This window comes from Apium graveolens, chromosome 9 (assembly GCF_009905375.1).
Source record: "Apium graveolens cultivar Ventura chromosome 9, ASM990537v1, whole genome shotgun sequence".
Taxonomy (NCBI): Eukaryota; Viridiplantae; Streptophyta; class Magnoliopsida; order Apiales; family Apiaceae; genus Apium; species Apium graveolens.
The window spans coordinates 216,323,235-216,467,413 of record NC_133655.1 but is presented as its reverse complement, the minus strand read 5'-3'; positions in this window follow the sequence as shown (position 1 = coordinate 216,467,413).

Genomic DNA, 144,179 nt, shown 5'->3' with positions numbered 1-144,179 from the left:
GTGGAGTGTGAGTTCATTTCTCACACTTCACTTTCACAAAAATTTCTAAATTTCAACTCTGCAATTAGTCTCTCAAGAATCGCCACCTCCAAGCGATTTCCGGCTTTCTACTCCGCCGCTTTCTGGGCTTATTTTGAAGATTCCGTTTGAATCTTCATCTTCTTTACTTACTTTCAAGAGCTTCCTGGGTTTTTGTCTTCATCCATGGCGGATTCCGATTCATCTCACTCCCATGTCCCCCAAGCTGTTGCCCGTCCCTCTAGGGCCAGCCGAGGTAAAAAATCTCTTGTACATTCCTCAGTTATTTCTCTTAGGGATCTTTTAACCGAATTTGGGCAAGCCTTTCCTAACATGTTACACTTAGATGCATATAATTATCCTTCTAGATTTGGTCCAGATCAAGTAGGTACCATAGCCCGCCTTTTTGGCATTTCTCACCCTTATAGGGCCGAGGCTCCAGGCCCAAATGATAGGGCCTGCTACCCAAAACCTGGGGCCATTCGGGTCTATAAGGAAACCTTCTATGCTGGTTTTCGCCTACCTCCTCATCCTTTTGTTTTTCGCCTTTTGGCTGAGGCCCGAGTCTGTCCGACCCAACTCACTCCCAACTCTTGGCGTTTTATTCACTGTTATATGGCCCAATCTCGTAAACACGGTTTTGAGCCAAATGTTTGTGTCTTTCGTTATTTATTTAAATTTGTAAATGCTTCTGAGGACCAAGGATGGGTCAAAATAGTTCATAGATCCTTGGCTCGTTCCTGCTTTATTTCTGGCACCAATCCCGACTCGTATCTAACATGGAAGAGTGAGTGGTTTTATATATTTCTGGATTCCGAGGAGGGTTGGGACCATTTTTTCAGGCCCAACTTCTCAAAAAGTATAGACGGGTCTTTAAGAGACCTAAAATTGGGGATAGATGAGGATGCGTCCATCAAGGCCATTACTGCTGATAACTTGCACCATTGCGCTCTCATCCTTTCAGAGGGTAATTTGCAAGGTGTAGGTCTAAGTCTCCTTGGTCCCGAGGGTATTTCTTTCCCCTTTTTGTTCCATTTCCTCCATTTTCTATTTGTCCTTTTTCTTACGTGCTTGTATTTGCCTGCAGCTAGGGCCGCTTTGGACACGATCTTCAAGAAGCGGGAGGCCCGTGCCGCCAAGGGCTCTGCTGTTGAGAGCCACCGCGACAAGCGGGTTAGGATTGGTGACGGCCCTTCAGTCACGGTTCAGGAGGCCGTCCCTACTTTTTTATCCCAGAGGCCTCTTAGCCTTGATGAAGATAACTCTCCCTTCACCGTCACTTGGGGCCTTCAGAGGAGGGACACGGTGGTAGGGAGTTCCGAGGCTGCCGCCGTTTGGTCTCAGAGTGTGATCACGCCTCGTGACAGGGCTGAGATCGTCGAGTCTTCTGATGACCTACAGATTGAACGTCTGGGTGCTCAGGCCGTGGCTTCTGTAAGCCTCTTCCTTTTTTAACTGTTTTTTTTTTGTTTATTATTACTTACTGTACTTTGATATGTTCGTGCAGATGAATACCTATCTCCAGGCTGCCCTTCACAATTTGAAGGATGTGAGGACCAGCCTAACTATTGCTGAGAGGGACAGGGATAGGTACCTCAAGGCTTCCGAGGCCAACTTCACTCGTTTTCGTGAGGTAGAGAAGGAGCTGGCGGACGAGAAGGAGAAAGTTCGTAAGCTGGAGCTGGATGCTCAAAGGGCCCGAGCTGAGGTGATAACTGAGTATAAGGCATCTCAGGACTTTCAGGATGTCCTAAATGCTGAGTACGATGCTAACTTCCCGGAGACCTTTTCTAGCTGTTGGGAGCAGATAGTAGAGGAGATTGGGAAGAAGATTCCGGAGGTGACTCTTACTGCCTATCCAGTCCCTGATATTCCTGGGAAAGAGCCTCTTCTTGATGATATCCCTCTTTCTCCTATTCTTGCTTCTTCTGCTGAGGCCGAAGCTGTTTCTCCTCGAGGTGCTGATCATGTTCCAGTTCCTTCTTCTGCTGCCAATGAAGGAAACATCGATGATGACTTCTTCAAGGATCTTTGAGTATTTTGTTTTTCTTGTTTGGCCCATTGTGGCTTTCTATGTATTGACTTAATCGCATTCAGAACTTATTACCCTTCGGGGCTTGTATTCTATATGTTGCTTTTCTTGCCTTTTTCTGTTTTATCTTTACAATCTTAATATGCATTTGAACCTTAAACATCCTTAGATAGAAATAATTTCAAACTCTTTAATATGAAGTCTGGTTTTCCAAAACCTTACATAGCATGGGTTCGACCCTAATCAACAATAACTAGATAATGTAAATTCTACTGGAATATAAAATCCTATGCAAGCAAAGCTTCAAGGTGCTTTTAAACCTACTTGTCAATGACAAGTGAGAATCGTACTTCTCCTATCTTACACATAGTAAACCTTCAGGTTTTGTGCGTGCCAGGTCCTCGGGACTTCAAAACCTTCCATAGTTTCCAGCTTGTAGGTTCCTCTACCCTGAACGCTCTTGACTCTGTACGGCCCTTCCCAATTCGGGGCAAGCTTTCCTTTCTGTCCAACACCAGAAGCCTCTATTTTTCTCAAGACTAGATCCCCTTGTTTAAAAAATCTCTCTTTAACCTTTAGGTTGTAATAGAATGAAGCCTTTTTCTGATATTCTACTATCTTTGCATGTGCCTCATCTCGCACTTCATCAATTAGATCCAGGGCTAACCTCTGCCCTTCCTCATTTTCTACAGCATTGAAAGTCTGAATCCTTGGAGAGGAATGCGATATCTCCACGGGAACTACTGCTTCTCCCCCATATGCCAACATGAAAGGAGTTGCTCCTGTCGTGACTCTACAGGTAGTCCTATAGGCCCATAATATTGGAAGTATCTCATCCACCCAATTATTTCTTGACTTCTCGATCCTCTTTTTTAGTCCATCCAGGATTATCCGATTTGCTACCTCTGCTTGCCCATTGGCTTGCGGGTGAGCCACAGAGGTGAATCGTAACTCAATTTCACTTTCTTCACAATACTTCTTGAATTCCTCATTGTTGAATTGTGTTCCATTGTCAGTGACGAGGATACGGGGAATTCCATATCGGCACATAATGTTTTCCCACAGGAATTGTGCAACCTGCTTAGTTGTGATTTTGGCCAAGGGTTTGGCTTCGATCCACTTGGTGAAATAATTAATGGCTACAATCAGAAATTTCCTTTGTGTCGTGGCCATAGGAAAAGGCCCTAGAATATCCATCCCCCACATGGCAAAGGGAATAGGCGAGTTGATAGAGGTCAGCATCTCGGGGGGTTGTCTAACAACTGGTGCATGCTTCTGACAGCGATCACACTTCTTCACATAATCTTTGGCATCAGCCATCATTTCTGGCCAATAGAAGCCTAAACGGGTTATTTTATGAGCCAAGGCCCTGCCCCCCAGGTGTTGTCCACAAATACCTTCATGCACTTCTTCAAGAGCCAAGCGTGCCTCATCGGGCCTGAGACACCTCAGGTAAGGAACCACGAAAGATCTTTTATATAGAATCCCATCTATCAAAGAGTACCTTAGTGCTCGAACAGTTAACTTCCGTGCCTCAATTGCATCGCTTGGAAACCAACTGGTCTGAATGTGAGCCTTGATGGGATCAATCCATGACGTCCCCAAGCCTACGGGAGCCACAAGCTTAACATCTATGCTTCGTGTCTTCAAAACACGGAAGTACACACTTCCTGAACTTTCTTCAATCTCAGATGAAGCAAACTTTGATAGCGCATCTGCTTTAGCATTTTCTTCCCTTGGAATGTGTTCAACATGGCATTCATTAAATTGGGTCATCACAGCCCTTACTAGGCGAACATACTTAGCCATCGTATCATCCCTTGCCTCAAATTCTCCCTTTACCTGGGATATGATCAGCTTCGAGTCTCCACGGACCTTTAAGTTTTTGACTCTAAGTGTCCCAGCTAGACCAAGGCCAGCAATCAGGGCTTCATACTCTGCCTCATTGTTTGTTGTTGGGAAGTCTAGCTTCATGGCATACTCAATTAAGAATCCATCAGGGCTTTGCAAAACCAACCCTGCTCCACTGGAATTTGTTTTTGATGCTCCATCAAAATAGAGAACCCAATATTCTTTCTCCTTGTCCCCATTGTCGACTCCCTTATCTTGAGGTATGGTATCTTCCTGCCCCCCGACTTCTTGGTTGGGTATGGTACATTCCACCACGAAGTCAGCTAGTGCCTGGGCTTTTATGGCCGTACGTGGCTTATACTTGAGATCGAACTCTCCCAACTCTATTGCCCACTTAATCAGTCTCCCACTTGCCTTGGGACTGTGAATGATATTTCTCAGTGGCTGATTTGTTAGTACTTCAATTTGGTGAGCTTGAAAATAAGGACGCAGCTTTCTTGAAGCCATTACCAAGGCTAAAGCGAATTTCTCAATGGCTGAATAATTCAACTCAGCACCATGCAAAATTTTGCTGACATAGTATACGGGTTTCTGGACTTTCAGTTCCTCCTTAACCAACACCGCGCTCAAGGCGCTTTCTGAAACAGCCAAGTACAAGAATAAAACTTCATTCAGAACTGGCTTGGCCAACAACGGGGCCTGGCCCATATACTTCTTTAACTCCTCAAATGCCTTCTGATTTTCCTCATTCCATACAAAGTCTTTGATGTTCTTCAGTGACTTGAAAAATGACAAGCACTTGTCTCCTGACTTGGAGATGAATCGTCCTAACGCAGCAACCCTTCCTATGAGCTTCTGAACATCCTTGACAGTTTTGGGGGGTTCCATGTCCAGGATCGCCTTTATTTTATCGGGATTTGCCTCAATTCCCCTCTTCGAGACCATCAATCCCAAGAATTTTCCAGATCCTACGCCGAAAGCACACTTCGTCGGATTCAACATCATCTTGTGGTACCTCAGGACCTCAAAAGCTTCCCTTAAATGGGCTATATGATCAGTCTTTACTAGACTCTTGACTAACATGTCATCAACATAGACTTCCATAGTCTTACCAATAAGATCCTTAAAAATTCTATTCACCAACCTTTGATAGGTGGCTCCTGCATTCTTGAGACCAAACGCCATAACAAGATAACAATAAACACCAAAGTCAGTGATAAATGATACCTTTGGAATGTCATCCTTATGCATTTTGATCTGGTTGTATCCGCTAAACCCATCCATGAAACTCAGCATCTCATGTCCAGCGGTAGCATCAATCAAAGTATCAATTCTAGGCAGCGGAAAACAGTCTTTGGGGCATGCATCATTCAGATCGGTGAAGTCTATACACATCCTCCACTTTCCATTAGCCTTCTTCACCATTACAGGGTTTGCTAACCACTCCGGAAATTGAATCTCCTCAATGAATCCAGCCTCTAAGAGCTTTTTCCACTTCCTGCTTTATAGCCTCTTGTCTTTCCGGGGCAAAATTTCTTTTCTTTTGTTTCACTGTCTTCCGGCTTGGATCTACGTTTAGCTTGTGAGTAATTAACTCCGGGTCTATGCCTGGCATATCAGCTGCTGACCATGCAAACACATCACTATTTTCTTGCAAAAATTTCACTAACTTCCCTTTAAGGGGCTCCTCTAATGTGGCTCCAATGAAAGTCGTCCTCTCAGGATTCTCGAGGTATAAAGGAACCGAGACCAATTCTTCTGCTGGCCTTCCTCTATTCTCATCATTTTCTCGAACATCCATATCTTCAATAGGAAGAACCTGCCCCCCGACTCCATCTGCCCTCAAAGAGGCCACATAACAGCTTCTAGCCATTTTTTGATCTCCTCTCTCTTCTCCAATCCCGTTTCGGGTGGGAAACTTCATGACTGAATGGTAGGAAGAGGGGACTGCCTTGAAGGCATGTATCCCTGTTCTCCCCATGATAGCATTATAAGTTGAACTAGCCTTTACCACTACGAAATCCAGCATCTGCGTTGCTTGCCTTGGCTCCGTACCTATGGTGGTTGGCAACTTGATTATCCCTTCCACAGGACATTCTACTCCAGCAAATCCATATATCGGCATATCGGTTGGTGTTAACTGGGAGTCGTTATACCCCATCCTTAGAAAGGTGTCATGGAGCAAGATATCCACAGAAGCACCATTATCCACAAGGACCCTCTTAACCGGGCTATTTCCTATTATTGGTGTTATGACCAGCGGGTCGTCATGGGGAAACTTCACACCCTCTAGGTCGGAATCATCAAAAGCCAATGTTACTTCTGTCCTGGCCCTCTTCGGGGCTTCTCCAACAATATGCATAACCTCTCTAGTATATGCCTTTCTGGAATTTTTGGACAATCCAGCAGCAGTTGGACCTCCAAAGATCGTGTTTATCACAGGCCCTCGAGGTCTCGGCCCTCCATAAATGGTGTTTATAACTGGTCCTCTAGGCTGGGGGTTTCGCCCCTGATCGTCTTGGTCCCTCCTACGGTCTTCAAAGTTCTTCCTTCCATTATTATTTCTGTCCCCTCCATCTCCAGTATACTTGCTCAATCTTCCTTTTCGAATCAAAAACTCAATTTCATCTTTCAATTGCCTACACTCATCGGTGTCATGGCCAACATCTTTGTGAAACCTGCAATACTTGCCCTTATCTAGCTTGGCGGGATCAGCCTTCAAGGGCTTAGGCCAGCGAATATCTCTGTCTTTCTCAATCTCCATCAAAATCTGACTTCTGGGAGCATTCAACTTAGCGTATTCAGTGAACTTTTGCCCAGGTCCTCCCTTCTTGGGGGTTGAATCAGGGTTTTGTTCGGTTCTAGGATATTTGTCCTTAGCGATATACTCCAAATCAGTTTTTCGTTTCTTGCCTCCAGTGGGCTCATTACTTACTACGGTCTTCCTCATACTTTCTTCAACCTTGATATACTTCCCTGCCCTCTCTTGGAGCTGCAACATGCTCTCAGGGGGTCGTTTGGCCAAAGACATCTTGAAAAACTCATCCCTAGTTCCTTGTTGCAGTGCTATCATGGCTACCTTATCATCAAGGTCTGGGACTTTTAAAGCCTCCTTTGTAAAACGATTTAGGTAATCTCTTAAGGATTCTTTAGCTCCCTGCACAAGACTCATAAGAGATGCTGAACTTTTCTCATGGACTCTTCCACTGATGAATTGCTTACTAAAAGCCTGACTTAATTCTCTGAATGATCCAATAGAATTTGGGGGTAGGCGACTGTACCATCTTTGAGCCATACCCGACAGGGTTTGAGGAAAGGCCCGACATTTTATAGCATCATTCACGGGTTACAGCAGCAGTGCATTAGAGAATGTCCTAACATGATTAGCGGGGTCTCCCGTGCCATCATAGGCTTTGATAGTGGGCATCTTGAATTTCCTTGAGATATGGGCATTCATTATCTCTTCTGTGAAGGGTGGAGTTGGATCATCAGGATCTCCAAGGGGAAGGAGATTGCTTGGATCAGTTCTTGGGACAGCAGCCCTTCTTCTTACCGGACCATCCAGGTCTATGATAGGAGGAGGATTTCTCCCCCTAGGAGGTATGTGGGTTCTGGTGGCTTGGTGAGCCTCCAAGTCACGCCTCAGCCTTTGGATTTCAGCCTCATGAGCCCTGATCTTTTCCTGCACTTCTTGGGGATTCACCCCTGGGGTGCTTTGGGGGCGTTGCCTTCCATCGGCCATTGGCTCTTTTCCAGGACGCCTCCTTCTCGGGGCCACTTCATCATCCGAAGATTCGGAGTCTCTCTCAGTGTATGGACCAGAAAATTCTCGATCCTCAGGGATAGGATCCAAACCTCGTATATAAGGGGGCGACCGCCCTCGTGCTTCGCTTCGCCCAGCATATCCGCTTCCTCCAACCTCAAGATGAAGGGGCATCCCATAAGGGGGGTTAGTAGTAACAATAGTTGAATATTCATACCCGACGGGTCGAGAATTCACAGGTATATGTATTTGTTGAACTTGAGGATTCGTACCTTGAATAGTCGGGGGAGTTGTCCCTTGTGGCTGAGAATGAGTTGCCCCTGTCTGGGCTTCCCCCTGAGTAGATGCATAAGTTGAATGGGGAGGAACCTCCACGGTTGATGAAATCACATGGGTTGCCTCTAATGGTGTTCCTTCCTCTAGAGCTCCAATTGTTCTCCGTGTTCTCGCCATGGTTGTTGTTGCCTTCCCACAGACGGCGCCAAATGTTATGGATAAAAAACCAAGGTTATTACTTGCTGTATTTAATACTAAGATTCGGGAGCTCAAGGCCTTTAATGGCTGCTCTCGTGTTTCGTGACTCAATCTGCCTTTACGAGATGCCTACGTATCTCTGTGAATTAGAGAATCAAGCCAAAAAACGTAGTTCTGATTTGTGGGATGAGGCCCCTTATATAGATGTTGGGAGTCCTTGAATTGGACTTGGTATAGGAGACTTGGTGGGCAAGTCTCATAGTTAGAATGGACTTTGGAGTCCTAGATAGTAGGAAACTGATTCCTTATCCTTTTAGGTCCCCTTGAGGCTAATCTCCAAGGATTTATATCCTTATCGGGACTCTTTTCAACATCTGTTTTGTCCCTTATTAATTAATTACGAAATTAATTAATAATCAGGGCTTTTGGGCCTTTTTTATTCCATCAGGCCTGATCTGGTCCATCAGGCTTAACCTTTCTGGTCTGAGTATCATATATCTTTTTATTGGGCCTAGCAACCCACAGCTTGTACAATTACTGCAGTATTTAATTATACAATCATAATTTATTTATCCCTATCAACGGCTGTGGCACGACAAACTCAATATTCTAAGTCAAGTCTAACCCAACATTTCGTACAATTGAATCAGTCTCCAACGGCCCACGGCTGTAGCACGTACCGACCTTTAGATTCTAATTCAATGTACACATATCTATGTAATAGACAAGTATTTCTTATTTTGAAATCAAAGCCCTCGGCTGTAGCACGAAACGACAATGATTTAAAAATAAGAACCACTTTCTACCATGTTGGAAGGCTATGACCGACACAAGCCCGTTGTGTCATTGGCCAATTACTACTTGATATTATTTAATTTTAGAGGGATTATATTACGTTACAATTATAATCATATTATAAAGAGATTCTTCCTTTTAAATTAAATATTTCAAATCAATAATCGATAATCAGATGATTCTCAGATCGGGTGAAGCATTGTTAAGAGGCGTCACTTAATAACCCTTTCTTACAGATAGAAATCTGTTGTTGACAGAATCATCCTTTCTCTCAATATTGAAAATTCATATTCAATTACGTGTTGCATAAACACAAGAATCTCATGATCGTATTCCTAATATTTATTGTTAAGGCAAGAAATGATTCCTATTTTAGATTTTCTAGAGCACGCCTTATATTGATTTAAGTTCACCTAAATCTATCATCGCATGGTAAACATAGGCATATATCTCATATATAAAATTAAATAAACAAGTAAATGTAAAGTGCAATAAAGTAAATGTGTTTGGTTATGGCCCCATCCTATGTGATCTTTATCAAGCTCATGATAAAGATCAAGGTCAATCTAATATGGTGATGGAAATAAATATAACTACTTATTACATAAGTCTTCTTCTTTGTTTAGACTTCTTGTATGCCTCATCTTCTTCTTTGTATCACCTCCATTGGATAGCCTTCTTGAGTCTTCAATTACATTACATGATTGAAAGTAAAACTTATCTAATGAACTTACAAGAATAACTCGAGTTACATTTGAGATTTATGATTACAAAGATTGACGACATGCAAGTCGTATTTAAAACCAAAACTAAAACCATTACACTAAGGTCGAAAGGCCATAACCATCCACCATGCTCATACAACACATAAAAGCATGTTAAAACACATAATATGATCTTAACATATCATACTATCCATGATCTAATCATAAAAAGAAAATATGACAAAAATCAGAAAAATCAGAATCAAATTAGAAAAACAAGAATCACTGTTTACGGGCAGTAAACGACGTCAAACGCCTTAAAGATAAGTGGTTGATAGCTTTTGCTATCAGTTTTGTTCAGACGCTCGTTTACCTATAGAATAGGGTATTCGTTTGTGTAAATCGGACACCAGACCCAGATTTCAGCAAATCTGCAGCAGTCAATTCAGAATCCGTATCCAATATGATTCTCATAATTAGAACAAACATAAATCATGTATATATCAGTACATATACAGATTACATAATCATCTTATGATTATACAACTCACATGAATATCATATATTCAAAACCATACATATATAAGCATATTATATCAACATCAAATCATGGCGAATCACGTACATGCTTATATATCGAAAACAATTAAACACATAAACGAATTAAAAACTTTTCACAAGTAGCTCTGATGCCATTGAAGGGTTTTTAACACATAAACGCAGCGAAAACATAAATTTAAATCTTAAAAAACCGAAACCCTCCGCAGGATCCATGTGAAAAATAATATTTAATTCGTAGTTCAGTATGTTTACCTTAAGAAGCTTTACGTTAATGGAAAGATGGAGGTCTTTAAGGGCGATCCAAAAACGATGAACAGAGATCCTTAGCAGCTGCTCCTCAAGTGTGAAGCACTCCACCGGTATTCACCAAGAAAACGATGTAATGAAGGAGGAGGAGATGGAGAGAATTAGGGTTTTGTAAATCTTTTTGGTTGAGGCAAAATAGGGTTTATAATAGTATATTTATAGGAAAAATTTTCAACTGAAAATTTTCCCATAAAATAGTATTATTATTAACCCTTTATTATTCTCACTAATAATTAAAACACCTTTTAATTATTAATCCTTTTTCTAAACTCTTTAGAAATAATTCTCTCACTTGATTTAATTTCTAAAAATTAAATTCTTAATTGATAATATTCAGAACCTTTTCTTAATTAATTTATAATCAATTAAATCTCATTTAATCAATTATTAAACTTTACAATTAATTATTTATTTCATAAATAAATAATTATCAGCCATTATTAATTAATTCCTCCACCAAAAAAATCTTCTCTTTTATGGTGTGACCCTGTAGGTTCAATATTAAGCCGGTAGTAGAAATAAATAATAATAAAACTATTTTATCATTATTTATATCAATTCACTAATTCATTAAATATGATTAATTAATTAATCATATTTATTCTACATCGTGAGGGATACTTCTCAGCATATCGCGACTATCCGGATAATACGAATTCACTGCTAAGAATACCAAGAACCTATTCAGTGAGTAGTTACCGTACAATCAATTTCTTCTACCCTGCAATGTCACGATTAAATACAAGGCATGGAACTTATGTCAAGCCTATCTTATTTAATCACTTGCTTTCCCATTCACTATGCTTAGTTCTATTTAATGTAAATTAGAAACTCCTTTCTAATTTCATTCACTCTGGCCAGAGATTCCTGAACTAACATAAGTGGATCAGTATTGAACATTCTCTTCCTACACTGGAACGGGTAGATCCTTTATTGATCATACACTATCTTCGTGTACAAAATCCTATACCCAGTAGAGCCCTTATAATTGTCCCTTGGGACTAAGAACTAAACCAAAGCATAGTTCAGTGTACACAAGATGACTATGATGACCTCAAGTCTAAGGATACTTGTACAACTATCACTATGTGAACAACTGCTGACACGTGAGTGAACTCCATCAGTTGTTCAGCTGTGTGAGTCATGTTTAGTGAACTTATTCTATAGTAAGCACCTACATACTAGCTATAGTGTCACCACACAAATGTCTATGAGAACAGACATCCTTCATAATGAAGCAAGCATAGTATGTACCGATCTTTGTGGATTATTAATTACCAGTTAGTAATCCTACGACCAGGAACTAATTAAGTTTAGAGTTATCATCTTTTAGGTCTCATTATTATGATCTCATCACAATCCATAAAAAGCTTTACTCTAAACTGTGGTATATCTTATTTAAACATTTAAATAGATAGAGCCCGCAATAAAACAAAACAAGCCTTTTATTAATATCAATGAAATCAAAACAAATAAAATATAAGTTATTCCTAAATCCTCATACATAATTGGACTTATGACATATCTCTTTCAACCCGACTATGAAATCTATGGCAATGTGCTTCCACTTCCTCTCTGGAATCTCTAATGGATGCAACAATCCACGTGGTCTCTAATGCTCTGCTTTAACTCTCTAATATGTATAACATCTTCTAACCCATTCTGCAATCTCCCTCTTCATATCTGGCCACCAATACTTTTCCTTTAAATCTCTGTACATCTTGGTACTCCCTGGGTGGATTGAATACCTTGAATTATGAGCTTCCTGTAAAATTTCATTCTTCAACTCCGTTACTAATGGAATCCAAATTCCAGAAGAAAACCTAAGAATACCTTGATCGTCTTTTTGCGTGCACAACTCCTCACCTACCAAACGATTACTGTCCTGATCTATTATCTCCTCTTGACACTTCTTTATCTTCTCTAACAACTTCGGCCGGAAAGTCATACTATACACTTTTTCTTCATCAGGCTTGCAAATTCTAATCTCCAATTCCAATTTCTGAAATTCCTTGTATATCTCCTCGGGTACTGATAACACATTCAACTTCTCTTTTCTACTTAACACATCCACCACAACATTTGCTTTACCGGGATGATAGTTAATCATGCAGTCGTAATCCTTAATTAGTTCTAACCATCTTCTCTGTCTCATATTAAGCTCCTTTTGTGTGAATATGTACTTCAAACTTTTGTGGTCGGTATAAATCTTACATTTTTCTCCATATAAATAATATCTCCAAATCTTCAAAGCGAATACTATGTCTGCTAGCTCCAAATCATGAGTAGGATACTTTTGTTCGTGTGGTTTTAGTTGCCTTGATGCATACGCAATAACCTTATCGTGCTGCATTAGAACACATCCTAGTCCTTTATGAGAAGCATCTCTATAGATTACAAAATTCCCTTGGTCATCTGAAAGTGACAAAACAGGTGCTGTAATCAATCTTCGCTTCAATTCCTGAAAACTTTCTTCACATTTGTCATTCCATATAAACTTTTCATTCTTCCGTGTAAGCTTTGTCAATGGTGTTGCAATCCTTGAGAAGTTTTGAACAAATCGCCGATAATATCCCGCTAATCCCCAGAAACTTCTTACTTCTGTCGGTGTTTTCGGCCTTTCCCAATTTGTAATTGCTTCAATCTTTGCTAGGTCCACTTTGATCCCTTCATTACTGACTATGTGTCCTAAGAACTGAACTTCCTGTAGTCAAAACTTACACTTCGAGAATTTAGCATATAACTTTTTCTTCCTCAAAATCTCCAAAGCTGTCCTCAAATGTTCTACATGATCCTCTTCTGTCTTTGAATAGATCAAAATATCATCTATAAACACAATAACAAACTTGTCCAAGTATTCCTTAAAAATTCTGTTCATCAGGTCCATGAATGTTGTCGGGGCATTGGTTAATCCAAAAGACATCACTAAAAATTCATAATGTTCATACCTTGTTCTGAAAGCTGTCTTTGGTATATCCCCCGGCTTAATCTTTAGTTGGTGATATCCCAATATCAAATCAATCTTGGAGAAGTACTTGAATCCTTTCAATTTGTCAAATAAATCATCAATTCTAGGCAACAGATACTTATTCTTGATTGTAAGCTTGTTGAGCTCTCGATAGTCGATGCACAGTCTCATGCTCCCATCCTTCTTCTTGACAAATAGTACTGGTGCACCCCATAGGGATACACTGGGTCTGATTACTCATTTCTCTAACAAATCTTGTAATTGATTTGCTAGTTCCTTCATCTTGACGGGCGCCATTCTGTACGGGGCCTTGGATACTGGTTCCGTTCCAGGTGCTAAGTCGATCACAAACTCAATTTCTCTATCTGGAGGAAGTCCTGGTCACTTATCGGGAAACACATCTGGAAATTCATTGACTACTGGAATATCTTCAAGTTTTGCGGGCTCCTGACTTTTGTCAATTACATATGCAATAAAATGCTCGCATCCTTGTCCTAGTAACTTTTTAGCTTGGATTATCGTTAAGAATTTCTTTTCTTGCTTCTGGCCCTCAAACATTGCTATCCTTTCGTCTAGCGTCTTCACCATTACCTTCTTATTTTGACAATCTATCTGGGCATCGTGCTTAGATAACCAATCTATTCCTAAGATAATGTCGAACTCTCCTAGCTTAAATGATATCAAATCCACACAGAACTTATTACCAGAATTCTCAATCTCACAATTCCCATAAACTTGATTAACAGATACACGTTCTTGATTTGCTAATTCCACAGTCATTATTTCATTTAAATACTCAACTGGACAATTTAACTTACTAACAAAATCTTGAGAAATAAATGATCGAGTTGCTCCCGAATCTATTAACACTTTGGTACATAAAGAATTCATATTAAGCGTACCTGCCACGATATCGGTATCCTGGATAGCGTCCTTTACAGACATATCAAAAACTCTAGCCCTTGGAGTCTCATTCACTGTTTGAGTAGATCCCATAATTCTCAATGCATTACTGACTGGGGCTGGTGTCTTGCAATCCCAGGCTATGTGCCCGGGCTTTCCACATTTAAAGCATGTAAATCCAATAGATGGAACCTAAATTGCTGGATTCCAGGTAGGCTGATCCTTGTTCACTGGCTCTCTTGCTGGCTGATTGCGGCACTCCCTCAAATAGTGTCCTTTCTTATTACACTTGAAATAAACCACGTTCAACTTATTACAAACTCCTCCATGTTTTTTTCCACATACTTGACAATCTGGAAAAGTTAGCCTCAACTGATTCGGCTGATTCACATTGGTTAGACGGTTGCCCTGACCTCCGTCGCCTACATTCTATTTTTTGACATTAAAATTTCTTCCTAGCTAAAATTTGCCTTTCTTAAAACTTGGAAACTTCCCTGGTTGTGACTGTCCTTCATTCCCTTCAAACTTCCTCTTTTTACTTTCCTTTTCTTTCTGTGATATCTCGCTCTCAGTTTCTGCAATCATGGCCTTCTGTACAACTCCTGCATAGGTATCCAATTCAAATATGGCTACCTTCCCTCTGATCCATGGCTTTAGACTTTGCTGGAATCTCTTGGCATTCTTCCTGTCAGTATCCACATATGATGGCACATACCTTGACAACTCTTCAAACTTACTCTTATAATCAGCTACTGACATACTTCCTTGCTTTAGCTCCAAAACCTTCAAATCCACTGGTCCTGAACAAACTGAGGAAAATATTTTTATAAAAATAATTCTTTGAACCTCTCCCAAGTAATAGCATCTGTACCTTCCAATGTCTTCACAGTTTCCCACCAATAGGTGGCCTCATTCTTCAAATAATAACTTGCAAACTCAACCTTTTGTTCTTCCTTTACCTTAACTAAAGCAAACAATTTCTCTATTTCCTTAAGCCAAACATTCACTTCAATTGGATCTAAGGAACCCTTGAATTCTGGTGGGTTCACTGCCTGGAAAGTTTTGAAAGTTACCTGGGGGTTGGTATGTCTTTGTTGCTGTTGAGTCAGGTGAACTGTTTGTTGAGCCAAGATTTGAAGAATCTGGGCTACTGTTGGGTCTATGGGTCCTGGATTTGCATTCTGGTTGGTATTGTCTTGGTTGTTGTTGTTGTTGTTGGTTTCTTCATTCTGGGTGTTGGTGCGGGTATTTCTTCTGGGAGGCATTTTCCGTAAAGAATCAAATAACTTATTTAGCCTTTAAATCAAATTCTTTGCATAAAAGAAAAGTTTTGTAAAACAGAAATATCTCTCTTTTTGAAAACAGTTATAACAGTTGAACTAAGTAAATTACATGTTTTTTTACAGAATGTAAACAGTTAAGGGGATAGGGTACATGGTATCACAGGAGGTATAACTGGTGCACTAAGTAAAGTAAAGTAAAATAGGTGCAGTAATGTAAATGATAATGCTGGAAAGGAAAAGGTACTGATATATATAGATCAAAAGTTTTAGGTAGTACAAGCGTAAAGACGCTTCAAAAATGAAAGCAAAAGGGTACAACAAACCTTACTCACTAGTCAGCAGATCTAGTATATAAATACAACCCAAAAGTCTACTGATACACGCTACACACTACTATACATAATAAACAACCACAACACACTGATAAACATCTCCATCTCTGTATCTCTGGCTCATGGCAAGTCTGGACCTCCAATCTCCTCAAGCTCCTCTAAAACCCACTTAACCCACTCCACAAGAAAATCAGGGGTGATATCCTCATTGGTAGCCTCATAAATCCTCACAGCAGCTGCTGTCTGAAACACCTTGAGCCTCCCTCTGAGTCGCCTCTCACCACTCCCGACATCTCTGGTACGCATAATATGTAATAACTCCTGAATCTGACCCTGTAAGAATCGCTGCTCCATAAGGCAAGCCTCAAATTGATGATGCGAGACAAGATATAAAGAGAACTGAAAAGGTACACCTGTAACTGAGTGACCAGTAAAACCTGAATCAGCAGATGGGGGTTCTCTGATAGGTGGCCTCATGCATGGGGGTGGAATAGCCTGCAGTGGTACAGGCTGCAACACAGGTGGAGGTAAAATAACCAACACAGGTGGAACAACAGGAAGTGGATCTGAAGATGGTCCTCCAACCGAGGGCTCTGAGTGATCAGCTGGTGCTGGAATAAAAGAATCGGCCATCACTGCTATCTGAAATCATATCACAAAAATAAGAATCTCGAACCACAACGCAAATCATACTAATACCTGTTATACCATCGCACTCAACCTCTCGCTATTCTATCTATCTACTCCCTACTTCTAATCCTAACCCTCTACCCATTCCCATCAATCTAGGCTTGTGTCAGTGACTTATAACCTGTAGTTCTGATACCAAACCCGTGGCACCCTTCAAACCCGGGTCAGAAGTTTGGGATCCACACACACACACCTTATTGATAACTTGCTTATAACAATAATAAAGATAATAATAATATGCAGTGACCCTACTTACCACTATAATAGATCGCAACAGGTTAAAGTATGCACACAAGCCACACACACACACTTATATTATAAACGTCCAAATCCCAACTATTCAAACTTACAACTGAATATTAAACATTCTTACAAACTTTACAACTTAAACTATCTCAAAAGCTACCTGCTAGCTTAACTCGATCAACCTGAACAACTAGCTCTCGCACTGGGGATCCTCGCTACCAACAAGTTCCTTCTTAACTGGAAAAAAACATAAACAGAATCGCACGAATAAGCTAACTAGCTCAGCAAGTCACATTGACAATACTGAGAATAAATAGATCAAGTGAAATGATTAAAGGTATCAAGTGAACAATGAGTAGTGAACTAGAATTGGATATCATATTTTCATTTTAAAAACCAAGGTTAGGCTGCTGATCAGTCACGCACTAACCCCGAGCAAGGCACACATCTCTGCTCTAATTACGGGATCCAAGGCACGCATTGGCCTAACTTTACCACCAATCTGGTTTGACCACGAATCTGGTCCACAATTTTATAAAACAATCCAATTTTATTATAATAACAGAATAAACAATGTAAAGCAATAAACAAAATCATAAGCAATGTTGAATTTCCAATCATGAGATGGTTTCAATCTTCACAAAATAAATATGGCTATCAAGTGGTGAAAGAACTGGATAACAAAAGAATCAAAGTTTCAAGGTTACAAGGATTTGATCTTTCAATGCATGAGGTACAATGGTTTGAGTATATAAGCAATCTTGGTTCAGTGGTCGATATTTAGTTTGTATGTATTTGTGGAGTAGTGTCGTATCTCAGTGGCTTATATTCGGGTATTCAACAATCAATGGTTCATAAGAATAGGTTTACGGCTCAAAAATTAATAACTGGAATCAAAGTTTAGGGTTCAGTGCTTTAAAGCACTTGCAATATAAAATAGAGCTATCAATAATCCACAATATATTTTGAGAAAGTTCAGAACATTTGGCTGGTACTAGCTCGCTATACTTCACAAATTTCCAATCACAATGTCCTACTTCTCGACTAGTTGTTTGCCTTTCCTACGCCTTGCTTCTTCTGCTCACATATCATAAGTATCTATCAATACTCAACTTATATGATTCTATTCGGTATATACTTCTATCTACCCTTCGTTTTACCAAAATCCGATTAACAGATTGAAAGTTATGCTAAAAACAAATAAAAACTGAACATATAGATCAATAGTCCAACAAACAAGTCACGTATAACACATAGCACATCAAATAACTAATGAAATTCCATTTATAAAGAGGTCTCGGGTTATAAACACTTTTTCAGGTATTTAATATGATTTTTAAAACATTTTTCGGAGTCAAAACGGGTCGTTGGATCAATTTCGGGTAATAAAAAGAGTCTGATTACTCAAATATGACTCTGAAATAATTTTATATTAATTATTGAGCCTTGAAAATAATTTAAAATAATATTTTAAAGCTCAAAACTATTTTTCAGGATATTTAAATCATTTTAAAATAATTAAATCCAATTAAATAATCAATTAATATTTAAATTAATTGATCAATTAATAAATTAATTATTAATTAAAATTAATTAATTAAGTAATTTAGATTTATTTTTGAATTAAAAATAAATTTTGGAATTAAAATAAATGATTTTTAGAATTTTAAAAATAATTAAAACTAATTTTAAAATCATTTTATAAAAAAGAAAATCCTATTTTTGAAATTATTTTAAAAAGAAATCCTAATTTCAAAATCCGATATCGATAACGCATCCGGATGTAAGTTTGATTACGAAGAACGAATGTAAATATAGTATTTTCTCTGTTTTATAAAGATTTTACTGGTTTGCAAATAATTTTCGGTACGGAAATAATTACGGTAAGGGCTATTTATATTTACGGAAAAATAGTATCTCATTGGATCATTCCAGATATAAAATAGTACGTTTATTTATAAAAACAGATCCAAAACGGTACCGGTTTCGGGATAATTATCCAAATCTATACAATTTGTACTGCGGTCTTGGTCTCAGCGCCTGGTTGCACGTATTACGAGGTGATAATTATAATAGTTTAATAAAAAGATCCCGTTTATCGAAAATACGAGTTTTATTGATTTACCGAAACGAATTTTGTATCGAAAATATTACGCCGGGACCCGCACAGGACAAGCTTTACGCTAGATCGAAAAAGTCAAAATATGGAAATGCTCGGAATATTGCAATTAGGTTAGGAAGGAGTTCTCGGAAGAGTTTCGGGTTATAAAAACGTAAAAACAGGTGAAGTCGGCTGGTTCCCGATTATATAAAATAGTTTATAAATACTAGGAAAAAGAATTTGTTAAATCCATAAATTTCCTATAAAATCATAAATCAACATAAAAATAATTAGGAAGATATGACAATTATATATTTTTTATTTTGGACATATATAAAAATTAAAATACTCAAATTATATCAATTTTAAACATCCAAACACATATACCACTTAACACATAATTCACAGAATAAATACTGAACATGCATAATATTTATTTATTAGCAAAAATAATTACACGATCTATCCCATATATTACAGCGACTCTTGCCTTTGATTCATGGCCAGAGTTAATAATGTTTGGATAATATGCAAAATATTTCGGATCCATAACATTCATATGAAGATTAAACATGTTTATATTTCATTCATGTTCCATGGCATATAATATGCAGAAAAATAGGAACTAGGAATGAATGTTATGTTATTGCAGTTTTGATTAAACATATTTGGCATAGAAAAAAATTGCATGATAGGGATAAACATATTAGGCATAGAAATAATAGACACAGGCATAGACTTGAAATTAATAGACAAATGATTGAAACTACCATACTTAGTGCAAGATTTCTCGGAGCATACTTATCTGGAGTGTAGTTGTTATGTTTGTTAATTCCTATCTTTCCATTTCCATTATTCATTTTCTTAATGCCTATCTTAGTCTCAACCTTGTCCTTCATTTGCTTGTTGGATAGGTGGCATATGTTATATTGATTATTCTACTTGAATTTGCTACACTCACCAATCACAAAGTTCTTACTAACTGGACCATACTTCTCATTCCAGTTTGGAAGAGCTGATTGGTTCCATCGATGGATAGATTTTATCCGTTGAAACTTTGTCTTTCAATGGATAATCATTATCCGTTGACATACGAGGTTCACTAACAGGTTCAAGCTTAACTTTATCTATGTTTCGAGCAATGTCACATAAAGATTCAATGCCTTGAATTTCTATGATCTTGTTGGTTATTCCTGGATTCTTTCCATTTGGAAATAACAGTTTGTTGACATTCAAGTTGATTTTTTAGAGTTTCTTCTTTTTTTAACACATGAAGCAAATCATCTTTAACTACCAAGTAATCTCTTTTTAATTTCACAAGTTCATGCAACTGAGTTTCTGACACAGTATTTTTCTCAACAAGTAAAGAATTAGATTCTTTGACTCTAGCATTTTCTTTCTTGAGAGATTTAAGAAAAAAATGCAAATTATATATTTCAGAAGTCATGTCATGTATAGTTTATTTGCATTCACTCTTACTCAGGTTAGATAGATCAGTAGTGATTACCTGATTTCTTGATGGACTAGCTTCAAGACTATCATCATTAGCCTCTAGTGCCAAATTCACATATCCAGCTTCTTATCTTAGTCATCTCCATCAGCCCAGTCCTTTTCCTTGATAATGAAAGCTTTCTCCTTTGGTCATAGGAGATCAAAGTATTTCTTCTTATAATTAATAGCTTCATTATTCCTGGAATTATTTAGCCTTCTGCACTCATTTACAAAGTGTCCAGCTATTTCACAATTATAACATTTAAATGTGGATTTCTCAACCAAATTTATGTTAGTGCTGAACTCTTTGTTGAATGACTTGGAGAAAGATATTTGTTTTAATTTCAAGTTAGAAAATCTTTTTGACAGAAAATCCATATGTTCATCTAGCTCTTCAAGCTCATCAGTTGAGGAGGAGTCACTCTCAATCTCAACAACTTTAGCCTTTTCTTTTGATGATTTTGGTCTTGATTCCTCGTCTTCATTTGTTATATATTCCACATTGACTTCCACTTGCTTCTCACAGTGATTTGATGGAACAAGAGCTATAGATTTGTCCCTCCTTTGGCCCTTTCCAATTTCCTCATCCCGTTGCATCTCCAGCTCATAAGTTTTTAGGACTCCATACAGTATGTCAAGAGTGTATTCCTTGTAATCATATGAGTTTCTGATAGAGACAGTTGTTGAATTTCATTCCTTTGGAAGAGATCTCAAGAATTTCATATTAGAGTCTTTAACTAGATAGACCCTTCCATGCAACCTTAGGCCATTCAATAGTTTTTGGAATCTGTTGAATGTTTCACTCAAGCTTTCACCAGGTATAGAGTGAAAATGCTCATACTATTGTATGAGGAGTTGCATTTTGTTTTCTCCGACTTATTCAGAGCCTTCACATAGAGATTGAATGGTATCACATACATCCTTGGCTGTAGGACTGTTCATGACACATTCAAATATGTGAGAATCTATACAATTAAACAGGATGTTCATAGTCCTCTTGTCTTTGTTGACTTCTTCTAGATCTTCTGGTGAGTAGTCATTTGGATTCTTTACCATTATTATGTCAGCACCAATGGTACCATCATCTACTGCAAGTCCTCTGATTGTCTCCATGGGAACATGATGACCATTGTCAATGCAATTAACAAATCCCTCATCCTGATGAAACAAGTGAAGCCTCATCTTCACTTTCTAGTGAGAATAAAATTCTTTTTCATGAAATGGAACCGTCACACCAACATCCTTTTTGCCCATGATTGATTGTATAGCTTCAAGATCTTTAAACCCTCTACAAGTTGAGGGCTTGCTCTGATACCAATTGATATGTACCAACGATCAATATATGAGTAATTTGTAGAATAGGGGATTGAATACAAAAATTTTAATTTTCAACTTTTTCGACTTGAACAATTGCTAAACTGAAATAAGAACACAAGACAAAAATTTTAGGTGGTTTATTTTTTACTTGGCACTTGAGCTATATATTGAAGAAATAATATGTGCAAATTACAAGAATTTCACAACTGCATTTTACAATATTTTTCTAAGAGATAGTGCTCTCTCCTTAGCTCTATTGAGAACTCTATATTTTTATTTCTTAGAGAATAAATTGCTACTACTTGGTTTATAAATTACCAAGTTATAATGCTTGCTAGACAATACATATCGCAGTCATCAAGGTCCACTACGATTGCTTCTTCATTCTCTTTCCCGTGAGACTTGAAAAATGAGGCTAGGTTGTACTTTGATGTATTACTTTGAATATCCCTCCAATTTTTCATGCATGGAAATGGAATGCTTCTTCTTCATTATCCAAGATCACATGCACATTTTGTTTTGGCTCCAATTTTTCAAACCGAGATCTTCTACCAATCCATATGCTCTGTCAGATTTGATATTTGTGTTCTGTCAAGTCACTATCAACTGATTCTTGCTACATTAGCCATTGACAGTGTAATCTTTGTATCCGTTGACGGTCTGAACCATTAGCCATGGAAAGTCTATTCTCCTTAGCCATTGATGGCTCACTTTATTTAATTAGTACTACAAGGCATCGAGTATTTACAATTAGCCATCTTATTCTATTTATCCATTGAGTCAGTGATGCTATGGTAATGACTTTCAATTGATATCTACATAAAAAATGATACAAGTTCTTATCACGGATAAGCTACTCTACCAACGACTATCGTATAATGATAATTTAGCCGTTGATACCTACTCCTACTTAATGAAACGTTATGCTATATATTTTGTTCATCATCAAAAATACATGTGATTCTTAACAATATTTGTGCAAGCTTCAAACATGGGGTTGTGGACTTCTGATTTGCAAAAATTATAGACTGATTAAGGTTAACTAACATGTTTTTTCTAGGACGACATTGTTGGCATAACAACATTAAGCATTCTAGTATATTCTTTTTTAATATCCTTCTCTTGGGCATCTCCTTGATCTTATTTTATAGTACAGTCTCTTTCAATGTTTGGCTAACTGCTATTAGCTAATTGAAATAATCAGAAGCTTCTAAAAGAGGAGGCTACGGGGGTGAGAGATACAAGAAACTTGAGTTCTAAAAGAAAGTTACTCATACATACTAGGTTCTTCAATATGCCTCATGGAATATAATTAGTTATAGGGATAACTACTCTGATTCTTATGTTCATAGTATAATGTTTTATGTTTGCCTATTATATATGACTATATTTTATTATTTAATGTAGACTTTTTTGTTGTATACACTAGGTATTTTAATCATTTATGAGAAGTTACGATATTTCTAATTTGACTAGTTAACCTATGGGTAGCATCTCTGTGACGACCTGAATCTCGGGGTTTTGAAAATGAGGACTCACACACCATTAAACTAATTATATCTACAGATATATTAAACTCCGATTAACTACTAACAGGATCTACACAAGATTAAGTTTGAGACAAGATTACAACTATCAACTAAAATAAATATATATTACAACCCAAAATATTAATGAATTCAATTTCATTCAATTCCTAAATGGAACCGACAGATAACCCATTGTATCTGAACCAACTTAAAGAATCCTTCCATCTACAACGCATGCTCACACTCACTGCTACCTGCTCTGGCATCTGGAAACCTATGACATGGTAGGGACTGCCAGGAATGCTCATGCGAGCTGAACGCCTAAGTTTGGCCATCTTCTTTCTTAAATACCATGGTTAGAGCAAAGCAAATATAAATTAGCACAAAAGCTTAACAAGTAACTACATAGCAGTTCTATAAAGCAATAATAATAACAATAGAAAAATCTGAGGCATTCTACTTTTAAAGCTCTAGGTGGCAGATTAATATCTTTGGCTATACAAAGGTTATGAAGAAAGGTTTGGGCTTTCAAGAATCAAGGATCAAGATAGGGTGAAAGCCGACATTCATCGCAATTCAATAGCAGAAATCATATCAGAAAAGCATAATAATATAATGGATCAAGATATATGGCATCATGGCATCATTATTCAAATCAAAACTTTTTAACCAAATCATTTCTCAAAATCATTTTATGACTCTACGGATTACAGCCGGTGATCAACCGCTAAGTAATCCCGAACCTCGCTGGGTTCTAAACAATATTGGTGGGATCGCGAGGCAGCTTTTATGCCTCAAATAATAAGTGTAGAAATGATATGCGTCTTAGTCTAGATCCACTATTCTCAAGAAAACATTTTGCCCCTTTGGCAATTCTCAAGAAAACATTTTTCCCCTTTGGCAATTCAACTTTTAAAAACTTTGCATTTTTATAAGAATTAGATGCCAGAAAGAATAACTTTTCAAAAGCTCTTAAGGCACGAAAGAATCATATAAATCTTTAAGGGATTCCAAACAATAAGATTACGATCAACAATCAGAGGATTAGGATTACGAGATTCTTATCAAAAGAAGAACTATCCTCATACTAGAGGGGTCATCAAGGATGAATATCAATGATTCAACAACTAAGGAAGAAGTATTGAAAAAGAGTTATAATGATAATCAACAAAGGTAGGGGTGTCTGATATCAAGTGTAGTATATGGCGTACATCTAGTTACGAAGTTTGGATATGGAAATAAAGGATAGTTATCAAATAAATGTAGTTCGAGGAAATTTAAATTATAAGCAATGGTCAGTATAGGGAATTATTGAAGCAACACTAGAAATCAAGTTCGAGGTAATCAAGAGAATTAATCATCAAGGCAAAGGTATTCAAGAGAATTAATCAACAAATCAAAGGTATTCAAGTTAATGAAGAATTCAGGTTACTCAAGACATTTCGCAAGGGAATTCATAAAGGTTCTCTTAGGGTTTACGAGATCATATGGTGACAAAGGAAATAGGCAATGTAATCGGGTATGAATCAATCAAGTGGTTGTAAACGGTCGAACAGGATTCAATGACAAGTTATCACAAGAATCAATATTAGGGTTTCTCATAAATCAATAATAGGTTTATCACAAGTATAAAAAAGAATCACTAATTATCATGGCATTAGCAATATCAATTCATAAGACAAGGCAGAGTTACTTGCCTTAAATCGCTTTCCTGCTTTACTGAAATTGAAACTGAACTACTGAAGCTGAACTACTGCCACCTAAGTTTCCTTTCCGTTTTCTAGCCTGAATGCCTCCACTATTTGAATCTACAATCTTGAATGCCTCCGCTATCTGAATCTACAATCCAAAACATAATCTCTAATTAGATACTTATTCGCACTCGATGTTCCTTGAACATTTAACGATTATCCTAACTCGCATTAAAGCTTAACTTATATACACGAGTATAATCACAGAATATTCACATAACACTTAGTAGTATATACTTATATACTTAACTCGTATATTCAAGCATAATCATAGAGTACTCATATAACACATAGCGAGTATATATTTGTATACTTAAATCTATATCTTAACAAAATAATCACGATCTAAATAACTCAACAACCAAACAAAAATTCCTTCATTTTTAACTATAAAATTTGAACCAAAACAAATGGTACCAAGCCAAGAAATCAACATGCAACCACTTAACTTGACATGCAACTAACCAAACATCTTTTAAACACCAAATCAATCTTACACAAACCATATAATTAGACTCTAAAATCAAATTGGTCAAACAACTTGAATCAACCCTTTTTAATACCATATACCATTCGGCCTTTTCAATAAAACACAAACAATTTATCAAATATCGACATGCAAGGTTCCATTTAAAATTTAAACCTATTTTAATCCATTCCAAACAAGAACACTTCTTGAAATCATTTCTTTTAAATCAAAAACAGAACCAAAACATTATTTTTAAACAAAATCTTAACATGCATAAATCCAATCATTTATTCCTTTGAAAACCGAATAAAATCCATGATTTTAATAATCAAAACTTAACTTATTCATACTTATTTACTCACATATTCAATATAAACCAAATTTTTTTTCCAAATTAAACAATATCCCAATTAACAACAAAACAACTTGTAGAATCGACATGCAATCAATTAACTCAATATGCAATACTCTAAATCACAAATCCAACTTAATTAAACCCATGATCTAATCATTTAACCCATCTTCTTTCCAAACCAAACAAAATATAACTTGATTACACTTAGGACTTTACATGCATGCAAAGAAACCAACTCAAAAGCAAAGGTTTATATATATCATCAAAACCAATCGAACATTAAAACCCTTTTGCAAAACTCATTCATTCGAACCAAAAACCAAATCTTTGAACTAAAACCCTTTGTAAACTTTGAATCAAAATCAAAACCAACCTTTTTAATAGCAAAAGTCGAACCTATATTCAAAACAAACCAAGAAAATAACATAACTTATGTACTATACTCTCTCTTAAGGTCATACACTAAGAAACCATATTTTCTAAGATATAACCAAGAGATGTTGATGTAAAAACTTCCTTAAACGCTTACACATAAAGAGTATATGGATAAAGAATTAAAAAGGATGAAGATAAATGGAAAGATCTTTGAATTCTAATTAGGATTTGATGTTGCATGTAGAGAAGAGAGAGAAAGAGAGCTCGAATGAGAGAGAGAAGAAGAAGAAAGGGAGAGAGAACCGGGAGAGAAGAAGGAGAAAAGAGAGAGATGGGAGAAATGAAATGAATGAAGTGATGATGGAATTAACAAGCTTTTATCTCATCTTTTTATTCTCAAAAGTTAATGGAATTATGAAAGTACCAACCTACCCTTCTCTCACTACTAGCACAAAAATGCATGCAAGGATGATATAGACATTTGGCTAAGTTGAAATGAGATAGTGGGGTGGTTAATGACATAACTACCCTTCTCTTATATTGTGAGTGAAAATGCATGCAAGGTCAATTAGGTAATCTAATAATTGTTAATCTAATTAATTATAAAGAATACATTTTATAAATAAAACCATAAATCTATAAATTACAGGAGTGACATCATAAAATAACTTAGAATTTTAGGAATTTAATAAAATCAAATTCGAAATTTAGAAATAAAAATAATTTTAAAAACTATTTTTCTTAAAGAATAAAAATGCATTTATAACCTATATAAATAGCAATTAATGCACTTCTTATTTTCTAAAATTCCAAATAATATCATACAAGCATATAATCACATAATCATGCACCTTAATAGTTAATAACATAGATTCACATATCACGTATCGTAATAAAATATACTTAATCATAAAATTTTCTTTTTTACTAATATTCATTTTTCGCGTAACGGGTCGCGTCCTGACTGACGGCCGACGCTGAGCTTTTTCAACTATGATTCACAATCATTCTCTTTATACCAGTTGAAACGTCAAGCTGGAACATAATATTTATTTAAATATTTCCATTCTCATATAATAACTCATAATTCACATAATTACACTTTACTCGCATAATAAATTCGCAAAAATTCCTAGTCGTTACAATCTCATAATTTAATGGTGTAGAAAGGACTAACTAATGAATGATGACATGAATTATAAATAATGACTATGATGTTCTTAATAAGTATTAGATTAATGAAAAGGCTAATTGTCTTTTTCTAATGGTATTGAATTCCAACAAGTGTTTAATGACAAGAATGCAAGAGGTGTCACTAGATTATCATATTAGAATGGAGCAAGAAGTGGGATCAGCTACACATACCTTTTTTTATGTTTTATGGTACCTATATTTAACAACTTACTTAAATATCTTCTCTGTTTTTCTGAAAGGTAAGACTCAAATGACATATATAGCATATGACTCTTATCCCCATTTCATTTTTTCCAACTTCTTGGAAGTTCTATATCTTGTAATAGTTGAAATTTGATTGAACAATGACACTGCTAAAATCAGAATGTCTCAACCAAATTTAATACCTAGTTTAAATCTAAATAATAAAAAGGCCTTTAGTATTAATATATTTTAAAGGTCTTCTTAATTTATTTTAGAGTTTATTAAGCTTGTACATTAGGTATCTAGCATAGATAATAATATTTTATAACTTAGTTATTTACAAGTTAGTTATCACTTATGAGTCACTTAGTCTGCGGTCCAACCCCTTCAAAATTTGTACTCTGTAACTTAACTTTTATGCAAAAATATAATAACAGGACCATGCAATAATGCCACATTCAGGTGTATGAGTGTCTTATTCATGTATTTTTTTGTAAAGTATATTCTTCTATGAAAAATATTGACTGAGAAGAGAAATGATTGTGGTTGCTCTGTGGTGCAGGGACGAGTGGCATATAAAGAATTGTTGCTATCAATTTGATCATTCATTTTATCTAGAACCAAGTCGTATGCAGGTATGGAGCATTATTATGATGCCCTCTCATGAGTGACTTCCTTTCAAAGCCTCTACTCTCCAAATTCTGATTTGATTACCATATTGTCTATCAACTTTTTGCCTTTTACTTTATTTTATTTGACTAACATGTAATATACAATATATATAGTGCCCATGTACATATATACTTCTAAAGTGTCACCTAGTTATTACCTCTAGAAATCAGGTTTGCTTGCATATTTGCATATTTATTATAGTTTGGCAAGTAATATTTATGCATTCAGTACCAAGAGAGAATATACATAACATCATCCATATTTAACACATTAATATCTTTTATGATAGGAAAAATTTGTGATTTTTGGACGGTGGAACCATATCTAGCAGAGTTGAAAAAGTTAACTCAAACTAATATAGATAGAATTTTGCAGATTTAAAGGTCTCATGGAAAATTCATGTCTTGGTGCTGATTCATTGGTACTTCCCTCGCCAAGAAACAAGAAGCAATTGAGCATCTTGGTGCTGATTCATTTTCGGTTAGCCGTAATCTGGAAGATATGCATGTAGCACACAGTTTGAAGTTGTTTTTTTCCTTTTAATTAGCTTCTTTTGGAATGCATTTAGTGGTCAGATAATTTCTATCGATTAATGTATTTGATTGTGTGTTTGAAGTTGCACGCTTAAGCAATTTAGGGGGGAAAATAAAAAAATTCAATAAATGAACTTTTAATGCCAAAACCATTTATTAACAGGCTTAAGTAGGGATATTAAGACATAGCTTGATGTTATTAAGAGTTATACAAACTCATTTTTTTATTTTTTTATCATTTTAATTTATTTTGTGTAATGTTTATAGAATGCTGCAAGAACAATGGATGATATTCTTGATACGGTTTCAGCTGCACACCCTTGACCTCGATGAGTCATAGAAATTGACAAAAGATTTTGATGCGTCTGAGTAGTACTTGTTAAAATATCGCTTTTGGTTTCATGCACCTATAGTTAACTTGGTAATGGTATTAGCTTTGTGTTATCTATAACTTATAGTTTTAAGTTATTTTGGATTCCAAATGTTTTATGTCTATGGTTGTTTTGAACATGTTTCCTAGCTTGGACCTTTTTATGGTCTTGGATTGTTATTATTGATAATTCTGAATGTTTGGCAGATTATGTAATGGTAAATGATATTTTTAAATGGTATATTGTCTTTTTTTATTAAGTGTTGCTATAGCCGTGTGAAGTGTGACCATTGATGTAAATAAATAATATTCATGTATTTGGAAACCTTAAAAAAGTGTTGGTTAAGTATAAAAATTATTAGCAAAAGTTAAATAACATAATTTTGATTCATGAAAAAACTGTTACCCTATATAAACGGTGTTACCAATAAAAACAAAGATTTTTACATTAGATCTTTTGGTTAGACCAAATTTGATGTAACAAAACTATAAAAGTGTGACTATAGGTCTATGATTACAGTTATTTTGGTGTTACCAAAAATAAAAAAGTTTTGGCATAGACCGGCTATGGCTACACTTTTGTCAAGTGTTACCTAAAACCTAAAAGTTTTACCGTAGACCCCTATGGTAGCTCCGAAATTAGTTACGAACCTATTTTTGACAAAGGTGTTACCATAGACCTTCTTTTGCTTTCAGTAACACTTTTTGGGGATTTAACAACAAAATTTTAGGTGTTACAACATGCCATATATAGTGTAGTGTGTACTATGAGCAGCTGCAAAATGAAACAATGAACCACTTAGATCACTATATTTTTAAATTGGTCTCACTACTCCTCATTTCACTCCTCTCTTGACTTTTAAGAGTCAGGATTTCCTCACTAGGGTTATATAAAGCTTGTCTTAATACTACCTCTCCTTTTTCCATGTCAGGAGTCTACCTCTCAATAATTCTAATTTTCTCTAAATCTTTTCTCTCAAACTCACTAGAAAAACTTTGAAAATTATATCCTATAAGAATAAGAGATGGTTAAGGAGAGTGGACTGTGGACACATGAACATGAGTACCCTCCCTTGGAGGACTGTCTATGGTCATCTCATTAGTCAATGTATCATATTTAAATTTTGATATAACATGATCAGAAAAAGTATATTCTGATTACGTAGAGTCAGGATTTGTACCTTGTAAAATTTTAGGAGTATCCATATGAATGGAAAACAGAGGCTGAACCAGTATGGCTTCATCAGTATTTGGTGTCCATGTACCAAACAAGCATCATCTGCCGGAAACTTCTCATTATAGATTAAATGATCAAGAGTTAAACTCCTTAACGGTTTGACTTTAAGAATATTATACCTCATATTTTATTTGATACATTATTTAGTGTAATAATTTAGTAATTATTTGATTAATAGATTTTAGAATTCAAAATTATGGATAATGTTTTATTTAGATAATCGGTTGTTAAAATTTAAATTTCTAAGCTATCTTTTAGTTGTTTAAAATTTGAATATGAGTCAAACCACTAAGTACGTGATAAGAAAAAAATAGATATGAGATTTATAAACAGCTAAAGGAAAATTTGAAGAAAATTGTGGATAACAGTTTCATAGTTTGTTAGAGCTACTTATTACATAAACAAAGTCACCCTGTTAGTGCTTTCACACAAATCTCAGCTAACAGAAATGAAAAATAGTAGCATTAAATAACTTATAAGTGAGAGAGAAGAGTTGGTACATAAGAAAGGAAGCTTTTGGCCTACAGGTGCAAAATGGTCTGGAAAGAGCTAACTGGTTGGAGTGTCACTGCTAAATATTTGGTTATTAAAAATTAAGAGGAAGAGGACGAGATTTTTGGGTTATAAAATATTAAGAGGGGGAGAAAGATAATTACAACGAAGCTAGGTTAAGGCGTGCCAAAACTTGCCGAGAAGTGTACATCTTGTGGAGGTTTAGTTATAATTTAATCATTACATAATTCAAGATGACTATTATTTCTATTGTATATTAATATTAGTCATTTTATTCTCAGGTTTATAACTATGTGTACACATTTTTACATACTTATATCATGCTCTAAATTCAGGTAAGTTTGTCCATTTGTTATTTTATTTGATTACTTGTCATATGTTATAATTAATGAATGACCATGTTTGTTTTAAAATATTTGTGTACTCGAATTACAGTAGTTTGTTAAAATAAACCGTACTTTAATTAATTTAATTTATATCTCAAATAATATTGAATAAGTATATCTAATTTGATAGATTATTTATGTTCCAACTAGTTTACATATATTCGTATATTATTTAGGTGGTGTAATCATAAAGTGAGGGAGTTATATGTTAAATTTAGTGAGGTTTGATAATATTTTTGTTTTGCATTTTATATGTTAAATCAATGTTTGTGAAGTTATTTATGCTTTTCTGGTACATTTTTAGTGGCCAACATATGTGTGATGTTATGTGCATTTTCTTAGTTATATGAATTTGTGATTCAAGGTCTAATTAATTTATGTTTAGGTTTCTTTTTTTGGGTTTATAAATAAGTTTAATTTATAATATTTTGATATATATAATTAAAACTATACACTGGTGCCATACAAAACACTTTTTAGACCTGTTTTAATTACTAGTTTTGTGATTGATTTTTTATTTAATTTTTGAAGTTTTAAACTGACATCATATTAATTATATAAAATGTATTAAATATTTTACTTAGCTTATATTAATGTCACCATGACTATATTAAAAAAACTTTCTGCATATTATTTACTTGCACAATTTATGGTTTTATTATTTGGTGTTTAATTTTATTATTATTATTACTAGGAAATGGGTATAAATATATGTTAATAAAAAAAGATATTTGAATTGTCTGATTAGTTTATTTAGCTAAATCTAAATGTTTACTGTCATATTACTCTTCTTCTTGGCTAATTATTTCTACCAAAGGTACTCATTTGTTTTGTATTTTAATGATATATTCGTACTGGGCATTACTCGTATTTATTTCTTTTCACATGTAGTTTGGGGTAAATCGAGGGTGTGATGAGTGATGCCCTAATATTAGCTTGTTTATCTAGTTAAAAATAAAGTCAAGAACATGTTTTATTCAATATTATTTTGGATCTTGTTAAAGAACTTTATTTTGGAGATTTTGAACTTTTGGTAGTTTAATAAATTATGTATAGCTTATTTTTGTTTCCATTAATAAATAAGCTTTAACTTGTGTTTCCTCTACTTGTTTAAGTGGGGTGTTATAATGAAGCTTTTTGTTATTCCCTCACAATATAACATAAATATAGAAGGGGGGTTGAATGGAATTTTGATTTCTTTTTGTCTTCTTAGAAAAATTCTTTGTTTGATATACAACTATGTTTGAATATGCAAAGTTGCTGATTACAAATATAAAGTATTCAATAACACAAAGTAAATAAACAGGTATTTAAAAACTTTCTAGTGGATTTGTATTTCCACCGGAGATGTATATATAGAAAAAAATCTCTATGATGCAAGAATGCACACATATGCTTACGAGTATTACAACTTATAACTTGAGAGAACTAGAAGATACATCTTACAAAGATTCTATATTTGATTTTTTGTAATTTTCTTAGTTCTAAAATACTTTTGACACTTGGTTTACATATCACCAAGTTACATGTGCATAAGACAAAACTATATTCTATCAGCTAGGTATAATTCATATATTTCTTCATTCCTCTGTACAATGCAATACAAGTTGGATACAACATCTTTGAACGAGCTTGTCTTTCATGAAAATGGAAATGCTTCATTTTCTTCTAGAACCTGCAATCAGGATACCACATTCCTTTTGTGCACTATCAACCCATGTGACTCTGTCAGCTTTTGTCAAGTCCCTATCAACCGCTATCTGGTTGATTATCGGTTGAAACTTTTGAATATTATACGTTGACACTATATTGGTGTAATCCGTTGAAGCTTTGTAGATAATATCTGTTGACAGCCTTATTTGTTTTCCGTTGATGGCTTGACTGGCTTATCCATTGAGGGCATATGAGTTATCTGTTGAAGCTTGTAGAATCCTCCGTTAAGCTTTCTGACTTAACAGATGGAGTTGTTTTCACAGAAATTGATACCTGTTATTCCCATACATCTAAACAAGAATTATAGAAGGGGGTTGACTGTAATTCTGGCTTCTTTTTATTTTTAAGAATAATTCATCTACAAATAAATAATTGTGTTTGATTTGTAATGGTGCGGAATAAGAATATAATAGAAATCAAATCACAAAGCAATTAAATACAAGTATTTAAAAACTTTCTAGTGGATTGAACTTTTCCACCAGAGATATATATTAAGTAGAGAACTATGTGATACAAATAGTACACAGCTGCTTACAAGTTGAACAACAAGAACTAAAGAGAAATTCCTTACAGATTTTGCTTTATCTATTTCTCTAGTTTTTTCTTGTTCACTTGGAATCAATCAAATTATTCAACTCACTACCCTTGGTTTATATATCACCAAGTTACATGACAGTAAGACAAGATAATAAGACAAACTGTATCTAGTCTAACTTCATGCTGCTACACTTCTCTTTCCAGCATATTTGAATATCATCTATTTAGCATGGAAATGGAAATGCTTCTTTGTTCTCTAAAACCTTCAAACAGGCTGCCACATTCCATTTACATACAACCAACGCATGTGACTGTCAATTCACTATCAACTGCACTTTTGAATTTAAACAACCGTTGGAACTTAGATTGATCATCCATTGGAACTTTATCTGATCATCCGTTGAAACTCAGGTTGATCATCCGTCGAGACTTATATTGATCATCCGTTGGAGCTTTGTAAATCATCCGTTGAGACTGTCTTCTTGATAGTTAATTCTACTTCATTTACACAAGATTACAAGGCATCTAATATTTACAATTAACCATCCTATATTGCATATCAATCTAGTAGTTAACATAACTTGGACAATCTACAACATCTAGTTCACTAAAGTATGCAGAAATGTGCTACTAGTCTTATTATTACATAAGCTACTCTTTCAGTGGATGTTGAAAATGATCATCCGTTGAAAGCTACAAATTCACTTAACTAAAATCTACTAAGTGTTTTGTTCAAGTTATCATCAAGTACACAACATAGTCCTAACAATCTCCTTTAATTTATGTCTACTAGAATTCATATTAGAATAACACAGACAACAATTAAGGTTCACATTCTCGAAATCGATCCAGTGTTCCTTTTCAGAAAATACGTATACTCGTTATTTTACGAAATTAGGGTTACTGTGTTTTGGTCAAAACATACAACACAACATACAATCAGGTTCTGTATAAAACATACGTATATGTATTTACTTATACTCGCTCGACATCCCGATAATCCTTGGATACACTCCCGTATTTTCGTAGTTCAATTTTTCGGAAAATCGGTCAGCGTCCCCTTTGTTTATCGGACAACCCGTCGAAACATCCATCGACGTCAATTCAATAACGACAATCCAATTCATAACAACTACAATCCCAATCACCAGTTCAACCCAACAATCAATCCAATCACAATTAGTCAACTAAATTACGTACTCGACTTAATGTAAAATAAAATTTTCGTTTCAAAAATAATTTCACGAATCAATTGATTTATTTTATGAAAATTAGGACTCAGAATAAATTCATCACCGTCCACCGTCGGCTCGCCGAGGCTCATCGCCGACGGCGGTAAAATTCGCGGGTACCCGTTGCTTCGGGTTTTCATCGCAAATTTCGCCAATTAATTCGGATAGCTAACGGCATGAAATTACTTTTATTTCATGTAATTACTCAATTAAATTCCTGCATAAATAAATAACAATTGAAATCAGTACACCCGATTAGGAAGAAATAAAACAGTGACCCAACTGCACAGCACAAGCGGCCGGAAAACGGCCAAAGGTATAAAACAGAATCGGAAAAATGATAAGCAACACAGAAACTCTACAACCCAGGCAGCACATATGTTCTTAACATATACATACATATATACATGCTCGAACACAGCCACGGACCACGCCACCACTGCCTCGCTGGAAACCGAGGAAGGGCGGCCGGCACAGCATAAGTCATCGGAAAAGAATAAGGACAGCGGCGAATGAACGACGGGGAAAGCAGGAGAACGAAGAGAGACAGGGAGGAAAAGAAACCGAAGAGATAAATAGAGAGATTGATATGCTATGTCTCCCCATAAAAGAAAAGAGAAGAGGAATTGAAATAAATTGTACTACTGCCACGTATCGAATTGAGGGACACGCAGCAAAATAAAAATCCAACATGTGTCCAGCTATCTCGATTTTTTTCGAAAATTCATGAATGATCGAACCAAGTTGCGGGTAAAATAAATCCGAAAAATTATCAAAATAGTTTTAAAATATCACAAATAATTCAAAGTTATTGAAATAAAATTTTCATAATTTTTAAAGTATTTTTGGAAACGCACTCATATCTGCATTTCAAAATTAACGAACCGAGCTGCACTTGAAACAACTTCAGAAAATTATGAAAATAGTTTTAGAATATTACAAATATCCTGAATTTTGTAAAAACATGAATTTCACAATTTTAAAATAATTTCTGAAATGCAATTTATACCCGCCTTTAACAAATAAACGAATCAACGCGCGGGTGAAATAAATCCCGAAAATTTCCAAAATAATTTTAAAATTCTCAAAATAATACGAAATAATAAAATATAAGTTTCATGATTTTTGAAGATTTCCATAATTAAATATGGATTTTACCATTAAACACACTCAGAAAATCATTTATAAATAAATAATTAATGAAATATTGATTTCTCAATTTTATAAAATCCTAAAAATAATTAATGTAATTATAGAATTATAAAAACAATTTTAGAGACATTTCAAATATTTATACAAATAAATTTGCACTAAATCCACTTTTGAAAGTGAAAATAATTCAACACGGCTTCAGAATTAATCACGCAGACAATCCGGTACACCATAAATCACACATAGCTACTAATCAAACAACACATAGCGGTCAAAACCAATACACATATTTTATTTATTTAATAATTCTCATATTCACATATTTAAATAATTAAAAAAAAATCCACGAGTCGTTATATCCTTCCCCCCTTAAAAAGATTCTGTCCTCAGAATCTAGTTTAACTAAACAAGTGAGGATATTTGTCAAGCATATCTGACTCTAGTTTCCAAGTAGACTCTTCTACTCAAGGATTTCAAACGTACTTACTATAGACATACACTCCTTTTAAATGACTCGCCTTTAACGATCAAGAATTTGGATTGATCACTATATGCAAAACAAACTTGGATAAGAACCCCATTGGCTCCTGATCAATCACTTAATTCAAATCAAATACGTATCGCTTTAACTTTAACAGGCCAAACACATTATATGTACACACTGTTGTGACGGTCACATCAACTCATGAACAACTTTACCTATATTTAACCATACCTCGAATGGTTCACTAATTTTAGGGCTTAACCTGTCCTTTCTACTCAAACTTATCCAGTCTCTTTCAAGACGAAACTTACACTAACACTACTGGTCCTATTTCTATACTCATATTCTCTCTCGATACAATTTCGTCTTCTTTCCTTGTCCACTCTGAACTGCTTCAATCAATATCATTACGCTTTTGGTGTGCTGAATTAACTTAAAATTTGACAACTTTCTTTCTCCCACTTTATCTCAATAAAACTAGGGACCTACACTTGCGTTCACATGAAGCTTGGTAAAGTGGCATTCCAAAGCTAACATCACTGATAAATGATCATTCCAGTGTCTCCTTACAACTCAATCTCTCAACATATCTCACATTTCCCCAATCATTTCTGTACTTTAATTCTCCGTTTAAGGATGATAGGCGGTGCTCTTTTTTTTCAACTTGGTTTCCAAACATTTAAACATTTCTTACTCTTTTCCATCAGTTAAGGCTTAAAAGTAATCTCATATATTCACGTATTATCATCTTTAAGTATTTGAACTTCAGATTCCACTCTTTCCAATTCGTTTATTAATTCCTCGATGGTCTTAATTACATCCAATTCTTTCTGTCGGCATAAGGCCTCTATTACCATACGACTTTGCTTAGGTAGTTGTAAATGGATTAATTCAAGATCTTTAATTAACCTTGATCAAAATTTCATTCTTCAAGACTCAACGTATAGTTGCTTTTCTTCTAATCTTTGGAGAAAAATTCGTGGGCATTCCACGCAGGCTTTCTTATTCTTTGAGTAGCTGAGGATGTTATCAATACATACAGTTTACATATCTAAGTACTCCTTATACACCATGATCCTTAATTCCTTATAATCACTTGATACACTTGTTATTTCACATAATATCACCAGAGCTTGTAATGCTCTTAACTCACTTTAATCGTAATCTCTGATATGTTCTCAGGTCGAATCTTAAGTTAATCCCCGAGATATAACATATTTTTTAAATTAGGTCTCGTAAATAGTCAATTCTTTATAGGGTCTCACTTCTTCTTATTCGTTGTTTTGTTAAACTCCCGATAATCAGTACATACTTTTATACTTTCATTCCTTTTTCTCCCTTAACATCACTGGTACACTTCACGATTCGCTCTTGTAAAACCACTTCCTGGGTCTGCCTTATCTACCAGGCCTTCAATATTTCGCCTTAATCCTTTGACATGTCCACACTTCCTAATCCATCTTGAAATTTCCTTCTTATAACTGGTTATCACTATTTTTCTTTAAATTTCCGTATATCTTGGCATTTCTTTAATAAATTAAATACTTTATATTGTGAATTCCCTGTGGGATCTCATGTCTTAATCCTTCTACTTATAGCATCCAGGTGCTGGAAGAAAACCTAGGAATATCGTGATCTTTCTCCTGGGCACATAAATTTCTTTTTACTAACTACTAACATCGTGATCCATTATCTTCTATTGACATCTTATTTTTCCCTTCACAACTTCGAATGAAAGGTCATACTATCCATCCTTACTCCTTTTAGATTACGAACTTTAACTTCCAATTCCAACTGCAAAAATTCCATAAATAATTCTTCTGGTACTGTTTCTATGTTTGTTCTCTCCTTTTTGCTTATGTCTGCATCTATATTTGCTTTTCCTCGCGAGTACATACTTCAAACTTTTATGGTCCGTATAGATCTTACACTTTTCTCCATACATATCATAGTTCCCAATCTTTCAAAACAAATATTATTACTGTTAGTCCCAGTTATGATTAGGATACTTCTGCTCATAAGGTTTCGGTTGTCTGGGTGCATATACAATAACTTTATTGTGCTGCATCAACGCACATCCTACTCCCTTATGAGAAGCATCACTATAACTACCAAACTTCCTTGATACTTTCGAAATGATAAGCAGGTGCTGTAACCATTCTCTTCTTTAACTCCGCAAAACTTTCTTTACCCTTCTCCATATAAATTTCTTATTTTTTTTGGTTAGCTTCGTCGAAGGTATTGCAACTTTCAAAAAATTTTGCACAAATTTCCAATAGTAACCGGCCCATGATAAAACTTCTTACTTTTGTTGGTGTTTCTGGTCTCTTTTCATTCATAGTAACTTTAATTTCTGCTGAATCTCTTTTGATCTTCTCTATATTGACTATTTATGCTAAGAACTATATTTCATACAACTTTTTTCTTCTTCAACTTCCCAGTCATCATTAAATGCTTTGCATGGTCCTCCGTTGACTTTAAATATCACAACTATAGCTTAACCAGATATTCCTTAAAGGTTCTGTCCATCCAGTTCAAATATTACTGGTATATTGGTTAATCCAAATGACGATACGAGAACAATACTTAGTTCTGAAAATTATCTTTGATATATCCATAGGTTTAATCTTCAGTTGGTGAAATACCAAGTCTTAAATCAATCTCATAAAAGTACTTTGCTTATTTCATTTGATCAAACAAATCATTGGGTTGAGGTAACAGATAATTGCTTTTGATAGTAAACTTGTTGAGCTCTCGCTAGTCGATGTATAATCACATACTTCCGTCTTTCTTATTAACATTTAATACCAGTGCACCTTATGGGGTACACTAGGTCTAATCGCTTTTTCTTCTAGCATTTCTTGTATTTACTTTGCTAACTCCTTCACTTTAACTGGCGCCAATCTGTGTGGGGCCTTGGACACTGGCTTCATTTCAGGTGCTAAGTCAATCACGAACTCAATTTCTATATTCGAAGGAAATGTTGATAACTCATCCAGAAACATATCTTGAAACTCCTTAATTGCTATAAAATCTTCAAACTTTGTTTGCTTCCGACTTTTATGTATTCCATAATCACCATAATGCTCATATCTTGATCACCGTAATCATCATTAACAAATTCGTTACTTTCTTTCATCTTCTGAACCTCATCACCTTCTCATTTTGCGTCCTCAGAATTATCTTTTCATCACGACGGTCGGTCTGGACATCACGCTTTAATATTTAATCCATTTCTTAGAATAATATCAAATCCTCTTATCTTTCATGATATCAATTCTTCACAACTTATTGCCAGAAATCTCAATTCCACCATTGGTTCCTACTTATTTAACAACTACACGTTCTTGACTTGCTAGTCCTTTAATAACAATCTTATCAACAAAACCTTGGGAGCTAAACAATCAAATGGCTCTCACATCTTTCAGTACTTTAACGCATAAGGTATACACGATAATTATTCACATCACCGCATCCGTATTCTGAATAACATATTTTACAGGAAAAATCACAATTTCTCGTTCTCGGAGACGTATTCCTCATTGGAGTAGATTCCCTTGACTCTTAGTGCATCCCTGACTGGGTTAGTGATTTGCAATTCTCGCCATATGCCCTTATTTGCTTCCCATGCGTGAGAGGTAGATGGAACTTTGCCCGTTTGGTCCATAATACGTTGATTTCTTTTTGAAAAACTCTTGCAAAGAATGACAGTACAACGAAATAACTAGAAGGATTCACAATTCAATAAAAATTAGAGTTGGAAAGAAAGAAGAAACAAGGATTTGAATATGAATGAGACAACCATATTGGTACTTAAGATGGCCAGTCTTTCATACCATTTGGCATACAGCACATGATTAGGTGGCGTCCCACCCGACTCTTCGCCATTCCGACAAAGTGTCTCACCATAACACTGTTTGTCCCAATCAGAAAGCAAAACTTGAGGAAATAATTAAATTTTAAAGGAATGCAATATCCTCCTTTTCGATATCATAGCAAAGAGTTTATTTAAGAAAAGAAGTTCATACATTTTTATGAATTGAATAGGACTATATGCTGTAATATTGAAGGCAAGAACGATACCATTGGTCACCATCCACATTTCATTTGTATTCATCTTTTGAGCTCATTCGATCATATCGTAATTGCGTCATATAATAACTTTAGAAAGTCCGCTAAAATATCTTCGCAAACCAAGCATAATAATAAATTCTTACTTGCTAAGTTTTGCGTCTTTAACATCGCACTTATACGTATAATACCTTAACAATTCGATCATAATGGCGTTCCTACCAGGTAACTTCGAGATTCCTCTTTTAATTTAGAATAACCACGTACCATTCGACATAACGATCCTTTTGTTAATAATATTCTGCTTTTAGAGAGGTCTGGAAATCTTTCCAATCTTTTTCGATCACGCTCCGACTTCTGTTAAATCAATGAATTCTTTGAACTCTGGTAGTCCTAGTAATTGAATGTATAGTTACTCCGTACGTTGATTCTGTTGTAAATTTTATCAAACAATACTTGCACTTTACTATTAGGAATAATCAACTTCTTCATAATCATAGGTTACTTCATTCTCGAAATTAGCAATACTAAGTCTGAAACAGCATCCTTCCAGGTAATCCGGGCTTTCTAACAAACAAGAAACTCAAGTAGTAACTTGACAACCAATGTTTAAAAATCATTTTATTCGAAAAGGCTTTTAGAAATTTGTAAAGGAAAATCTTTTTCGAAAATTTGTTTAAAAAGTTTGGAAAATCACAAACCTGGTTGTCCTTACTATATGAGTTGGTTGTTGTCCTTCCGACCTATAACAAGGTACCAAATTAATGGAACGATCATATAAAGGTCCATTCACTTCAATCTACCTTTTCTTCTTCATCATGTCCACTTACCTTCCTTAATCGACAAAACTTCAATTGTTGTCGCACATTATCTTATTCGTAGCTTCACATCAAGGCTCCAATACTGGTAATACTCCCAACATTATCGTTGTAGTAGTTAAGTAGAACAGGCTATCCAATAGTCAACAAGTCTATTTCATAGAACAAAGTTTGCCCGTATCACATCACATCACTACTTTACATATCGCATTTATCATAGCACCATCATTTAATTCCACCAAAATTTCCAGATTTATACCTTTCTCTCTAACTCTTTCAAAATTCATCTAATTCATCCCATAATTATTCACGGGTGGCTTAGTCACTAATGGCTTCTTTTAACCCGATAACAGCTATCCTCTGAAACACTTAAATCTTCTCTCTAAACTTCTTCTCACCTTTATTTATATCTCAAGCGCTCACCATTTACTGTAACTCTTGAATCCATCCTCGTAGGTACAATCACTTCATAGGACAAGTTCTAAACTGGGGGTATAGAATAGGATGTAGGGTAAACTAAAGAGATACACTCACAACCGAATGTTCAGTAAAACAAGAATAAACAGATGGAGGTTCTTGAATAGGTAATCTCGTATCAAGAGGTGGAAAATTAGCGTAGAATAGCTTGAAGAAGTACAACCGTTATTACAGAAGGTAGTACCATTCATGCTGATGGAGGAACAAGGTGCAAATTCAATCTGAGAGAAGATGACGATCCTCGAACGGAAAGTTCCAAACGATCAAATGACACTGGGAAATCAAGATCTACCATTGCCGTTGTCTGGAAATCACGTCGCAAGCTGAGAATCCCGAATAACAATATGAACTATGCCGGAGACCTACTATACCATCGCACTCAACCTCACAACGTCTTATCTTTCAATTTCCTATTCCTATTCCTAACCCTCTACCCAATCCAGACAATCTAGGCTTATTTCAGTGACTTATAACCTGTAGCTCTGATACCAACCTGTGGCGCCCTCCAAACCCGGGTCAGAAGTTTGGGGTCCACAACACAAACATAATATATCAACCTGTATATGAAATATTAATTGCAATGACCCTGCTCTATGTAACCATGGATCGCAACAAGTTTAAGTATGAAAACAAGCCACAACCTTAATTTTTATTACAACGCACCAAATCTCAACTAATTTAACTTACAACTGATAATAAAATTTTTCTTACAATCTTACTATCTCACTACCGCCATAAGCTCCTGCTAGCTCGATCCAACTCAATCTGGAATCCTAGCTCGTACATTGAACTGGGAAACCTCGCTATCAACTGTATCCCTTTTAACTGTAGAATACATAAAAAGATTCGCAAGAGTGAGCTAACTAGCTCAGCAAGTCATAATAACGATAATTGAGGTTAAACAATGATCAAGTGAGATGATTCAGATGAATCAAGTTTCTTTTTAACTAATCATTAGAATTGGATATTCATTTTAAGTTATAAACCAAGGTTAGGCTGCTGATCAGTCACGCACTAACCCCGAGCAAAGCACACAACACTGCTCTAATTACTGGATCAAAGGCACACATTGGCCTAATTCGACCACGAATCTGGTCTGACCACGAATCTGGTCCACATAAGAAAACTATCCAATTCTAAAACAATTCAGTGTAATAAACAATGTAATTCAATAAGCAAGATCATAATCCATATTGATAAAGCATTTGTACAAAAGCGTAATACGTTTCATGAGTATCATAAGGGTATATCAAGGTATGTACGAGAAACGGTTTTCAACCTGTAAAAGGATCAGGTATTAGAAAAATAATGGTTTTTCAAGGTATAGTTCTTTGAGGTTTTAAAGAATGGTTGAAGTATAAAAGTTTATGTGCTTTCAAACAATTTTATTTCAGTGTTTGGTGTTTGGTAGTTATACATTTGGGAAGTAGTATCATATTTGTGTGATTTGTATCTGAGGATCAACAAAGGATGGTTTACAAAGAATAAGGCTTACGGCTCAAGATCAAGAAAATCAGGGTTCAAGGTTTAATAGTTTAAAGCACTTGCAATATAAAACAGGAGTTATTTTGATAATTATCGACATGTTATGAAACAGTTCGAAAACATTGGTAATATATCTTGAAGAAAAGTTCAGAAATACTTGCCTTACAAGGCTTTATAACTATTACTGATCAACTCTGAGCCGCCTCTGACGTTCAGGCTTTAACGTCCAACCACTAGATCCCATTGGATTCGACTTCAACACTCAGGTCTTTCTGTTGAAACTCTACTGAGCTCGTCGACTGGCCACTAGGTTATCTTTAGTTCATCTTCCACTTTCAGGTTCCCGACTATAACCTACAGGGTCGAAATACCCTAAGTTAGATGTCTAGGTATGCTTGACATATCCTCGATACTAATTCTTACCCAACGATATTCAAACCTGACTCGTAATTATTCATATTAGAATAACACAGACAACAATCAAGGTTCATATTCTCGAAATCGATCCAGTGTTCGTTTTCAGAAAATACGTATACTCGTTATTTTACGAAATTAGGGTTACTATGTTTTGGTCAAAACATACAACACAACATACAATCAGGTTCTGTATAAAACATACGTATATGTATCTACTTATACTCGCTCGACGTCCCGATAATCCTCGGATACACTCCCGTATTTCCGTAGTTCAATTTTTCGGAAAATCGGACAGCGTCCCCTTTGTTTATCGGACTACCCGTCGAAACATCCATCGACGTCAATTCAATAACGACAATCCAATTCATAACAACTACAATCCCAATCACCAGTTCAACCCAACAATCAATCCAATCACAATTAATCAACTAAATTACGTACTCGACTTAATGTAAAATCAAATTCTCGTTTCAAAAATAATTTCACGAATCAATTGATTTATTTTATGAAAATTAAGACTCAAAATAAATTCATCACCGTCCACCGTCGGCTCGCCGAGGCTCATCGCCGACGGCGGTAAAATTCACGGGTACCCGTTGCTTCGGGTTTCCATCGCAAATTTTTCCAATTAATTCGGATAGCTAACGGCATGAAATTACTTTTATTTCATGTAATTTCTCAATTAAATTCCTGCATAAATAAATAACAATTGAAATTAGTACACCCGATTAGGAAGAAACAGAACAGTGACCCAACTGCACAGTACAAGCGGCCAGAAAACGGCCAAAGGTATAAAACAGAATCGGAAAAATGATAAGCAACACAGAAACTCTACAACCCAGGAAGCACATATGTTCTTAACATATACATACATATATACATGCTCGAACACAGCCACGGACCACGCCACCACTGCCTCGCTGGAAACCGAGGAAGGGCGGCCGGCACAGCATAAGTCATCGGAAAAGAATAAGGACAACGGCGAATGAACGACGGGGAAAGCAGGAGAACGAAGAGAGACAGGGAGGAAAAGAAACCGAAGAGATAAACAGAGAGATTGATATGATATGTCTCCCCATAAAAGAAAAGAGAAGAGAAATTGAAATAAATTGTATTGCTGCCACGTATCTAATTGAGGGACACGCAGCAAAATAAAAATCCAACATGTGTCCTGCTATCTCGATTTTTTTTGAAAATTCACGAATTATCGAACCAAGTTGTGGGTAAAATAAATCTGAAAAATTATCAAAATAGTTTTAAAATATCACAAATAATTCAAAGTTATTGAAATAAAATTTTCACAATTTTTAAAGTATTTTTGGAAACGCACTCATATCTGCATTTCAAAATTAACGAACCGAGCTGCACTTGAAACAACTTCAAAAAATTATGAAAATAGTTTTGGAATATTACAAATATCCTGAAGTTTATAAAAACATGAATTTCACAATTTTAAAATAATTTCTGAAACTAAATTTATACCCGCCTTTAACAAATAAACGAAGCAACGCGCGGGTGAAATAAATCCCGAAAATTTCCAAAATAATTTTAAAATTCTCAAAATAATACGAACTTAATAAAATATAAGTTTCATGATTTTTGAAGATTTCCATAATTAAATATGGATTTTACCATTAAACACACTCAGAAAATCATTTATAAATAAATAATTAATGAAATATTGATTTCTCAATTTTATAAAATCCTAAAAATAATTAATGTAAATATAGAATTATAAAAACAATTTTAGAGACACTTGAAATATTTATACAAATAAATTTGCACTAAATCCACTTTTGAAAGTGAAAATAATTCAACACGGCTTCAGAATTAATCACGCAGACAATCCAGTACACCATAAATCACACATAGCTACTAATCAAATAACACATAGCGGTCAAAACCAATACACATATTTTATTTATTTAATAATTCTCATATTTAAGTAATTAAAAAAAATCCACGAGTCGTTATAATATCCTTGTGCGACTAATCTCGCTTTATTTCGAACTACCGTTCTATTTTCATCTAATTTATTTCGAAATACCCATTTGGTGCCAATTATAGAGGTATCACGAGGCTTTGGGACAAGTTCCCAAACTTTACTTCGAGTAAATTAGAGTAGTTCTTCTTGCATTGCAGAGATCCAATCCTCGTCTAATAAAGCCTCTTTAGCGGTCTTAGGTTCTATTTGAGATAAAAAGCTAAGATGATTCACAACATTTTAAACTTGTGACCGCGTTTGAACTCCCTTCTTTAAGTCTCCAAGAACATTTTCAAGTGGATGACTTCTTATAGTAGGAATGGCTTTGGGTAGTTCATCCTCTTTTTCGTCTATTTCTAATGGATTCTTATTGATAGGACTCCCGAGATCCATATTCTCAAATTATCGAATGATAATTTCAATAACATCTTTCTCGACATTTTCTTGATCAACAAGATCTTTATATTTCGCATGTAGTTTACTTTCATCTAATGCAACATTCATTGATTCTTCCACCACAAGAGACTTTAAATTAAACACTCGGTAAGCTTTACTATTATTCGAGTATCCAAGAAATATACCTTCGTCTGACTTAGGATCAAATTTTGTAAGGTATTCTTTTGAATTTAATATGAAGAATTTGCTTCCGAATACTCGAAAGTAGCTTAACTTTGGAGTTTTTCCAAAATAGAGCTCGTAAGGAGTCTTTTGTTTTATAGGTCGTAGCAAAACCCGATTAAGAATATGGCAAGCCGTCGACATGGCCTCGGCCCAAAAATATTTTGGTCGACGATATTCATTTAGCATTGTGCTAGCCATTTCTTGGAGTATTCTATTTTTCCTTTCAACAACTCCATTTGATTGTGGGGTATATGGAGCGGAAAAATTATGTGTGATGCCATGTTTATCACAAAAGTTGGTAAAACTGGAATTCTCAAATTCTTTACCATGATCAGTTCTTATATAGACTATGGTCGTATTTTGTTGATTTTGAATCCTTTTGCATAAAGAGGAAAAGGATTCAAAAGCATCGCTTTTGGCTTTGAGAAATTCCGTCCACGTAAATCGTGAATAATCATCTCCGATTACCAACGTATATGAACAACCTCCGAGACTTTGTATAGGAACCGGACCAATAAGATCCATATGTAATAACTCGAGAGGTCTTGAGGTGGATACAATAAATTTTGCTTTGTGAGAGGCTCGAATTTGTTTTCCTATTTCGCAAGCTTCACAAGTATGATCTTTTTGATAGTTTAACTTTGGTATACCTCGTACATGGTCTTTAGTTGATAAATTTTTTATTAACTTCATGTTGGCATGTCCTAATCTTCGATGCCATAGCCATGGATCATCATTTATAGTGATTAGGCATACGTTCACTTGCTTGCTCATGTCGCATATATAAACATTTTTATTTCTGGGGCAAGTGAGAACCAATTTTCGGGATTTATCTAAAATTGAACAATGAGTAGTGTAGAAGATTACCTTGTATTCATTGTCACATAGTTGACTAATGGAGAGAAGATTGTACCTTAGTCCGGTGACTAGTTATACGTCGGAAATTCTAACCTTTCCATTTCCGATATCCTCGATGCCGACAATGTTTCCTTTGCTATTATCTCCAAATGTTACGCTCCCCGCAGTAACCTTTTTAATGTTGTTCAAGAGTGACTTGTTGCCGGTCATGTGTCTTGAACACCCACTATCAAGGTACCATAAATCTTGTTTTGCGGCAAGACAAACCTATAAAACAAGTTAATTAAATTTATAGGTACCCCTTTGTGGGTTAGTACATCATAAAAAGCATTTGTATGTTGATAAGCATAGCTAGGCATGTTATTATCTTCCTTAGAAACATGAACCTTTCTAAGTACATAATTCCTAGTTGGGTAACTTCTAGATGTACCATAGAATTTAGATTGAGCATGCTAAGCATTATATATGTTATTATCATGATGATATGCATATCTAAGAAATTGTTGCCTTTTAAGTGCATAATCATTATGGTTGACATGATGTTGGTTGCTTCTTCTTGGAAACGTATTAGGTTGATGAGACCTTTGTTGCCTTTGATCTTTATATTCCATATTTTTGTAAGGCACACGCTTATCATCTTTCTTGTATGATTTCTTGCGAATCCATACATGCTTCCCCTTAATTTCACCATTCTTGAATTTACAATATTGAACTGTGTGTCCAATCTTGTTATAATAGGAACATTTATACGATGGTGATTCGGGTGAAGTCTTAGTTGGTGATACAAATCTCCGAATATTATTTTTAGGAGGAGAATTCTTATTATATCCTAAACCTTCATGATTGTATGAGGTTTTTGTATGCACCATTTGATCCAACATCTTATTGCCTTTTGTAAATCTTTGAAGAGCATTTTCAAGACTTTCATTATCTTTTTGTAAGGCATCAATCTTGTTGTTAAGGATTATTTCTTGATCCTTAACTTGAGCTATGAGCTTGTAATTTTCTTCTTTCAACTTTTGATCTTCAATTGTAAGCTCGTTGATCTTTATTAGCTTATTTTCTTTATCAAGATTGTCTTTAGAAGATGTTTCTTTATTTTGAACACTTGATTCCATTTAAATCTTTAGGTTCAATAGATCAACGTGAAGTTCACATATATTTTCATTCAATTGAACCTTTTCACGTACCATCTCTTCCTCCTTGAGGATTAGTGATATATTCTTTGTTTCAAGGTTGATTATATTTTCTTGAAGTTTATTTACTTCAACCTTGATGAGATGGTTTTGATCTTTTAGAGATGTAATCTCTTTTTCATCTTGGACTCTTGAGTCCATCATCCGAGTATACTCTTTATTTTGAGTATAATGTATTTCTTCTATTTTCATTTTCTCGGACCATACTAAGTGAAGCCTTTGATCAACATCTTTGTATTTACTTTTATATTCTACCACAAGTCCAATTAAATCATGCTTATTCATCTCCATAAGTGATAAATTAGATTCATCTAATAATGACTTAATTGAGACGTAGTTAGATGTTACCTCTTCATTTGTAGAGGAGACTTCCCTATATGTAGTTTCTTTTCCGAGAGCCATCAAGCATAGATTCACCACTTCTTCACTAGCTTCCAGAGCTTCTTCATCTTCACTCAAATCCCAACCATTTTCAGCCACGAGACTTCGTCCCTTTGAGAGTTTAGGACATTCTCTTTTATACTGACCGGGTTGTTTACACTCAAAACACACATCTTGTGTTTCCTCCGGAGATGCATCTTTTAGTTTTGGAGGAATGTAAACAGGATGAGTAGTAGAGACATTGGCATTACTATAGGTATTCATATTTTGATTGCCTTTGCCTTTGTTGTAGCTCGTTGACGGAAAATTATTCTTATTGTTGGAGGAATAGTTTTGGGGGTAATTAGGCCTTCCGTTAGAGTTAAAAATTCTTTGTTGATTATTTGATTTTAGTAAACCCTTTCCGTATCTTTGAGCTTTGCTTTGAAGCACACGACGGAGTTGTCTCGTGAGAAGAGCAATTTCACTCTCATTGAGATTTTGAAGTTCCTCATTTAACTCCTTGTCATTTTCATCTTCATCTATTAATATAGCCTTTAGTGCCATATTTTTCTTTTTGTCCTCCACTTTTGGAGCAACCTTTTCTGGAATATTATCTTCTTCGTAAGCACGAAGATTTCCGAAGAGGTTATTAATCTTATACTCATTTAAATTGTGCATCTTTTTTATAGTAGTAACTTTGACTTTCCAACATGGAGGTAGAGATTTAAGCACTCTTCTATTTTTTTCATTTTGAGTATAATTATTTCCAAGTTGAGATAATTCATCGATTATACGAGTAAATCTTGTTTCCATGTCGATGATATTTTCTCCTTCTTGGAGTTTAAAGTTCTCATAATCTTGGATCAATGTTTCCATCCGAGAATCTTTTATATCAGTGGTTCCTTCATAGGTTACCACTAATTTGTTCCACATCTCTTGTGCCGACTTGCAATTATTTACTCTTTTGTATTATTTTTCCGCAAGTGCACTTGTGAGAACCATTTCCGCCTTGGCGGCTATATTCATTGTGGCTTCTTCCTCGAGATTGTATTCACTAACCTTCTTTTCGATGAGGATGTCATCAACAATTTTGGTAGGTATGCGAACACCGTCTTCGATAGCCATCCAAACTTTGACTCCTTGAGATCTTACATAAATGCGAAATCTAGTTTTCCATGTTGCAAAGTTGGTGCCATCGAACAGAGGAGGTCGTGAGTTTGACAATCCTTCACCACAACCAACGGGATTGATATACGCCATTTGGACCACTTTTTTTGTTGTGCCTGTAAATCTACAAATCACTTAACAAACACGTTAAAAAGCACTGCTCTGATACCAATTGTTAGGTCCCGTATGAGGGCTATGTTAAGCTGGAAGGGGGGTTGAATAGCTTAATTACCAATTTAAAAATTATTATGGCATTTTAAAAACTTTACCGAGTGGTTATGCAGTTTATATGTGCGGAAAATAAAGTGCAAGAAAATAAAATACCACATGGTGATTTTATACTGGTTCGTGATGGCGCAACCTCTAATAGATCCGCTCACCCCTACTCCAGTCCCCGAGCTCCTCTCTCGAACTCGGGATTTTCCCTTAATATAAACTCGCTCCTTTAGTAGGCGGAGAAGCCTTTACACCCTTACAAATATTTATCTTGGGTCGTAACACAAGGGTCACCACCTCAAAATAAATGTAGTTCCTACACAACTTATCTTAGACAATAACTCCCCGCTATCTCTTCAAAGTTGATGTAGATCCCTTGTGTGGACTTGGCTTCCTTAGCTTTCACCAGTCTCGGATCTTAGTATCCGGTCTTGGGTCTTTCCTCTTCTTCACGGTGCAAATACGACTAACTCCCCGCTAGTGCGTATGAGACTTGGGTCTTAGAACGAAGATCACCTCACGTCACATCACCTCACTGCGAAACTAATAAGACAATCCACAAAACACAAAGTATAGAGAAAATATATGTTGAACTAGTATGTTACGATACTAGCCCAAAGATGGTATAATATTCAAAATAAGAATATTAATACTCTATATGTATACTTGACTTGAGATATAAAATGTTATATCAAGTATACTTTTGATTACTCCGTCTTTATGGATTATGTGTTAATCGGAGTAATATAAGAAGTCCTTTATATGTATAATCAATAAGGATTATGACTTCTTTTTATCTTCAAGCTCAACACGTATACTTAACTCGGAATATATATTTATATGTCAAGTATATGTATGATTACTCTATAAAATATATGTTTATGGGAGTAATGCGAAGTCTTGTATATATATGTATAAGCACTATGGCTTACGACTTCTTTTGTATTCTTCTTCTTTCGATTATGTATTTATGGATCGAAGAATACTTTGGTTACAATCTCTGAATTGTACCTATCCTTTTAAGCTCTTAGGCTTATGGATTTAGTATACTTATGATTTGACGATTATGCGGTCAAAGTATACTTTTAACTTCAAGCAACTTTATATGTTCTATGATTCTTAGCCAAGATCCAAATAATAGAAGTGCGAGTAATTGGCTTTGAATTTGTGCTTTTGAAGTTTAGGTGGATGATTACGAAGTTTACTATTGATCGACTTATAATCCCCCGGAACACTGAAGATGCTAGAAGGGGTTATAAGTGATACCTTTCGTAATGATACTATATACACGAACTATGCGTTGACCAAGATCGAGATAAATGAAGTGCAAAGTAATTGGTACTATATACACGAACTATGCGTTGACCAAGATCGAGATAAATGAAGTGCGAAGTAATTGGTCAACTCGTGTGATTAAATCCATCTTTGAAGCTTAGGCGGATGATTACGAAGTTTATATATATCGAATAAAAAACCCCACGGAACACTAAGGTGCTAGAAGGGGATTATACGATATCTTTCGTAATTGGACTATATATACGAACTATGCGTTGGCTAAGATCCAAATAATAGAAGTGCGAGTAATTGGCCAACTCGTGTGATTTAATCCGTCTCTTATATTTGACAAAGTTACGAAGATCACTATTGATCGACTTATAATCCCCTAGAACACTGAAGATGCTAGAAGGGGTTATAAGGCGATACCTTTCGTAATGATACCATATTCACGAATTATGTTGGTCAAGGTCGAGATAAATGAAGTGCAAGTAATTGACCAACTCGTGATGTCAAATATGAAATCTCACTCGTGAGGAGTTATTTAGAGATTTATGAAATCTCACTCGTGAGGAATTATTTAGAGATTTAAGTACTTGTATATTATAGATCTTCTTTGTTTAGAGCTTCGGTTTGAAGATCAAGTACTTATTCGAATTCTTAGTTCGAATCTTCGTTCTCTTTTCTTAGAGAACCTTCTTTATAGGAGATCTTGTATTAGAGCTTGAGATGAAGTAGAGAAATTAAGTACAAATCTCAAAATAAATAAAACCAAAGAAGAAGCTAAAAACTCACCACTTTTGGAAAACGGTGGGAAAAGTTCGCCGGAAAAATTCACCGGAGGTTCGGCCGGATTTTGGCACTATGGACGAACTTGGGCAGCCCTTCGGGAGGCCGTAAAGTGGTGGTGGATGAGCTCACTTGGTGGGAACAAGCTTGGTTGGGTGAAGTTAAGCTTGAATATCAAAAACCTTAAGTATATGTGTATATATTTAAGAGAGAGAAGGTTTTTGAGAAGAAGTGTGCGTATAGAATTTGAAAGAGATGAAGAGAGGCACTTCTTGAAAAATTCTCAGCAAGTATTTGGCTCTTTATCTTGGTTGAAATGGGTTGGGGTGGGGGTTTATTTATAGAGAAAATTGGGTGGAATGAATGGTTGAGATTTGAGAAGGAATGGATGGTGGATGGAGTGTATCACATGGATTGATGACATGGCAAGTAGGTTGTGTTTCTCTGCAAGTGGGAAGGAAACACAAGCTAATATTCATTCAAATCCCAGCTGAAATATATATATTAAATATATATTTTCCTTTTCTTTTAATCATTTTTTAATCACTTTAATTAAGGATTAAGCACCATTAATGATGACCACCCCAAAAACTCTTAAATAAATATCATAAAAAATATGATAATTATCTAAATATTATAAAATAATGTCCTGAAAAGTTTGGTCAACTTTAATCAATGATAACTAGGTCAAACGTGGTCAACTGTGGGACCAACTGCCTCGATTTTTGTGCCCGGACAAAAATTCTCTGAATGATACAAAATTTTTACCATATTTAGAAAATACCATTTAAATGATCCATATAAATTTCAAGTCATTCTAGTATGTGCAAGTATTTTATCTAAAAATAAAACTGTTCTATCAGTTTTTCTTCCGAGTAAAAACACCATTGGTCTTAAAATAAAGGAGATGGATCTTTTGACCAAAGTTTTGACTTGTATAAATACTTAGAATATATTTCCTAATATTTGAGATATATTTGGAGAATAGGAAATGTGTTTGAGTATTTTTGAATGATTTTCTCCGAGAGATGCTGATTTTACGAACCGGAAGAAAATTACTGTAAGTATACAGAACTGAGTTGCAGAGCTGGATATTCCAATCATGAATATTAATAATCTTTGGATAAAAACTCTTTTGATTATATGTAGAGATATATTTTGGAGCGAAGAGTAAAACATTTTTGATTTAGCACGAGATCTCTAAAGAATATTTCTGATATATTCCTTATTCGAGTTTGTTGCCTTATTGATATTGCAACTGTAATCTAAAAAATATCATAACTTGATATTTCTTATTTGATCAAATTACCTTAGAGATATATTCCATAAAATATAATTTTGATTGTTTTTAGAATAATGGAATGTCTCTTTTTATAAATAGTCTTTGAAAATAATTTAATTGGTTTGACTATTTGACTTTGATCTGGATCAATTAAAATCATGTCCTAATGGAGAGGATCTAAGTGTACTTAAATTTTATGTTTAATCGTACAAATACCAAAATAAATAATATATCGAAGATATCCTTGCACAAAATATATCTATTTTTCCTTTCCACCACACCATTTTGTTGTGGGGTTCTTGGTGTTGAGAATTCATGCATGATCTAATTCTCTTCACAAAATGATCTCATCACAGAATTCTTGAACTCAGTTCCATTGTCACTCCTGATCCTTCTTACTTTGAAATCAGGATGATTGTTAACTTGCCTTAAGTGATTGATGATGATTTTACTAGCTTCATCTTTGGATTTTCGAAAATATGTCCAAGAGAAATTTGAGAAATCATCCACAATTACTACGAAATATCTTTTCTTTGAGATGGATAACACATTAACTGGTCCAAAAAAATCCATGTGCAATAGTTGTAAACGTTCTTCCATTGTTGAATCAAGCTTCTTTCTGAATGATGCCTTGATTTGTTTCCCTTTCTGACAGGCATCACACAGTCCACCCTTGGAGAATTCCACTTGAGAAATACCTCTTACCAAATCTTTCCTAACTAGCTCATTCATAGTCTTGAAGTTAAGGTGGGATAGCTTTTTGTGCCACAGCCAACTTTCATCTTGACTTGCCTTGCTAAAAAGACAAGTGACAGATTCTGCATTTAATAAATTGAAGTCATCTAAGTACACATTTCCTTTTCTCACTCAAGTGAGAACCACTTTGTTGCTTCTCTTGTTGGTCACAACACAGGCTTCAGAATTGAATGTTACTGAGTTGCCCTTGTCACAAAGATGGCTAATACTCAACAGATTATGCTTGAGTCCATCCACTAGGGCAACCTCTTCAATGATGACATTATCTTTTGAAATCAAGCCATATCCCATAGTATAACCCTTGTTGTCATCTCCAAAAGTGACACTTGGGCCAACTCTTTCCTTGAACTCGGTGAGCAGGGTAGAATCTCCAGTCATATGCCTTGAGCACCCACTATCCAAATACTAAAGATTCTTTCTGTTTCTTTGGATACAACAAAATCAAATCAAGTTGATTTTGGTACCCAAGTTTTCTTGGGTCCTGTTTTGTTAGCCTTTTTCTTAGGTTTCTTGGGTTTGTCTTCATTTGACTTAGGTACTTGAAGTTCATCCTTAGTCAATTGAGTGGAACCCTTAAAACCATTCATCATTGCAGAATTATCATGCACAGCTTGATTAACATGGAAAGGCATATTTTGTGCAAACATGTTATTCCAGTAAGGCATACTAAATGGCATTTATGGCATACTAAATGTAGCATAATATGGATTTTTTGCAAATGGCATGTTAGCATACTATGCATTCAAATTGTGTGCAGGCATAACATTTACAGACATTGTAGGCATGCTGGGAAATGAAGATGGTGCAGACATGGGAGCAGGCATAGCAAGTTTGCAATTACCAGACAGGTGATTAACACTACCACACTTAACACATATTTTTCTTGGTGCATATTTATTAGGTGTGTAGTTGCTATATTTGTTAATTCCTATTTTCCCATTTCTATTGTTCTTCCTTTTTGATTCAGCTTTCACTTCAATTTTCTCTGACTAGTCATACAATTGTTTGATAGGAAGATGACCTACATTAACTCTTTTGTTCTGTTTCACTTGACTGGTTTCTCCTGGAATAAAGTTCTTAGAAACTGATCCATATTTGCCATTTAATTTATCTAGCTTAGCTTTGCTAAATTGTTTACTTGCACTCAACGGATGTGGCTCATTGTCTTTCGACGGATAATCCTTTTGATTATTCGACGGATAATTTTCATCATCCGTCGAATCCACATTCATTGAAAGTCCTTCAACCAGATTGGAATCAAGCTTCTCCTTGTTCTTTTTCCAGGCCGCATCACAAAAAGATTTTATACCTTGAACTTTAGTAATTTAAGCATGGACATCTCTAGATGATTTCCATGCCTTAATTACTTTTTGTTCTCGTTCAAGTTGCTTTCTTAAAATCTCCTATTTCTTTAAGGATTCAGTTAGTTCATCCTTAGCAATCTTGCATTCTATTTTCAATTTTTCAAACTCAACAAATTGAGTCTCTAACACATTGTTTCTTTCACTTAAAAATACATTGTTCTCTTTAATTTTATTGTTTTCTTTAGTGAGAGACTTTAGTGTAACACGCAGGTGATATAATTCAGTAGACATGTCATTTATGGCATCATTACACTCAGTTTTAGATAAATGAGCTAGATTGATAGTGATTACCTGATTGCTTGATGAACTTGTCTCTGTTTCATCTGATTTGGCCATAAGTGCTAGATTAACATAGCTTATATCTTCATCCTCTTCCAATCCATCTGCATCCCAATCATTTTTGTGTGTAATGAAATCCCTTTCCTTTTGGTTGAGCAACTCAAAGTATTTCTGCTTATGATCAAAAGGTTCAAACTTCTTTTTACCAGAATCAGGCTTTCTACACTCACTAGCAAAATGACCTGCCAAGCCACACTTGAAACACTTGAATTTAGACTTATCAACCATGTTTCTGTTTGACTTAGCTGCTCAAAAATTCTTCTTGAATTTGAGCTTGGCAAATCTCCTGGATAGAAAAAAAAGATGCTCATCTATGTCATCCATGTCATCTTGACTAAGATGATCTTCATGTTCAGCTACTAGCCCTTTACCTTTGCCTTTACAAACTCCAGGGTTTGGTGCAGAATCAACAGCTTTAACCTTTATCTCCTTCTCCTTTTCTTGCTCAGCAACTAATGTAATGGACCTCCCCTTTTTTCTTCCTTTCTCCATCTTCTCATCTTGCTCTATTTCAAGCTCATAGGTTTTTAGGATACCATACAGTCTATCCAAGGTGAACTCCTCGTAATCTTGAGAATTTCTTAATGAGACTGTCATAGGCTTCCATTCCTTTGGCAGAGATCTAAGAAATTTGAGGTTTGAGTCTTTTGTTTGATAGACCATTCCATGTAGTTTTAGAGAATTCAGTAGTTTTTGAAATCTACTGAAAATGTTAGTGAGTGACTCTCCTTCTTCATTATGGAAATGCTCATATTGTTGAATCAAGAGTTGCATTTTGTTCTCCCTTACTTGCTCAGTTTCATCACATATAACTTGAATTGTATCCCAGACATCCTTAGTAGTTTTGCAGTTTATGATGTTGTCAAACATGACACTGTCAACACCATTGAACGGAATGTTCATGGCCTTTTTATCCTTTTGAACTTGTTCTTTATCTAGATCAGACCATTCTTCTTGTGGCTTTGGAACTGATGCTTCATTTACTGTAGCAGCTCTCATAGGGACATGTGGACCTTTCTCAATGCAGTCCACATATGCTTCATCTTGAGATAGGAGATGCAGGTGCATCTTCACCTTCCAATGGTGATAGCTGTCTTTGTACAAAAATGGAATCCTTACTCCAACATCTTTTCTGTTCATCTTGTTAGTTGTTGTGATCTTTAAACTTTTTGTTCTTCCAGACCTTGCTCTAATACCAATTGTTATTCCCAAATAATCTAAACAAGAATTATAGAAGGGGGTTGAATGTAATTCTGGCTTCTTTTTGAATTTTAAGAATAATTCTTCTATAAATAAATAACTGTGTTTGATTTGCAATGGTGCGGAATAAGAATATAACAGAAATCAAATCATAAAGCAATTAAATACAAGTATTTAAAATCTTTCTGGTGGATTGAACTTTTCCACCAGAGATATATATTAAGTAGAGAACTCTGTGATACAAATAGTACACAGCTGCTTACAAGTTGAACAACAAGAACTACAGAGAAATTCTTTACAGATTTTGCTTTATCTATTTCTCTAGTTTTTTCTTGCTCACTTGGAATCAATCAAATTATTCTTCTTGCTACCCTTGTTTTATATATCACCAAGTTACATGACAGTAAGACAAGAGAATAAGACAAACTGTATCTAGTCTAACTTCATGCTGCTACACTTCTCTTTCCAGCATCTTTGAATATAATATGTTTAGCATGGAAATGGAAATGCTTCTTTGTTCTCTAAAACCTTCAAATAGGCTACCACATTCCATTTGCATACAACCAATACATGTGACTGTCAAGTCACTATCAACTGCAGTTTTGAATTTGAACAACTGTTGGAACTTAGATTGATCATTCGTTAGAACTTTGTCTGATCATCCGTTGAAACTCAGGTTGATCATCCGTCGAGACTTATGTTGATCATCCGTTGGAGCTTTGTAAATCAGCCGTTGAGATTGTCTTCTTGATAGTTAACTCTACTTCATTTACACAAGATAACAAGGCATCTAATATTTACAATTAACCATCCTATCTTGCATATCAATCTAGTAGTTAATATAATATAACTTGGACAATCTACAACATCTAGTTCACTAAGCTATCCAAGTATGCAGAAATGTGCTACTAGTCTTATTGTTACATAAGTTACTCTTTCAACGGATGTTGAAAATGATCATCCGTTGAAAGCTACAAATTCACTTAATTAAAATCTACTAAGTGTTTTGTTCAAGTTATCATGAAGTACACAACATATTCCTAATAATACTCTTTCACTAGAAAATTACAAGGCATTTCATATGTACAATTAACCCACCTATTTTGTATATCTTGCAAGTATTCAACATGACTTAGAAAAAATTAAAACTACTATACCACCAGTTATTCTAGTGTACAGAATGTGCTACACACTTATTCATATAAGCTACTCCATCAATGGATAGACAACCGTGGTTATCCGTTGATGGCTACAAAATACACAAAATAAATCTACTTAGTTGTTTTGGTGAGTTATCATCAAGACTACAACATATTTCTAACAATCTCCCCCAATTTATGTCTAATAGAATTAAAGACATAAATTCAGGTTGACTTGATGATAACAAAACACCCTATAAAAACCGATACAATAAAAAGTAGATAAATTGTAAAGTGTTGCATTAAAAATTGAACTGTACAAAGAAAGTCTATAGAAGTTTATATGCCAATTTCAAGGTGCTCCTCTAGACTGAGCAAATCATTTCCTTTTCCTTGATTCCATTGTCTTCTTTCCCAATCTCTCATTATTCTCCTCTATCTGAAGTTGGAGTTGTCTATAAAATTCAGCTTCATATTCTTCATTGATATCCAGCATCTCGTGCATCTCTTTGAGAGTTTCATTGCTTGAAATTTTGAGCTGGTCTTCAAGTATAAAGGATTTTCTGACATATTTTTCATCCCTGAACTCCATAATCCAGTAGGGCTTCATGTGCACTCTATTCCTACTTTTGCGAATGGTTAACACTATTGGTAGTGCACTAGGATCTCTCCAGTTTTGCCTTATTGAACTTATCTTGTTTAGTACTTCTGATTCGGCAATTTTAGTGAATCCAAAATCTTTCTTCATTGTTGAGAATACGTTGGCTAGGACATTGTAGCTTTCATTGAGAATCCTGTAGAGAGGCAATGTGATCTAATTACCCCCTTTGTATCTGAACACTAATCTTTCCGGAAGTCTATAGTTGGCATCAATCCCTGTTACTTTATCCAGTTCATCCAAAAAAAGTTTAATGTCTGAGAATTCCTTGATGTCACATATGTAGACTTGATCATCTTTGTTGACAGTGGGCTTGGGTTTTGAGATGGCTTTGGTTTGAGGCATGGTTGGCTTAAATCATTTGCTCTTTCTTCTTTAAGTTCTCTTTTTGGTTGGTAGGGGTATGTGTAGATTAGGAATTGGTAAACTATCCCAATATATAGGCTCATCCTTTGGCCTAATGGGTACACCATGAAAGTTGACCTCAGGATTGACCTTGATTTCAGCTACATCCATGATGGTTACAGTTGGTTAATTTGTTGCCAGAGATTAAGATGGCTCACTTTCCTTTTCTTCAGAAATTCTGCTTACCCATCTACCAGGATTTATCTTGCTTCGTTTGCCTCTTTTTCATTCAGACTTCTCTTCTTTCTTTTCAGCCACTTTCGGTTTAGTTAGAGTAGCGGGCTTTTCAGTTAGAGTGGTAGGATTTGCAACTTACTTTTTAGCTTCTTTATTTTCCTGCTTTTTCCTTGGCCTTACCCTCTTGGCTTCTTCCTGCTTAGCTTCTTCAAACATTGGATCTCCACTCATCACACAGACCATTTATCCATATCTATAGATTCTTGATATTATGTCTCTCAAAATGGCATCCTTGGTAGTTTTATAGCTAGCAATTATTGTGCCCATGAGTTTTTTGCTCATAGGGCCGGGAGGTGGATAATTAACGAGCATTGGGTGCTTAGTTGTAAACCTGAATATTGACTGTTTTGGATTGAACACCATAATGGGTTTGAATTCATTTGAACTTAAAGTTTCTCTCTTTTCTCCACTTCCCAGCTGCATTTCTCCTAGAGCTAGTGGCCTCAACTGTATGAAGTGCTTCACAGGTTTTGATTGAGTTGTAGTTGAGCCAAAAACTTGAGAAATTTTTTCATCAATTTTCGTCCTTTGTTCTTGAGTTTTCAATTCAGCTGTAACTAGATTGATAAGATCTATGTTGTCTAATTACCCTTTGCGGATAGCTTTGGCGTGGTAATAGATGGAACTATTACCTTTGAGACTTGAACATTCATATCCTTCTCCCCCTTTTTGTTATCATCAAGTTGAAGTGCAGGAGTTGAAGTTTGTGCAACCACCAACTATTAGAGTAATAGATTATGAATTTCTTGATTTTGAAGTATCTAGGCTACTAAGTCTTCAACAGTTGACATCCTTGTGCTCAAAAACTCAAGTTTACTTGCTAGGTCATATTCCTTCCTGATTTTGAGATTAATTTCTCTCATGGTAGCTGCAGGAAGTTTTTCATCCATCCTAGTAGACACATCTCTCTTGACTTCATCAATGGCAAGCTTAAGACCATCCAACTCTAGATCCTGTCTTAGATTTTGAATTCTGTGAAGTTGGAGGGACTCTAGATGAGCTTGAAGAAGTGACTTTTTATGTGTATTTGTAGTGGCAGATATTGTTGTCTGAGTTTCATTGATCAATTTGAAAAGTGTAGCGGTGAAGTGATGGGAGTTGCATTCCTTATTGAGTATCTAATCAAGGTGGTGTTGTTGTGGGACTAGGGCCTGCATCTCCCCCCTAAGTTAGTGCCAGCTTCATCACCAAAATATTCAAAAAACTCAGAATCAGCATCAGCTCCAAAATATGAGTCCACATCAGCTGTAGGAGGCAGTGTAGATATTGCATCTTTAGCCCTTTGCATTGATTTAGTAGTGTGTACCAAATTCAATGTTCTTTCTGCCTCCTCATTGGCCTGAACATCCAAAGTTTGATCGGCTGTAACAGGGTGAGTAAATGTATCAGCATCCAAAGAGATAGAATTTATAACAACTTTATTTTCTTGCTGATATAGTCTCTCTTTTTCTGCATCACCAACATCCATTGACTCACTAGAAATGGCCGCCACCCTTATCTCTCATGTACCTTCCTTTCTCTCATTTTCTCCCTTTTATTATATCAGGGACTCCCTCTGGCTCACACCACTCACACCCTCACCTTCACCTATTAATGTGGGACTCCACTCACTTATTTTAGCCATGCTGGAAGAGATAGCATGCATGGATGAACTTTCATTTTCCACTTCTCTTGCCTGGGAGCATCCTAGCCTCTCACTCAATTCACTCCGTTCCCGCAATCCTAGAAATGACTGAACAACTACTAAGTCATCTACACTTATTATGCATTTTGAAATATCAAGTTATGTAGTGATTTTCAACGGATGTGAAATATCCGTTGAAGATGTAGTTGTGACTGTCAACGGATAACTACTGTAAAGCATATTCGTTCAAGGAAAATCACTTATCAATGAATTATGGATATTCGTTGATGAAGAAGAAATAAAAGGAATAGAAGTTGAAACTATTGTTGAATCTGTGGAGATTGATCTGAGATGTTGGTGGACAGATTCTTCAATAGTTGGAGAAAGAAATGGCAAATGATCTAACAAATCATCAGTTAGATGATGATCACTTGTTTGAGTAGTTGGCTCTTTCATGATTTTGAGATATGAAGAAAGACATGTAGTAAATATTATATCTGGCCTACTAGCTGTTAAATACAAAAGTGAGCCAACCATGCCTCTATAACTTGAAATGTCCATATACTTTTCAGTAGTGTTTTAATTCAACCTTAGTGGCAGTGGCCATGGGAGTTTTTGCAGATGTGCAATCCATTTAGTCAAACTTCTTTAAAAGATCATGAATGTATTATATTGACTAATGAATATTCCATCACTAACTTGCTTAACTTACAAACCAAGAAATTAAGTTAGTTCTTGTAACACCCCCAAATCCGGGGTCGGGGATTCGGGTTGTCACGAGTTCCATTTCCCTTATCAATACTTAATCTTAACATTCAACCAACTACTGAGTACTGTGACCCCACAATATACACACACACACACCACAAGTTATAGTCTCAAAGATGAATACCAAAAATAACACAAGTCATTTTATTCCACAATTATAAACCGTTACACCTTAAAAGGGTTACTGAATAATTTATATATTCCTTGCCATTATTACAATTCATATTATACATAAGTATGGTTCATCAATAGTTGAAAACCTAGCCTATTTGTAGCTCCTACCTCAGCTTCGGCGGCATCAACGCTTTCAGAAAACTGCGGAACATTTTCTAACCGCTTGCGAATTGGAAGCTTGGTCTTGTTCATCTTTTCTATCTGTTCTTGTGTGAGGAAAGAAGAAAGCAAGGGTGAGCAACAAGCCCACCAAAATAATATGTATAATGATTAACAATATATGAGCATTCACATAGTACTCATGAAAGTGTTGGTCAAAAGAAATGAACCAAGCTGATATCTTAACGCGACCAAGTCGCAAAATATTCAGTATATATATACATATATATATATACTTTTCACAATATTTGAAATCCTCTGACATGTATAACATCCACAGAGTTCCATTTTATAACTGTATAAAAATATCGTTGCAAGGTGATCTCATATATCTAACCTTGTCTCAACGTTTTTCTGAAAATCTTTGACATGACAAGGTAATCATTTACTAGATATAAGTTTAAAAGATGAAGTTACAAGATACTCCAATATACTTATATCTTTTCCGAATACTACTTGAACTACCACCGTTCAAGTTATAATTAGTTTCAAAAGTTCATCACATAGATGAGACTACAAGGCATAACTTGTATAGAATCAATCTTTGAAATATCATTCAAAAGAAACGAAGTTACGAGATACTTCATTTGATGGTTACCTCATTTTGAAAACTCGACCCTGCCAACACTCAACAATCGCCCAGCCATAGCCTTTCTATCGAAGTGCTGTGGGTAGTGTTGGAGAAATATCCAACTGGATGATGAACTCATTACGGGAGTTTGCCGCGCCAGGAAGACCACTCACGATGATCAGTCGCAGTAGTGCAACCCCACCATTTTCTACATGTAGAGGAGAACCTGTCGGATTTACTTGTCAACCGAACACTGGACTCCTAAGGAATGGACCGTCTTAGCGGAACTTCCGGGCCATTTGGGCCAATATAATAAGGCTGGGCCGGCGCCACTCGACCACATACGCCACTCCTAGTTCAGATGAAATCCATGACTCTGAAACGTAAAGCTCGTCCCCACTTTCCCCAAGTAGAAACTTGTTGATACGACTCCACCAAGAAGTCGTATCTAGTTGGAAAGGAAAACTCACCGATATTTCCCAGGCGGTGCCTATTAATGGATTAACTTGTTCTAAGAATTTTACTTCCCGAGTGTTGGGTAAGTAATCAAAAACTCTTTTATCAAAATAGCAACCTTGTTGCGAATATAAAACACACCACAGAGCCGGATCCCTCAGGTTTTGAGCGAGTATTTGAATCCCCTTCGAAAGGAGGATCTTAAATATAAAAATGAGTTTTGGGATCCGCCCTAACTTTTAAAATCATTTTGAAAACTCGAAAATATTTTTAAGAATGTTTGGAGTGATGCTGATTTAATAAAATAAATCAGTCCCAATATATTAGAAAATATCTGAATATTATTATTTAAATAATATTCCCATAAAGAATAATCTTGATAAAAATAATTGAAGTAGAAGTTTTAAAATTTATACTTGAAATGAATATTAAATAACCAAATATATACTTATACGAAAGTACTATCTTTATTTGAATAATCAAAAGTGAGTTTGATTATCGACACATTATTCTTTAATAAAATAAAGAATATTAATTAGTAAATAATCGGAGTCATAAGTCCTCGAATGAATATTCAAATAATAATATTTATTAAATAAAATAAACGGAGTCATATGTCCTCGAATGAATATTCAAAATAATATTCCTTAATAAAATAAACGGAGTCATAAGCCCTCGAATGAATATTCAAAATAATATTCATTAATAAAATAAAGTTATCGAATAAACCTTATTCGATTCATAGTTTTGAAAACTATATCTATATCTATATATATAAATATATATAATAGACTCGGGAACATCGACTCCCGGTTTTAGAAAATGTTCACTTTTGGGTCCCCTATACTAAGGGTATACGCAACTACTGCTTATCTCTAGCATAGGTATTATGCAACTTATAAGCAATTGAATCAACAATATATATCAAGATTACGAAACAGACATGCATATATACCATATCACATGCTCCAATATATCGCAAGATTTGCTAATTAACCACCATGCATCTATCACAAGATAATGCATATACATATGTATATATCACAATAACAGTATAACGGGTAGAAAACTTGCCTGAGTGTTCCCGAATAGACTTAAGCTTAGAGTGGGTCCGATAACCTATGAACAACAACATAAGTCGGAATTAAACCCCGGTCGCTTAAGAAACTAGACTTTAACCAATTAGACCCCTAACGTTCGCTTTCGCGCTTAACGATTCACTTAAGTTGCTCAAGTACCCTCGGCTCCACCATTTTTAATAAATTAACCATTAAGAGTTTTAAGGCGATTCTTTCGTGAGTACCTTACCAACTGCCTAATCCACTTAACATAATTGTTTCATATCCCAATTAGTCATTTAAGGTCCTTAACCAAGTTTTCAAAGTAAGGCGAGGGGAAATGGTTCGTTCGCGAAATGCCGTTACTTAAAACGGTCGTTTCTCCTAAACCGTACATTGGATTCAAGCGTACCACATATCAAAATGAAGCTAGTAACATGAACTATCTAATCATGGATATGGTTAAAACCTAACAGTGAGTTCTCGGGTCCTGATGTTATGAACAAAAACAGTCTAGGATAATCGGACATTACGACGGCTATGTTTACGCGATTACCAAATTTGTACAACTCCAAATCAATCCACAATCAACCCACAATCAACATTACAACCCAAAATCCCTCCAAACCTCACCACATCAGTCCATTACTTCATGTTTTAACCAACTCATTCAATCACAACAAAAGCTTCTAACCATATTAAGGTTCATTAACTAATAACCAAGATTCAACCATCAAAATCTCTACAAACTCAACCAAACTTTAAACAAACAAGCATCATGCTTCACATATACTATATCAATCATAAACATTCCTAAATACTCAAAACAAAAGCTAGGGTTTGGAGTTTATACCTTCTTGAAGCTTCTTAACACAACACAAGAGCTTTGAATGCCTAAAGAACCTTGATCCTTGCTTGTATAACCATAAACTTTCATAAAAATTCAATAAAACTAAAGTTATTTTTTTGAAAGTTACTATTCACCATCTTCTTCCTTGAATTATTGGAAGAGATTGTGAAGGAATTTGAAGCTTAAACTTATAGGATATCCATATCTATGTACAAGGAACCTTAGATAATTACCTCACTAATTAACAAAGCTTGGAACTAGGATTTGAGTTTTTTTCTTCCTTTGAAATGGACAAAGCCGAGAGCTCTTCTTGGAAATGGAAGTGTTTTGTGTTTTTTGATGTTTATGATTTGTTTTTGGCTTGGTTGATCAACTTGGTTTGTTAATTAGATTATTACCATGGTAAATTTTGTGTGGTTCACAATCAACCAACAACACAATTCTATTTTGGTCATGCTTAGGTCATCTTCCCATGTCATCCTCTCACACTTGTCCTCTTCTTGTTGGTGAGATGACATCACTCTCCACTAACCCTTTGATTAAGTCCTAATCACTTGGCTAATGACCGCTGATCTGTTATACGGTTCGCTTAACTTTCGTTCTCGTTTATCGTTTGAGGGATCATACCCGGGATCTTATTACTTGGGTTCCCTTAACCTTTCTCAATACATTATATTTCTTTTATGATCCTCTCTTATAATCCTTGAATTTAAATCCTTTTAATCATGTTACCTTATACTCAATTCTTTCGGTATCTGGTGGATTTTCGGGAAAAATCAAAGTGTTCGGATTTGGATTCTGACGATCTTTACATACACTTATATACCACATAGAGTACTAATAATATCCCAGAAGATCAATAAAAGAACCCCTACATAGTGTGGCATGAAAAGTTTTCTTATTCAGCATAATCAGCAAAACACTATTCATAAGGGTTTCAAAAATTCCAAAAATTGGGGTTATTACAGTCTCCCCTCCTTAAAAGAATTCCGTCCCAGAATCAGATAGAAAATGAGTAGGGATACTTTCTTAGCATTGCACTTTCTAACACTTACGTAATTTTCCCACATTGTGGTTCTACCATCAAACTCTGAATAGTTTGATAACTCTTCTCCTAAGCATTTGTCCATTTTTGATCTATAACCCTTCCTGGTTGCTCCATGTAGGTTACGTCTGGTTGCATGTCTATGCGCTCATATGCCCCTATTTGTCTGGCATCCGATACACTTCCTTAACATTGATACGTGGAACATGTTATGAACTTGCTACATGTTCGGGGGTAGGGCTAGCTCATATGCTAACTTCCCAATACGTCTTAATACCTCAAAGGGTCCAACAATTCGTAGGCTTAGCTTTCCTTTCTTTTTGAACTTCATCAATCCTTTCCAAGGGATACCTTTAACATTACTAGGTCCCCTATTTCCTATTCTTTGTCCTTTCGTGTCAAATCAACATACTTTGTATGTCCATCTTGGCCTACTACCAGCCGTCCTCTGATTAGATCTATTATATCCTTGGTCATTTGGACCACTACTGGTCTGAGCATCTTGCGCTCTGCAACATCATCCTATCATAAGGGAGATTGACATTGTCTTCCCTCAAGGATCTCATAAGGCGATATCTCAATACTGACATATGATCTATTATCATAAGAAAACTCAATCCGTGTTAAGTGATCATTCCAATTTCTCTCAAGTCTGTTGCACAGACTCTCATCATAGCTTCTAGAATTATAGCTTTTGCTTCTCAATACCCATTCTTTTCTAGTTCGTAGTCCTTACTATCTTCCGTACATAATACTATACTGGTTACACTTTTGCTCATTAGCATTCTATAACCTTTTAATAATTTTGTCAACCTTAGTATCACGAACGCGTTAGATTCGGAATACCACTGCACTGATACTACTCCTTCCTAGCTGCTTCTATCTTTGAAAGCTTGATCCATCGTATAGAAGTAAAAGAATTTATTGAGAGATCACTATGATCATGAACATTTGTTATATCGCATAGTTAGTACAGAAGGTGGCCAGCCTTTAGTACTTGACAAGCAATTAAACAACATGTGGTATCCTCCTAGGCTCCTATCACACAGATAGATAGTCATTCGGCAATACCTCCCCTTCTGGAAGGGTTGTTCTTCTCAGCTTACATGAAATGAAAAGAAGAGAAAAGAACGAACTGAAGAGAATTGTATATACGTAAAAATATTGCCATAAAATATTTGGCTTGGAATCTACCTCTGAACTATAGAGGTTTGTCATAGGAGAACAAAACATATACGTATATATATCAACATCAAGTATTATAGCATCGTATATCACATGCCTAAATATTTTTTTGCTATTCCGTCCATCATTCTATGGACCCATGCTCTTCCTCGAGCTTATACACAATCACCTTTGAAACTCCCTCGACATCGAAAATCGAATCTGGGATCTCATTCTAGACATCATTGTTACTAGAATTCTATGGTTGCACCGCAACCTTCCTCGTATAATAATACGAATGTCTATTGATAAGAAAGAATAAATATTCAATAGGTAAATAATCGACCTAGTTTTTCTATCAAAGATAATTTATACGTCCACACGACCCGATTAGTGGTACTCAATCTCAACAACCATTCCAATACAACTCTCATGCTTGCAATCAACTCATTACTCGCCGAATCATTGTTGCATTACTATGGTCCACCACTGACCTACTGTCGTAATTCACTTTCCATGAAATCTTAATATCTAACCATACGGAGTCCATACATGTCGTATAGAATTCTCCTAAGGAGGTAACATAATTACCATTCATGATTCATGAAGAACACTCTAGATCCTGATGTACATACATGACATGAAGCAGATAAAATTGCAGAAGAGTTTCAATCAAAGCAACGATAGCAGGTTAATACCATTCTTAATCATATACCTTCAATAGAAGACTTAACTCGAAGGTTCGTTTAGTCCTTTTTGAAACATGGTCCTGGATTATCCTCAGGATAGTTCCTTCTAAGATAGATAGCCCACTCATGGCGATTATGTAATATCCGGGATATATCGTGTAATTATTTTTTCTATTAAATAATTATTATCTGTGTTCAGTATCTATTCTGTGATTTAATTGTTAAGTGTTATCTGTATTTGGATATTTAAAAATAATATTAATTGAATATTTTAATTTTTATATGTCTAAAATAAAATATAGATAATTGTCATATCTTCCAAATTATTTTTATGTTGATTTATGGATTTATAAGAATCATATGAAATTTATAAAATCTTTTTCCGAGCATTTAAAATCTATTTTATAAAAACGGGAACCAATCGACGTCATCCGTTATTACGTTTTTGGAACCCGAAACTCTTCCGAGAACTCCTTCCTAACCTAATTGTAATATTCCGAGCATATTCCATGTTTCGACTTTTTCGATCCGGCGTACGGTTTGTTCTGCGCGGGTCCCGACGCAACATTTTCCATACAATATTTGTTTCGGTAAATCAATAAAACCCGTATTTTTGATAAACGGGAGCTTTTTATTAAACTATCCCAATTATCACCTCATAGTACGTGTAACCAGGCGCTGAGACCAAGACCGCAGCATAAATTGTACTGGTTTGGATAATTATCCCGAAAACCAATATCGTTTGGATCAGTTTTTATAAATAAACGTACTGTTTTATATCCGGAATGATCCAACAGGATGCTAATTTTCCGTAATTATAAATAGCCTTTTCCCGTATTTTATTTCGTATCAAAATCATTTGCAGACAGATAATTATATAATTTTACAGAGAAAAATCATATATTCATAAACTGTTCCAAGAATCAAACCAACTTTTGAAGGTGTTATTGATCTTTGTTTAAAAAGCTCGAGTACCAGATTTGAAGGTCTTGAAGAGCTCTATCAGATTCCATAACCTGTTTTACTGCAGAATCAAAGGTTAATTATTATATTTTTATTAAATTTCGAATTATTTTGATTAAAAATATGAATTTTTGTTCGGATGATTGTTTGTATGATTTGATGATTGCATATTGTAGAGCTTGTTTTCCTGATGATTTTGGTATATTATACGTCTGATTTGGAGTTCAATAACATGTTCAAATTTGAGTTTAATTTTCGAATTTTAAAATTAGGGTTTATAACCCGTATGAATGTTTTCAATTGATATATAGCTCGTTAACAGAGGATTAGTGAATCGAAGGGAGTTGTGTTTTGAAGGTTTACGATGTTCGCCGGAAACCGGCGATGTTCTTGGCCAATTTCCGGCCAAAACATGAATAATTAGAATGATTTGTTTGCATGAATAAGTTCCTGGTGAAGTGTAGTTGTGATCTGGATAGTTTGGTGGCCTGAGGTGGCCGAAATCGTGTTCTTCGACCACACTCCGGCGAGGTCGACGGCGGGGCTGGCAAAATTGCAAACAGGCTCCTGTAGTTTTAAAAACAATACAGTTAGGTCCCTGAAGTTTTCAGACTTTGCAAATTTAGGATTCCTGTTTTAAAAATGTTTAAAAATCATATATCCTATTTATTTTTATTATAAAAATTCATTTTTAATTTCTGAAAATTCTAAAAATTTTTATTTTAATTCTGAAAATTATTTTTAATTCAAAAATGAATCTGAATTAATTAGTTAATTAATTTCAGTTAATTTTTAATTGATTAATTGGTCAATTAATTTGAAAATTAATTGATTAATTGATTTAGTTAATTATTAATTGATTTTAGTTAAATATTTAATTAGATTTAATTATTCTAAAATGATTTAAAAATTCTGAAAAATAGTTTCGAGCTTTAAAATATTATTCTAAATTATTTCCAAGGCTCGATAATTATTATAAAATTGTTTTGAAGCCAGAATTGGCCAACCGAACCCTGTTTATTATCCCGAAATTGATCCAACGGCCCGTTTTAATTCCGAAAAATATTTTAAAAATCGTTTTAAATACTAGAAAGCCTATTTATGACCCAAAATGTCTTTATAAATGATATGTCATTGATTATGTGACGTATTATGTGTTATATGTGACATGTTGGTTGACTGTCGGTCTATATATATTCGATGTTTACTATTTATTGCGTAACTTTCAATCCGTTAATCGAATTTGGATAAAACGAAGGGTAGATAGAATTATATGTTAAATAGAATCATATGAGTTGAATATTGATAGATGTTTATGAAATGTGAGCAGAAGAGGCAAGACGTAGGAAAGGGAAACAGGTAGTTGAGGAGTAAGGCGGTTGAGATTGGAAGCGAGTGCAGTGTAATAAGCTAATACCATGCAAGTGCTCTGAACTTTCTCGAGATATTGTAGTAATTTATAGTCTTGTTGATATTGCAAGTGCTTTGAAGCACTAAAACCCAAACCCTGATTTCAGTTATTGTTCTTGAGTCGTAAACCTTATTCTTTCTAAGCCATTGATTATTGTATACCCAAACATAAACCACAAATCTACGATACTACTCTACAAATACATACAAACTAAATACCAGACACTGGACTGAATTACTTATATACTCAACCCATTGTATTTTATGCTTTGAAAGACCAAATCTTTAAAACCCTGAAACGTTGATTCCTTTGTTATCCAATTCTTTCATTACCCAACATCCAAGCTTTGAAGTTACCTTGTAGATCCGTACAAGGATTGAAACCCTTTCATTGTTAAGCACTCACTATTGTTAATGATTCTGGTTATTGTTTATTATTGTTCATTTTGTTATTATGTTAGAATTGGATTGTTTTTACAAAATTATGGACCAGATTCGTGGTACCATATAATGGTCAAGTTAGGCCAATGTGTGCCTTGGATCCAGTAGTTAGAGCAATGTTGTGTGCTTTGCTCGGGGTTAGTGTGTGACTGATCAGCAGCCTAACCTTGGTTTTAAAATAAAAGTATAATGTCCAATTCTAAATCATAATCCACTGTTCACTTGATATCATAACCATATTGACTTGATCATCATTATTCTCAATTTTGTCATTGTGACTTGCTGAGCTAGTTAGCTCATTTGTGCAATGTTGTTTATATTCTTTCCAGTTAAAAAGGAACCAGTTGGTAGAGAGGATCCCCAGTCCAGCGCGAGAGCTAGGGATTGAGGTTGAGGAAGCTGAGCTAGTAGGCTTCTTTTGGAAGAAATTAAGTTTGTAAAAGTTTGTAATAATGTTTAATACTCAGTTTGAATTTGAGTGGTTGGGATTTGAACGGTTTGTAATATAAGTAGATGTGTTTGGCTTGTGTGCATACTTTAACCTGTTGCGGTCCGTGGTAGTTGGTAAGTAGGGTCACTGCATATTATTGTTATCTTTATTATTGTTATAAGCAGGTTATAGTTAAGGTATGTGTGTGGACCCTAAACTTCTGACCCGGGTTTGGAGGGCGCCACAGGTTTGGTATCAGAGCCACAGGTTATAAGTCATTGACACTAGCCTAGGTTGACGGGAATGGTTAGAGGGTTAGGATTAGAAGTAAGGAATATAAAGATAGAACGTCGAGAGGTTGAGTGCTTCGGTATATTAGGTATTAGTGTAATTCGCGTTATGGTTCGAGATTCTTATATTACGATATGATTTCAGATAGCAGTGATGGCCGACTCTTTTATTCCCGTATCAGCTGATCACTCAGAGCCTTCAGTTGGAGTGCCGTCTTCGGATCCACATCCTGTTGTTCCACCAGTGTTGGCTATACTACCTCCACCTGTGTTGCAGTCCGTACCACTGCAGGCTATTCCACCTCCAGGCATGAGGCCACCTATTAGAGGACCTCCACCTGCTGATTCAGGCTTTACTGGTTATTCAGTCACAGGAGTAACTTTCCAGTTCTCTTCCTATTCTGTCCCATATCATCAGTTTGAGGCTTGCCTTATGGAGCAGCGATTCCTTCAGGGTCAGATCCAGGAGTTACTATATATTATGCGTACCAGAGAGGTTGGGAGTGGTGAGAGGCAACTCAGAGAGAGACTACAGGAATTTCGTAGGACAGCTGCAGTAAGGATTACTGAGGCTACACATGAGGACATCACCCCTGATTTCCTAGTGGAATGGGCTAAATGGGTTCTAGAGGAGCTTGAAGAGATTGGAGGTCCAGACTTGCCATGAGTCAGAGATCCAGAGATGGAGATGCTGAGCAGTGTTGTTATGGTTATATAGTATGTACAGTAGTGTGTAGTATGTATCAGTAGACTTTTGAGTTGTATTTATAGACTAGCTATGCTGACTAGTGAGTAGGTTGTTGTACCCTTTTTGCTTTTACTTTCGAAGCGTCTTTACGCTGGTACTACCTAAAACTTTTGATCTATAAATATATCAGTACCTTTTTCCTTTCCAGCACTGTCATTTACTTTATTGCACCTGTTTTACCTTACCTTATTTATTGCACCAGTTATACCCATGTGATACCATGTACCCTGTTTTCCTTAACTATTTATAATCTGTAAAGAAGCATGCAATTTACTTAGTTACAACTGTTTTCAAAAAGAGATATTTCTGTTTTACAAAACTTTTCTTTTATGCAAAAGATTTGATTTAAAAGCTAAATAAGTTGTTTGATTCTTTACAGAAAATGCCTCCCAGAAGAAATACCCGCACCAACACCCAGAATGAAGAAACCAACAACAACAATAACAACCAAGATGATACAAATCCAAATGTGAACCCATGACCCATAGACCCAGCAATAGCCCAGATTCTTCAAATCTTGGCCCAACAAACAGTTCACCTGGCACAACAACAGCAAAGACAGACCAATCCCCAAGTAACCTTTAAAACTTTTCAGGCGATAAACCCACCAGAATTCAAGGGTTCCTTAGAGCCGAGCAAATATGTGGTTAAAGGAAATAGAGAAGGCATTTGCCTTAGTGAAAGTAAAGGAGGAACAACAGGTTGAGTTTGCAAGTTACTATCTGAAGAATGAGGCCACCTACTGGTGGGAGATGGTGAAGACAGTGGAAGGTACAGATGTTATTACTTGGGAGAGGGTTAAGGAATTGTTTCTAGAAAAGTACTTTCCCCAGTTTGTTCAGGATCAGATGGAGCTGAAGTTTTTAGAATTAAAGCAAGGGAACATGTCGGTAACAGATTATGAGGGTAAGTTTGAGGAATTGTCAAGGTATGTACCGTCGTATGTGGATACTGACAGGAAGAAGGCTAAAAGATTCCAGCAAGGTTTGAAACCATGGATCAGAGGGAAGGTAGCCATTTTTGAATTGGATACCTATGCAGGAGTAGTACAGAAGGCTATGATTGCAGAGACAGAGAGTGAGATGTTCCAGAAGGAAAAAGAAAGCAAGAAAAGGAAATTTGAAGGGAATGAGGGCCAGTCACAACCAGGGAAGTTTCCAAGTCTTAAGAAAGGCAAGTTTCAGTCAGGGAGAAATTTTAATTTTAGGAGACAAAATGCAGGAGACGGAGGCCAGAGCAATCGGCCAGTTAATACGAATCAGCCGAATCAGTTGAGACTAACTTTTCTGAATAGTCAAGTATGTGGGAAGAAGCATGTGGGAGTTTGTAATAAGTTGAATGTGGTATATTTCAAATGCAACCAGAAAGGGCACTATTCGAGGGAGTGCCGAAATCAGCCAGAAAGAGAGCCAGCAAATAAGGATCAGCCTATCTGGAATCCAGCAGTAAAGGTTCCAGCCATTGGATTTACGTGCTTTAAATGTGGGAAGCCAGGACATATGGCCAGGGATTGCAAGACACCAGCCCCAGTTAGTAATGCATTGAGGATTATGGGATCTACCCCAACAGTGAATGAGACTCCAAGGGCTAGAGTTTTTGATATGTCTGTGAAAGATGCTATCCAGGATACGGATGTCGTGGCAGGTACGCTTAATGTGAATTCTTTATGTGCCAAAGTGTTAATAGATTTGGGAGCAACCCGATCGTTTGTTTCACAAGATTTTGTTAGTAAATTAAATTGTCCAGTTGAGTGTTTAAATGAAATAATGAATATGGAATTAGCAAATCAAGAACGTGTAACTGTGAATCAAGTTTGTGGAAATTGTGAGGTTGAGATTTCTGGTAATAAGTTTTGTGTAGATTTGATACCATTTAAGTTAGGAGAATTTGACGTTATATTAGGGATGGATTGGTTATCTAAGCACGATGCCCAGATAGATTGTCGAAATAAGAAGGTAATGGTGAAGATGCCAGACGAAAGAATAGTAACGTTCAAGGGTCAGAAACAAGTAAAGAAGTTCTTAACAATAATTCAAGCTAAGAAGTTATTACGACAAGGATGTGAGCATTTCGTGGCATATGTGATTGACAGAAGTCAAGAACCAACAAAACTTGAAGATATTCCAGTTGTGAATGAATTTCCAGACATGTTTTCTGACGAATTACCAGGACTTCCTCTAGATAGAGAAATTGAATTTGTGATCGACTTAGCACCTGGAACAGAACCAGTATCCAAGGCCCCGTACAGAATGGCGCCTGTTGAGATGAAAGAGCTAGCAAAGCAATTGCAGGAGTTGTTAGAGAAAGGAGTAATTAGACCCAGTGTATCCCCGTGGGGAGCCCCGGTATTATTTGTCAATAAGAAAGATGGAAGCATGAGACTGTGTATCGACAATAGGGAGCTCAACAAGCTTACAATCAAGAATAAGTATCCATTACCCAGAATTGACGATCTATTTGACCAGTTGAAGGGAGCCAAGTACTTCTCCAAAATTGATTTAAGATCGGGATATCATCAACTAAAGATCAAGCCAGAAGATATACCAAAGACAGCTTTCAGAACAAGGTATGGACATTACGAGTTTTTAGTGATGTCTTTTGGATTGACCAATGCCCCGACAGCGTTTATGGACCTGATGAACAGAATTTTCAAGGAGTATTTGGATAAGTTTGTTATTGTGTTTATAGACGATATTTTAATTTATTCAAAGACGGAAGAGGATCATGCGGAACATTTGAGGACAGTTTTAGAGATTTTAAGGAAAAAGAAGTTATATGCTAAATTCTCGAAGTGTGAGTTTTGGCTACAAGAAGTTCAGTTCTTAGGACACATAGTCAGTAACGAAGGGATCAAAGTGGACCCGGCAAAGATCGAGGCAATTACGAATTGGGAGAGACCGAGAACACCCACTGAGGTAAGAAGTTTCTTGGGATTGGCAGGATATTATCGACGATTCGTTCAGAATTTCTCAAGGATTGCAACACCATTGATAAAGCTTACACGAAAGAATGAAAAGTTTATATGGAACGACAAGTGCGAAGAAAGTTTTCAGGAGTTGAAGCGGAGATTAATCACGGCACCTGTTTTGTCACTTCCAGACGATCAAGGGAATTTCGTAATTTATAGCGATGCTTCTCACAAAGGACTAGGATGTGTTTTAATGCAGCACGAAAAGGTGATTGCGTATGCGTCAAGGCAATTGAAACCACATGAACAAAAGTATCCTACTCATGATTTGGAGCTAGCAGCCATAGTTTTCTCTTTGAAGATTTGGAGACATTATCTGTATGGAGAAAAGTGCGAGATTTTCACGGATCACAAAAGCTTAAAGTACATATTCACACAGAAGGAACTTAATATGAGGCAAAGGAGATGGTTAGAATTGATCAAGGATTACGACTGCTCGATTAATTATCATCCCGGTAAATCGAACATTGTAGCAAACGCGTTAAGTCGGAAGGAAAGGTTAATTGTGTTATCCGTACCTAAAGATATATATAAGGAATTTCAGAAATTGGAATTGGAGATTAGAGTTTGCAAGCCTGAGGAAACAAAAGTGTACAGCATGACTTTTCAACCGGAGTTATTGGAGAAAATAAAGAAATGTCAGGAAGATGTAATGGATCAAGATATAAATCGTTTGGTAGGCGAAGAATTATGTACGCAAAAGGATGTTCAAGGTATTCTGAGGTTTTCATCTAGAATTTGGATTCCACCGGTGACGGAGTTAAAGAATAAAATTTTACAAGAGGCACATAGTTCAAGATATTCCATCCACCCAGGGAGTACCAAAATGTACAGGGATTTAAAGGAGAATTATTGGTGGCCAGATATGAAGAGGGAAATTGCGGAATGGGTTAGCAAATGTTATACCTGTCAGAGAGTTAAAGCAGAGCATCAGAGACCAAGTGGATTGCTACAGCCATTGGAGATTCCAGAATGGAAGTGGGAACATATTACCATGGATTTCATAGTTGGATTACCAAGGACAAGGGCTAATCATGATGCCATTTGGGTTATAGTGGATAGACTTACCAAGTCAGCTCATTTTCTGCCTATAAATGAAAGATTTTCGCTCGTTAAGTTGGTCCATATGTACCTGAAAGAAATTGTAGTTCGTCATGGAGTTCCTGTGTCTATTGTATCTGATCGAGATCCAAGGTTTAATTCAAGATTTTGGAAGAGTTTTCAAGAATATTTGGGAATAAGACTGAATATGAGTACGGCCTATCACCCCCAGACGGATGGCCAAAGTGAAAGAACGATCCAGACAATTGAGGACATGTTTCGTGTTTGTGCTATTAATTTTAAAGGAAGTTGGGACGAGCATTTACCTCTGGTAGAGTTTGCTTATAACAACAATTATCACGCCAGTATTGGGATGCCACCCTATGAAGCCCTTTATGGACGCAAATGCAGATCTCCAGTGCATTGGGACGAAGTAGGAGAACGCAAAATACTTGGACCTGAATTGATGCAGCGGACAAAGGAAATTGTTGAAATTATCCAGAAGAGATTAATAGCCACACAAGATCGTCAGAGGAAATATGCAGACCAGTCAAAGAAAGACATGGAATTTGAAGAAGAAAGCTTGGTATTACTGAAAGTATCACCATGGAAAGGACTAACGAGGTTTGGAAAGAAAGGGAAGCTAAGCCCAAGATATGTCGGACCTTTTGAGATCCTAAAGCGCGTTGGCAAAGTAGCTTACGAGTTGGCGTTACCACCACACATGGAGCACATTCACAATGTTTTTCACGTATCAATGCTTAAGAAGTACAATCCAGATTCCAGACATGTAATAGAATATGAGCCAATAGAGCTTCAGGCAGATTTGTCATCCGTAGAGAGTCCAGTAGAGATTCTAGAGGAAAGAGAAAAAGTATTGAGAAATAAAGTGGTAAAGTTAGTAAGAGTATTATGGAGAAACCCAAAGGTGGAAGAGTCAACCTGGGAGATAGAAAGTGATATGAGAGAAAAGTACCCTCATTTGTTTTCTTAGGAGATTCTGAGGATATAATCCTTTTAAGGGGGGAAAGATGTAATATCCGGGATATATCGTGTAATTATTTTTGCTATTAAATAATTATTATCTGTGTTCAGTATCTATTCTGTGATTTAATTGTTTAGTGTTATCTGTGTTTGGATATTTAAAAATAATATTAATTGAATATTTTAATTTTTATATGTCCAAAATAAAATATAGATAATTGTCATATCTTCCAAATTATTTTTATGTTGATTTATGGATTTATAAGAATCATATGAAATTTATAAAATCTTTTTCCGAGCATTTAAAATCTATTTTATAAAAACGGGAACCAATCGACGTCATCCGTTGTTACATTTTTGGAACCCGAAACTCTTCCGAGAACTCCTTCCGAACCTAATTGTAATATTCCGAGCATATTCCATGTTTCGACTTTTTCGATCCGGCGTACGGTTTGTTTTGCGCGGGTCCCGGCGCAACATTTTCGATACAATATTTGTTTCGATAAATCAATAAAACCCGTATTTTCGATAAACGGGAGCTTTTTATTAAACTATCCCAATTATCACCTCGTAGTACGTGTAACCAGGCGCTGAGACCAAGACCGCAGTACAAATTGTACTGGTTTGGATAATTATCCCGAAAACTGATACCGTTTGGATCAGTTTTTATAAATAAACGTACCGTTTTATATCCGGAATGATCCAATAGGATACTAATTTTTCGTAATTATAAATAGCCTTTTCCTGTATTTTATTTCGTATCAAAATCATTTACAGACAGATAATTATATAATTTTACAGAGAAAAATCATATATTCATAAATTGTTCCAAGAATCAAACCAACTTTTGAAGGTGTTATTGATCTTTGTTTGAAAAGCTCGAGTACCAGATTTGAAGGTCTTGAAGAGCTCTATCAGATTCCATAACCTGTTTTACTGCAGAATCAAAGGTTAATTTTATATATTTTTATTAAATTTTGAATTATTTTAATTAAAAATATGAATTTTTGTTCGGATGATTGTTTGTATGATTTGATGATTGCATGTTGTAGAGCTTGTTTTCCTGATGATTTTGGTATATTATACGTCTGATTTGGAGTTCAATAACATGTTCAAATTTGAGTTTAATTTTCGAATTTTAAAATTAGGGTTTATAACCCGTATGAATGTTTTCAATTGATATATAGCTCGTTAACAGAGGATTAGTGAATCGAAGGGAGTTGTGTTTTGAAGGTTTACGATGTTCGCCGGAAACCGGCGATGTTCTTGGCCAATTTTCGGCCAGAACATGAATGATTAGAATGATTTGTTTGCATGAATAAGTTCCTGGTGAAGTGTAGTTGTGATCTGGATAGTTTGGTGGCCTGAGGTGGCCGAAATCGTGTTCTCCGCCCACACTCCGGCGAGGTCGACGGCGGGGCTGGCAAAATTGCAAACAGGCCCCTGTAGTTTTAAAAACGATACAGTTAGGTCCCTGCAGTTTCCAGACTTTGCAAATTTAGGATTTCTGTTTTAAAAATATTTAAAAATCATATTTCCTATTTATTTTTATTATAAAAATTCGTTTTTAATTTCTGAAAATTCTAAAAAAAATTATTTTAATTCCGAAAATTATTTTTAATTCAAAAATGAATCTGAATTAATTAGTTAATTAATTTCAGTTAATTTTTAATTGATTAATTGGTCAATTAATTTGAAAATTAATTGATTAATTGATTTAGTTAATTATTAATTGATTTTAGTTAATTATTTAATTAGATTTAATTATTTAAAAATGATTTAAAAATTTTGAAAAATAGTTTCGAGCTTTAAAATATTATTCTAAATTATTTCCAAGGCTCGATAATTATTATAAAATTGTTTCGAAACCAGAATTGGCCAACCGAACCCTGTTTATTATCCCGAAATTGATCCAACGACCCGTTTTAATTCCGAAAAATGTTTTAAAAATCGTTTTAAATACCAGAAAACCTATTTATGACCCGAAATATCTTTATAAATGATATGTCATTGATTATGTGACGTATTATGTGTTATATGTGACATGTTGGTTGACTGTCGGTCTATATATATTCGATGTTTACTGTTTATTGCGTAACTTTCAATCCGTTAATCGGATTTGGATAAAATGAAGGGTAGATAGAAGTATATGTTAAATAGAATCATATGAGTTGAATATTGATAGATGCTTATGAAATGTGAGCAGAAGAGGCAAGACGTAGGAAAGGGAAATAGGTAGTTGAAGAGTAAGGCGGTTGAGATTGGAAGCGAGTGCGGTGTAATAAGCTAATACCAGGAAAGTGTTCTGAACTTTCTCGAGATATTGTAGTACTTGATAGTCTTGTTGATATTGCAAGTGCTTTGAAGCACTGAAACCCAAACCCTAATTCCAGTTATTGTTCTTGAGCCATAAACCTTATTCTTTCTAAGCCATTGATTATTGTATACCCAAACACAAACCACAAATCTACGATACTACTCTACAAATACATACAAACTATATACCAAACACTGGACTGAATTACTTATATACTTAACCCATTGTATTTTATGCTTTGAAAGACCAAATCTTTGAAACCCTGAAACGTTGATTCCTTTGTTATCCAATTCTTTCATTACCCAACATCCAAGCTTTGAAGTTACCTTGTAGATCCTTACAAGGATTGAAACCCTTTCATTGTTAAGCACTCACTATTGTTAATGATTCTGGTTATTGTTTATTATTGTTCATTTTGTTATTATGTTAGAATTGGATTGTTTTTATAAAATTGTGGACCAGATTCATGGTCAGACCATATAATGGTCAAGTTAGGCCAATGTGTGCCTTGGATCCAGTAGTTAGAGCAATGTTGTGTGCTTTGCTCGGGGTTAGTGCGTGACTGATCAGCAGCCTAACCTTGGTTTTAAAATAAAAGTATAATGTCCAATTCTAAATCATAATCCATGTTCACTTGATATCATAACCATATTCACTTGATGATCATTATTCTCAGTTTTGTCATTGTGACTTGCTGAGCTAGTTAGCTCATTTGTGCGATGTTGTTTATATTCTTTCCAGTTAAAAAGGAACCAGTTGGTAGCAAGGATCCTCAGTCCAGCGCGAGAGCTAGGGATTGAGGTTGAGGAAGCTGAGCTAGTAGGCTTCTTTTGGAATAAATTAAGTTTGTAAAAGTTTGTAATAATGTTTAATACTCAGTTTGAGTTTGAATGGTTGGGATTTGAACGGTTTGTAATATAAGTAGATGTGTTTGGCTTGTGTGCATACTTTAACCTGTTGCGGTCCGTGGTAGTTGGTAAGTAGGGTCACTGCATATTATTGTTATCTTTATTATTGTTATAAGCAGGTTATAATTAAGGTATGTGTGTGGACCCCAAACTTCTGACCCGGGTTTGGAGGGCGCCACAGATTATACGAATTAAACCTTTACCAAACTACTATTACGGTTGGGTATTGCACAGTCATCAGAAGGAATGTCAATCTTCTAAACCATAATACAACCTTCACGGCTTCAACCATCATCACTGTATTCCTCTAGCACGAGCGCCTATAATTATCCTCTTACATTTAAAGTGTTGGCCACCTCTTTGGCCTTTCCTAATAATAAAATTTCCTTACAATCAATGTCTTTTTAACCACCTCCAACTAAATTTTCTACCTCACTTCAATCACTGCTTATGTGAAAATACTTCTCTTAAGTCCTGGTGAGAAAAAAAATCACCATTTTTCCATAAGTCATTGCCTTAGTCTTTAGATGTGAACATTGCCACGACTGACTCTCGATCATACTTAGGACATCTTTTATCTTGGGTCCTTCTTACTTTGACAGTTCTGACCTCCGTTGGTTCAATCTATACTTTCTCATGGTTTAACATGTGCCCCACTTGGCATTATTATAATTACGTCACAATTCCTTTATCAAAATTTCTATTCTTGAGAACTTTGAATATTACCATTCTCCTTGTAAAACTTGTAAGGTTATCCTTGAATCATTCCTCCTGTATTCCCTAGATACAGGGCATATCAAAATACCATTTACTAATACTAAAACCATTGTCTATGTACTTCTGAAAAATTTCTCTACTGATCTTTAAAGGTTGTTATTACCTTAATCCTTTCCAATTCATACTGTCAAAACTCATACCATCCCTATTAAGGGTGAAATGCCAACCTTTATGCATTCCCCTAGGATTCATTTTAAGTTACCGATGTTCTATCCTTAATTCCACCTTTAAAAAGATACATGCATCCTTCCATGGATAAATCAAGTCATATATCCCTGATAAGGGTGTCTTATTCAATTATTCCCACCTCGATAGTATATGCCTAATTTGGTAACGATAACAAGGATGTTCTGGAAGATATTGGTCGTGTTCAACGTGAACTTCTTCTTAATAATTCCTTAGTTACTCTTGTTGTTTATCTCAACAATCATCTCAATATTAGGATATCTCTCATACCTGGCGTCTCCCTTTCTGGGTATCATACCACCGGTCTTACACTTCACATTCTTGAAGGTCACTTTCTTCATCCAATTTTCCTAATTTCTTACTTTCTTGTCTCCTCAGTCTATCCGCGTCTCATTATTTATCCTTCGAACTATCTCAAGGTTTCCTCAAATCCTTCCAACTTGAAGGGGGTACAACATATATATCTCTTATGCCTTCAACCATCAACTTTAACTCATGGTGAATCATCCTTATCCTGACGATCATATACTTTTCTATTTCTATTACTACGAGTCTTTAGGGATTCCTCATACCCGACTCCCTTATCATTCCTCAAACTCTATTGCCTTTATGCTCCTTTCCACTTCAGTTTCTTTTTATTTTCCTTTCTCTTACAATCATTTCACGTACCCACTAATCATTGAATTCAAACATCATGTCGTTCTGGGATTCTTGTCCTCCAGACGAATCTTGACAATTTTACAATCTTAGATTCATAATTCATCATATTCGTCCGCCTTTGTTCTGGCTCTTAAAGCTTTTACACTATCTCCATAACATTGGAATTTACTTTCTCGAAAAAAATTTTGACTGAACTTTAATCAGTTTATCATAACCTCTTGCTCCGTGCCTTCTTTGGTCTTTCACCAGTGGGTGGTCTCTCTCTTAGGAGGGTAAGTGACAAAAACAGTCTTTTGTGATTCGTCAATCATTTAGAATCTCAAATGATTCCTGTATTTCTTTTAGCCAGGCTCTTGCCTCGGCTGGGTCAGCTATTCCCTTGGAACTCTGAGAGCTTAGCGACTTAAAGGTCCTGAAAGAATTTCACACCACATTGTTTCCTCAAGGTGGTGGTTAGGGGTAAAAGTATAAGTTTTGTTTTAGGCAGGTCCATGGATTGCCCAATAAGAGTACCATCCCGGTTCTTCCTATCTTGCTCGACTTCTATTTTCTCAGTCTAAATATTTCTTCCTACTCCCCATAATTGGGGTCATCTTTTAATTTAAAATCCTCATTTTCCACTTCATTATATTATGGGTTCCTTATATCTTAATTGCGACCTCCCTGATTATCACATTCAAGGTTTGCCCCTAATCTTATTCCTCGTGGGGGCATAATGCTTAGAAAAATTTTGAGAATCTCTGGATATTTATCTTACTTACTTTGCTTAAGTCTTTCCCTCGTTCAATCCTTGCATGATTGCAAATTATGAATTCTCAAGTTCTATAAACTTCGTGACACTCTCTTAAGTGTTAATAATGCAATTAACAATATGAACTTATCACAAACAAACTGATCTGAACTGAAATTAACGAATATATACTTAACCATTTATTCGAGGGTACAACAACTAAACACATTAAAGAGAATTACATCATTTGATCTGATCGCTTCTATCCCAAAAGTACTACCATAGATAATCATCTAGTCATCAGAACTAATCATTCATAACTTAGGCTAATCCTCCAAAAGCGGTGCTACATGAAACCCTTGTCTGATCGCTCTGAATCTGCACACTACCATGGATCAAGAAATGCGGGCACGCATGACATCCCTAACCTGCTCCATCACAAAGGTGATGAGGTCTAAGATAGTCGTAAGTAGAGCTGGATCAACCTGACCCTCAAGATGGCCTCTAGCTGTAATTCGGGTGGTAGCCTCAATCTTGTCCATGCTATGAGCTAATCCTGCCGGAAGTACCCCGCCCTCAATTCTTGGTGCATTAAGTCGGTCCAACAGATCACTTCTAACATTACGGGCCTCAGACAGGCCACCCAAAGTCATATGATAATAGGCGATAAGAGAAGCCTGAGTGGTAGCATCTAGCAGTCCATGGGGTGCAGGTGATGCAGACCCAGGAGATCCAAATAGATAACCAAGCACGGTATCAGGTGACAATGGTGCAGGAGATAAAGGTGTCATTTCCTCAGTAGGTGCTGGGCTCTGTACAGGGGAGGGAACAGGAGTTGGTGGAACCTCATGGATGTCTACAGGAACCTCTGGAAGAGGGTCTGATACTGGTATAATTGGTGTCGTGGAAGGCCCCACTCCTTCTGCCCTCATTAACCTTTGTGCCCTTGGTAACTCTTCATCCTCTAGTGCCACCCTCGCGGCCATTCTTGCTCTGATAGTCGCCCTGACTACGGTCATCAATTCCTCAGCGGTCCTCTCTTCATTCCCATCAGGATCCTCCACGAGATCCTCCTCAGCAACAATCCCTTCTGGGATAACATCCTCAACCGCAACATTCTCAATATGAATCTCATCCGGTCCCTCGTTAGGGTACTCTATCGGATTCACAATTTGATCTCCAACATGTAATAAAACATCCTCATGCTGATGCTCCTGAACCTCAGGGTTCGGTGCCCTGCTGCTCTATACGAGAACGAACTTATATTACTATCACGATATTTATAAGGGTTCCCGTAAGGGTTTTAACTGTCAGTACTACGTTGGGTAGCCCGACTATGAACTTGGCAAGAGTTCTTATTATCTTAGTGAACTTATTATCATAACGCCACATCATCTATGAGGTTTATAACGCTTGGCTCTGACACCATTTCTGTAACACCCCCAAATTCGGGGTCGGGGATTCGGGTTGTCACGAGTTCCATTTCCCTTATCAATACTTAATCTTAACAGTCAACCAACTACTGAGTACTGTGACCCCACAATAGACACACACACACATACCACAAGTTATAGTCTCAGAGATGAATACCAAAAATAACACAAGTCATTTTATTCCACAATTATAAACGGTTACACCTTAAAAGGGTTTCTGAATAATTTACATATTTCTTGCCATTATTACAATTCATATTATACATAAGTCTGGTTCATCAATAGTTGAATACCTAGCCTATTGGTAGCTCCTACCTCAGCTACGGCGGCATCAACGCTTCCAGAAAACTGCGGAACATTTTCTAACCGCTTGCGAATTGGAAGCTTTGTCTTGTTCATCTTTTTTATCTGTTGTTATGTGATGAAAGAAGAAATCAAGGGTGAGCAACAAGCCCAACAAAATAATATGTATAATGATTAAGAATATATGAGCATTCTCATAGTACTCATGAAAGTCTTGGTCAAAAGAAATGAACCAAGCTGATATCTTAATGCGACCAAGTCGCAAAATATTCAGTATATATATGTACATATATATATATATACTTTTCACAATATTTGAAATCCTCTGACATGTATAACATCCACAGAGTTCCATTTTATAACTGTATAAAAATATCGTTGCAAGGTGATCTCATATATCTAACCTTGTCTCAACGTTTTTCTGAAAATCTTTGACATGCACAAGGTAATCATTTACTAGATATAAGTTTAAAAGATGAAGTTACAAGATACTCCAATATACTTATATCTTTTCCGAATACTACTTGAACTACCACCGTTCAAGTTATAATTAGTTTCAAAAGTTCATCACATAGATGAAACTACAAGGCATAACTTGTATAGAATCAATCATTGAAATATCATTCAAAAGAAATGAAGTTACGAGATACTTCATTTGATGGAAAAATCATTTTGAAAACTCGACCCTGCCAACACTCAACAATCGCCCAGCCGTAGCCTTTCTATCGAAGTGCTCTGGGTAGTGTTGCTGAAATATCCAACTGGATGATGAACTCATTACGGGAGTAGTGCAACCCCACCATTTTCTACATATAGAGGAGAACCTGTCGGATTTACTTGTCAACCGAACACTGGACTCCTAAGGAATGGACCGTCTTAGCGGAACTTCCGGGCCATTTGGGCCAATATAATAAGGCTGGGCCGGCGCCACTCGACCACTTATGCCACTCCTAGTTTAAATGAAATCCATGACTCTGAAACATAAAGCTCGTCCCCACTTTCCCCAAGTAGAAACTTGTTGATACAACTCCACCAAGAAGTCGTATCTAGTTGGAAAGGAAAACTCACCGATATTTCCCAGGCGGTGCCTGTTAATGGATTAACTTGTTCTAAGAATTTTACTTCCCGAGTGTTGGGTAAGTAATCAAAAACTCTTTTATCAAAATAGCAACCTTGTTGCGAATATAAAACACACCACAGAGCCGGATCCCTCAGGTTTTGAGCGAGTATTTAAATCCCCTTCGAAAGGAGGATCTTAAATATAAAAATGAGTTTTGGGATCCGCCCTAACTTTTAAAATCATTTTGAAGACTCGAAAACATTTTTAAGAATGTTTGGAGTGATGTTGATTTAATAAAATAAATCAGTCCCAATATATTAGAAAATATCTGAATATTATTATTTAAATAATATTCCCATAAAGAATAATCATTATAAAAATAATTGAAGTAGAAGTTTTAAAACTTATACTTGAAATGAATATTAAATAACCAAATATATAGTTATACGAAAGTACTATCTTTATTTGAATAATCAAAAGTGAGTTTGATTATCGACACATTATTCTTTAATAAAATAAAGAATATTAATTAGTAAATAATCGGAGTCATAAGTCCTCGAATGAATATTGAAATAATAATATTCATTAAATAAAATAAACGAAGTCATATGTCCTCGAATGAATATTCAAAATAATATTCATTAATAAAATAAACGGAGTCATAAGCCCTCGAATGAATATTCAAAATAATATTCATTAATAAAATAAAGTTATCGAATAAACCTTATTCGATTCATAGTTTTGAAAACTATATTTATATATATATAAATATATATAATATACTCGGGAACATCGACTCCCGGTTTTAGAAAATGTTCACCTTTGGGTCCCCTATACTAAGGGTATACGCAACTACTGCTTATCTCTGGCATAGGTATTATGCAACTTATAAGCAATTGAATCAATAATATATATCAAGATTACGAAACAGACATGTATATATACCATATCACATGCTCCAATATATCGCAAGATTTGCTAATTAACCACCATGCATCTATCACAAGATAATGCATATACATATGTATACATCACAACAACATTATAACAGGTAGAAAACTTGCCTGAGTGTTCCCGGATAGACTTAAGCTTAGAGTGGGTCCGATAACCTATGAACAACAACATAAGTCGGAATTAAACCCCGGTCGCTTAAGAAACTAGACTTTAACCAATTAGACCCCTAACGTTCGCTTTCGCGCTTAACGATTCACTTAAGTCGCTCGAGTACCCTCGGCTCCACCATTTTTAATAAATTAACCATTAAGAGTTTTAAGGAGATCCTTTCGCGAGTACCTTACCAACTTCCTAATCCACTTAGCATAATTGTTTCATATCCCAATTAGTCATTTAAGGTCCTTAACCAAGGTTTCAAAGTAAGGCAAGGGGAAATAGTTCGTTCGCGAAACGCCGTTACTTAAAACGGTCGTTTCTCCTAAACCGTACATCGGATTCAAGCGTACCACATATCAAAACGAAGCTCGTAACATGAACTATCTAATCATGGCAATGGTCAAAACCTCACAGTGAGTTCTCGGGTCCTGATGTTATGAACAAAAACAGTCTAGGATAATCGGACATTACGACGGCTATATTTACGCGATTATCAAATTTGTACAACTCAAAATCAATCCACAATCAACCCACAATCAACATTACAACCCAAAATCCCTCCAAACCTCACCACATCAGTCCATTACTTCATGTTTTAACCAACTCATTCAATCACAACAAAAGCTACTAACCATATTAAGGTTCATTAACTAATAACCAAGATTCAACAATCAAAATCTCTACAAACTCAACCAAACTTTAAACAAACAAGCATCATGCTTCACATATACTATATCAATCATAACCATTCCTAAATACTCAAAAATAAAGCTAGGGTTTGCAGTTTATACCTTCTTGAAGCTTCTTAACACAACACAAGAGCTTTGAATGCCTAAAGAACCTTGATCCTTGCTTGTATAACCTTAAACTTTTATAAAAATTCAAGAAAACTAAAGTTATTTTTTTGAAAGTTACTATTCACCATCTTCTTCCTTGAATTATTGGAAGAGATTGTGAAGGAATTTGAAGCTTAAACTTATAGGATATCTGTTGGAATTTTAAACGCAGCGGGGCGTGGCAAAACACTTTTACACACACAAAATCCAAATAAAAGCATATAAATCGTGAATAAAAATTCGAGAGATCGAATCTAACCTTTCAAAATAATTCGGAGACAACGATCAGAGATCCTTAGCAGTTGCTCCTCAAGTGTGAAGCACTCCACCGGTATCCACCAAGAAAACGACTTTTAGGAGGAGGAGGAGGTGGAGAGAATTTGGTTTTCTGAAACTTTTGGGTTTCTTGGGTTCGAATAAAATAGGGTCTATAATAGTGTATTTATAGGCAAAATTTTCAGCTGAAATTTTCCCATAAATATTATTATTATTATCCCATTTATTATTCTCATTAATAATTAAAACACCTTTTAATTATTAATTCTTTTTCTAAACACTTTAGAAATAATTCTCTCTCTTGATTTAATTTCCAAAAATTAAATCCTTAATTAATAATATTAAGAACTTTTCTTAATTAATTTATAATCAATTAAATCTCATTTAATCAATTATTAAATTTGCCAATTAATTATTTATTTCACAAATAAATAATTATTAGCCATTATTAATTAATTCCTCCACCAAAAAATCATTCTCTATTTATGGTGTGACCCTGTAGGTTCAATATTAAGCCGGTAGTAGAAATAAATAATAATAAAACTATTTTATCATTATTTATATAAATTCTCTAATTTATTAAATATGATTAATTAATTAATCACATTTATTCTACATCGTGAGTGATGTTTTTCAACATATCGCGACTATCCGGATAATATGAATTCACTGATTAGAATACCAAGAACCTGTCAGTGAATAGTTACCGTACAATAAACTCCTTCTACCCTATAATGTCCGGATTAAATACAAGGTATGGATCTCGTGTCAAGCCTATCTAATTCAATCACTTTGCTTACCATTTACTATGCGTAGTTCTATGCAAATTAAAAACTCCTTTCTAATTTCATTTACTCTGGTCAGAGATTCCTGAACTAGCATAAGTGGATCAGCCTTGAACATTCGCCTCCTTCACTGGAAGGGGGAAAATCCTTTATTGATCATACACTATCTTCGTGTACAAATTCCTATACCTAGAAGAGCCCTAATAATTGTCCCTGGAGACTAAGAACTAACTAAAGCATAGTTCAGTGTACACAAGATGACTATGATGACCTCAAGTCTAAGGATACTTGTACAACTATCACTAAGCGAACAACTGCTGACACGTGAGTGAACTCCATCAGTTGTTCAGCTGGGCGAGTCATGTTCAGTGAACTTATTCCATAATAAACACCTACATACTAGCTATAGTGTCACCACACAAATGCTATGAGAACAGACATCCTTCATAATGAAGCAAGCATAGTATGTACCGATCTTTGCGGATTATTAATTACCAGTTAGTAATCCTATGATCAGGAACAATTTAAGTTTAGAGTTATCATCTTTTTAGGTCTCACTATTATGATCTCATCATAATCCATAAAAAGCTTTACTCTAAACTATGGTATATCTTATTTAAACACTTAAATAGATAAAGCCCGTAATAAAAACAAAACAAGTCTTTTATTAATATCAATGAAATCAAAACAGATTACATAAAGAGTTATTCCTAAATCCTAATACCTGATTGGACTTAGGACATATTCCTTTCAATCTCCCACTTGTACTAAAGCCAATCACTCTGGTATCTAATACCCATCTCATCTTTATGACGATCAAAGTGACTTTCAAAAAGTAGCTTTGTGAGTGGGTCTGCTATGTTGTTATGTGTGTCAACTATAATTCAATACAATACAAGAAATGTTATCGCGCTCCCACTAACCCTTTTGTAGACGCATGGTTCATCCACGTTTTTGAAAAATCAAACTCTTTGATTGTCTCATCAAAACGGATGTTCCATCTACGAGAAGCTTGCTTTAAACCACATATGGTTCGTAGTAGCTTACACACTAGGTTTTCATTTCTCTTGGAAAGAAAACCATCTGGCTATTTGCCAGATCTCATAGTCGTAGTAAGCAGCATTCGCAAGCAAAATCCGAACTGATTATAACAGGGCTACAGGTAAATGGCTTCATCAAAGTCAATCCATTGCCTTTGTTTGAATTCTTTTGCCACAATCCTGGCCTTATAGGTCTCCACCTGGCCATCTGCTATAATCTATCTTTTGTATACCGTATACATAGATTCCATTCTGGATTTCATGGCATTATGCCATTTCTCTGAGTCAACACTACTCATAGCCTCATTATAGGTCACAGGGTCGTCATCATCAAATGATCGACAACTCATTGTCATTCTTAATGACAAGGCCATATTACCTCTCAGGTTGGCGAGACACTCTCCCTGTTCTATGAATGGGCTGTTCCACAAAAGGTTGTTCAGTCAGAATAGGTGTTTCCATTTGATCCGTAGTAGTTTGTGCTTCTTGAACTTCATCAAGTTCAATTTTGCTCCCACTGTTTCCTTCAAGGATAAACTCCTTTTCCAAGAAGGTAGCATGTCTGGAGACAAACACCCGATGATCGGTGTAAAAGTAATACCCTAAAGTCTCTTTAGGATATCCCACAAAACTACATTTTACGGATCGATATTCCAGCTTATCTGGGTCAACATTCTTGAGATAAGCTAGACATCCCCAAATCTTAACGTGTTTAAGACCCGGTTTCCTTACTTTCCATATCTCATACGGAGTTTGAGGAACAGATTTTGGAAAGCACCTTATTCAGTAAATATGCTGAGGTTTCCAATGCATAACCCCATAGGAATACTGGAAGATTTGCATAGCTCATCATGGACCGAACTATGTCTAACAAAGTTCGATTTCTCCTTTCAGATACTAATCTGGAGGAATCCACTGGGAGACTATACCATTTACTTTGAGATAATCTAGAAACTCTCCGTTCAAGTATTCACCACCTCGATCTAATCGAAGAGTTATAATACTATGTTTGGTTGTTTCTCCACTTCATACTTATATTCTTTGAACCTTTCAAAGGCCTCAGACTTGTGTTTCATCAAACACATATCTGAATCCAGATCTAACATCTATGAAAGTAATGAAGCATGAAAATCCACCCATGGCTTGTGTAGACATTGGTCCACATACATCTGTGTGTACCATTCCTAGAAAATTTGCAGCCCTCTCTCCATGTCTACTAAATGGAGACTGCAGTGCCATAACGAAGTGAGATTTTCATCATCCCTTTTCTTTTATTAGTTTGTTCAATGTGAAGTAAATTATGTCACATATATACAGACCATTATTTAAAGCACCACGTCCATAAAGAATATTATCTCTAAGAATAGAACATTCATTATTCTCAATAATAAATGAAAATCCATCCAAGTCTAACTTGGGAATAATATTCCTCACAATCGAGGGAACAAAATAACAATTATTTCAAACAATAGTCTTGCCCGTAGGCATATGTAAATGAAATGATTCTACATCTTCAGCAGCAACTCTTGCTCCATTTCCATCAGTAGAATCACCTCCTCTTCCTCAAGAGTCCTACTTCTCCTTGGTCCCTGTAACAAATTGCAGATATGAGAACCACAGGCGGTATCTAATACCCAAGTAGAAATGACATATTCACTTCTATCATGAACATACCTGAATCAGAAGCGGTAGTCTCACTACCCTTCTTCTTCTTCAATTCTGCAAGGTAAACCTTGCAGTTCCTCTTCCAGTGCCCCACCTTGTTACAGCGAAAGCAAACAACTTTGCTCTTGGGGTCTTCAGTTTTTGGTGGAACCGGCGTTTTCTCACCTACTTTCTTCTTCTTGGAAGAGTTCCTCTTCCTTTTCTTAGGATTGGAATCTTCACCAATTAGAAGAACAGAACTCTTCTTAGGGGGGAAATTCGATTCCGCAGTCTTCAACATGTTGTGGAGTTCAGGCAGGCTGACATCCAACTTATTCATGTGAAAGTTCACAACAAACTGCGAGAATGAACTCGGAAGCGATTGCAAGATCAAGTCTTGGCTCAGCTCCCCATCCATGGAAAAACCAAGTTGTCCAAGACGTTCAATCAAATTGATCATCTTAAGTACATGGTCATTCACAGATGATCCCTCAGACATCCTACAACCGAACAGCTCCTTCGATATCTCATATCGAGCTGTCCTCCCCGCCACATCATACAACTCTTGTAGATGTATGAGGATAGTGTGAGCATCCATATGCTCATGTTGCTTCTGTAGCTCAATGTTTATGGAAGCTAGCATGATTCATTGAGCAACATTTGCATCATCCATCCACTTACGATACACAACGTGTTCATCATTATGTGCATCACTAGCAGGTTCAGTAGGCTTAGGTGAGTCAATCACGTATTCCAGCTTCTCAATCCTGAGAACAATTCTCAAGTTTCGAAGCCAGTCAGCATAATTAAGACCAGTCAATTTGTGAGCATCTAGTATGCTCCTGAGTGATAGTGCAGAAGACATAACGTACAAAGTAAATCTGTAAATGATAAACACATAACAACACTTAGCAAATATTCGATTTCATTTCAAAACACTATATGAATCGGGTCTTTATTCATAAGTGGCTCCCACTAGTTTTCCTAATTTATTCAACCCTCTACGTGAAAAATTAAGCATTCATAATGCTAGTGGGAATAGGGATCCTACATTCCATTACACAACCCCGGCTGTGGCACGAAACGCCATGTAATGTTCAATAGGCAGACAACTCTTGTCAATTACATCTAATGTTATTCCCTAATCAAATTTTAGCCTCTTGAATAATTGAGTCACGACTGTGGCACGACAAACTCAATATTCTAAGTCAAGTCAAACCCAACATTCCATACAATTGAATCAGTCCCCAAAGGCCCACGGCTGTGGCACGTAACGACCTTTAGATTCTTATTCAATGTACACATCTCTATGTAATAGAAAAGTATTTCTTATTTCGAAATCAAAGCCCTCGGCTGTGGCACGAAACGACAATGATTCAAAAATAAGAACTACTTTCTACCATGTTGGAAGGCTATGACCGACACAAGCCCGTTGTATCATTGGCCAATTACTACTTGATATTATTTAATATTAGAGGGATTATATTACGTTACAATCATAATCATATTATAAAGAGATTCTTCCTTTTAAATTAAATATTTCAAATCAATAATCAATAATCAGACGATTCCCAGATAAGGTGGAGCATTGTCAAGAGGCGTCACTTAATAACCCTTTCTTACAGATAGAAATCTGTTGTTGACAGAATCATCCTTTCTCTCATATCGAAAATTCATATTCAATTACGTGTTTCATAAACACAAGAATCTCATGATTGTATTCATAATATTATTATTAAGGTTATGAAACAATTTCACTATACTAGGTTGTCTAACGAACGCCTTATGTTCATTTAAGTTCACCTAAATCTATCATTGCATGATAAACTAAGCATATATCACATATATCAACATGAATAAACATCAAGGTAGGCATGTTAAATCATCTAGCACATTAGTCTAAGCATTATACATCTCTATGTATCACATGAAGCATTTAAAAGCAATTAAAAACAGTCAAAAATAGCTTTAAAACACTTCATGGAAATATAAACAGTTCAAAACTTTTATATAAACTAAAATTGATCACTCCATTAGATCCGTCTCAGAAAAACGAATCCAACGGTATATTGCACGCCTAAAACGGAGTTACGAAACTCCCAGAAAATCAATTTTAATATCAACAGACGAGCTGTAACGCATTACAGGAACGCGTTACAACCCCTGTAACGCATTCCGGTGATGCGTTACACCCCTTTTCAGCCATTAAAGGGTGTAACGCATTCCGCGAATGCGCCACAGGTGTGTAACGCATTCCCGGAATGCGTTACACCCCTATAATTGTTTTTTTTTTTAATTCAGCAGCCGTCTTTTTCTTCTCGATTCCCGAGCCGCCGTACCTGTACTTCTGTCTCTTCCCCGTGCAGCAGATTTACAGACAACACAACAGCAGAACAGGAGACTTACAGATGTACATATATATATACTTACAAATAATATATATATATATGATTTATTTAATTACGAATTTAATTGCTAGAACTTCAAAAATTCATAATAAAAAATCTATACATCATAAAATTATGAAAAAAATACCCAGAAGATCTACAACACTTGTAGAACCCAGATCAACATTCAAAATTATTATGAGAAACGATTTCTCATCAGACAAAATTAATCCATGATATAACTTGTAAAAATCATAATTAATTCATACAAGCACATAAAATTCTGAAATTTTTACCACAGATCTATATGCATACGACCTATGCTCTGATACCATTGTTGGAATTTTAAACGCAGCGGGGCGTGGAAAAACACTTTTACACACACAAAATCCAAATAAAAGCATATAAATCGTGAATAAAAATTCGAGGGATCGAATCTAACCTTTAAAAATAATTCGGAGACAACGATCAGAGATCCTTAGCAGTTGCTCCTCAAGTGTGAAGCACTCCACCGGTATCCACCAAGAAAACGACTTTTAGGAGGAGGAGGAGGTGGAGAGAATTTGGTTTTCTGAAATTTTTGGGTTTCTTGGGTTCGAATAAAATAGGGTCTATAATAGTGTATTTATAGGCAAAATTTTCAGCTGAAATTTTCCCATAAATATTATTATTATTATCCCATTTATTATTCTCATTAATAATTAAAACACCTTTTAATTATTAATCCTTTTTCTAAACACTTTAGAAATAATTCTCTCTCTTGATTTAATTTCCAAAAATTAAACCCTTAATTAATAATATTAAGAACTTTTCTTAATTAATTTATAATCAATTAAATCTCATTTAATCAATTATTAAATTTGCCAATTAATTATTTATTACACAAATAAATAATTATTAGCCATTATTAATTAATTCCTCCACCAAAAAATCATTCTCTTTTTATGGTGTGACCCTGTAGGTTCAATATTAAGCCGGTAGTAGAAATAAATAATTATAAAACTATTTTATCATTATTTATATAAATTCTCTAATTTATTAAATATGATTAATTAATTAATCACATTTATTCTACATCGTGAGTGATGCTTTTCAACATATCGTGACTATCCGGATAATATGAATTCACTGCTTAGAATACCAAGAACCTGTCAGTGAATAGTTACCGTACAATAAACTCCTTCTACCCTACAATGTACGGATTAAATACAAGGCATGGATCTCGTGTCAAGCCTATCTAATTCAATCACTTTGCTTACCATTTACTATGCGTAGTTCTATGCAAATTAGAAACTCCTTTCTAATTTCATTTACTCTGGCCAGAGATTCCTGAACTAGCATAAGTGGATCAGCCTTGAACATTCGCCTCCTTCACTGGAAGGGGTAGATCCTTTATTGATCATACACTATCTTCGTGTACAAATTCCTATACCCAGAAGAGCCCTAATAATTGTCCCTGGAGACTAAGAACTAAACCAAAGCATAGTTCAGTGTACACAAGATGACTATGATGACCTCAAGTCTAAGGATACTTGTACAACTATCACTAAGCGAACAACTGCTGACACGTGAGTGAACTCCATCAGTTGTTCAGCTGGGCGAGTCATGTTCAGTGAACTTATTCCATAATAAGCACCTACATACTAGCTATAGTGTCACCACACAAATGTCTATGAGAACAGACATCCTTCATAATGAAGCAAGCATAGTATGTACCGATCTTTGCGGATTATTAATTACCAGTTAGTAATCCTATGATCAGGAACAATTTAAGTTTAGAGTTATCATCTTTTTAGGTCTCACTATTATGATCTCATCATAATCCATAAAAAGCTTTACTCTAAACTATGGTATATCTTATTTAAACACTTAAATAGATAAAGCCCGTAATAAAAACAAAACAAGTCTTTTATTAATATCAATGAAATCAAAACAGATTACATAAAGAGTTATTCCTAAATCCTAATACCTGATTGGACTTAGGACATATTCCTTTCAATATCCATATCTATGTACAAGGAACCTTAGATAATTACCTCACTAATTAACAAAACTTGGAACTAGGATTTGAGTTTTTTTCTTCCTTTGAAATGGACAAAGCCGAGAGCTCTTCTTGAAAATGGAAGTGTTTTGTGTTTTTTGAAGTTTATGATTTGTTTTTGGCTTGGTTGATCCACTTGGTTTGTTAATTAGATTATTACCATGGTAAATTTTGTGTGATTCACAATCAACCAACAACACACTTCTCTTTTGGTCATGCTTAGGTCATCTTCCCATGTCATCCTCTCACACTTGTCCTCTTCTTGTTGGTGAGATGACATCACTCTCCACTAACCCTTTGATTAAGTCCTAATCACTTGGCTAATGACCGCTGATCTGTTATACGGTTCGCTTAACTTTCGTTCTCGTTTATCGTTTGAGGGATCATACCCGGGATCTTATTACTTGGGTTTCCTTAACCTTTCTCAATACATTATATTCCTTTTATGATCCTCTCTTATAATCCTTGAATTTAAATCCTTTTAATCATGTTACCTTATATTCAATTCTTTCGGTATCTGGTGGATTTTCAGGAAAAATCAAAGTGTTCGGATTTGGATTCTGACGATCTTTACATACACTTATATACCACATAGAGTACTAATAATATCCCAGAAGATCAATAAAAGAACCCCTACATAGTGTGGCATGAAAAGTTTTCTTATTCAGCATAATCAGCAAAACACTATTCATAAGGGTTTCAAAAATTCCAAAAATTGGGGTTATTACAGTGCATCCATCTTATTTTAAAATACCCACCAAGTGTTAATCGAATGCTTGTTTTTAGGTTTGGGTACCAGCTTCCATACTTTGTTTCTCTCAAATTGGTTTAGCTCTTCTTGCATTGCTAAACCCAATCTTGATCCATTAGAGCCTCTTCTACCTTATTTGGTTCTTCATGTGAAAGAAAGCTACTATATAAATATTAATCTTGAGTTTTTCTCCTTGTTTGCACTCTAGATGTTGCATTACCAATGATCAGTTCAAATGGGTGATCCTTAGTCCATTTTCTTTGAGGTGGTAGATTTGCTCTAGATGAAGTGGTCTCATTAGTGTCTTGATGTATGACTGAGTGTTGATTAGTTGACACTCCCCCTGAGTTTGTGGATCTTTAGTTTAAAGTTGGGATCTGTCATACAGTGTACTAGAATGATCATCAACGGATGCTGAACTCTGTCTTTCAATGGATGATACACTTTGTCTTTCAATGGATGATGCACTTTGTCCTTCAACGGATGATATACTTTATCTTTCAACGAATGCTGCACTTTGTCTTTCAACGGATGCAACACTTTGTACATCAACTGTTGTTGCTTCATTTGATGGCAAGTTTGAATATTCTTTTGCCATTCTTTCTTGATCACTTTCATCATCACTGTCATCAAAATACATCTCAACATTATCAAATTTGAGGCTTTCATGGAAACCTTTATCTCTAAGTCCATCAATCTTTTTATCATCAAACATAACATGTACAAATTCCATAACAATGTTGGTTCTCGGATCGTAGACTCTATATGCTTTTCCAACAGCATATCCAACAAAGATACCTTCATCAACTTTTGCATCAAACTTTCCATGTTGGTCAGCTTGATTCCTTAGAATATAGCACTTGTATCCAAAAACATGAAGAAAGTTCAGTGTTGGCTTCCTATTATTGAACAACTGATAAGGAGTCATGCTTTTGGCTTGATTGATCAAAGAAATATTCTGAGTGTAGCATGCAGTATTGACAACTTCAGCCCAGAAATAAGTTGGTAACTTTGATTCTTCTAGCATAGTTCTTGCAACTTCAGTTAGTGATATGTTCTTTCTTTCAACCACTCCATTTTGTTGTGGTGTCCTTGAAGCTGAGAACTCATGCATGATCCCATTTTCTTCACAAAGCAACCTTACTGTGTAATTCTTGAACTCAGTTCCATTGTCGCTCCTGATTCTTCTAACTTTAAGATCAGGATGATTGTTGACTTGCCCAATATGATTGATAATGATTTCACTAGCTTCATCCTTTCATCTAAGAACATATGTTCATGAGAACTTGGAAAAATCATTTACAATCACTAGGCTATACCTCTTCTTGGAAATTGACAATACATTGACTGGTCTAAATAGATCCATGTGCAATAGTTGTAATGGTTCATCAATTGTTGTATCAAGCTTCCTTTTGAATGTTGCCTTTATCTGCTTTCCCTTTTGACAGGAACCACACAGTCCATTCTTTGAGAATTCAACTTGAGGAATGCCTCTAACAAGGTCTTTCCTGACCAATTCATTCATTGTCTTGAAATTCAAATGATATAGCTTCTTATGCCATAGGCAACTTTCATCTTGACTTGCTTTGCTGAAAAGGCAAGTGATTGAATCTGCATTTGATGAGTTGAAATTAGCTAAGTACACATTCCCTTTTCTTACTCCAGTAAGAACCACTTTGTTGTCCTTTTGTAGGTTACAACACATACATTAGAATTAAAGTTGATTGGGTTGCCTTTATCACAAAGTTGACTGACACTCAATAGATTTTGTTTGAGTCCATCAACTAGTGCAACTTCATCAATGATGACATTCCCTTTTGAAATCAAGTCATATCCCATAGTATATCCTTTGTTGTCATCTCCAAAGGTAATGTTAGGGCCAACTCTTTCCTTAAACTCTGTGAGCAGCGTAGAATCTCCAGTCATATGCCTTGAGCATTCACTGTCCAAATACCATAAATTATTTATGTTTCCCTGCCCACGTCAAAATCAAATCAAGTTAATTTTGGTACCCAAGTTTCCCTGGGTCCTGCCTTGTTAGCTTTCTTTTTAGTTTTCTTGGACTTTCCACCACTAGACCCAGGTAATTCAAGATCAACCTTTATCTTCGGGTTTATCTTTGAAGACCATGATTAGTTTGTACAGGTACATTCTGATTACCATGATACGGCATAGACTGTGCAAACATGTTATTCCAGAAAGGCATGCTATATGGAATTTGTGGCATGTTAAATGCAGCATGATAAGGATTTTGTGCAAATGGCATATTGGCATAATGTGCAAGTGAATTTTGTGGTAGCATAACAAGTATGACATGCATGGGTGTCATAGGCATGTTAGGAAAAGAAAGAGGTGCAGATATGGGTGCATTCATAACAGACTTGTAATTAGTAGACAAATGATTAACTCTACCATATTTCACACATGTTTTTCTAGGTGCATACTTATCAGGTGTGTAGTTGTTATGTTTGTTAATCCCCACTTTTCCATTCCTTTTTGTTTTCCCTTTTGATTATGTTTTGACCTCAATCTTTTCCAACCTGTCATTCAATTGCTTTATTGAAAGGTGCCCTACATTCACTTTTCCCACAACCTTGGTTTTACTTGATTCTTCTGAGATAAAAATTTTGGTAACTGAACCATACTTCTCATTCAGCTTTTGCTAACTTTCCTTTGCTAATGATCTTAGTCTCCTTCAAGCGGATGAGATCTATCCTTCAACGGATGAGCTTTATCTTTCAACTGATAAGCGTTGTCCTTCAACGGATAATATTCATCATCCGTTGATTCAACATCCGTTGATAGACCATCAACTAACTTTTGTTCCAGTTTCTTCTTGTCCTTCTTTCAGGCTGCTTCACAAAATGACTCAATACCTTGAACTTTGGCAATCTGTGCACTAACATCCATAGAAGATTTTCAGGATTTAATGACTTCTAGCTCACGTTCAAGCTACTTTCTCATAATTTCCTCTTTCTTCAAAGACTCAGTTAACTCATCTTTAGCAACTTTACACTGAATTTTCAATTTCTAAAACTCAATGAATTGAGTTTCTAACACAGCATTCCTATCACTCAAAAACTGATTATTCTCTTTAATTCTAGTGTTCTCTTTAGTGAGTGATTTAAGTGTGACATGTAAATGATACAATTCAATAGACATATCATTGATGGCATTATTACATTTATATTTAGTAAGTTGTGAAAGATTTGTGGTGATTACCAGGTTACTGGATGAGCTCACTTATGTTTCGTCTAACTGGGCCATTAGAGCTAGGCTGACATAGTTCATGTCTTCATCTGCATCCTCTCCATTAGCTGCCCAGTCATTCTCTTGAGTAATGAAGGCCTTCTCCTTTTGTTTGAGCAACTTAAAATATTTCTTTATATAATCCACATGCTCAAACCTTTTCTATTCTAAGCTTGGCTTTTTACACTCATTAGCAAAATGGCCATTCATCCCATATTTGAAAATTTTGAATTTAGCTTTATCAACTGTAACACCCCCGGATCCGGGGTCGGGGATCCGGGTCGTCACAGTCTTTCTTTCCACAATATCACTTAACTGAATTAATAATAAATAACCTCATGCTGTGACCCCACAATAACACACACCACAACCCGTCATAGTCTCAGAGATGAAATTGAAATAAGTACAAGTCTTTGAATCCACAATTTAAAAATTATTACAATCCAAAATGATTACTTGATAAGTTTATAATTAATTGCCATTATCTGCCACAAGTTATAATTATACATAATTGATTCCCAAAAGTAGAAGGTCTGATCTATAGATAGATCTACATCTGCAGCTATAGCAGCTATGATCTCAACGGGAAGGCGCGGGGCGCTTCCCACGCTCTTGCGCTGGGTCTGCTTGAGTCTGGCCATCTTTCCTAACTGTTGTTGTGTGATGAAGAAATAAAGCAAGAGTGAGCATTACAGCTCGCAAGATAATATATAGTGTAAACAATAATGCAAGTATCTAAATGGATAACTTACTAAAATCCTTTATCAAGTGTAAGATAATTACTTACTGGATATAAGCAAAAATAAGGGATGAAGTTACCAAATACTTCACTATACTTATATCATTTATAAAGCTACTTGAACTACCACTGTTCAAAGTATAATGAGCTTTCAATAGTTCATCACATAGATGAGACTACCAGACAAGATTTGAATAGATTAAATCTTTAAAATATTATTGAATGAAATGAAGTTATGAGATACTTCATTAAGTCCCGATATATATATCCACATATATATCTCTTTATACATTTCCTGAAAACCTCTGTCATGTAAAGTATGAACAGAGTTCGTAACATCCAATGAATTTTTGGAAAGGAAAAGAATTGTGGCATAAACCCGATATCTTGCTGATCAGGCAAAGATACCAATAAGTAACCTTTTCTACTAGTAGATGGACGAATTCCCCACTGATCATCACCCTGGTCGTAATAGGACCTTATGCTGGACTGCCACTCAGCCACTTACGCATTTGATGGACTCCCAATGAGCCATTTATACTTTCATGGACGCCCATTGAGCCCATGTTGCTTATACCGACTCGATAGATGGACTTACTTCCCGAACGTTGGGTAAGTAATCAATTCATTTACCAAAACAGCAACCTTGTTGCGAATATAAAATACACCACAGAGCCGGATCCCTCCGGTTTTGAGCGACTATTTAAATCCCCTTTAAAAGGAAGATCTTAAATATAAAAATGAGTTTTGGGATCCGCTCTAACTTTTAAAAATCATTTTGAAGACTCGAAAACACTTTAAAGAGTGTTTGGAGTAATGCTGATTTAATAAAGTAAATCAGTCCCGATATATTAGAAAATATCTGAATATTATCATTTAAGTAATATTCCCATAAGGATAATCCTTATAAAAATAATTGAAGTAAAAGTTTTAAAACTCATACTTGAAATGAATAATAAATAACCAAAGATATACTTATGCGAAAGTACGATCTTTATTTGAATAATCAAAAATAAGTTTGATTATCGAAACATTATTCTTTAATAAAATAAAGAATATTACTTAGTAAATAATCGGAGTCATAAGTCCTCAAATGAATATTCAAAGTAATATTCATTAATAAAATAAACGGAGTCATATGTCCTCGAATGAATATTCAAAGTAATATTCATTAATAAAATAAACGGAGTCATATGTCCTCGAATGAATATTCAAACTAATATTCATTAATAAAATAAATGGAGTCATATGTCCTCGAATGAATATTCAAAGTAATATTCATTAATAAAATAAACGGAGTCATATGTCCTCGAATGAATATTCAAAGTAATATTCATTAAATAAAATAAAGTTATCGAATAAACCTTATTCGATTAATAGTTTTGAAAACTATATCAATATATTTATATATATATAAATATAAATATATATATATTATACTCGGGAACATCGACTCCCGGTTTAGAAAAATGTTCACCTTTGGGTCCCCTATACTATGGGTATACGCAACTACTGCTTATCTCTAGCATAAGTATTATGCAACTATAAGCATTGAAATCAACAGATAGATAACCAGATTATGAAACAGACATGCATATATATACCATCTCAGCATGCTTCAATATATCGCAAAATTTGCTAATTAACCAACATGCATCTATCACAAGATAATGCATATACATATATACATCACCACAACAGTAGAATAGGTAGAAAACTTGGCTGAGCAAGTGGGGGTGACAAATGGCTTGGGACGAGTCTGGTAACCTATAAACAACATATAAGTTGGAATTAAACCAAAGTCGCTTATGAATCTATACTTTAACCAATTAGACTCTAACACTCGCTTTGCGCTCAACGATTACCTTAAGTCGCTCGAGTACCCTCGGCTCCACCATTTTTAATAAATTAACCATTAAGGTTTTTAAGGAGATTCTTTCACGAGTGCCTTACCAACTGCCTAATATACTTTAAATAAATGATTCATACTCCAATTAGTCCTTTAAGGTCTTTAACCTATGTTTCAAAGTAAGGCGAGGGGTAATGGTTCGTTCGTGAAACGCCGTTACTTAAAACGGTCGTTTCTCCTAAACCGTACATCGGATTCAAACGAACCACATATCAAAACGAAGCTCGTAACATGAACTATCTAATTATGGCAATGGTCAAAATCTAACAGGGAGTTCTCGGGTCCTAATGTTAAGAGCAAAAACAGTCTAAAGTAAATCGGACATTACCACGGCTATGTTTACGCGATTACCAATTTTATTCTACTCCAAACCAACCCACAATCAACTCACAATCAACATCCCAACCAAACTCCATCCATACTTCACCATAACAGCCCCAACAACTCAAAATTATCAATTTATACTATTCTCAAACATTAATTTAAACTATACTTAAGTTCATTAATCAATACTCCAAGAATTACAACTCCAAAACATCACAAAGCCAACTAACCTCTACATACACAACAATCAAGCCTCTCATGAACTATAACAACAAAACTAAACCTAATACTCAAGTAAAGTTAGGGTTTGGAGGGGTTATACCTTCCTTGGAGAGTGGAGAATCAAGTAATTAGCTTGGAATCACCCTTAAAAATCCTTATCCAAGCTTAATCTAAACAAAAACTCAAGAACAAAAATTTTAGTTCTTGAAAAACACTATTCACCATCTTCTTCCATGATTTTTAGGAAGATATTGTGAATGAGTTAGAAGCTCAAACTTATAAGATAGCTATATCTATGCATAAGGAGTCTTAGATAATTACCTTGCTAATTAACAAAGCTTGGAACTAGGATTTTGAATTTTCTTTCTTTAAAGAAGAAAAGAAGCTGAGAGCTTTTGATGAAGAAGGTGAAATAGCTTTGTGTTTTTAGTGAAAATGAATTATTGGTTGACTTGGTGGATTTGTTTTGTTTTGATCAATTACCTTTTTAACCATGAAAAATTGTGTGGTCATTAATCAACCACACCTCCTTCCCTTATGTCATACTTAGGTCATCATGTGATGTCACTCTCCCACACTTGTCCTCTTCTTGTTGGTTTGATGACATCATCATCCCTAACCTCCTTGATTAACTCTTAATTGCTTGCCTAATGACCGCAGATCTGTTATACGGTTCGCTTAACTTTCGTTCTCGTTTATCGTTTGAGGGTCCATACCCGGGATCTTATTACTTGGGTTCCCTTAACCTTTCTCAATACATTATATTCCTTTTATGATCCTCTCTTAAAATCCTTGAATTTAAATCCTTTTAATCCTGTTACCTTATACTCAATTCTTTCGGTATCTGGTGGATTTTAGGGAAAAATCAAAGTGTTCGGATTTGGATTATGACGATCTTTACATACACTTATTTAACATATAGAGTACTAATACGATCTCAGAATAACAATAAAAGAACCCCTACATAGTGTGGCATGAAAAGTTTTCTTATTCAGCAATATCAGCAAAAACACTGTTCATAAGGGTTACAAAAAAAGTTCAAAATTTTGGGGTTATTACAGTCTCCCCTCCTTAAAAGGATTCCGTCCCGGAATCAAATAGAAAACAAATGGGGGTACTTTTCTAGCATTGCGCTCTCTAGCTCCCAAGTTGATTCTTCCACATTATGATTCTGCCATAGCACTCTGACTAGCTTGATCACTTTGTTCCGAAGCACCTGCTCCTTTTTATCCATAATCTTTACTGGTTTCTCCACGTAAGTCAGATCTGGTTGCATATCCACATGCTCGTACTCCACTATGTGTCTGGCATCCCGATGATACTTCCTTAACATTGACACATGGAACACATTATGAACTTATTGTAGGTTCGGGGGTAAGGCTAGCTCGTAAGCCAACTTCCCAATCCGTCGTAGTATCTTAAAAGGTCCAATGTATCTTGGGCTTAGTTTTCCTTTCTTTCCGAACCTCATTAACCCTTTCCAAGGGGATACTTTTAGTAGTACTAAGTCCCCTACTCCATACTCCTTGTCCTTTCGGGCTAGGTCTGCATATTTCTTCTGTCTGTCTTGGGCTGCTACCAGCCATCCTCTGATGAGATCCACTATGTCTTTGGTCCTTTGGACCACTTCGGGTCCGAGCATCTTCCGCTCTCCTACTTCATCCCAGTATAAGGGAGATCGACACCTTCTTCCGTACAGGGCCTCATAAGGCGGCATTCCGATGCTAGCATGAAAGCTATTGTTATAAGAAAACTCAATCAATGGCAAGTGATCATCCCAACTTCCTTTAAAGTCTATTGCACAGACTCTCAACATATCCTCTAGTGTCTGGATGGTCCTTTCACTCTGCCCATCCGTCTGGGGATGGTAAGCGGTACTCATATTTAACTTGGTCCCCGCACATTCTTGAAAGCTCCTCCAAAATCTGGAGTTGAACCTGGGGTCACGGTCTGAGACAATGGACGCTGGGACTCCATGTCGCGTCACTATTTCCTTAAGGTAAATGTCCACCAGTCTATCGACTGTGTATCTCTCATTGATAGGAATGAAATGAGCTAACTTTGTTAGTCGGTCTATAATTACCCATATGGCATCATGGTTGGCTTTCGTCCTTGGTAAACCGACAACAAAATCCATGGCTATCTGTTCCCATTTCCATTCGGGAATCTCCAGGGGTCGTAAAAGTCCACTGGGTCTCTGGTGCTCTGCCTTTACTCTTTGGCAAGTCAAACATTTGCTTACCCATTCTGCTACGTCCCTCTTCATGTTGGGCCACCAGTAATACTCCTTCAAATCCCTATACATCTTGGTGCTTCCCGGGTGAATGGAATATCTTGAACTATGGCTTTCATCCAAAATCTCGTCTTTAAGCTCTTGAACGTTCGGAACCCAAATCCGGTAGGAGTACCTCATTATCCCTTTATTATCTCTCTCAGTATGGATCTCTTCTCCAGTCATTGATTCTCTGCCTTCATTCATTACTTTCTCTTGGCACAATCTAATCTTTTCCAATAACTCTGGCTGCATCGAGATCTCAAACAGCTTTTCAGTTCCGGTTCCAGTTACCTTTACTTCTATTTCCATTTTCTCGAAATCCTTTATCAATTCTTCCGAAGTCGTTATCATTCCGAGTCTTTCCTTTCTACTAAGGGCATCAGCCACCAGATTGACTTTCCCCGGATGATAGAGAATCTCACAATCATAGTCCTTGATTAGCTCTAACCATCTCCTCGGGCGCATGTTGAGCTCTTTTTGGGTAAATATGTACTCGAGGCTCTTATGGTCTGTGAAAATCTCGCACTTCTCTCCATACAAGTAGTGCCTCCAAATTTTTAAGGCAAAAACTATTGCCGCGAGCTCAAGGTCATGAGTAGGATATCTAATCTCGTATTCCTTCAGTTGTCTCGACGCATACGCAATCACTTTACCGTGCTGCATTAGCACACACCCTAATCCTTTATGCGACGCGTCACTATATATCACAAAATCTCCTTTTCCGTCTGGCAATGCCAACACCGGGGCCGTTACCAACCTTTTCTTTAATTCCTGAAAACTGTTCTCGCCTTTCTCCGTCCATTCAAACTTCTCTGTCTTACGAGTAAGTCTTGTCAAAGGGGCTGCGATCTTCGCAAAGTCCTGTACAAATCTACGATAGTAGCCGGCCAATCCTATGAAACTCCTTACCTCCGTGGGTGTGGTTGGCCTTTCCCAATTTGAGACCGCCTCTATCTTGGAGGGGTCGACCAATACTCCTTCTTTATTGATCACATGTCCTAAAAACTGTACTTCATTCCGCCAGAATTCACACTTCGAGAATTTGGCATATAATTGTTCCTCTCTGAGTATTCCTAGAGCTATCCTCAAATGCTCTGCATGTTCTGCCTCAGTCCTTGAGTATATTAAAATATCATCGATAAAAACTATCACACACTTGTCCAAGTACTTCTTAAATACTCTGTTCATTAAATCCATAAAAGCCGCTGGGGCGTTGGTTAATCCAAAGGACATTACCAAGAACACATAGTGCCCATACCTGGTACGGAACGCTGTCTTGGGAATATCTTCGAGTTTAATCTTTAGTTGGTGATATCCAGTTCTCAGGTCAATCTTGGAAAAATAAACAGCATCCTTTAGCTGGTCGAACAGATCGTCTATTCTAGGTAACGGGTACCTGTTTTTTTTGGTTAGCTTGTTCAACTCTCGATAGTCGATGCACAGCCTCATGCTCCCATCTTTCTTCTTAACAAATAACACTGGTTCTCCCCACGGAGACACACTGGGTCTTATCATACCCTTATCCAAGAGTTCCTGCAATTGGGTAGCTAATTCCTTCATTTCTAATGGGGCTAACCGGTAAGGTGCTTTTGAAACTGGCGCCGTCCCTGGGGCCAACTCAATAGCAAATTTAATCACTCTATCGGGTGGTAATCCCGGAAGGTCTTGTGGGAATACATCTTTAAATTTGTTGACTACCGGAATATCTTGTAAGTTGGGCACCTCCTTCTGCATGTCCACCACATAGGCTAGGTAAGCCTCATTTCCTTTTCGTAGCATCCTTTTGGCCTAGGCCATAGTCAAAAATTTATGTGTCTGCCTCTTTCCTCTAAATATGACTTCTTTCTTTCCTGGGATATTCAACTTAACTTTCTTCCCCTTACAGTCTATCTGAGCATCATTGCTAGATAGCCAATCCATTCCCAAAATTACATCAAACTCCCCTAATTTAAAAGGAATCAGATCAACACTAAAAGATTGTTCCCTAATGCCTAACTCACAGGCGGGGTGAATCTGGTTAACAGGAATAACTTCATGATTGGCTATTTCTACTTGTAAGGGTTCTATTAAGGGTTCAGCCTTAAATCTTAATTTACGCGCAAAGTCCTTTGATATAAAAGATTTAGTTGCTCCCGAATCAAATAAAACGTTTGCACTGACTGAATTTAGAGAAAGGGTACCTGCTATCACATCTGAGTCTTTCATAGCATCCTGGACTATCATGTTGAAAGTCCTCACAGTAGGTGGTTTATTGGAGGCAGCCCTGCTGGCTCCTGAAGCTGCTGGTTTGTTCATTGGGCATTCCCTCTTCCAATGACCCGGGCGTCCACACTGATGACAAGTGGTGGTTGGAATGACAACAGGGGTTGATGAAGGGCACTTAGTTGAATAGTGACCCTCTCGACCGCACTTAAAGCAGGTTACTGGCTTTCCTTTACACTCCCCAGTATGCATCCTTCCACAAGTGTTACAGGCTGGCAATAGGGGTCGAGACTGGTTGGAATAGGACATTCTTGACTTCTGGCCGCTCTGGCTCACATTCACGCTCATTGGCCGCTTAAACCCAGTGTTCCTTCCCGGTAGGGACACTGCTCCTCGATTAAATCTAGTTGGGAAGCTCCTTCCTATGGAACCTCCACCCATGCTCATACTTTTCCTCTTTATTCCCTTCTTCTCTCTTTCCTTCTGCATCTGTTCACTTCCGGCTTCTACAATTGTTGCCTTTTGCGCCAGAGTGGCATAATCAGTAAGCTCAAGGATTGCCACCCTACTCTGAATCCACGGTTTCAGTCCCTGCTAAAACCTCCTAACTTTCTTTTCCTCGGTGCTCACAAACTCCGGCACGAACCTTGATAACTCAGTAAATTTTGCTTCGTACTCTGCTACGGATAAGTTATTCTGCTTTAGCTCCAAGAACTTGAGCTCCATCTGGTTCTCCATAAACTTCGGGAAATACTTTCCCAAAAACAACTGATTGAACCTCTCCCAGGTTATGATAGCATCTGTCTCCATGTTTTTCTTGGCCTCCCACCAGTAGTTGGCCTCTCCTTTCAGAAGGTAGGTAGCAAATACTATCTTCTGTGCCTCATCGGTACTCAGAATCTCAAAGGATTTCTCCATTTCCTTTAACCATGCCCTTGCCTCAACTGGGTCGGCTGATCCGTGGAACTCAGGGGGCTTAAGGGACTTGAAAGCCCTGAAAGAGTTTTCCACAGCATTGTTATTTCCTTGAGGGGGTGGGTTGGGTTGACGTTCCAAGTTCTGCCTTAGTAGTTGCATGAACTGGCCCATGGGATCCATGCCTGGGTTTGGTACTGGTTGCTCAACCTCAGCTTCTCCTTCTTCAGCCTCTATCTCAAATCCCTCAACATCATATGTTTCATCCTCCTCTTCATACAAGGAGTCATCCCGTTCAACATAATCCTCATCTTCCTCTTCACTGTGTTCCTGGTTCCTATCGTCCTGGTTATGGCTTCCCTGGTCCTCAGATCCAGGGTTCGCCCTAGTTCCAATCTTTCTTGGCGGCATGATACTGATAAATATTTTGGAAATTCAATGTTAGGTCACAATCATACACAACATTGTGCCTTGCACAGTTCTATAATGGGGAGAATGTATCTCGCAATTCTATTATATTATGGCAGTTCTAATAAGAAGTGCAGTAATAATAATGATGAAAACAGTGATCTCGTCACTAAGGAACTGAACTGAAAGGAAACAAATATATACATAATCCGAGAAATACATAGTTTGATCTAGTCAAAAGTACAACAGTGTTACAGTCATCTGCCTCAAAAGTGATACACAAGAGTCTATCTGTCTAGTCAGAAAAAGGGATGCTATATACAAGTCAACTATCCCGGAAAATTGGCTTTTACTAAGGCCTCGACTAACTAGACAACTAGATTATCCCATCGTTAGTCCTGAATCACACACCGGAGCGGGTCAGCTCTCATACCCTTTCCATCGCACGACAGAAGATATAGTCGGCCTGCCGCCTAGAGATCCTACCATGCCTGTCCCCCTGGAGCGATCTGAGTCTCGCTCGGGACGTGAGCTCTATCCCCGTCAGCTCCCTCCTCAAGGATCGGGGTATAGTAGCCCTAGCCTCATAAGCTCGGGCACGCCTACCCGCCCTCTCCGCATCCAACTCCCTCCTGACCTCATCCAGCCGGGCCTCAGCAACAACCACTCGGGTCCTCAGTACATCCTGAACATAGCCGTGGGCTAACAAAGACTGCCTATGGGTAGGGTCGAGAGGTGGTGAATCCGGAGCCGCCGGGGGTGCCTCCTCGGTCTGCCTAGGCTCGGGAGTATGGGTCTCTGAGCTGTCATCATAGGGGATCCAAGATAGTGGTGGAGGGGTAGGAGCTCTGACCATCGGGAGTGAGGGTAAAGGGGTACCAGTATACTCCACTATAGCTCCGACATGCTCCTCAGCTACTGGTACCTCATCCGGGTCTTCCTCCTCTGAAATAGCAACAACCTCTGTCTCTGACTCCTCTGAGGGGTCCTCCTCATCCTCCACCATCTCAGGCTCCTCCTGATCCTCGGCATCTAGCAGTGCCTCATCATGCTCACGCTCGAACATCTCAGGGTCCTCTATCTCATGAGCCTACACATTAAACGAGCTAAGTTACTATCATGATACTTATAAGGGTTCCCGTAAGGGTTTTAACTGTCAGCGCTACTTTACGTAGTCCGACCATGAACTTGGCAAGAGTTCTTATTATCTTTGTGAGTTTATTATTATATCATCGCATCATCTCTGAGGTTTATAACGCTTAGTTCTGATACCATTTCTGTAACACCCCCGAATCCGGGGTCGGGGATCCGGGTCGTCACGGTCCTTCTTTCCACAATATCACTTAACTGAATTAATAATAAATAAACTCATGCTGTGACCCCACACTAACACACACCACAACCCGTCATAGTCTCAGAGATGAAATTAAAATAAGTACAAGTCTTTGAATCCACAATTTAAAAGTTATTACAATCCAAAATGATTACTTGATAAGTTTACAATTAATTGCCATTATCTGCCACAAGTTATAATTATACATAATTGATTCCCAAAAGTAGAAGGTCTGATCTACATATAGATCTACCTCTGCAGCTATAGCAGCTATGATCTCAACGGGAAGGCGCGGGGCGCTTCCCACGCTCTTTCGCTGGGTCTGCTTGAGTCTGGCCATCTTTCCTAACTATTGTTGTGTGATGAAGAAATAAAGCAAGAGTGAGCATTACAGCTCGCAAGATAATATATAGTGTAAACGATAATGCAAGTATCTAAATGGATAACTTACTAAAATCCTTTATCAAGTGTAAGATAATTACTTACTGGATATAAGCAAAAACAAGGGATGAAGTTACCAAATACTTCACTATACTTATATCATTTATAAAGCTACTTGAACTACCACTGTTCAAAGTATAATGAGCTTTCAACAGTTCATCACATAGATGAGACTACCAGACAAGATTTGAATAGATTAAATCTTTGAAATATTATTGAATGAAATGAAGTTATGAGATACTTCATTAAGTCCCGATATATATATCCACATATATATCTCTTTATACATTTCCTGAAAACCTCTGTCATGTAAAGTATGAACAGAGTTCGTAACATCCAATGAATTTTTGGAAAGGAAAAGAATTGTGGCAAAAACCCGATATCTTGCTGATCAGGCAAAGATACCAATAAGTAACCTTTTCTACTAGTAGATGGACGAATTCCCCACTGGTCATCACCCTGGTCGCAATAGGACCTTATGCTGGACTGCCACTCAGCCACTTACGCATTTGATGGACTACCACTGAGCCACTTACACTTTCATGGACGCCCACTGAGCCTATGTTGCTTATGCCGACTCGATAGATGGACTTACTTCCCGAACGTTGGGTAAGTAATCAATTCATTTACCAAAACAGCAACCTTGTTGCGAATATAAAATACACCATAGAGCCGGATCCCTCCGGTGTTGAGCGAGTATTTAAATCCCCTTTAAAAGGAAGATCTTAAATATAAAAATGAGTTTTGGGATCCGCTCTAACTTTTAAAAATTATTTTGAAGACTCGAAAACACTTTAAAGAGTGTTTGGAGTAATGCTGATTTATTAAAGTAAATCAGTCCCGATATATTAGAAAATATCTGAATATTATCATTTAAGTAATATTCCCATAAGGATAATCCTTATAAAAATAATTGAAGTAAAAGTTTTAAAACTCATACTTGAAATGAATAATAAATAACCAAAGATATACTTATGTGAAAGTACGATCTTTATTTGAATAATCAAAAATAAGTTTGATTATCGAAACATTATTCTTTAATAAAATAAAGAATATTACTTAGTAAATAATCGGAGTCATAAGTCCTCAAATGAATATTCAAAGTAATATTCATTAATAAAATAAACGGAGTCATATGTCCTCGAATGAATATTCAAAGTAATATTCATTAATAAAATAAACGGAGTCATATGTCCTCGAATGAATATTCAAACTAATATTCATTAATAAAATAAACGGAGTCATATGTCCTCGAATGAATATTCAAAGTAATATTCATTAATAAAATAAACGGAGTCATATGTCCTCGAATGAATATTCAAAGTAATATTTATTAAATAAAATAAAGTTATCGAATAAACCTTATTCGATTAATAGTTTTGAAAACTATATCAATATATATATATAAATATATATATATATATATATATATATATATATTATACTCGGGAACATCGACTCCCGGTTTAGAAAAATGTTCACCTTTGGGTCCCCTATACTAAGGGTATACGCAACTACTGCTTATCTCTAACATAGGTATTATGCAACCATAAGCATTGAAATCAACAGATAGATAACCAGATTACGAAACAGACATGCATATATATACCATCTCAGCATGCTTCAATATATCGCAAAATTTGCTAATTAACCAACATGCATCTATCACAAGATAATGCATATACATATATACATCACCACAACAGTATAACAGGTAGAAAACTTGCCTAAGCAATTGGGGGTGACAAATGGCTTGGGACGAGTCTGGTAACCTATAAACAACATATAAGTTGGAATTAAACCAAAGTCGCTTATGAATCTATACTTAAACCAATTAGACTCTAACAGTCACTTTGCGCTCAATGATTCCCTTAAGTCGCTCGAGTACCCTCGGCTCCACCATTTTTAATAAATTAACCATTAAGGGTTTCAAGGCGATTCTTTCGCGAGTGCCTTACCAACTGCCTAATACACTTTAAATAAATGATTCATACTCCAATTATTCCTTCAAGGTCTTTAACCTATGTTTCAAAGTAAGGTGAGGGGTAATGGTTCGTTCGTGAAACGCCGTTACTTAAAACGGTCGTTTCTCCTAAACCGTACATCGGATTCAAACGAACCACATATCAAAACGAAGCTCGTAATATGAACTATCTAATCATGGCAATGGTCAAAATCTGACAGGGAGTTCTCGGGTCCTAATGTTAAGAGCAAAAACAGTCTAAAGTGTAAATCGGACATTACGACAGCTATTTTTACGCGATTACCAATTTTATTCTACTCCAAACCAACCCACAATCAACTCACAATCAACATCCCAACCAAACTCCATCCATACTTCACCATAACAGCACCAACAACTCAAAATTATCAATTTATACTATTCTCAAACATGAATTTAAACTATACTTAAGTTCATTAATCAATACTCCAAGAATTACAACTCCAAAACATCACAAAGCCAACTAACCTCTACATACACAACAATCAAGCCTCTCATGAACTATAACAACAAAACTAAACCTAATACTCAATTAAAGTTAGGGTTTGGAGGGGTTATACCTTCCTTGGAGAGTGGAGAATCAAGTAATTAGCTTGAAATCACCCTTAAAAGTCCTTATCCAAGCTTAATCTAAACAAAAACTCAAGAACAAAAATTTTAGTTCTGGAAAAACACAATTCACCATCTTCTTCCATGATTTTTAGGAAGAGATTGTGAATGAGTTAGAAGCTCAAACTTATAGGATAGCTATATCTATACATAAGGAGTCTTAGATAATTACCTTGCTAATTAACAAAGCTTGGAACTAGGATTTTGAATTTTCTTTCTTTGAAAAAGAAAAGAAGCTGAGAGCTTTTGATGAAGAAGGTGAAATAGCTTTGTGTTTTTGGTGAAAATGAATTGTTGGTTGACTTGGTGGATTTGTTTTGGTTTGATCAATTACCTTTTTAACCATGAAAAATTGTGTGGTCATTAATCAACCACACCTCCTTCCCTTATGTCATGCTTAGGTCATCATGTGATGTCACTCTCCCACACTTGTCTTCTTCTTGTTGGTTTGATGACATCATCATCCCTAACCTCCTTGATTAACTTTTAATTGCTTGCCTAATGACCGCTGATCTGTTATACGGTTCGCTTAACTTTCGTTCTCTTTTATCGTTTGAGGGATCATACCCGGGATCTTATTACTTGGGTTCCCTTAACCTTTCTCAATACATTATATTCCTTTTATGATCCTCTCTTAAAATCCTTGAATTTAAATCCTTTTTATCCTGTTACCTTATACTCATTTCTTTCGGTATCTGGTGGATTTTCGGGAAAAATCAAAGTGTTCGGATTTGGATTCTGACGATCTTTACATACACTTATTTAACATATAGAGTACTAATACGATCTCAGAATAACAATAAAAGAACCCCTACATAGTGTGGCATGAAAAATTTTCTTATTCAGCAATATCAGCAAAAACACTATTCATAAGGGTTACAAAAAAAGTTCAAAATTTTGGGGTTATTACATCAACCATATTTCTGTAGGATTTTGCAGCTCCAAAGTTTTTCTTGAATTTGAGATTTGCAAACATTTTTAATAGAAAGGCCAGATGCTCATCAATATCATCAATGTCATCTTGGCTGGTACAATCATCATCTTCAGCCATTAGTTATTTTCCCTTGCTCAAGTCAGATCTTCCTTCACAAACATGGCTATTTAGTGCAGCTTTAACAGCTTCAACCTTCAACTCTACCACCATCCCTTGCTCAGTTACCAGTGCCACTGATCCACCTTTCTTTCTTCCCTTTCCTATAAATTCATCATGTTCCATTTCTAGCTCATATGTCTTTAAAATCCCATACAGTCTCTGAAGAGTAAAGTCCTAATACTCTTGTGAATTTCTAAGAGAGACTGTTATTGGCTTCCACTCTTTTGGTAAGGATCTCAGAAATTTCAGGTTGGAATCCTTGGTTTGGTAGACCCTCCCATACAACTTTAGACCGTTCTTGATCTAGACCAGTAAACAGGATGTTCATGGCCTTTTTATCTTTATGAACTTCTTCAATGTCTTTATCAGTCCATTCTGACTCTGGCTTTGGGACACTTTGCTCATTTTCAGTTGCATCTTCAACATCTGTTACAACCCTTCTAGGAACATGAGGTCCATTCTCTATCTACTTGACATAGCTTTTATCTTGAGAGAGTAGATGAAGGTGCATCTTCACTTTCCAGTTATGATAGTTGTCTTTGTCCAGAATTGGAATCTTTACACCAACGTCCTTCCTGCTCATGTTGTTTGATTGCTTTGATCTTTAAACTCTTTATAAGTTAAGACTTGCTCTGATACCAATTGTTATTCTCTAAAAATATAACAACAGAATTATAGAAGGGGGTTGAATGGAATTCTGGTTTCTTTTTATCTTTTAAGAAAAATTCTTTGTTTAATATAAAAATGTGTTTGAATATGCAAAGCTGCAGATTATAAATATAAAGTATTCAATAACACAAAGTAAATAAAAAGGTGTTTAAAAACTTTCTGGTGGATTTGTATTTCCATTAGAGATGTATATATTGAGAAAATCTCTGTGATGCAAGAATGCACACAACTGCTTATGAGTATAACAACTTAGAACTTGAGAGTACTAGAAGATACAGCTTACAAAGACTCTCTATTTGATTTATTATAATTCTCTTAGTTCTAAAATACTTGATACACTTGGTTTATATATCACCAAGTTACATGTGCAATAAGACAAAACTATATTCTATCAGTTAGGTCCAATTCAGATGTTTCTTCATTACTCTGTCCAATGCAATCCAACTTAGATACAACATCTTTGAACGAGCTTATCTTGCATGGAAATGGAAATGCTTCATTTTATACTAACACCTGCAATCAGGCTGACACATTCCTTTTATGCACTATCAACCCATGTGACTCTGTCAGCTTCTGTCAAGTCCGTTGAATCTTTTGAATATTATTCGTTGACAATATATTGATGTCATCCGTTGAAGCTTTTTAGATAATATCCGTTGACAACTTTATTTGTTATCTGTTGAAGGCTTGATTGGCTTATCCGTTGAGGGCATATGAGTTATCCGTTGAAGCTTGTAGAATCATTCATTGAAGCTATCTGACTTAGCAGTTAAAGTTGTTTTCATAATAGTTGATACTCTTTCACTTATACAAAATTACAAGGCATTTTATATGTACAATTAACCCAACTATATTGTATATTTTGTTAGTAGTCAACATGACTTAGAAACAATCAAAACTACTAAACCCCCAGCTATTCTAATGTACAGAATATGCTACACACTTATTTATATAAGCTACTCCATCAACGGATAGACAGCTATGGTTATCCGTTGATGACTACAAAATATACAAAATAAATCTAATTAGGTGTTTTGGTGAGTTATCATCAAGACTACAACATATTCCTAACACTTCTATTTATACTCCACAACAGGTACTAGAGCTTCTTCTACAGAGGATTGAGGACTGATTATAGTAGGTTCATGTGGGCTATCTCTTAAAAAAATTCAGGAATGAAATTATCATGTGGAATAGTATCATTAGTGCATAGAGTTGCATTAGACTTTACTGGATCATCACCACTTACAAAAAATCTTCACCAGTACCAGCATCAACTTGTAGGTCTTCTTAATCCCTTTGAGATGAAGGTTCTTGTGGGAATGGACAGTCAGTAGTTGTTGCACCACTTAGAGGTGCAAGTTTTTGTGGGCTAGGTTCAAATAGAGTTTCAACCACTCTTGCTTTATCAATTGAATGGTGAATTTTTCTCTTTTTTCCCTGGAAGACTCTTGATTCAGAGTCTTGTTCTCTAGATTTTAATCTTCTTCTTATATCTTTCATGACTTCAATAATTCTTTGCTTGACAGACTCCTTTAGAGGAGATTCATTAATAACAACATCGTCACCATCTTTAGATTTACCCTTATCTCTCCCATGGCTTTTTAGTTGAGTGTTAGTTAAGCCTTGTGTTTGATCATCAACTTTTACTGACTTTGAGAAGTAGTTAGTTAGAATTTCACCCTTCTGTACAAGCTTCCTCTTTTATAAAACCTTTGGCCTTCATCAACACCAATTTCTAGAATTGTGCGAATAGGAGCAACAGACTTTAGGTTTGAAATTTTGGATGATAAGGGAGCACTGTCCTCATCATTGGAGTCTTTATTTCTTGTAACATTCTTCCTTCTGGATGATGTAGGAGGCTGTTTAGTAAAGTTGGTTGTAGGTGCTAGTTTCTAACCTTATTTCTCCACATTTTTGTGTGGTTTGGGTGAAGAAATCCTAAGTACTGATGGATGAGAACCACCATCAAACTTTGATAATTCCTTTATTTTTTATAACAGGTGCCTTTTGGGAGACACCTCATGCATTTTGTACTATTATTGGAACTGTGTGAGTGGTTAAGCATGGTTAGATGTCAGGAGGTTCTCTATTACATTATCATGCATCATTGCTTCTTGTATAGAAGGAATGTTGTAGATATCGAGAAACTCTTTTATCTATGTTTGCCTAATTCTAGAATGAATGACTAAGTCATCCTAGTTGGCTTTCTTAACATCCATTCCCTGCATATTTGAAAATACTCTTTTGTTGACTTGAAAAATGGGTACATTAACATCATTGTCAAAAGTAATATTAGGACATAAATGAGAGAAAACTAACTGAACAAATCTACTAAATTAAACATTTGTAGCATCAAACTTAAGTCTATCATAAAAATATTAGCATATAGACCAAAATAAAAATTAGTTATGGTTATCAGGGAATATCCAACTCTCTGTATTCTTTTTCTAATTTTGTGAGTGATTATATATGTGTGTGCATATAATTTATTGTTAATTAAACTATTTATATTTGAATTTGCAGGATATGAAACATGGATGATCCTTAAAATTCAATGATAGTTAAATATAGTATAATAGTAAAGGGTTTCGAGGCATAAAACGCATCGTAAATAATAATTAAAAACCAAACTAGAATTAATTCAAAACCTTACACAGGATCCACAGATTTAATTCATAGAATAGATGTTTACCTTAGGAAACTTTACAAATTGGATATCTAATGGAGGTCCTTGAGTAATCTTGATCACCATGTATCCCTCCTTGATCTATCCACCTCGTAGAGGTATCCACACGAATGCTAGAGCGGAGGAGAAGTTGTATTAGCACTCAAACCGAATATGTTATTCCTTTCTCTCTTTTTTTTTTGAATGTTAGGATTTGTGCTTTTAACTTATTAAAAACGTAGCACAAACAATCAGCCACAAGAGAATAGATATAGGAGAGGAAAAAATGAATTATAACCGTAATCGAAATTAGAGTTTTTATTATATCTGAAATTACTATTTGTTTTCTAATTAAGTCTCATTTAATCATCGAACAACCAAATTTTGAATTTAATAATAGTAAAATAGAATTTTATTTATTCTATTAATTAAGTCTTACTCAATTAATAATAAATAAATTTTATAATTACTTATTTAATTTAAATCCAAATTTAAATTAAATATTTCTCCAAGCTTTCTTATTGTGACCATTTAAATTATTACTATGTTGGCAATAATATTAATATCTAATATTAAAACACTGACTGGAATCTAGTAATACATTATTGCTACCCTAGTAATATTAAATAAATTGGTGATCTGATTCAACCTTTCGTGATTAATTTACAATATAATATAATCCATTTAACCACATATTTAGATTAAACTAGAGCTATGTATGTGTCATCCTCATTATAGTATAATACATGTTTCCTTGATTAATGAGTATAATATCATATCAAATCAACATTTGAGTACGCCCACACATTTTATAGTCTAGTTCACACAAGAGGCCAATAATATCTCTATAAATATAGGAGAGTTAAATCCATTCTAGATCATTCATATTATGACACCCCCAAATCCGCCACCTTGCGAATCTGAGTCATCACGATACCATCTGCTGAAACCTATATTATTACAACATATTATATCATAAGATAATCTACAATGAATTGTCACTCCACAGATCTCAGAATCGATTTCACACTCTCACATAATTATATTATAATAAATTACTAGTACCAACTGAAGTTGGTTAATTCTAGTCTTGTTACAGTTCTGATAAAGCTCGTACATAGTGCAAGATCATCCATCAGGCAAGGTGAAGCTAATAACTTTCAATCCTGATAAGGCACTTTCCCTTTTTATCCCTCTGCTGCTCTGAACGATTTTTTCTCTTCATCTTTGACTGTGGAAAATATTCATAATGTTAGTGTTTATGCCCTAGAGACAACACTATGATGTTATTAGTTTAAGACATTTAGATTATTAATATTTATGTTCAATCGATTATTCCTTTTATAATTTATTAATTCTTAATTTACTGTGATAAAAATGTTTGATTAATAAATGTCCTTGGAATATGATATGTGAATTATATATCCCTAAGTACATGACTTAGAAATAAGATTATGAGAATAGTATCAATATTCCTAAAGGTCCCTAGTCGAGTATTATTATTAAGGGACAATAATAATGTATTAAGACTATTGTGTTTGTTGACTGATGATCACATCTTATTGATCATATGTATAGTGATACTAAAGTAAAAAACACAGGCAAATGTAAATATACATGGTGCTGGACAGACCCAATGTGAGATTCTACATGTCTGTCGTGTCATAAGTAATTCTCACTGTGATAATGATGTAATGATCCTTAGACTTGAAATAATTATATTTTTATACTAGAATTAATGTACTTTAATTACATTAAAAGTTACCTTTGACCGGGTAATGATAAAAGTGTATTTCGGGTATATTATGAATCATATGATAAATACGAATGATCTAGAAAGGATTTAACCCTCCTAGTTTAAGGAGTGATATTATTGGCCTCTTGTGTGAGCTAGACTATATAAATGCATGGCCACGCTCAAATGTTGATTTTATATGATAGTCTACTCATTGATCATGAAAACTTGGATTAAACTATAATGAGGATGACACATTACATGCTTCTTGTTTAATTTATAATATTTGGTTAAAGGGATTATATTACATTATACATTATCATGAAAAGTTTAATCGAATCACCGATTTAATTATTATTACCTGGGTAGCCATGATGTATTACCAGATGTCGCTTACTGTTTATAAATATAATATGAGATATTAAAATTATTACCAACGTAATAATAACCTACAGGGTCACACACAAAAAATGCTTGAAGGAGATATAATTTAAATTATGAATTTAAATTAAACAAGTAATTTGTTTTATTTATAATATTAATTAAGTATGACTTAATTAATTAAATAAATAAAATAAATAAATTACTTAAACTAATTCTGAAATAAGTTATTAATTAATTAAGTATGACTTAATTAAATAATAAATTGGGATTTCAGATTAGTATTAATTATAATTAGATTACAATTAGAAAATTCATTTTTCTCTCTATATAAACTCTTTGAGGACTGATTTATATAAAACATATACATAGTTTTACAAAACTCTATCCGTTCAACGAGAAAGAGGAAGAGAGGTACAGATAGAGTTTTCGGGTGCTAGTACATATCAATCTTTCAAGAAAAGCGTTCGTGTGGATACCATATAGCGTAGATCGTGAGAGCGGAATACATGGTGATTTAACAAGGTTTGGAACTCCATTAATCCTCCATTAATGAACTATTAAAGCTTCTTTAAGGTAAAGATTCTTACTATAAATTAAATATCAATTTTCGCATAGATCTTGCGTAGGATTTCGATTTTATTCTAGTTTTAATTTAATTTTTCATCATTTTCGTTGCATTTATGTGCTCGAAACCCGTCACATAATAGCAAGGGTGAGCATCTAAATGCTCAACAAATTATCTCGTGACACAAAGATTTGTAAAACATAATTTTTAAAATGTTCAAAAATAATAGAGTGCCAAAACAATTTCAGAATTTCAAACTGTAAGCAATTTCACATTAAACTCATATTTGAGTTGGTAAATAAGTTAAAGAGAAGAAAACTCTTATCTGGCACTTGATTCCAAAATGGTCACGAGAATAAATAGGTCATATTCCACCCGGTACATCAGTAATGCGATCAACTATCACAGGGTACCGTCCTCCTGCGTGTCTTAGGCTCACCTGATCACGGCTCGTCGTAAGGACGCCTAACACACTTGCTAGCATTTAAAAACGGGATCCATTTCAAACCCTCAGCCACACACGAGCCGATAAATAAACAATATCCTCATCTCGGATAAATAATAAATAAACCATGGGTACTTCCATATTGACCAGTAAAGATGAAAGAATCCTCCGATGATTACCACAATTCATTTAACATGAAATTATGAAAGAGTATCAAATTTTTTTTTAATCTAGTTAGTTAGGTCACACAACACTATAAAAGGGGGGTGAATATAGTATTTATACAATCAAATCGATTTCAACACAAGTATGTAACAAAGATCAAGTATATTCAAATAAACTCTATTACAATAGAACTGTTGTTCTCTCTCAGTGATGAACAATATCACTAAGAGATGGTAGGTTACAATGTATAATCTTCTCGATAATGATAACACTTATAGTGTAAACCCTAAGCTGTGTTTATATAGTACACAGTTACAAGATATCTTCTAATTGATATAGAATATAATTCTGTCTCCTAAAATATATCAATCAGATATCTTCTACAAGTCTTCTAGTCCTCTAACTCTTCATGCATATCTTCTTTTGTTTTAGTCAAGATCTTCTCCTGTAAATCAGCCGCATTCATAATCTGAAATCTTCCCACACTTAAGTCCTGGTATATATCTTCTGACGCCTTAAGTTCTGATATTAATTTCTAACTTTAGTAAGTTCTGATTTCAGTAAGTCCTGATAAGTCCTGTTGTTAAGTTCTGAAAACTAAACACAAATCAGATTAGTCATGACATCTCAAATATATCTAACAATCTCCCCCAACTTGTAAATTATGAAAAATATACAAGTTAATAGATTTGATGATGTCAAAAATATTTAAGTACAAATGCAATGCGAGTTTATTTAAACAACTAACTACAACTTACAGTCTTTGTAGCTTTAACCAATCTTACTGAGTCAATCTGAATCCAAAGTGATTCTTGAAAAAGTTTGATATCAGCTTTTCTTCTTTATTCCTCGGGACTTGAGCTATTATAGCTTTGACTTGCTTCATCTCTTCATCTTGACTTCCAATCTGGTAGATTGCAGTCCTTAGTGCTGAGATGTGATTTCTTTCTAAACCATCACCAAGTCTGATTACTCTTGGATGAGAAGAGTCTTCATTGTAGCACAGACATTTCTCTTTCAGAATCACTTCAAGTTTAGCAGAATTTTTCTTCATTGGAATTTCACTTCCATCATCTTCAACTATATTAGGAATGAATTCTGTAACCCTTAAACCAGAAATTCTTGCTTTATCTCTTATGGTCTTCATTTTGATATTTGACCATCTCCTGGTAATCTCAGACTTTATCTCTAAAAGATAATGAAATAATTATAGTTCTTTCAGAGATTTGTTCAACACATCTAATTCTGACAATTGATATTTTCTTCCATCTTCAAGAAATAGAATCATATTTTCTTTGACATTATGCTTATCATGAGCATCCAGTACCACTGGAACAGATATAACCTTATCAAGGTGTTTCTGTGTAACTTCTTCAAGAGGTTTGTCACTCAATAAAAATGGATCTCTTGTAAGAACTTCAACTCATGTCTTGATTTTGGCTTCTTCAGAACCTAATCCAGCTCTGTCTCTTGCTTCTCTGGCTTTCAATCCAACAGTCATGAAATCAGATAGCAGCTGGCTTTTCTTAGGATCTGATGGATTAACATTCTTCCATATGAGTTTTCTCTTATCAGTAACCGTCAATTTATTCAAATCAACTTGAGCACTATCAGAAGTTGAAGTCTTGATGACTTGATCAGGATTTGATGTTTCTTCTGTAGCTTGCTGTTCTTTATTCTGAACAACTTGAGCTGTGTTAGAGGTTGTCTTGGTTTCTTTTGATATCTTCCTTTTTTCAGAGTTTGAACAGTTTCATCTACTGCAACAACATCATCAAATACTTGAACCAGTTTACATACAGGTTTCATCAGGATTTGAGGAATCTTCATCTCCTGTGGCTTTGTTGGGGTATCAATTTTTCCTTTCCCTTTATCTTTGAGATCAATCTCAACTTGTGATCTTGTCTTGGGCTTTGAAGCCTCAGATGTTGACTTTTCCTTGATCACAATGCCTTTTTCCTTAGGCCTTGGAAGTTTCTTTGTATCAGAAGCTTTAGACCTTATATTTGTCTTTCGAGCTGCAAATCTAGCTTCTTCCTCCTTTAGATTCTCTAAATCCATTCCAGGATTATGCTTGAGAAATAGTCTTCTAGAAATCTCTTTATCAAGTGTCTGAATTTTAGGATCTTTGTAGTAGACAGTAGTCTGCTTTCCCTTGAGCTTCAGAGTTTGCAAGAACTTCTGAGAGTCTTGACTTTCAGCTTGAATCTGGACATCAAAACTTTATATCAGATTTTGATTATCAGAACTTGCTATCAGAGCTTGAGCATCTACAACTTCAGAACTTGTCTTCTTCTGTTTAGAAGATTTGCTAGCATCAGAAATTAGTTTCCTTGAAGAAACTTTGCTGCTTTGCCCTTGACCTTGACCCTTGCCCTTTCCAGGGTTTCCGTGGTCATCCTCACTGTCATCCTTTTTCTTCAGAATTTGACTAGTTGAGCATTTGGACTTAACTACCTTCTCCCCCTTTTTGGCTTCATCTGGTAGTAGGAGAGAGAGAGAAGAAGTTCTACTGAAGATTGAATTTTATTCAATTGAGCTTGTTGAGAGGCTTGATTCTTCAGGACCTCAGTAATTTGGGCCTATTGCTTTTCTTGAACCTTCTCAATTGCTTTAACTTTCTGATAAATAGGTCTGATAAGTCTTGACTTGTCTAATTTGAGAGTCATATCTAGCTTTTCAGCTGATTCCAGAAGTTTATCAACCTTGGCATGAGTTATGGAGTGCAGATCTTGAAGATATTTAGTACTTAGAGCTGTAACTTTGAGTTGTGTCTTGAAATCAGAGTTTGTTAACAACTCATCAGCTTTAGCAATATGCTCTGTCAGAACTTTTGAGCTTGGAATAAAATCGGATTCATTCCACTTCTTAGTCCACTCAACCCCTCTGTGAGTTTCTTACCAAGGAACATGGGCTTCCTTTTCAACAAACTTTTGAATCAATGCCTCCTTTCCAAGAATGGGAGCATTTATTGGAGCACTGTCTCCAGAACTTGCTAACATCTCCTCATCTTCTGATAACACCAGAGTTTGTGTTACTAAAGGAGATGTTGTAGCAGCTTCATCTAAATTCTGATCTTCAGGTTCCAGATCCAGAATTGGTGTAGATGGTAACTCAGCCTGTAAGATTGGAGAATTAACAGTAGATGGCTGAGCTACAGTTTGAGCTTTCAGATAGAGCACAGTTGGAATGTTCAGCCTGTGGATGTCAATTTCAGGACTTACTCATGAATCTTCAACTGTTGTTTCTTTAACTGGAGAGATAGGAGGTGTAATCACTGTTTCTGGAATAGTGTCTCTAGCTTGAGGTGGGGATGAAAAAGCTTCAATTACAACAGGTTCTAATGAGATCAAAGATTCCTGATCCCCTTCCTCAGCTGCTTGAGTATCCTCAGAATGAGGTTGTGCCAAAGGCCTTCCTGCTCTCTGTTTCTTTGATCTCCTGGATAGTGAAGGAGTTGCCTGAGCAGCATCCGAACTTATACTTCTTTTCCTCTTGAAAATATCTGAACACTCAGCTTCATTCTTTTTCTGATGGGTTGACCCTTCAGCTTATACTGTCACAGGTTCTGATGCATGAACCTGGACTTGCTCTTCTTCTTCATCAGACTCATCCCTTAGTATCATCCTTCTTCTCCTTGGTGGAGATTTAGGAACTGATTTTGCTCTTGAAGGTTTGGGTCTTCATGTTGTAGCAGATGGTTATGGGTGAGAGGATTGTGCTGGTTTGAAATATGTTCTGATGGTAGGTTGTGGTTGTGGTTGAGAAGTTTGAGCTGTTTGTGTAGTGGTTGTAGGTGCTGATGGAGGTTGGGATGGTTGTACATTAGAATATATGGCAGTATATGTGTTTGGATCAGAGTTTACTAAGACCTGTTTGACTGATTGAGGAATTTGGAGGGGTCTTAGTACAGTCTTCCTATTTTCAGTAGATAATAAGTCAGTGAAGGCCCTTTTAGGAAGTTTAAAGGGTTGGATCAACTCACTAGCTAGTTGGGGCTTATCAGAATTACAAAAACTGTAAATAAGTTGACAGAATCTAGCAAAATATACAGTATTTTTGTCCTCTTGCATCCTATCCCCAATGAATCCTAGCACAGTACTAGCAAAATCAAAATGAGATTGAGTAATTAGAGGATACCCAATTTGCTGACTAAGGATTGGAATTGCATCAAAGTTAGAGCATTTGTTGGCAAAAGCTCTGGTGATGCAGTCAAAGAAGAAACTCCACTCCCTCCTGATGTGGGGTCTCTTCAATTGTCCCAGCTTTGCCAAAGGCTTTTCATAGCCTATATTTGCCAGCATTTGTTGAAGAGCTGATTCCTCAACTGTTGAATTGAAAATACAATCTTCTGGCAGATGTATAGCTTGGCGAACAGTAGACACAGTCACCACATGTTCATCCTGCCCTGTTGTAAAGATAATACTTGGGGACCCAGCTTATCCACCATCATCATAAACACCACTCCTCTAAAACTCCAGTACTTAAGTTCCTGAGAGTGCTTCTGGTTGGGTCAAAGCATACCCAATCTCACTTCAAGAGAGAAAGTCTTGTATGAAGTGAAGATCTGACGGAGCTTCGTCCTTGCTAAGTATGGCCAGATAGTTGTTGGGGACGAACTTGGCTCCATTAAAAATGATGTCCTTTGGTGCCATTTCTGTGAGAAATAAGTGAGAAATAGAGTGTACACAAGGTGTTTAATAAAATGCCTGTAAGAAAATAGCTTCAGAGAATATTAGAGAGAGAGAATAAGAGAGTTTAGAGAATAAGAAAAGTAGGTAAAAGATTGTAAAATATTTTAACTCCCATATATATATCCTCTATCCACTCAACAGCTCTTTTTGGAAGTAAAATAGACACTTTACACCTGTCAGCCAGTAGATAGTTAAAGCAGTAGTTAGTGGGCACGAGAAATAAGCAGTAATTATTGTGCACATGGAGTTGTCAAGGCAAACATGTTTCCCACTAACCAAATGATTATGACTATTTTTATCTCACTTAATTATTTTATGATAAAATATGACTGTTACAGTAAAACCACAAATAAGTAAAGTAAATAAATAATGCCACATAAGCATCAGAGCTTCCATCAGGATTTGCATCAGAACTTGACTATTATCAGAATTTAACGGTCATCAGAATATGGCTTCTGTACTCAAAAAGTGAATGTCTGTTTCCGTGATTCTTCATAAAAATACTGACTTGTTTCTTCAGAGTTTAATCATCAGAACTTTCATCAGAACTTGTCCTCAGAATTTATGCAAATAATACTTAGATGTTTGTCAGAAACAACTTGATCACCATAGTAATTTTCATTGTTAGATATATTTGATAATGTCATGTCTAATGTGATTTATGTTTAGTTTTCAGATCTTACTTAAACAGGACAAATCAGTACTTAACTGAAATCAGCACTTATACTGAAGTCAGAACTTAAGTGATTAGTACTTAAGGTTCACGAGATATTTATCAGGAGATAATATCAGAACTTAAAGGAAACTTTCAGATAAGGAAGGTGGCTGATTGAAAGGAAAGAAGATCGAGACAAACATAAGAAGAGATATGCATGAAGAAGGAATTCTATGAAGAATGGAATACTTGGAAGAAAAGATATCTGATTGATATATTTTAGGAAGCAGAATTACATTCCATATCAATTAGTGATTATCTTGTAACTGTGTAGTATATAAACACAGATATAGGGTTTACACTATAATTATTATCATTATTGAGAATATTATTCATTGTAACCCTAGAAGCTCTCGTGATATTTGTTTATTACTGAGAGAGGACAGTTCCATATTATAACAGAGTTTATTGCATTGAATAAAGTCTGTTTTCTGTTACTTGTGTTATTTGAATTCGATTTGATTGTGCTATACACTGTATTCAACCCCCTTCTACAGTGTGTGTGACCTAACAAGTGGTATCAGAGTCTATCTATTAACACAATCAGATATAGGGTTTACACTATAAGTATTATCATTATTGAGAATATTATTCATTGTAACCCTAGAAGCTCTCGTGATATTTGTTTATTACTGAGAGAGGACAGTTCCATATTATAACAGAGTTTATTGCATTGAATAAAGTCTGTTTTCTGTTACTTGTGTTATTTGAATTCGATTTGATTGTGCTATACACTGTATTCAACCCCCTTCTACAGTGTGTGTGACCTAACAAGTGGTATCAGAGTCTATCTGTTAACACAATCAGATATAGGGTTTACACTATAAGTATTATCATTATTGAGATTATTATTCATTGTAACCCTAGAAGCTCTCATGATATTTGTTTATCACTGAGAGAGGACAGTTCCATATTGTAACAGAGTTTATTGCATTGAATAAAGTCTATTTTCTGTTACTTGTGTTATTTGAATTCGATTTGATTGTGCTATACAGTGTATTTAACCCCCTTCTACAGTGTGTGTGACCTAACAAGTGGTATCAGAGCCTCTCTGTTAACACACAAACAGATTAAGATCCAAAAACGATCATGTCTGAAGCAGAAACTCCAACCAAGCCCACCAAAACTGAAAAACCACCAAAGACTCAAATCCATAATCGATATGAGGCTATTAGAGTTCCCATACTGAAGCCATCTGAATATCCCATATGGAAGGTGAGGATGACTATGTTTCTGGAAGCTACTGATCCAGAATATCTTGACAGAATCCATGAAGGACCTCACAAGCCAACAAAACTCGCTGTTGTAGTTGCAGGTGAAGCAGCAAAGTCTGTACCAAAGGAGAAGAGTGATTACACTGCTGAAGTTATTGCTTCAATTGCTAAGGATGATAAGGTATGACACTTGCTGCATAGTGCCATTGATAATGTAATGTCAAACAGGGTAATTAACTGCAAGAATGCAAAGGAGATATGGGATGCCTTGGAGACAAGGTGCCAGAGAACTGATTCGATTAAGAAGAACAGGAAGACAATACTCACTCAAGAGTATGAACACTTTGACTCAAAGCCAAATGAGTCATTGACTGATTTATATGACAGATTTTTCAAACTCTTGAATGATTTGTAACTAGTTGATAAGGAGTATGATATTGAAGATTCAAACCTTAAATTCCTGTTATCTCTTCCTGAAAGTTGGGATTTGAAGGCAACAATTATAAGAGACAACTATAATCTTAAAGAAACAACTCTTGATGAAATTTATGGGATGCTCAAGACTCATGAACTTGAGATGGAACAAAAAAGCAAGAGGAAAGGAGGAAAGTCAAGGACAGTTACTCTTAAGGTTGAAGAAGAATCCCCCAAAGCAGCTACCTTAAGGAAAAGCAAGGGAAAAGCGCTCATCACAAAGTCTGATACTGAGTCATCAAGTTCTGATAGTGATGATGACTTAAAAACTGAAAGCTTTCCTGAGATGGATGCTGATGAAGAGATGATGAAGTTGTGTGCTCTTATGGTGAAAGGAATCACAAGGATTGCATACAGGAAGTTCAGGAAAGGAAAGATATTTTTCAGGAAAGGTGCAAGTTCTGATAAGAAGAATTTCAGAAAATCTGAAGGCAAATGAGGGAAGTCTGACAGAGGAGATCACTCAAATGTCAAATGCTATAACTGTGGTGAGAAATGCCACATATCTCCTGATTGCAAGAAAATGAGGAGTGACAAAGGCAAGGCTCTTGTCACAAAGAAGAAAAGCTGGACAGACACTTCAGATTATGAAAGTGAGGAGAACTATGCCTTGATGACAAATGCTGATATGGAAAATGCTGATAGCAGTCCTGAAGCTGCTGAGTTAAAGGTACCTCAAACTACTTATGCCTTTCATACTGATGATATTAATGAGTTGAGAAGATATCTTAAAACCATATTTATTAGTTATAGAGATCAAACTTTAACATGTGAAAGATTAACTTCTAAAAATCTTGCTTGTAAAAAGAGGAATGATTATTTAGAAAAAGAGTTAGTCTTGTTCCATCAAACTCAGAAAGATAGAGATGATGCTTTCTATGTTAGGGATAAAGTACTTAAAATGAATGAATCTCGAAAAACTGAGCTAGAAAAGGAAATAGAGATTATCAGGACTTGGACTAACTCTGGCAGAACAACTCAGAATTTGTTAAGTAGTGGAAACTGGAAAGAGGGCTTAGGTTATGGAGATGATAAGAATGATAAAGGAACTGTAGAAATTAAGCCTATAGTTGTTAAACAAAAGCCAAAGTTAAAACCTGTTAAGTTTGTAGCAATAAAGTCTGAAACTGAAAAATCAGAAGTTAAAGAGGAATTAACTTCTGACAAACTAAAACAGGAAAAGACAACTGAAGTTAACGTGGGCTTAATGACAAAGAAGCAGCTTAAGCATACGCTGAAAGAAGTTAAGAATATAAACAAGGTAAAGTCACCTAGGAAAAATAGGAATGGAAAGGAAGGTGTAAATAAATGCAATGATTATAAGCCTGTTCCTAATGCTCCTAGAAAAATATGTCATAACTGTGGAAGTTCTAACCATCCGGCTTCTTTTTGCAGGAAGAATAAGAACATAAACTCCTTATTTTCAAAGTCAGGAGTTAAGAATCAGTCTGTTAGATATAGGCCACAAAATCCTTGTTTTCATTGTGGTAGTTTATGGCATTCCATTTATACTTGTAAGGATTATCATAGTTTGTACTATGATTATTATCAAATAAAACCTTCTTTAAAGAAAGTTAGCATTGTTCCTTCTAGTGTAAGTTCTGATACAAAGTCTGATAGTATAAAAATTGATAAGAAAAATGTTAACATAAACTCTGATGCTAAATCCGCTGCAAATGTTAACAAACTTAATAAGGCCACAGGATCCAAGCAAGTCTGGGTCCTTAAAACTAATCATTAGTGGTCTTTGTAATTACAGGGCAACAAGAAAAACATCCTAGTTCTGGACAGTGGATGTTTAGGACATATGACTGGAAATAAAGCCCTGTTATCATACTTTGTGAAGAAGGCTGGCCCAAGTGTTTCTTATGGAGATGGCAACATTGGAAAAACATTGGGATATGGCAATATCAATCTTGGGAATGTCATCATTAAAGAAGTAGCTATGGTCTCAGGACTTAAACACAATCTACTGAGTGTTAGTCAAATTTGTGACAGAGGTTATCATGTGGATTTCTTTGAAGAACACTGTGAAATTGTAAGCAAATCTACAGGCAAAGTTGTTCTGAAAGGATACAGGCATGGTAACATTTATGAAGCCAAGCTTTCAACAAGTACTGATGGGTCTACAATCTGTCTAGTGAGTAGAGCATCAATTGAAGAAAGCTGGAATTGGCACAATAAACTCTCTCATTTAAATTTCAACAATATAAATGAACAGGTCAAGAAAGATCTTGTGAGAGGACTGCCAAAGTCAGTATTTGCTCCTGATGGCCTTTGTGATTCTTGTCAGAAGGCTAAATAAAGAAAATCTTCATTCAAGAGCAAGACTGAATCATCAATTCTCGAGCCTTATCACCTACTACATGTTGATCTATTTGGTCCAGTGAATGTCATGTCTGTTGCAAAGAAGAAATATGTTATGGTCATAGTGGATGAGTTCACCAGATACACATGGGTATATTTCTTGCACACAAAAAGTGAAACTGCATCTATCTTGATTGATCATGTCAAGAAACTGGATAAATTGGTCAAGGATTCTGTGAAGATAATAAGAAGTGATAATGGCACTGAGTTCAAGAATTTGACAATGGAAGAGTTCTGCAAAGACCACGGAATTAAGCAAGAATTTTCTGCTCTTGGAACTCCACAGCAAAATGGAGTTGTTGAAAGAAAGAATAGAACTCTTATTGAAGCTGCACGAACAATGCTTGATGAAGCAAAGCTACCAACCTATTTTTGGGCTGAAGCTGTGCAGACTGCTTGTTTTACTCAGAATGCAACACTCATTAACAAGCAAGGAAAGACACCATATGAGATGGTGAAGAAAAAGAAGCCAAATCTGAAGTATTTTCATGTATTTGGATGCAAGTGTTTTATTCTTAAGACTCATCCTGAACAGCTATCCAAATTTGCCTTAAAAGCTGATGAAGGAATTTTTGTTCGATATCAACTTTCCACAAAATCCTTCAGAGTCTACAATTTAAGAACAAAGGTTGTCATGGAATCTATCAATGTCTCCTTTGATGATAAGAAGATTACTGGACTTGTAGATTTTAATGATCATGTTCAGCTGAGATTCGAAAATGAAGACTTCAATTCTGATATTGAAAATCCTGACAGTCTAAATCCTGATACTGCAAACTCTGATGGATTAAACTCTGATGTTATTGAAACAGTGGTGACTATGTCAAAGGAAGATGCACCTGTGCAGGGGGGTATACTAAAGATATAACCCCATCTCAAGAAGCATCAGAACATACAACTGGCTCTTCAAGTTCTGATTCATCAAGTTCTGATAAGCGAAGTTCTGATAGTTCTGAAAACTTAAATTCTGAAGAATCCAACTCAGAGAGCATAGTTTCAGGGGGAGCATCAGAAAATATTGATGAAGATGGCATGGATTATGGGGGAGCATCCAGTTCTAGAGAAAACCATCCATCTGCAAGGAAGTGGACTAAATCACATACACCTGACTTAATTATTGGAAATCCTGATGCAATTGTCAGAACTAGAACAACTACTTCAAGTGAATGTCTCTATAATTCTTTTCTTTCTTAGACTGAACCAAAGAAAGTAGAAGAAGCTCTTCAAGATGCTGATTGGGTGCAAGCAATGCAGGAAGAGTTAAATGAATTTGAAAGAAACAAAGTCTGGACCCTAGTGCCAAGACCAAAGAACATATCTGTTGTTGGTACAAAGTGGGTATTCAGAAATAAAACTGATAGTGATGGCATAATTACAAGGAATAAAGCAAGGTTGGTTGCAAAAGGATATTCTCAACCAGAGGGAATTGATTATGATGAAACATTTGCACCAGTTGCTAGATTGGAAGCCATAAGGATATTTTTGGCTTATGCTGCTCACAAAAAGTTTACTGTCTTTCAAATGGATGTGAAAAGTGCTTTTCTCAATGGAGAATTTGAAGAGGAGTATATGTTGAACAACCTCCAGGCTTTGTAGATCCCCAATATAAAAATCATGTCTACAGGCTTGATAAAGCACTTTATGGCCTTAAGCAAGCTCCAAGAGCATGGTATGAGACTTTAGCTCAATTTCTTCTGAAAAGTGGATTTAACAGAGGAACTATAGACAAAACACTGTTCTATCTCAACCAAGGAAAGGACTTACTTTTGGTTCAGATTTATGTTGGTGATATCATCTTTGGTTCTACAAATGACAGACTTTGCAAGAAGTTTTCCAAACTGATGCAGTCAAGATATCAAATGAGTATGATGGGGGAACTTAGCTATTTTCTGGGCCTTCAAGTCAAGCAGAATGAAGAAGGCACTTTTATTTGTCAAACCAAGTACACCAGAAATTTGCTGAAGAAATTTGGAATGCAAGATTGTTCAAGTGCATCCACTCCCATGGCCACTGCAGCAAAACTGGATAAGGATACTGGTAAATTAGTAGATATTACTGATTACAGAGGTATGATTGGCTCACTACTCTATCTAACTGCTAGTAGACCTGATATCGTGTATACTACCTGTCTTTGTGCAAGATTTCAAGCAGATCCAAGAGAACCTCACTTAACAGCTGTGAAAAGAATTTTCAAGTATCTTAAGGGAACAGCTGATCTGGGATTATGGTATCCCAGAGAATCAGACTTTAAACTAATAGGTTACTCAGATGCAGATTTTGCAGGTTGCAAAATTGACAGGAAAAGCACAAGTGGAAGCTGCCAATTTCTTGGAGGCAGATTGGTTTCTTGGTTTAGCAAGAAACAAAAGTCAATTTCCACATCAACTGCAGAAGCAGAATACATTGCTGCAGGAAGCTGTTGTCCACAGATTCTTTGGATGAAGAATCAGTTACTGGATTATGGGTTAACATATTTTAAAATCCCTATTTACTGTGATAATCAAAGTGCTATTGCTATGACAGGTAATCCAGTTCAACACTCAATGACAAAGCACATCAGCATTAGGTACCACTTCATAGGGGACCATGTGGATGAAGGTACAGTGGAATTGCAGTTTGTTCCAACAGATCAACAACTTGCAGATATCTTCACCAAACCACTGTGTGAAGCTACTTTTACAAGATTGGTAAATGAACTTGGAATGGTTTCAGGTTCTTTCTCTAAATATGCTTAGTTTTTGTTCTGACGCATTAGACTTTATGATCAGTATTTACAGATATTACTATCTTTGTGTATTCTATGCTTATTGAAAATTGCTTAAGTACTGATTGTTGTCTGATGTGAATCTCTGAACTCTGATAGTGATATGCATGTTTTTGTGATTATTCAATCCAATGAGGATAAATATGCTAGATGTTGATCTAGTAGTCTTTAATATACTAACAAATCCCATGTTAGAAGTAATTATTTATGTGAAAATCTATTGACACAAGCAAATTCTGATATTGAGCTTAGTTAAGTTTACTTTGTCTATTGATAGGGATAAATAAATTATGATTGTATAATTAAATACTGCATTAATTGTACAAGTTGTGGGCTGCTAGGCCCAATAAAAAGATATATGAAACTCAGACCAGAAAGGTTAAGCCTGATGGACCAGATCAGGCCTGGTGGAATAAAAAAGGCCCAAAAGCCCTGATTATTAATTAATTTCGTAATTAATTAATAAGGGAAAAATCAGCTATTGAGAAGAGTCCCGATAAGGATATAAATCCTTATAGATTAGCCTCAAGGGGACCTAAAAGGATAAGGGATCAGCTTCCTACTTCCTAGGACTCCTAAGTCTATCCTAATTCAGAGGCTTGTCCACCAAGTCTCCTATACCAAGTCCAAATCAAGGACTCCCACATCTATATAAGGGGTCTCACCCCCACCAATCAGAACTACGTTTTTTGACTTGATCCTTGGCAATCAGCAAGGTACGTAGGCATCTTGTTAAGGCAGATTGAGTCACGAAACACAAGAGCAGTCAAATCGAGCCTCGAAGCTCACGTTCCTTAGTATTAAATACAGCAATTATATATAGTAGTTTTAATCCATAACATTTGGCGCCGTCTGTGGGAAAAACGCAACAACAACCATGGCGAGAACACGGAGAACAACCAGCACTCTGGAGGAGGGAACACCATCAGGGACAACCCAGGTGATTTCATCAACCGTGGAGGTTCCTCCCCATTCAACTTATGCATCTACTCAGGGGGAAGCCCAGACAGGGGCAACTCATCCTCAGCCACAAGGGACAACTCCCCCGATTATTCAAGGTACGAATCCTCAAGTTCAACAAATACATATACCTGTGAATTCTCGACCCGTCGGGTATGAATATTCAACTATTGTTACTACTAACCCCCCTTATGGGATGCCCCTTCACCCTGAGGTTGGAGGAAGTGGATATGCTGGGCGAAGCGAAGCACGAGGGCGGTCGCCCCCCTATATACGAGGTTTGGATCCTATCCCTGAGGATCGGGAATTTTCTGGTCCATACACTGAGAGAGACTCCGAATCTTCGGATGATGAAGTGGCCCCGAGAAGGAGGCGTCCTGGAAAAGAGCCAATGGCCGATGGAAGGCAACGCCCCCAAAGCACCCCAGGGGCGAATCCCCAAGAAGTGCAGGAAAAGATCAGGGCTCATGAGGCTGAAATCCAAAGGCTGAGACGTGATTTGGAGGCTCACCAAGCCACCAGATCCCACATACCTCCTAGGGGGAGAAATCCTCCTCCTATCATAGACCTGGATGGTCCGGTAAGAAGAAGGCCTGCTGTCCCAAGAACTGATCCAAGCAATCTCCTTCCCCTTGGAGATCCTGATGATCCAACCCTGCTCCACTGGAGGCAAGAAACGAAAAACTGATTTGGAGTATATCGCTAAGGACAAATATCCTAGAACCGAACAAAACCCTGATTCAACCCCCAAGAAGGGAGGACCTGGGCAAAAGTTCACTGAATACGCTAAGCTGAATGCTCCCAGAAGTCAGATTTTGATGGAGATTGAGAAAGATAGAGATATTCGCTGGCCTAAGCCCTTGAAGGCTGATCCCGCCAAGCTAGATAGGGGCAAGTATTGCAGGTTTCACAAAGATGTTGGCCATGACACCGATGAGTGTAGGCAATTGAAAGATGAAATTGAGTTTTTGATTCGAAAAGGAAGATTGAATAAGTATACTGGAGATGGAGGGGACAGAAATAATAATGGAAGGAAGAACTTTGAAGATCGTAGGAGGGACCAAGATGATCAGGGGCGGAATCCCCAACCTAGAGGACCAGTTATAAACACCATTTATGGAGGGCCGAGACCTCAAGGGCCTGTGATAAACACGATCTTTGGAGGTCCAACTGCTGCTGGATTGTCCAAAAATTCCAGAAAGGCATATACTAGAGAGGTTATGCATATTGTTGGAGAAGCCCCGAAGAGGGCCAGGACAGAAGTAACATTGGCTTTTGATGATTCCGACCTAGAGGGTGTGAAGTTTCCCCATGACGACCCGCTGGTCATAACACCAATAATAGGAAATAGCCCGGTTAAGAGGGTCCTTGTGGATAATGGTGCTTCTGTGGATATCTTGCTCCACGACACCTTTCTAAGGATGGGGTATAACGACTCCCAGTTAACACCAACCGACATGCCGATATATGGATTTGCTGGAGTAGAATGTCCTGTGGAAGGGATAATCAAGTTGCCAACCACCATAGGTACGGAGCCAAGGCAAGCAACGTAGATGCTGGATTTCGTAGTGGTAAAGGCTAGTTCAACTTATAATGCTATCATGGGGAGAACAGGGATACATGCCTTCAAGGCAGTCCCCTCTTCCTACCATTCAGTCATGAAGTTTCCCACCCGAAACAGGATTGGAGAAGAGAGAGGAGATCAAAAAATGGCTAGAAGCTGTTATGTGGCCTCCTTGAGGGCAGATGGAGTCGGGGGGCAGGTTCTTCCTATTGAAGATATGGATGTTCGAGAAAATGATGAGAATAGAGGAAGGCCAGCAGAAGAATTGGTTTCGGTTCCTTTAGATCCCAAGAATCCTGAGAGGATGACTTTCATTGGAGCCACATTAGAGGAGCCCCTTAGAGGGAAGTTAGTGAAATTTTTGCAAGAAAATAGTGATGTGTTTGCATGATCAGCAGCTGATATGCCAGGCATAGACCCGGAGTTAATTACTCACAAGCTAAACGTGGATCCAAGTCGGAAGACAGTGAAACAAAAGAAAAGAAATTTTGCCCCGGAAAGACAAGAGGCTATAAAGCAGGAAGTGGAAAAGCTCTTAGAGGCTGGTTTCATTGAGGAGATTCAATTTCCGGAGTGGTTAGCAAACCCTGTAATGGTGAAGAAGGCTAATGGAAAGTGGAGGATGTGTATAGACTTCACCGATCTGAATGATGCATGCCCCAAAGACTGTTTTCCGCTGCCTAGAATTGATACTTTGATTGATGCCACCGCTGGACATGAGATGCTGAGTTTCATGGATGGGTTTAGCGGATACAACCAGATCAAAATGCATAAGGATGACATTCCAAAGGTATCATTTATCACTGACTTTGGTGTTTATTGTTATCTTGTTATGGCGTTTGGTCTCAAGAATGCAGGAGCCACCTATCAAAGGTTGGTGAATAAAATTTTTAAGGATCTTATTGGGAAGACTATGGAAGTCTATGTTGATGACATGCTAGTCAAGAGTCTAGTAAAGACTGATCATATAACCCATTTGAGGGAAGCTTTTGAGGTCCTGAGGTACCACAAGATGATGTTGAATCCCACGAAGTGTGCTTTCGGAGTAGGATCTGGAAAATTCTTGGGATTGATGGTCTCAAAGAGGGGAATTGAGGCTAACCCCGATAAAATAAAGGCAATCCTGGACATGGAACCCCCAAAAACTGTCAAGGATGTTCAGAAACTCACAGGAAGGGTTGCTGCGCTAGGACGATTCATCTCCAAGTCAGGAGACAAGTGCTTGTCATTCTTCAAGTCATTAAAGAACATTAAAGACTTTGTATGGAGTGAGGAAAATCAGAAGGCATTTGAAGAGTTAAAGAAGTATATGGGCCAGGCCCCGTTGTTGGCCAAGCCAGTTCTGGGTGAAGTTTTATTCTTGTACTTGGCTGTTTCAGAAAGCGCCTTGAGCGCGGTGTTGGTTAAGGAGGAACTGAAAGTCCAGAAACCCGTATACTATGTCAGCAAAATTTTGCATGGTGCTGAGTTGAATTATTCAGCCATTGAGAAATTCGCTTTAGCCTTGGTGATGGCTTCAAGAAAGCTGCGTCCTTATTTTCAAGCTCACCAAATTGAAGTGCTAACAAATCAGCCACTGAGAAATATCATTCACAGTCCCAAGGCAAGTGGGAGACTAATTAAGTGGGCAATAGAGTTGGGAGAGTTCGATCTCAAGTATAAGCCACGTATGGCCATAAAAGCCCAGGCACTAGCTGACTTCATGGTGGAATGTACCATACCCAACCAAGAAGTCGGGGGGCAGGAAGATACCACACCTCAAGACAAGGGAGTCGACAATGGGGACAAGGAGAAAGAATATTGGGTTCTCTATTTTGATGGAGCATCAAAAACAAATTCCAGTGGAGCAGGGTTGGTTTTGCAAAGCCCTGATGGATTCTTAATTGAGTATGCCATGAAGCTAGACTTCCCAACCACAAACAATGAGGCAGAGTATGAAGCCCTGATTGCTGGCCTTGGTCTAGCTGGGACACTTAGAGTCAAAAACTTAAAGGTCCATGGAGACTCGAAGTTGATCATATCCCAGGTAAAGGGAGAATTTGAAGCAAGGGATGATACGATGGCAAAGTATGTTCGCCTAGTAAGGGCTGTGATGACCCAATTTAATGAATGCCATGTTGAACACATTCCAAGGGAAGAAAATGCTAAAGCAGATGCGCTATCAAAGTTTGCTTCATCTGAGATTGAAGAAAGTTCAGGAAGTGTGTACTTCCGTGTTTTGAAGACACGAAGCATATATGTTAAGCTTGTGGCTCCCGTAGGCTTGGGGACGTCATGGATTGATCCCATCAAGGCTCACATTCAGACCGGTTGGTTGCCAAGCGATACAATTGAGGCACGGAAGTTAACTGTTCGAGCACTAAGGTACTCTTTGATAGATGGGATTCTATATAAAAGATCTTTCGTGGTTCCTTACTTGAGGTGTCTCAGGCCCGATGAGGCACGCTTGGCTCTTGAGGAAGTGCATGAAGGCATTTGTGGGCAACACTTGGGGGGCAGGGCCTTGGCTCATAAGATAACTCGTTTAGGCTTCTATTGGCCAGAAATGATGGCTGATGCCAAAGAATATGTAAAGAAGTGTGATCGTTGTCAGAAGCATGCACCAGTCGCCAGACAACCCCCCGAGATGCTGACCTCTATCAACTCACCTATTCCCTTTGCTATGTGGGGGATGGATATTCTAGGGCCTTTTCCTATGGCCACAGCACAAAGGAAGTTTCTGATTGTAGCCATTGATTATTTCACCAAGTGGATCGAAGCCAAACCTTTGGCCAAAATCACAACTAAGCAGGTTGCACAATTCCTGTGGGAAAACATTATGTGCCGATATGGAATTCCCCGTATCCTCGTCACTGACAATGGAACGCAATTCAACAATGAGGAATTCAAGAAGTATTGTGAAGAAAATGAAATTGAGTTACGATTCACCTCTGTGGCTCACCCGCAAGCCAATGGGCAAGCGGAAGTAGCAAATCGGATAATCCTGGATGGACTAAAGAAGAGGATCGAAAAGTCGAGAAATAATTGGGTAGATGAGATACTTCCCATATTATGGGCTTATAGGACTACCTGTAGAGTCACGACAGATGCAACTCCTTTCATGTTGGCATATGGGGCGGAAGCAGTAGTTCCTGTGGAGATATCACATTCCTCTCCAAGGATTCAGGCTTTCGATGAGAAAGAAAATGAGGAAGGGCAGAGATTAGCCCTGGATTTAATTGATGAAGTGCGAGATAAAGCACATGCAAAGATAGTAGAATATCAGAAAAAAGCTTCATTCTACTACAACTTAAGGGTTAAAGAAAGGTTTTTTAAACAAGGCGATCTAGTCTTGAGGAAGATAGAAGCATCTGGTGTAGGACAAAAAGGGAAGCTTGCCCCAAATTGGGAAGGGCCGTACAGAGTCAAGAGTGTTCAAGGTAGAGGAACCTACAAGCTCGAGACTATGGATGGTTTTGAAGTCCCGAGGACCTGGCACGCACAAAACCTGAAGGTTTACTACGTGTAAGATAGGCGAAGTACGATTCTCACTTGTCATTGTGACAAGTAGGCTTAAAAGCACCTGGAAGCTTTGCTTGCATAGGATTTTATATTCCAGTAGAATTTACATTGTCTAGTTATTATTGATTAGGGTCGAACCCATGCTATGTAAGGTTTTGAAAAACCAGACTTCAAACTGAAGAAATCGAAATTATTTCAACCTATGGATGTTTGAGTTGTGATAACACTGGTGTGGCCAATTAGTTCAAGCTTGAATGCATATTAAAGTATCAGAAAGATAAAGGAGAAAAATGCGAATAAGGAAAGAAGCATATAAAATAACCCCGGAGGGTAATAAGATCTGATACAAACAAAAGTCCAGACATAAATTAAGGATCAAATTACAGAATAGAAAAACTACTCCTCCATGTGGGAGCCTTCATTCTCTTTCTCCTTATCAGCGTCCTTCGCGGGAGAAGCGGGAGGAGAAGCAGTGTTAGGATCCAAGATGCGATCATCTGGCTGAGGGGAGTTAAAGAGGGCATCTATGCTGTCCTCCGACTCAGCCTGCTCAGGACTTATAAAGTCCTTAGGGTCGACTAAGCCCGGGTACTTCTCAGAAACCGCCTTCACGGCCGCGTCCCATCCCTGAGTAAACTGTAGGGAATAAAGACCCTCATCATGAATCTCCATGAGATTCTTAAACTTGTCAGAATCCATGTAGTCATCGATGAGCTTATCCTTATCGCTCCTAAGTTTCACCAGCTCGGAATGAGCCTGAGCCAGCTCCTCTTTCTTCGTGTCCAGCTTCTTCTCCAGGACCTTGGCTCTCTCCTCCCATTTCTTCATCTCTTTCTCAAACCCATCTGAGTTACCCTTCCAGGACCTAGCCTGATGGAGGGCCGCCTAGAAGTAGGTATTACTCTGCAAAGAAATATGTATGAGTTAGCACAAGTTCGTTGGAATACAAGAAAGTTGGGATTCAAAGAAGGAGAGAAAGAAAATTACCGCAGCTTGGGCTTGAGAACCCAGAAGCTCAATAGTCTCAATATCACTCCCCGTAACAATGTCAGTAAAGTCATGGGGAGTGACGGAGTGATAAGACCAATCTTTAGCGTGTTTGGTGGATCCAACCACCGTATCGCTCCTCCTGAAGCCCCAGTTAGGCCTGAAGGAATGTGCCTTAAGTGGAGGATCCACATCGTCCCCCAGCTCGACCACCGGGACGTGGGGCTTAAGAAAAGAAGGACCGTCAGGTTTGCTCCTAGGGTCCCTGTTTAGTTTGGCCCTTTTCTGACGGCCTGACTCCCCCTCCTTAGGCCTGTTAACATTATTGATGGCCTCGCAAGCTGAAAGGAAAAGTAGAAGGAACATTAAAATCCAGAAAAAAAAGAAAAAGTGCGATTAAAGAGAAGGAAAAATAATTACGCAGGTATAAATTTACCCTTGTCACTGGCCTGGGAGAGACCAACTTTCTTCAAGGAAAACTCCTCTAAAAGGGTCCAGGTATCCGTTTTCCCATCATCTGAAATTAAGGCCTGGTAGGCCACCTCCTCCTCATCAGTCAATCTGATACTACCAGGACTACCATCTGATACCTTGCAAAATGGCCTACGGAAGAGTGTGGCCCAATCACCCCCAGCCCAGGTCAGCCTCACAAACTCATCCCTCCATTTAGGGTTGTTCTCGACTATAGAGTTACTATCAAAGATATGAGGAACTTTGGGTCGTTGGCGAATTAAAACCCATCCCGGTTGACTCATGGAGCTATTATAGAATTGTAAAACTTTCCTAAAGACAGCTACGGAAAGAGGGAAGTTATTCCTGAGACAAAGGACCATAAAACAGATAATATTCCTCCAGGCGTTGGGAGGGAGTTGACAAGGGTTGATTTGTACATCGGCTAATAAACGAGGAATAAATTCGTGGAATGGGAACCTAAGACCTGCGGTCAGGGCTCCTCGATAAATGAACAGGGTATCCCCCTCCCAATTACAAGTCCTATCCCCAGGGGCGGCTGGAGTGATCCTAAGGTGGGGTGGAAGTCTGTACAGGGTGTTCATAGACTCTATTCTACCATCTAACTCATGAAAAGTGTTACCATGATTATACGAATCTAACTCAGATAGAGAAGGATATTCATCACCTCTCGAGTTAATCATGTCAATGAGAGAAGTATATGGAGATTGAATTTGAATGTTTGTACCTCTCTTAGAGACATTCATCTTCTGCAAACGAGCCAAGTCGCGGTCCGCCATTGATATACTTCGTTTAAAAGCTTGAAACCCAGAAATACTTGAGAATGGTGGAGCTACGGTGGCTGTGTGCTCGCCGGAAATCGCCTACTCAAAGGGAGAACTCTAGAGAAGTTTGTAGAAGAAAATGAGAAATGAGAAGTGAAGTGAGGATTCTCACTTCACACTACACTTATATAGGCGAAAAGCTCGGAATACGAGGCGTTTCTAGGCCCATTTAGCCAGGCCCAACCTAAAAGCCCGTCTACTAGAAATATCAGGAATAATCTAGAAGCTCATATGGAAAATGAATGGTCAAAAATCGACCAGAGTTTTAAATTGGATCGATCGGAGTCCTGATCGATACAAAAGAGAATCCTGATCGATATATTATTCGAACAGAAGGGAAGAAATCCCCTAAATCCGATCAGAGTCCTGATCGATACAAAAGAGAATCCTGATCGATATATTATTCGAACAGAAGGGAAGAAATCCCCTAAATCCGATCAGAGTCCTGATCGATACAAAAGAGAATCCTGGTCGATATATTATTCGAACAGAAGGGAAGAAATCCCCTAAATCCGATCAGAGTCCTGATCGATACAAAAGAGAATCCTGGTCGATATATTATTCGAACAGAAGGGAAGAAATCCCCTAAGATCGATCAGAGTCCTGATCGATACCAAAGAGAATCCTGGTCGATATATTATTCGAACAGGAGGGAAGAAATCCCCTAAGATCGATCAGAATCCTGATCGACACAGAAGAAAATCCTGATCGATATTCCATTCGATCAGAATGATAGAAAATCACTTAATTCGATCAGGGTCCTGATCGAAATCGATCAGAAATCCTGATCGATTAAGCACGTGTAACAGTCGACTAGGGTGTCACTTTGAAGATCAATTCGATCAGAGCCCTGATCGAAATCGATCAGGAATCCTGTCGACCAGAGTGTAAGATCCTGAGTTAATTCGATCAGGATCCTGATCGAAATCGAGCAGGAATTCTGATCGATTTGGCTGAATCCTGATCAATTTCTTCTGCATCCTAATCAATTTTGTATGCATTTTAAACCAGAAATTACGGATAAATCCAGAAAATTGCGGATAAATCCAGAAAATTACGGATAAATCCAGAAAATTGCGGATAAATCCAGAAAATTACGGATAAATCCAGAAAATTGCGGATAAATCCAGAAAATTGCGGATAAATCCAGAAAATTACGGATAAATCCCAGAAGTTAAGGGAAAATCCTAGAAAATTAGGGATAAATCCCAGAAATTAAGGGAAAATTCCAGAAATTAAGGATAAATCCCAGAAATTAAGGGGAAAATCCGGAAATTAAGGAATAAATCCAGAAATTAAGGATAAATACCAGAAATTAAGGGAAAATTCCAGAAATTAAGGATAAATCCCAGAAATTAAGGGAAAAATCCAGAAATTAAGGGAAAAATCCAGAAATTAAGGATAAATCCCAGAAAAATAAGGAAAAATCCCAGAAAAATTAGGGAAAATCCCAGAAAAATTAGGGAAAAATCCAGAAATTAGGGAAAAATCCCGGAAATAAGGGAAAAATTCCTGGAAATCAAAATAATTCCTAAATAAAAGGAAAAATTCGTTGTAAACGTGTAGGTCGCTCCACACTTTACGGAAAAACGAAACCCTGTAAGGGAACAAATAGACTCAACTTCTGCGAAACCTATTCAATGTTTCCCAAAAGTTGGGGGGCAAATGATAGGGATAAATAAATTATGATTGTATAATTAAATACTGCATTAATTGTACAAGTTGTGGGCTGCTAGGCCCAATAAAAAGATATATGAAACTCAGACCAGAAAGGTTAAGCCTGATGGACCAGATCAGGCCTGGTGGAATAAAAAAGGCCCAAAAGCCCTGATTATTAATTAATTTCGTAATTAATTAATAAGGGAAAAATTAGCTATTGAGAAGAGTCCCGATAAGGATATAAATCCTTATAGATTAGCCTCAAGGGGACCTAAAAGGATAAGGGATCAGCTTCCTACTTCCTAGGACTCCTAAGTCTATCCTAATTCAGAGGCTTGTCCACCAAGTCTCCTATACCAAGTCCAAATCAAGGACTCCCACATCTATATAAGGGGTCTCACCCCCACCAATCAGAACTACGTTTTTTGACTTGATCCTTGGCAATCAGCAAGGTACGTAGGCATCTTGTTAAGGCAGATTGAGTCACGAAACACAAGAGCAGTCAAATCGAGCCTCGAAGCTCACGTTCCTTAGTATTAAATACAGCAATTATATATAGTAGTTTTAATCCATAACATCTATGTTATTACTAAGTCAACAACAAGAATAATGCTTTTTATCGGTTAAGTTCTGATGTTAGTAAATCTGGTGAATGTACTAAGTGCTGATAAGCCTCACTTATCAAAAGAAAAGAAAAAGAAAAAGAATAAATATCAGGTACTCCTTTGAGATCTAGAGTAAAAATTGTGGAAGGGAAGACCTAAGTGCATTGCTGGTATTAAGTAATATGCATCATAAATGCAAAAATAAATATTTTTCTTGGTGACTTTTCACACTCTATGATTACTAGAGAAATACTCTGATAATTGAATAAATTCTGATAAGCAGTCGTGACTCACTTACACTGAGAAGCCACTGT